Here is a 144,179-nt window from a genome sequence, read left to right as displayed (position 1 = left end):
CTTTGTTCAATCAGTTTTTCACAGCAAAATCAAAAGGTTATCAAGGAACCTCATCCCCCTCAACCTCAACAATCAATTACAGGCATACCTCGTTTTATTACGCTTCGCAGATACTGCTTTTGTTGTTGTTGTTGTTAACAAATGGAAGGTTTGTAGCAACCCTGTGTCAAGCAAGTCTAGCGGCACCATTTTTCCAATAGCATTTGCCCACTTCCTGTGTCTGTGTCATATTTTGGTTAATTCTCGAAATATTTCAAACTTTTTCACTATTATTCTGTTTGTTATGGTGATCTGTGATCAATGATCCTTGATGAAGGCTCAGATGAGGCTTAGCATATTTGAGCAAAGAAGGATTTTTAACTTAAGGTCTGTACTTTGTTTTAAGGCATAATGCTAGTATAGACTTCACAGACTGCAGTAGAGGGTAAACATAACTTTTACATGCGCTGGGAAACCAAAAAAGATACATGTGATTGATTCATTTTATTTCGGTGGTCTGGAACCGAACCTGTGATATCTCCCAGGTCCTCCTGTACTATTATTTAGGATGAACAACAATAGAATTGCCCTCCACTTCAGCCCCGTCTAGAATTCAAAACTGCTTTTGGCATACTGCTCCATTCATTTTCACAGTAACCCTGGGAGTGTTCTGTTAGGTAAAATCTATATTATTTTTACCACTACAAAATACATAGTGCTGTTTTTTGATGGAAACTTACTCGGGCTATGGTCTTTAAAGGAATAACTGGGAGAAAATGCTCTGGGTGGTCTGAGCTCTTGCGGGCAGTCCGAGTAACTCCCAGATGTAAGCACTGCACACCCTCCACCCGACCCCGACCTCTGCAGCAGTGAGGAAATGTTGCTTCTGAAGGGTCAGGGCTGGGAAACAGCTTCTGACGACCTGAGTACCACGGGGCCCTGGGAAGCTCTTAGGTTCACGGCGTTTGAGTCTCCTGAAACAATATTATGTATTATTCTTGGCTCTGTAGCTCTCTTACTGGGTGAATTTAGAGGTTCGTGTAAACTCTCCACTTTCCTCACTTATAAATGGGTTCATTGTTTTTGTCCACCTCGTGAAGGTGTTGCGCTGATAAAACAAATTGAAGGCAGACCAGTAAGGCCCCTGAATCATTTCATGGGCTGCGTCAGAAATCCTAACTGCATGTAGTTAAAGAGCTTGCAGAGATGTTCACAGTCCTGACCAGCAATCACCAACTGGGGATGGACTCTGCAATCAGACAACTAGTGTCCAGGATTGGGAGGACCTGGAAGAATGCAGGTCTGAGGCAAATGGATGGTCTTCTGAATCGGAAAGAACTGGGCTCAAATCCCAGCTCTGCTACTTGCTGGCTGTGTGACGTTGGGTAAGTCAACTAACCTCTCTGAGCCTTCATTTCCATGAACTGTTCCATGAACTGAGAAAGCCCAGTCTCTGAGGATGAAATGGCAACCCACTCCAGTACTCTTGCCTGGAAAATCCCACGGATGGAGAAACCCAGTAGGCTACAGTCCATGGGGTCACAAAGAGTCGGACATGACTGAGCGACTTCACTTTCTGAGGACTGCTGTGGGGATTAAATGAAGCATCTGACATTTAGTAGATGCTTAATAAAGGACAATGCTTATAAGAGCCTGTCATTTTTCATGAGGTCTTATGAATGTAATGCAGTGTTTGCAAAACGTGCAGCATTGTTGCCGCTTACAGGAAACAGAGCATTTCAGGTGGGCCACGGAAATTCTTAGATATGTGAGATTAGGAACAAATAAGGCACATCAGACTTGTTATTTCACGACTGTTACCACTTAGAAGGGGGCTAAGTTTTTAGAAAATCAGTCATTTTTGAATGATAATAGATAAGTGATTATACAGTTGGACTTGGGGTAACAAAACCTGAAGGTGGCATATGAAAGCCTTAAACCACAAATGGTTGATGAAATAGCACAAAGGCACCGTGCTAGGAGCAGGTTCTGACCTTAGGTTTACACTCATCAGTCACATGGCCAAGGCCAGCTCCTAAATCTCTGAGCCTCAGTTCCCTCATATGTAAAATGGGATGATAATATCTAAGAAGGTAAAAATGAGGTTAAAAAAAGAAAACTCTTGGAAAACTGCACAAGCACCATCCAGCATAAGAGGTTTATTACTTGTTATCCCTAATGTGTGCTTTGGCAGAGAAGTAATCTATGCTTAGCTGCCAGTTGATAAGACTGAAACATAGAGTAAGTTCAAAGTCAAGGAGGGTGTCAATCCCCACCCTGCCATTTGCCATCCTGCAGCTTTGAGAAAGCAGTTCAAAGTTTCTATACTTTAACTTTCTCGCCAGTAAAAAAAAAAAAAAAAAACGGGCTTAAGAAAAACAATACCATTTGCAATTCAGCTCAAAGGTTGTAAAGGCCAACAACCCAAAGGAAGGTGGGTAAAATGTGACAGGACAGGACCAGAGGTGAAACATACGATGTCTCTTCAACATGAAAACATATTCTTTAACTCACTCGTAAGATACACACTAATTAAAACCACAATGGTATGACTTTTTTCTCATTTTTAGGGGTATGGCTTTTTATCACCAAATAATCAGTTTGGTAAAGCTGTGTTAATGATATAAGAAAAAGTTTTGCCTTCATAACAATGGTGAGGAGGTGAACTGTTCCCACCTATGGAAAAAAAGTGAAAGAAAATGAAAGTTAGTCGCTCAGTTGTGTCTGACTCTGCACTCCCATGGACTATAGCCCGCCGGGCTCCTCTATCCATGGAGATTCTCCAGGCAAGAATGCTGTAGCGTGTTGCCATTTCCTTCTCCAGGGGATCTTCTCAACGCAGGGACTGAACCGAGGTCTCCTGCACTGTAGGCAGATCCTTTACAGTTTGAGCTAAAAGGGAAGCCCATCTGTATGGAGGGCAATTTATAATTGTCAAGAGCATATAAAAGTACAGATCCTTTGAGGCTGAATGCTAGGGTCCACATCCTAATCCCTGGAATATGTGTTACCTTATGTGGCAAAAAGGATTTAAGATTAAGTTAGGAATCCTGGGACTGGGAAGTTATTCTAGGTTATCCAGGTAGGTCTGCAATTATCCAGGGGTCCTTATAAAAGGGAGGCAGGAGTTGAGGGAGGAGGAGGCAATGGGCTGACGGAGAAGAGATTAGTGGCCCTTGAGAATAGAGGAAGGGGCCACAAGCCACGGAAGACAGCTGGCCACCAGAAGCAGAAAAAGGCCAGGACACACTTTTCCTGGAGTCTGCAGAAGGAAGCTGATCTGCCAACACCTGGGTTTTTGCCCGATGAAATTGATTTTGGACTTCTGACCCCCGGAGCTTCGAGAGAAGATAGTTCAGTGTTGTCCTGAGCCACTCGTTTGTGGCTAGGCAGCCATGGGAGACTAACATACGTTCTGCCATGCAGCGACCCCATTTCTAGGACTTCATCCTGCAGACACACCTGAGTAGGCACAAAATAATGACAGACGGGGTTGCACGTTGATCTCCACAGGTCAGCTCTTTTGTCCACGAACAGGCTCTGACTGTGCTTTCATGCCATCTGCAGGGCTTGGTCACACCCAGGCACGCTTCATCCTTCCCGCTACAACTGACACTGGCAAGACAGCACCTATCTGCCAGCCCCAGGCCCGACGCTGACATTGCAGGAAGATTGCCCTTGCCGCAGCAGGTTTCTAGCCCCTACTCCCAGGGTCAAGTGTTAGGAAAAAGTCCCTCGTTATCTAATCCTGAGAAGCCCTCGGGTGAGCCCAAACGGAGCTCTCCTCTCTCTACAAACACAATACACAGCTCTTTGTCTTCATTGTGGAGCGAGGCTTTTTCCTGACATGGGAGAAATACTCCTGCATGATGGATTAAAATTCCTCAAAGAGGGAGAAAGAGGAAAGCAAAATAAATGTATCTGCATGACTTTGAGTACAGATCCCCTTGTGGGGCCTTGTACCATCCTCAGAGCTGGGCTGGAGCTATTTTAAAACTAATGTTGTGCGTGAGACGAACCTACTTGATTGAAAAATCTTCTGTTCAGGGATGGAGATGGGCAAGAAATCAGTGCTGGGGCTCTGCGAGAGCTTGCTGTGGTTATAAACGTTCCCAGCTGCATCAGCAAAGCTGCTCCGAGTTGACCGTAAACCTTTTGCGGGGAACTCAGGAAGCAGGGCTGACAAGGCAAATTGAAAACTGGAGTCCTTTGACTGGGAGTCCTCTCAGGCTGCTAAAAATACCCAGTGATCTGTCCCATGTAGGGGCAGGCCAGGGAACCCTTTCTCCCCCCACCTCCCTGTGCCCAGTAAGAAAAGGGGCCAGTTAAGGAGGTGCGGATGGTGGGCCAGGAGAATTCAGCAGATACCAGGTGAAGCAACTCTTGCCAGACCTGGTGCTGTGTGCCAGAGCGGCAGAGTGTCTCCCTAGGCTAGGAGGTGAGGGTAAAGCATGGACTTCAGAGCCAGAGAGATCTGGGTTCAAATTCCAGCTCTGCCATTTATACTTGTCTGTAAAGTCACAAAGCATGTGGCTTTATAAGCCTCAGTTTTCCCATCTGCAAAGTGGAGCTAATAATCTGAACTTGTGGACTGCAAGCTTTAGGGATTATGTATGGCAAGTGCCTGGCATAGAATGGGTTCTGTACAAATAGGAGCTGCTATTATTGCTCTGCCAATCTAGTGAAGAAAGACCTTTAAAAGCAATGGGAAATCAAACAAGGAGGAAAACCACGCACAATCCCAGGTTTGTAAGGTTTGGGCAGCATGTGTCAGAAAAATTCTCAGGAAGGAAACGTTCTTGATAAGACCTCACCCAATCTCTGTAGTCACAGAAATCTCTCCCCAACTTCTGATGTCAATAAATGCCGCCTTTCTTCCAGCCTGCCCAGATCTGCTAGGGGGGTGTCCTTTTGTGTGGCATCTTTGCAATATTCACCTGTTTGGTGTCTGCAGCACTGAATGGCATCGTTCCTTCTCTGACACCCAGGGAACTGGAAAATGGCAGGTGGCAGAGATCCAAGAGGGCCTGCGGCTGGGAAGGTGCTGCCGAGGCTACCAGTCCAGTTGGGACCCCGATGCTGCGGCAGAAGCAGAAAGGAAAGCTGTGCTGAGGGCACGTGGAGCTCACCATCGGCAGCACAGGGATTTAAGCATAGGGCCCCTGTGCAGACATTGTTTTGGGGGCTGCTCTTGGAAGCTTGGTTTCAAATCTGATCCTCTCCCATAACTTTGAGAGTGACTGCATATCCTTAAAAAAAAAAACACCAAATATATCTATATCTATATCTATATATATCTTTTTTCTGGTTCCTCTGCCTTTTCCAGAGAAAAGATATATATAGATATAGATTTATTTATTTTATTTATTTATTTTCAGAGATGGGGATACCAGACCAGCTAACCTGCCTCTTGAGAAATCCGTATGCAGGTCAGGAAGCAACAGTTAGAACTGGACATGGAACAATAGACTGGTTCCATTTAGGAAAAGGAGTACATCAAGGCTGTATATTGTCACCCTGCTTATTTAACTTATATGCAGAGTACATCATGAGAAACGCTGGACTGGAAGAAACAAGCCGGAATCAAGATTGCCGGGAGAAATATCAATAACCTCAGATATGCAGATGACACCACCCTTATGGCAGAAAGTGAAGAGGAACTAAAAAGCCTCTTGATGAAAGTGAAAGAGGAGAGTGGAAAAGTTGGCTTAAAGCTCAACATTCAGAAAACGAAGATCATGGCATCCGGTCCCATCACTTCATGGGAAATAGATGGAGAAACAGTGGTAGCAGTGTCAGACTCTATTTTTTGGGGCTCCAAAATCACTGCAGATGATGATTGCAGCCTTGAAATTAAAAGACACTTACTCCTTGGAAGAAAAGTTATGACCAACCTAGATAGTATATTCAAAAGCAGAGACATTACATTGCCAACTAAGGTCCATCTAGTCAGTTCAGTTCAGTTCAGTTCAGTCGCTCAGTCGTGTTCAACTCTTTGCAACCCCATGAATCACAGCATGCCAGGCCTCCCTGTCCATCACCATCTCCTGGAGTTCACTCAGACTCGCGTCCATCGAGTCCGTGATGCCATCCAGCCATCTCATCCTGGGTCGTCTCCTTCTCCTCCTGCCCCCAATCTCTCCCAGCATCAGAGTCTTTTCCAATGAGTCAACTCTTCGCATGAGGTGTCCAAAATACTGGAGCTTCAGCCTTAGCATCATTCCTTCCAAAGAAATCCCAGGGTTGATCTCCTTCAGAATGGACTGGTTGGATCTCCTCACAGTCCAAGGGACTCTCAAGAGTCTTCTCCAACACCACAGTTCAAAAGCATCAATTCTTTGGAGCTCAGCCTTCTTCACAGTCCAACTCTCACATCCATACATGACTACTGGAAAAACCATAGCCTTGATTAGACGGACCTTAGTCGGCAAAGTAATGTCTCTGCTTTTGAATATACTATCTAGGTTGGTCATAACTTTTCTTCCAAGGAGTAAGGGTCTTTTAATTTCATGGCTGCAGTCACCATCTGCAGTGATTTTGGAGCGCCCCAAAATAAAGTCTGACACTGTTTCCACTGTTTCTCCATCTATTTGCCATGAAGTGATGGGACCAGATGCCATGATCTTCGTTTTCTGAATGTTGAGCTTTAAGCCAACTGTTTCACTCTCCTCTTTCACTTTCATCAAGAGGCTTTTTAGTTCCTCTTCACTTTCTGCCTTAAGGGTGGTGTCATCTGCATATCTGAGGTTATTGATATTTCTCCCCTGCAATCTTGATTCCAGCTTGTGTTTCTTCCAGTCCAGCGTTTCTCATGATGTACTCTGCATATAAGTTAAATAAGCAGGGTGACAATATACAGCCTTGATGTACTCCTTTTCCTATCTGGAACCATTGTTCCATGTCCAGTTCTACCTGTTGCTTCCTGACCTGCAGACAGGTTTCTCAAGAGGCAGGTCAGGTGGTCTGGTATCCCCATCTCTTTCAGAATTTTCCACAGTTTATTGTGATCCACACAGTCAAAGGCTTTGGCATAGTCAATAAAGCAGAAATAAATGTTTTTCTGGAACTCTCTTGCTTTTTTGATGATCCAGCAGATGTTGGCAATTTGATCTCTGGTTCCTCTGCCTTTTCTAAAACCAGCTTGAACATCAGGGAGTTCACGGTTCACATATTGCTGAAGTCTGGCTTGGAGAATTTTGAGCATTACTTTACTAGCATGTGAGATGAGTGCAATTGTGCGGTAGTTTGAGCATTCTTTGGCATTGCCTTTCTTTGGGATTGGAATGAAAACTGACCTTTTCCAGTCCTATGGCCACTGCTGAGTTTTCCAAATTTGCTGGCATATTGAGTGCAGCACTTTCACAGCATCATCTTTTAGGATTTGAAACAGCTCAACTGGAATTCCATCACCTCCACTAGCTTTGTTTGTAGTGATGCTTTCTAAGGCCCACTTGACTTCACATTCCAAGATGTCTGGCTCTAGATTAGTGATCACATCATCATGATTATCTGGGTTGTGAGGATCTTTTTTGTACCCTAAGAACTGACAGACCCCTCTTCAGTCTGTTCAGGTGACAGTCAAAATCAGTTTTTCAAAAGCTGAAATCCAATCACACCACTTGCCTCCTTGAGAGGCCCTGTGTGATAAGATCTCGCTCAGCTCTCCAACCTCATCCCACCCCACACTCATCCTTTTGCCAGCTCTGCTCCAGCCACGCTGGCTCTGAGACAAGAAGTTCCTTCCCAGCGACTCTGCGCACCAGCGAGTCCCTCTGCCAGGTAGCTTTGCCCTTCAACCCTCCCCATGCTTGACCCTCGGATCACAGGTCAATGTCATCTCCTCCGAAAGTGCTGCCTGGACCGTGCTGTGGTGGAAGCCCACGTCTCCCTCATTATTCTCTGTCTGGCCACACGGTGGATTCCTTCAGAGAGTCTACCCCAATTTGTAATTATTTCGCCTGTTTACTTGCTTATTGTTGTATTATTGTTCATTGTATTACTTGTTGTTTATTGGCCACCTCTAGATGGTAGATTCTATGAGAGCAGAGATAAATTTTCTCCTTAATGCAAGGTCCCCAGACCTAGCATACTCCTTGTTCCGTTTTATTGTAATAACTTGGAAGATCTTAGGTGAATGAATGAATTAGCATTTACTGAGCATCTGTGTACAAGAATTGTCATAGAACATGCGCCTATACATGCATATTAACTTGTCGAATCCTCATACTAACCCTATGTGATAGGTATTAGGTCTTATTATTCTCCCTAATTTACAGATGAGAAAATTGAGCGCAGAAAGGTTAGGTCATTTGCCCAAGGGCACACACAGTTAGTCAATGGAGAATGGAGTCTATACCTAAATAGACTAGCTTGGGAATCCATAGTCTCAGCAAGAGCTGCCTGGAAGGAAGGAAGAAAGGAATAAAGGATAGAAAGAAGGACGGAAGGAAAAGTAATGAATGAAAAGTAGACAAGTCCGATATTTCCAGAAGCAGGGCGATCTCTAGGGGTCCCTTCAGGTCCCAGGACCCTATTGTTCAGTGGGGCAGAGGCTGACCGGGACTGCTGCTCCTGCTGAGTGTTTGCACTCATGGAGTATGTGGGTATCTACACTGCCAGATGCTGGCAAATATTATTACATCCACATCTCACAAGGGAACTGAGCTTTCAGACTCAGAGTCACAGAGCTTTTCCTGTGTGCTAACTTACAGATTCTCCTCTTAGACTCAGAGATCCCCACGGAGAGAAAAAGTCAAGCTTCCCAAGTTAGACCCTGCTGGAGTAACTACACTGGTCAACAGGTCTAGACGCTGGCCAAGGAGAGCCCTCCAAAGATATCTCATGTCACACGCTGAGCAGTCAAGTTCACACGTTTAGGTAGTGATTCTCTTAGCTGCCCCCTCACCCTCAACCTCAAACACATTTTGAAGTGAATTCAGATCAAAACAAAGTTCATTTTTCATTAGTGATGGCAGAAAATACTATTTTGTCATGATTACGATGTTGTTATTTACCATTGTCTCTTCTGATATGACGTTATGATATACCGTTACACACAATGTTATGAACAGTAGAATCTCCATATCTGGGTCTCTTCGGAGTATCTAGAATAATCACCATGGAGATGCAGTAGAGACCACAGTCATATTTTCCCCAGGTCATTAAACAGTGAATGGATGAAATAGGATATGACCAGAAGATTTGTGACTTCCTTGCTCTGAAGATTAATAAAGGAGTCTGCACGAAGATACTGACTGTTTTTTCCGAGAGCTGAGATTTGAGCGATCTCTGCTTCGCTCTATTTATAGTCTCTGTATGTTTACATTCTCTTTATATTTTGCTGCCTCTTCTGTTTGTTGGTATTCTTTTTAAAATTAATCAACCAATTAATTAATTTTAAATTGAAGGATTTAAAATTACAATGATTCACAATGTGTGAGTTTCAAGTGTACAGCAGATTGATTCAGGTATACATATACATTTTTTTCAGACTCTTTTCCAGTATAGGTTATTACGAGGTATTGAATATAGTTCCCTGGGCTATATAGTAGGTCCTTGTTGTTTATGTCTTTTATATATAGTGATGTGCATCTACTAAGCCCAAACTCCTAATTTATCCCTCCCCTGCCCCTAGTATTCTTTGTCAGTAAGGATGTGTTAGTTATTTTTATAGTCAGAAAGGTAATAATAATAAACAAACAACCAAAGGAAGGCATTTGATGAGTCAGTCTGGACATTGATCAACACAACCACCTTAATGTTCTGTGAGCTCTACGGTTTCCTGAGGCTAAAGGACTGGGTGTAGGAGGATAGAGAGCTTGCCAAAAAGAGTTAAGGGGAGACTGGGGCCAAGGCCTGGAGCCCAGAGGAAGCAGGAAGTGGAAAGAATCGATGTAGAGGGTATAGGGCTCAGGACACGAGCCTCTCTCATCTTTAGCGCTGAAAATCCCGTGTCCTGGGGAATCCTCGGTCCTGAGCACACGGTGACAATCAGTCAGCCTGACGGGCAGCAGGGCAGTGCTGTAGAGACAGCCCTCTTACAAGGCAGCTGTGGCCACCTTATGACTTTGCTCTGTCACCTCCATGAACACTCAGAATCCTTTAATAAAACAGCTTGTCCAAGAGGTCTGCTCTTTCTCCATCCCCGAGAGGCCCCCTTCATTTCCTGAGAGAGGACTTTATTCTCGATTTGTTTTCACAGTGGTATTTTTAAAGTCTCAGCTGTTCCAGGGAGAGTAAATAGGCTTTAAAATTAATTATCAATTAAAGGGAGGTTAATTGGCACTGGGCTAGCCATCTATTTTGTCTGTAACTGAGGCAGCCCACCCCTCCCCGCTCTCTAGAACCCCAAAGACCTACACGAGGGCCAATAAACACCAGCAGTAGAGGCTGTTCGTGTGTGATCTGAGGACTAATGAAAATCATCCTTGGTATTTACCTCTTCCCTGTTGGAAGGTGAATTCTGTGGTCATTTTGATTTTCCTGCTCATCAGTATGTATGCCAGTCTTCCAGGTGGACTTACCAAATTAAAAAAAGTGGCTTGTGAATATTTTATTGGCATAAAGATTTCTCAGCAGCCCCCATTGCACTTAGGGAAATTGCCACGACAGAGGAGATGAGAACAGCAATAGTGGAGTAGCTCATTTGTTACCCGGTGTGTATCTTCCCCTGTGATTAACATCTGGCACATCTTCTCATGTCCTGATTCCATTTAAGTTCAGTCTGATTCCTTAGCTCTTTCTGATTCCTTAGCTCTTGACATGTGATCCTGTGCCTTCTCGCTCCTGCTGCAAGGCCCGGGGTCCTTCAGGTGGGGGAGAAGGCTGTGGTTTGTGTTAACAATGATCCTTTGCTGAATTCCACAGCTCATCTGACCTCAACATTAATGAATATTTATAGGGAGCCAATAGGGAGCATTTGCCAATTTGGCTCAGGCCAGACAGGTGAACACTTGCAACCAAGATGATTACCTCTCCTGGTGTAATGATGGGTAGGAATATGGAAATACACCAAATTATACAAACAGGACAGGCTGGCTCTTCTCTTCATCCTGTCACTGACCTCGAACGCCTTAAAATGCAGAAAACAGGACTTGAAAAAGCCATGCGTCGTTTGGGTGTCCTAGGAATGTCAATTGATGATCCGAGACCCAGGGAATCTCTCGGGAGTCAGTTGGAGTGTGATAGTCAGCGGGTCGTGTTAGGCAAAGATGCACCTGGGGCCTGCCCTGTGCCCACAGTCACGCTTTCTCCTCACTCTCTCCGCTCCTCTCCTCTGTTAGTCTCAGAAAGGTTGAACCTATGATATGCTGGTGGGTGATATGGCGGCCGTCACAGGCCCTGGAGGTCAAGCATGTTCAATCTCCGGTTCAGTTCAGTTCAGTCCAGTCGCTCAGTCGTGTCTGACTCTGCGACCCCATGAATCGCAGCACACATGGTTGCACCTTGCATTGTCGCTCTCAGTCACTATGTCAGGCACAGGGGGCTGGCGTTTGCCCCATTGAGCAGAGGAAGGTACTGAGGCAGAGACGGTGGTTTGGGACATGGTGATTTGGGAAGGGGGGACTGGGGTCACTGGAGAGGTGGGAGGAAAAGCCCAGCTCATCTCTTGACTCCCTGGCTGAGGTTCTAGCGTTGCTCCCGTGGCAAATGTGTTCACTGCTGACTTTCTCCCTCCAGGCTCCCTTCTCCGGGTCAACATCCATTCCTTTCCTTTCTCTTCCTTCTTCCTTGCATCTCTTAAACGGAAGTTTCTCACTCTCAACACTACTGACGGTTGGAGTCAGGTAATCCTTGGTCTTCAGGGGCTGTGCTGTCCCTGCAGGTTGTTCAACAGCATCCCTGGCCTCTACCACCTACCAGACATCCGCAGCAGCCCAACCGCGTTGTGAAAATGAAATGTGTCAAATTCACAGAGACAGAAAGTGGAGTGGTGGTTACTGGGGCTGCAGGGTGTAGGGAAAGGGGGGTTAGTGTTTAACAGGTATGGGGTTTCAGTTTTGCAAAATGAAAACAGGTTTCTGTGAATGGTCGGCCGCCGATGGTTGCACAAAAATGTGAAGGCACTTAATGTCATTGAACTGCACACTCAAAAGTGGTTAGGATGGTAAATTTTATGTATGTAGTATCTACCGCAGCAAAAAAACAATAGTGAAATAAATGACTTAAATGGAAAAGAAACCAGAGCTGAGTTTAATGGGGAAATCCCAGGGATGTGCAAAAGCACCGGCGCTGGATATTTGAACTCTTGTCTTGGTTTTCGTTCTCGCCCAGCACAGAGGAAGGAGGGCACGTGGACACAGCCGTGCTTGTCTCTGGAGACAAGTCGTGCTGCCCCCCGGGCTGGAGAGCCCCCAGTGACCAGTGAGAGTCCTGAAGAGCATTTTCTGTTCCTCACGTCCTACCACTCTCCCCCTGCCCCCCCATCCCACGTTAAAAATATGACTCATCATCTTAACCCAAGCAGCAAACAGAAATAGCAATTGCCTCCTTGTGTCTCTCTGTGTCCGTCCCTGCGATCTCTTGTTTGTCATGATTTCCTTGAGATTCTTGAGACACTATTTTAAAATCCCCTACTGGCAGAAAGGGAGATTGCACCTTTTCCATGGCAGCCTCCCAGCTCCGCCCACACCAACCCATTGATTCTCCAGATAGGAAAAACTGAGGACGATTTGTTCTGATCTGCCACCGTGAGTGACGGGTCCTCCTCTCAGTGGGCTTTCCGGAAAGAACTCTCTCCAAGGCTGTGCAGTTCAGTGGTCAGACTGGCTCTACCCAGGCTCTGTGTGGAATTTCCCAGGAATGGGGTTAATTGATGTGGTCTCCAAGATGATTACCAGAGGACTCTTAAACAGAAATGGGTGAGGTTAGAAAACATTGTCAGTCCAGTCTTTGAGAGGTGAAGCTGGCCCAGGTCAGTGACTAAGAGCTGCTCTAAAGCAGCCGTGAGGGGCAGCGTGGCGTGGGTTATTCAGTATTGTACACAGTGGGTGCGGCATCATTTAGCAACGTGGAAAGGCAGCAGGTTTTCCAGACTGCTTTAGCACTCTTAAATTACCCTTCAGAAGGAGTTATGAGTGAACTGGACAGCTGATGATTCTCAATGGGAAGACTATAAGGTGTGTGTTGGGAGCAGGGGTTGTCTATAGTCAACTTAAGATTTCAGGTAGAAGTGAGCCGGCCTACTACTTTCTCTTGCCAAGCCACAAAAGTCTGTCTCAAACAGATGAAGGTCAGAGCTGGAGAGTCTGAGTGACAAATACTGGCGTAGCTTTTATTTTGAGCAACCTCAGGTTATTTCATCTTCCACTGTGTTCCTTGGGAAAATATTTTCCAGAAGCCAAACTGTGTCCAGGCACAAAACAAAACCTGTTCATCTCGTTGGGAGTTAAATAGTGAGGGAAATGGAATTTAGCATGTTTCTGTAAATATTCATTAATTCAGCAAAATGATCTTAACATGGGCAAGGCGCTGCGCTCCCTAGCTCTGAGGCTATCAAGATAAGAGTGTTTTAAAATGACATATGTTTAAGCAAAGATACCTAGTGTTTAAATACCAATGAATCTCCCTCATTTTAGGACAGAGATCAGCTCGAGGCCCAGTGTGGCGAGCCGGGGACAGCCCTCTCCCTAGATGATGGGAACAGCCTTGTTTGATGTTACTTCTGCTAACTACGCTTCTCAGAGTGAAGGTAAACATGAAGGCCAGGGGAGTTTCACAAATATTTGCTCTTTGGTTAATATTAATGTATATTCATGTTTACTTGAATTTTCAAGTATACCCTGAATTGGTACCAACTGGCCATAAATGAACTAGTAGCAAAATCAGTAAGAGCAACACGGGAACAGGTGCTAGTTTCTTCACAACCATATCAGAGCCCTTAAACGGGGTTCAGGCATTTCTTTTTTTTTTTTCCTGTTTTTCATCTTTATCAGCAATATTAAGCCCCGGTGTTGAGGAAGAAGAAGAGACATTCTTTCTAAGCACCCCTATGGAAGTGTTCCTTTTCACAATCTTAGTCCTGGACTAGCATCCAAGAGTGAGTTATCATTCCCATTTTACAGACTGAGGGAACAGGCACAGAAATGAAGTCTTTTGCCAAAGGTCAAATGATTGGAGCCTAAGTCTGTTTGGCTGCAGGCTCTCTATTATTATGCAAATAAACGAAAACATATGCTTTCCTTTACGTGGTATAGAAGTACGGAAAATAAATGAAATCAGAATTTGTTTTCCCTAGTGCATTATGAAAGGTTGTTTTTCAGATCATTAATCATCTGATAGAGAATAGGGAAGGGATGGGGAAACTGAAAACTCAAACACCCCAAACCATTGGCGGTTACAGATGAAGCACCACTGAAATCATAATGCTGACCACTGGGAAAATACAACTCGATTTGAAATGTTTGATCTATACCCAGCTTTCAGCAAGCTCATGTATATCAAATATTTAAATAGATTAGCAACAAGGGCAGAGAAGCAGGGGGTAATATTGAGAAGAGAAGAAGCTTTGGAGTCAGAGCATCCTGGACCCCAAATCTGAGTGCCCTCTACTACTTCTAAGCTGTGAGACCTTAGGCAAACTGCTTAACCTCTCTGAGTTTCAGTGTCCTCATTTATGAACTGAAGATAATAACACTCCAGCAGGGTTATGGCAAAGTTTAAATAAGACAAAGTATACAAAATCCCGTGGATGGAGGAGCCTGGTGGGCTGCAGTCCACGGGGTCACGAAGAGTCGGACACGACTGAGAGACTTCACTTTCACTTTTCATTTTCATGCATTGGAGAAGGAAATGGCAACCCACTCCAGTGTTCTTGCCTGGAGAATCCCAGCGATGGCGGAGCCTGAAGTGACTTAGCAGCAGCAGCATACAAACACCCAGGCTTCCCAGGTGGCGCTAGTGGTAGAGAACCCACTTGCCAACACAGGAGCTGTAAGAGATGCAGGTTTGACCTCTGGGTCAGGAGGATGCCCCGGAGAAGGGCATGGCAACCCACTCCAGTATTCTTGTCTGGGGAAGCCCATGGACAGGGCAGCCTGGCGGGCTACAATCCAAAGGATCGCAAAGAGTCAGACATGACTGAAGCGACTTGGCACACACGCATGCATACAAAGGACCCATCCCATTGGGGATGATCAATAAATATTGATTTCTTTCTTTTCTCCATTCATTAGATTATAAAATTGTAACAAGTGTCTGAGGCAATTTCTAAGGCTAGGTTGAGAATAATATTAATAGACTGTGAAGGAATTAGGAAATAATCATACCGGGAAATTTATTTGAGGCAGAAAAAGTGCTATCCATCTTTATGATCTAAATGTGTGCATCTATGACCCACATACATGTACTTGTCACACAAATGTGGAGACGTGTCCATTTCTGAGTTGGTGCCACAAAGGTGCCAACACATAGTCCTGCTTTCTGAGTCACAGACTTTGTTCAACACAGTCCTTCCCAAAGCGTGCTCCTTAAAGCTCCAATCTTATAAATATTTCCTAAATGGAAAACCAAAATGAGCATTCAGACTCTAAGTCTGGAAATCACAGCATACTGTATCTCTCCCTCAGAAATTTTAATACATGTTAATGGCAAACCTATTTGACCACAGAACCCTTTTCCACTTAACATCTATTATTCATCTTATGAAAATAGTGTCCCAAAATGCTGTAAAATGCTGTTGTTAGACTAGTTGAAAACCTACTGCATTTTGACAGTATTAAAAGAGCGAAATTTCTAGTCACTTCTGACTTGACCTCTGTTCCCCCTGGCTTTCTCTCTCAAAGTCATTTCTGCTTTCACATGTGCTCACTGTGGTTTATTCTACTTAATATAACAAGAAGCAATTTATTCCCGTTTCAGAACATGAGCGCTAGACTCTCATACAGGGGAGGGAAATGACACATTTCCTAAATCCACTGTCCATCATGAGGAGCAAACAGAAAGTGGCGCTTGCACCAATGTGGGCAGACACTAATTTTGGCACTTAAAATCCCTTAAAAGTTCAACTGCCCGTATTTGACACATCAAAGAGGATTTTATTGGGCACATCAGAAGGGTGATCGTTTCAAAAGAGCCACAGAATCAAACAAGGACATAAAAGCTCAATTTATCACTTTGTCAAGGTTCAGCAAGGTCCCAGTCCACAAGCTAAGAGCCCCTAAAGCGAACAGGAGCCACCAATTCAATAATCAACAAGAATCAGTAGAGACAATATCAATGAGCTGCAGAACACTGTCATACTTTAAACGGTTCTTGGCCAATGTCTGCCATAAAGTTGGAACTTCTTGCACGACTGGTACATTAAAACGTTTTGAAGCTGTAATCAACAAAAGATCTATTTTAGTGTTTGTGTCAAAAGCCCTGTGGGAAACAGAATTCTAGTTTGGCCCCCAAGATGCCCAGCTCTTGCTATATATACACCTTTCCCCAGTTCTTTAAACACCAATCTAGGTACTGCTAAGAAGGGATTCTGCAGAAGTAATTAAGGTCATAAATCAGTTGACCTTTAGAGACAGAGATTATCCAGGTGGGTCTCACCAACCCACATGAGCTCTATAAAGCTAGATCTGAATGTCAGAGATTCAAAGAGCAAGGATTCTATATGCCCTCACTGGCTTAATGATGGAGGGGGCCACGTGGCAAAGAATGTGGGTCGCCTCTAGGAGTTGAGAGTGGCTCACAGCTGACAGCAAGTTCTAGAGTCACAAGAAACTGAATTCCACCATCAACAAGAACAGTCTTGGAAACAATTTTCCCCAGAGCCTCCAGATGAAAACTCAGCCCAGATGACATCTTGATTTGAGCCTGGAGATATTCTGAGCAGAGAACCCAGCTCCTCCATGTTGGACCTCCAACCTACAGAACCGGAAATGGTAACACTGCGGGTGTTATTTGAAGCCACTGAGCTTGTGGTGACTCGTTAAACAACAATATAAAACTAAAACAAGTCTCAGTCAACTCAGGGTTAGTCTGGAGAGCATAGGGAGATGATTCTTAAGTAAGGGCAGAATGCAATTGCTATTAGGACCCTCTATTGCTTTTCTTAGTCTGGTTTCTCAGCTGACAGTCAACCATCAGAATTAAAATTAAAAAACACAAGTGGTGGAAATACAAATCAAGACCATGAGAAATCACTTCATACTCAATAGAGTGACTATTAGAAAACGAAAAAGGACAACAATACGTGTTGGTAAAGATATGGGGAAACTGGAACCCTCACACATTGCTGGTGGGAATGTAAAATGGTGCAGTCACTTTGGAAGACAATCCAACAGGTCCTCAACAGGTAAAATATAGAGTTATCATATGACCCAACAATTTTGCTCCTAACTATATACCCAAGAGAATTAAAAACGTACAGTCACGCAAAAGCTTGAACTTGAGTGTGCATAGTAGCATTATTCATAATGGCCCCAAAGTAGAACCAACTCCAATTTCCATCAATGGATGAATGGGTAAATAAAATATTATATATCCATACAATGGATATATATAGCATACAACATTATGCTAAGTGAAAAAAGCCAGATACCAAAGGTCATATAATGTCCAGAACAGGCAAATCCATTGAGACAGAAAGTAGTAGATTAGTGGTTGCCAGGGGACAGAGAAGGGAAAATGAGAGCCTAATCATAAGTATGGGGCTCCTTTCTGGAGTGATGGAAATGTTCTAGAATTAGACAATGGTGATGATTGTATAGGGGCTTCCCTGGTGGCTCAGTGGTAAAGGATCTGCCCGGATGCGGGAGATGTAGGTTTGATCTCTGGGTCAGGAAGATCCCCTGGAGGAGGAAATGGGAACCCACTGCAGTATTCCTGCCTGGGAAACCCCATGGACAGAGGAGCCTGGTGCGTCCATGGGGTCTCAAAAGAGTCGGACACAACTTAGTGACTAAACAACAAAAGCACGATGACTGTATAATATAGTGGGTATACCAAAAAACTACCGAAAATGTACTTTAAAATCGTGAATTTTATGTTATGCAAATTATATTTCCATAAAAATTTAAAGAAACAGAAGTGACAAAAAGCTCATAAATGAAGTGGGTTTTTTCCCCAAATACATCAACTCTCTGCATTTTATTCCATCCCCATCTTTTTATTGTGAAAAGTTCCAAACATATAAAGTGGAAAGAATGAATTCCTGAATATCTTCCACCCACATTCAACAACTGCCGACATCTTGTCATATTTGCAATTTGCTTTGATGCCTCTCACTTTCTTTCCACACATGCACATACATGAATTTTGTTTTTCCTTAACGGATCATGTGAGTTTGTCTTGCCCACACCACAGGCATAAGTATTTTGAGGGTAAATATTGATAACACCTTTTGCATTCCCCAAGCCATCTAACAATAAACACCGGAGAACAAACACAGTGGGGAGCCTCACTCATCTCCAGAAACACTATTCTCTAGGGCAGTAAGCTTCAAACACTGTGTAAGCAACAGAACCCTTCCCTTGGTTGATATCATATTCAGATGAACTTTGTTTGGATACCTAGAAAACATTTGTGAGGATTAAATGTAGCATGCTCAGTACATGGTGAGTGATCAGTAGCTGGCATTATTGGGTCACAAAGAAACCAGGTTTTACTAAAATAGTAAATGGCAGCTTAAGCTTTAGTACAAACAACAGGTCAAAAGAGCCTTCTGAATTAGCTAAGTTAGTTAACGCAGTAAAAGTGATTTTCTAGGGTTATCATCTAGTACAGAGACGACAGCCAGGGTTTGTTGACTAGTGGGGAGCGCAGGTTTGCTGTGATTTACTAGGGATGTCTGCCATGACGCTGGACGCTCTCTGTTCTGAGTGGACATGTCTTCCACGTCTGATCTGGATTTACAAATGCAGCATGAACGCAGAGTAGAGGCCTGACCAGTCAAAAAGCAATTTCCATAATGACATCTAGGTTCTCACTAAACGTTCTTCCCCGTGCCTGACTTTCTCTTTTGGGTGTTGTCTCACTGCTTACCTGTGCAACCTCCCACCCACGCTGCTCTCCCACCCTCCTTTCTCTGCTACCCGGATGACAGAAACCAGAGAGTGAACACACAAAAGCATCACGCGGTGTCATTGCAACCCAATTCTAACACTCTGGTTACGAGTGCCTGGAAGCATGAAGAGATGAATAAACATCATAAGGAGAGAAACTTCCCTGCCCTTCCCCCCCAAGCTTGAAATAATTCAGCATTTCTTCCTTTCCTTCTCTGGGAAGTGGCTTCCAGGTTTCTAAACATATCTACATCAGAACCTTATTCACAATCTTAAGTGAAGACTCAGTGCCCCAAGCCAGGGTGATGATAACTGTGAACTTTTTGGCATTTCATTCATGGTATTCAGCTAAGTCATCTCTTTTCAGTGAAGATTTTCTTTGGAATACACTATAGATAATAATAACCACTTACATCTATAACATAATACTTTTCAAAGAATTTTCATCAAAAATTATCTAATTGATTCTCATTTTACAGATGAAAATTCAGATGTTGAAGCATCTGAGAAGTTAAGTGAACTCTCTGGAGTCACACAGGATGGTCCAGTGTCTCTCCCAAGAACATTCTTTGGGAGTAGCAGAAAGAGGCTGGCCCACTTACCAGCTGCATACCGGCAAGATAGCAAAACTCACTGAGCCTCGATTTCCTCTTCCGTAAAACTTCAAAAGTTATTGCTACCTTTTAGGCTTGATATGAGAGGTAAAGATGTATAAAGTGCCTATCCCCTTGTGGGATGAAAAGCGGCCCTCCAAAGGTATCTATTTACTTCCTAAGTCCTGGAATCTGTGAATATTATGTCATATGGCAAAAGATATGATTAAGCTGAGGATTTTGAGATGGGAAGGTCATCCTGGATTAACCCGGCAGGCCCTAAATACAATCACTTGTTTCTAGAAGAGAGAGGCAGGGGGAGATTTGACACTGGCACACAGAGGAGAGAACGTGATGTGAAGACAGAAGCAGAGATTGGAGTGGTGTAGAACACAAGCCAAGGAATGCTGGCGGCCACCAGACGCTGGAGGAGGCCAGGAATGGATTTCCCTTAGAATCCCTGGAGGGAGTGTTGTCCTGCCAACACCCTGATTCTGGACGCACACATACGTACTGTACGAACAAGCGCATGATGGTGCCTGTCTAGCAGTGTCGCTGGGAGGATGGAACGGAATGATGTCTGTTCCAGGTCTGGCACAGTTCCTGGCACATTGCTCTCATGCAGTAGCTGTGGGACATTATCTCAGTAAGGAAGAGCCATCGTCTCAAAGTAAAACTCAAACTGAAGGTAGAAATCTAGGTGAGTTTCCTGTTGCTGCTGTAGCAAATTACCACAAACTGAGTGGCTCGCAGCAACACAAGTCTACCGTCCGTCATTCTGGAGGTCGGTAGTCTGAGATGGGTCCCCAGGGCTGCCTCCCTTATGGGTGCTCTGGGGACAATCTTCTTCCTTGCCTTTTCTGGCTTCTAGAGGTCACCCGTGTCCCATGGCTCTTGGCCCCGCCTCACTGCTACTTCCTCTTCCGTGGTCACATTGTCTGGAACTCTGACCTTCCTGCCTCCCTCTGATGAGAACCCTCGTGATCACATTGAGCCTGTCTGGATAATTCACACTAATCCCCGCATCTCCAGATTCTTACCCACATCTGCAAAGTCCCTTTCATCACATAAGGCAGCAGATTTGCAGGTTTCGGTGGACACTCTGAGGGGCCATCATTTTTCCTCCCACAGAAAACCTCAGTGCTTTGCTTCTCCCATTAGAGGGCAATTTTAATTGGACATAGTGGGGAAAGATGGAAATCTGCATTTCAATACAATATTTATACTCAGCAGACAAGTTTACATGTTCAGGAGCTTATTTAAATTAGGAGACTTAGAATCCAACACGCAGATCACTTACCTCATACACATAAAAATGGGATGGAAAGAGGGCCCTAGATAATGTTCGTCACTTTCTTTTAAAACCGTGGACACGGATCACACACAGCAGCATTTGTGCAGCAGCTTGTCAGCAGCTCATGTAATCAATGGGAACATTCATCCCAACAATATGTCCAGCCATCTACTTTCCATGACATCACTGTTTCTTTCCATAGGAAAGAACTCTGCAAACTTTCCCAAAGGAACACGTTTTGGCTCTCTCCCTGCTAATTTCTCTCATCTTTTGCTTTCTTTCTTTCTATGAATCTTCTGAGCCAGACGGTCCCAGTATCACATGTATCTGCGGCCTCTGTGCCCCAGTGTCTGTCCCTTCCTTCCTTCCTCCCTCTGACAAAGCTGCCTCTCTCTCTCCGCCTCTGCCTGGAAAAATCTTCTCACTAACTCGGATGTTCAAACCCGACATACAGAGGGGAGGGAGGGTGTCTAATGTTCGCGGTATTAAGACAACCTGAGAGAGGACAGAAGCGGCTGCCTAGGGTAGTGTGGGGAATGAGGGGCATGGGAAGTCACTGCCATTGGGTATATGATTCCTATCATGAGCATTGCACAACTCTGTGAATATTTTAAGAAACCACTGATCTGCACGCTTTTCATGGGTAAATGATATCTCACCCATGAAATATTTTTTAAAATAGAGCTTTTTTAAAAAAAAAAAATATTGACTGATGGATTTGGCTGTGCCAGGTCTTAGGTGCAGCATGTGGGATCTCTGACCTTCATTGTGGCACGCGGAATCTATTAGTTACAGCGTGTGAACTCTTAGTTGCAGCATGTGGCATCTAGTTTCCTGACCAGGGATCAGACCCAGACCCCCTGCATTGGAAGTGCAGAGTCTTAGCCACTGGACCACCAGGAAAGTCCCAATAGAGATATGAAAAAAAAAGAAAGAGACAATCTAACAGGCTCAATTAGTAAGAGTAGGTCTTCTTCCCTTAGGAAAAGTGCCTGTTTTCAGTATATGTAGTAGGCTCTGTGTCCATTGGAGGAGACTGTCAGATTAATGGACTGTGACGCAGTGACAAGGTAAGAGTTATGACACAGGGAAGCAGAGAGTCTCAGGAATACAGCAGGAACCAGCAGACCTGAGCTGCGTCTAGCCTCTCTGTTCCACTGAAGCCAGAAACCCACCCCTAGTTAAACCGTCTCTGACCCCTGACACCATTCACAATGCCCCCTTGCCTCACTGCACCATACCCTCCACTGCTCTACTAGTCCACCAGCGGCTGGGTTCCTGGACCTGCTCCTGGTCTCTGCCTGGCTGCTCTGCCTAAGCCAGTAAGGTAGGCCAGGCTAGGGCACTCTTCCCAGCATAGGTGACACTTCATCTCAGCCTTGAAGGACACTTAAGAGGTAGCCAGGTGAAGAAAGGACAGAAGAAAGCATTCCAAGCCAAGGATGCACCTGTGCAAAGACATGGGAGTTAAAAGCACATTTAGTCAAATTCAGGAATTATAAGCAGTTTGTGTGGCCAGGCCATAAGGAGGGTGCACACCATGGACAGGGGAATAGAAGAAGCCACACAATTGATGCCATACTGAGGAGTGTGGACATTATGCTGAGGGTTATGGGCACTTTTCAAACACCTATGAGAGATGTGACTGTTCACAGCAGCACTATTCACAAAAGACATAAAGGGAAAGCAACTCAAATGTCCATCAACAGATGAATGGACAAACAAAATGTGGTGGGTCCTTGCAATGGAGTATTATTCAGCCACAAGAAGGAATAAAGCGGTGACACAGGCTACAACATGGATTAACTTTGAAGTCATCTAAGTGGAAGAAGCCAGATATAATGAACAAATATTGTACCATTTCATTTGTATGAATTATCTTGACTAGGCAAATTCACAGAGACTGTAAGCACATCAGAGAACACCAGGGGCTAGTGCTGGGGTTAGGGATAGAAAGTTACTGCTTCCTGAGTGTGGGATTTCCTTTAGGGGTGATGGAAAAGATTGGGAAGCAGACTATGGTGACGGCTGCACAACGTGATGAATGTAATTAGTGTCACTGAAGTGCAAACCTTAAAATCGTCAAAACGGCATATTTTATGTCTGTATATTTCACCACAGTCTTTTTTTTTTTTTAATGCACTGAACATAAGTGAATTATATATACTCTAAAAATTGATTAATCTTATGTTTGCTACCCTTTGGACTATAACACACCAGCCTCCTCTGTCCATGGGATTTTTCAGGTGTGAATTTTACCTCAATTTTTTTTTAACATATTAGAGGAAAATCTTCCTCATCCAGTAAAAATCTGTCCCACAATTTGAAGGATTTACATCACTGAGCAGAGCCCAAAACCTAAGGCAGAGTCTCCACTCTGAAACAACATTTTCTTAATTCCTCAGGAACCCCTGCCAACCAGTCTAAAGAGGAGAGCCCTGGCACTTCAGCCTACAATGTAGCAGCTTCCAAACTGAAACCAAAGATAAGAGTTGAGAAAAGAAGGCAGATTCTAGGTCATTTCCAAACAGCAAGTCCTGCCTGCTCCCTTAGAACCACAAAACAGAAGTGAAAGTGAATTCGCTCAGTCATGTCGGACTCTTTGCGACCCCATGGACTGTAGGCCACCAGGTTCCTCCATCCATGGAATTTTCTAGGCAAGAGCACTGGAGTGGGTTGCCATTTCCTTCTCCAGGGGATCTTCCTGTTAAAGGGTCACGATCTGATCTGCCTGGGATGAGGGCAGTTCGGTCTGTGTTTGGAAACCATTGCAGGAAATACTTGCAATCTAGAATTATCTAGAAATAGTTCTAGAGAGTACAGGGCCACCATGGACTCCTTTTCCCAGCCCTCCTGTCCACGAATGTACTACTTTTAAAATTCCCTCCAGATAATGATTTATTTCCACCCCTGGTTTTTGATCTTTCTTCTAAAACCACAATCTTATTCCTTCTAGTTCAATGAGTTGAGGAGGAACTCAGCAAGGGCTTCAGAAGATTCTGGGGGCGACAGTGAAGTTAACGGGGCTCCGCATACCAGAGCACTGGCTTGGTTCCTCATGTTCCTCGAGTCCTCGAGTCTTTACAAGAAACAGGGGCATTAATTTTTCCCTCTGTGTGAATGAGGCCACCCACGGGCCCCAGATGTACAGAGACAGTGGCGAGGGAAAGCTGAGCCACGCAACATACTCACAGCTCCAGTGGTCTCAGTACAGAGCAGCTTTAAGGGTCGAGAAGAGGATTATCAAGAAAGCAGAACAAAGAGAAATTTGGATGATTTTTGTAATGTTTACATTAAGAATTCAACTGCCTTGTGATACTCTACCATAGCTCTCAACTGAGGGATTCTTGGCTATACGACATTTTTAGTTGTTACAACTAGGGAGGAAGGGGTTACTGGCACCTGCTAGACAGAGGTCGGAGGCTGCTCAGCATCCTACAATGCACAGGACAGTCCCTGCAGCAAAGAATAATCCGACCCAGAATGTCAGTAGTGCCAAGAAACTTGGATATACCACATCTACATTAAAAGACTGTTTTATTTGGTTTTTTTGAACACACAGTAGTCAATAAGAAAAGGGAATTTTACATATGAATACATAAATAGGATCTCAAATGCTTAGCCAGAGTATTTCCTAAAGATAACATTCCTAAAATAAAAAATTAAATAACACAGGACCTTGAAAACTTCCTCATTTTCTTGATTAATCTACAAGGCTAGGGATTGTTTACATATGTGCCTAAAATGCTCACATTAGGAAAAGCTTTGCCATGATGGAAATCTAAATGGGATTCTGGGACCTTGAGCTCTATTTCCAGATGAATAAGATGGCTTCTGTCCCTAGGTGCCACACAATGTGAGAAATTTTCTAATAGTAATGCAAAAATGCTTATAAATATAGGCAAAGAGGTGATTCACTTCTCCTGGGGTATTCAGAAAGAAATACCCAAGAAGGTAGATTTTGAACTTGGCCCTCTAGTAATTTTTCAAAAGAATAAAATGAGGAAGAACATTTGAGATGAAGAAAGAGCTAAGACACTGCTATGTACTGAATTGTGTACCCCCCAAAGGAAATATTAAAGTCATAATCTCCAGAACCTGAGGATGCAACCTTATTTGGAAATAGGGTCATCACAGATGTAACAATTAGATCACACTGGAGTGTGCCGACCCTTAATCCAGTATGACTGGTGTCTTTATAAGAAAAGAAGAAATACAGTCACACACAGGGAGAATGCCATGTGAAGATGGAAGTGGAAATCGAGGTATGTGGTTGCAAGCCAGGGAATGCCAAGGACTGCTGAGAACTACCAGCAGCTGGAAGAGGCAAGGAAGGGTTCTCTCCTACAGGTGACAGAGGGAGTGTGGCCCTGCCAACTCTTTGATTTTCAGACTGCAGCCTCCAGAACTGTGAGAAAATAAGCTTCTGTTGTTTCAACCCACCCAGTTGGTGGTACCTTATTACAGCAGCCCAAGGTAACTAACGCAGGCACACAAGAGTTAAATAACATAAAATTCCTTCATTTTGAGCAAACAACTGGATAATTGTTTCAATTAATGTGGTGGTGAGTAACAGAAGAGTCAGTGTTGAAAAGATACCACAGTACCTGTCACATCTTTCTTGAAGGCTGTATGGAGGAGGTGTGACTGTGGGAGCTGTGAAAAAGGATGAAAGTGATAGAAGGGAGGTGGTTTGATAAGCTGAGAATTACGCTAAGAAAAGCTGTAAATGCTGAGATGAGAGGCAACATGTAGAGTAGCATCAATGCCAATTCTCGACTAAACTATCAACTGGGAAATTTTTGAACCCTGGATATCAGTAGTGTCAAGGATGAAAAAAAATATTTAAGGCTTTAATGTCAGGATTAGAATCAAAAAGGAAGAGATAACTGAAAAAAAGGAGGAAGAAGAGAGGGTAATCAACAAATGGAAACAAATAAATATAATTCCATACTTATAATACCACAAAGCATGAAATAAAAGTTTTTTTTAAAGTATGTACACAACCTGTACAATGGAAACTACAAAACACTGCTCAAAGAAATTTTAAAAGACTAAAATAAACGGATTGATATACCATGTTCATGGATGGGTAGGGTCAAATTGTTAAGATGTTGATTCTCCCCAAACAGATTTAACATGACCCCAACCAAAATTCCAGCACAGTGGTTAATAGAAACAAGCTGATCCTAAAATTTATGTGGAAATGCAAATGACCTAGAACAGACAAAATAAGAGACATAAGAGATGCAAGTCTGATCCCTGGGTTGGGAAGATTCCCTGGAATAGGAAATGGCAACCCACTCTAGGATTCTTATCTGGGAAATCCCATGGACAGAAGAGCCTGGTGGGCTACCGTCCATGGGGTCACAAGAGTCAGACACGACTTAGTGACTAAGCAACAAAGAAAAGAAGGTATACAATGACCAGTAAACCCACGGAAAAGTGCTCAACACTAGTCACCAAGGAAACGCAAATAATTGAGATACCGCTGCGTCCATTAGAAACGGCTACCATTAGGAAGACTGATAAAACCAAGTGCTGATGATACGGAACACCCAGAAGCAGACACTGCTGGTGGGAATGTGAAAATGGCACATCGACTTTGGATAAAAGGTCTGGCAGTTGCTTAAGAAGCAAATATATACCTACCGCACAACCCAGATACTCTTAGGTATGTGTCCAAGAGAAATGAAAACATATGTCCACACAATCTCATACACAGATATTTATAAGAACTTTTATTCATAACATCCAAATCTGGAACGAACCCAAATGCCCATCAACTAGGTGAATCTATAAACAAATTGTGAAATGCTGTTCAATGGTAAAAGGAAATAAACTACTAATACATGTAACAATGTGGCTGAATCTCATAAACCAGTAAAAAGAAGGCAGGCACAAGAGTACTCACTGTTTGATTCCATTACATGGAATCATACAAATTGTAAAAGTGGAGTGACAGAGAGCAGATCAGTGGTTGCCTGAGGGCAGAGGTGAAAGGGGACTGACTTCTTCCAAAAGCTGAAAGGGATTTGGAGGGGTGGAGTGTTGGAAATACTCTATACTTTGATTGAAGTGATGGTTATCCGGTTGCAGACATTTGTCAAAACGTCAACCCATACACTTGAAATGAGTGCTATTTATTGTGTGAAAATTACACCTCAATAAAGTTGACTAAAAGAATAATAAAGGTAAAGTCAAAGATCACCTTGATACTTTGGGAGCGTAAGGAGACTTGGCTGGGCTGTGGTTTAATTCTGCTTGGTGTTACAGCAGGCGACATCATTGCGGCGTTTTGTTGACACGCAGCTAGAGACCAGGACTCTGAGTTTTTCTCCACTGACTTATGTGTGTGTCTTTCCAGTGCTCAGTAAATGATGACAGGAAGAGGTTTGAGATCAATTCTCATCTTGTGTGCTCTGCAGCAGGGAACTCTGATTGTGATTCACAACATTCTCTCAGTGTCAGCTTCTCTTTGAAAACACAGAGAGTGAAAAATGTGTCCTTTACTTGAAAGAGGGAGGCCAGTTTGGGTAAGCACCAGCCGGAGTCAAGAGCTGCTGAGCACAGGCTCTGACTGGGAAGAGTTGTGACACTCACTCTTCCTCGCCAATCTGCAAACCAGGAGCCCTGGTGGGGCCTGCTGGACTCCGCGTGAGGAACCTGACCTATTGGGAGGTGACAGTCTCATTGACTGATTCTCTCCCACCTCGGCTCATGTCATAGACTCATAGGGCCTGTCAGCGCCAAAAAAATGCCCACAAGTTTCCCCCTATTCTCAGGCCTGATGCTATGTACACCTAAACCATCCTGTAGGTGAGAGGATGGCTTGTCCTACGTCCTGGGTAACCAACTGCTGTGTTGACAGCAAACAACTGCGTGAGCTGTTGAAAGAGCGAGGTACGACCGGAGGCCCAGATGCGGCCGATCCAGGAGCCAGTGTCCGTCCACCTGTCCTCCTGGGGCCCAAGCGGCCACCACGTGAGGGCCCCGATGGCCAGGGAGAATCCAGCAGGTGCCACAGGACCAGTCAATAAGGTCAGGATTCAGTCCAGCTGGTGCTGCTAGCGGGGAAGCAAAGGACGAGGAGGCAATGTGGACTTCTGCCTCGGCCACCCAGGGATTCGGTCCTCCTCCCCACGTCCCACTCCACTCAATACCTCCCATGTGTATTCTTTGACTTAGATAATTCTCATTGCCTCAAAAGCCTGCAAAGTGCTATTTTCAACACTGCTTCAGGACAAGTTATCGATGTGCGTCTCTGAGGTAGAATATTCTGGAGCCACCAGTGTTCTTTTCTTTTTCACGTTGTTCTTATGGCCTGTGTTTCTCTACCTAGAAACTCAGTCTCTGCCCTCATTCCACCCTGTCCCGTTCTTTGAGTTCAATGTCTATCTCCCTACAAGATGGAAAGCCCTCTGAGGACAAGTGCTTTATCTCTCTTCTTCCTTGTTAGACAACAGGGCTGAGCTCACTGACTGGTATATAATCAATATTCAGTAGCCTAACCGCCCCCCGCCTCAACCATATTCCCTGCTGGGGGGCAGTGGGAAGCCTTCCCTGTGCTATTTGGGGAAGCAAGACCCACAGGTTCCAGCAGCAGAGAGGATCTCAGTCCTTAATACCAATGAACACTTGCAAATGGTCCCAGGACTCTTTCTGACCTTTTAAACCCTCTGCCAGATGCCATAGCTCAGTTCGGACTCAGGAACCACCTGCGACAGTGGGACCTTGGGCTCCCCTTGCTCACCCCATTCCCCAGAGGCAGAGATGACACAACTTTAGAGTCCCAAGATTTTCACCAGACTCACCCCACCTCCAACCCCTGGGAGACCAGATTTAACTCACTTGAAATCAAAGTTTTTTTATATGTCTTTTGGCAGGGGATGGGGGCGAGTGGGTGTGGGAACCCTAAAGGAGATGTTCTAATGAACTTATTTTCCTTCATTTAAGGGTAGGGAGATTTTAGGTCATTTTAAATATTCCTTCTCCGTTTTACTAAAGCTTTGTTTTCCCAGCAGATCTACTATGATAATTAACTAAGCTCCCTAGACTCCTCTCCCCAGGTGCCACTAGTCGTAAAGAACCTGCTTCTCAAGGCAGGAGACATAAGACGTGGGTTTGATCCCTGGGTTGGGAAGATGCCCTGGAGAAGGGAATGGCAACCCACTCCAGTATTCTTGACTGGAAAATCCCAAGAACAGAGGAGACTGTTTGGCTACAGTCCAGTCACAAAGAGTCGGACAAGATTGAAGCGACTTAGCACCCACAGACTTCTCGTGAGATGGACGTGGTTTTACTAGGCCGTGAACCCCTTGTGGATATTCATGGCTTTTGATCCTTTTTTAAAAGATTGAAAATCATTGGTATAGAAGCAGCAGCAGAATCTTCGTAAGTAAAAGGCTTGTGTTCAAATCCCAGCTCCACACCTTCAAAATGAAGTAACTCTGGGCAGACTATTTATGTCATGTTGGAAGATCTGTAGAGGGCTGTTGAGGGGTGTTTCTACATGGAAGCCCTCCTGGGCTACCAGGTCAGAGGGCACTCATGTTCTTTGGGAACTCCAGCCTGATGCCCTTAGGCAGTGACATCTGCTCTCTTCACCCACAAGTGCAGGTGATTCTGTCCTACAGACAAGGAAACTGGCCAAGGGAGGTTACTGAACATCCCTGATAATGATAGAGAGGGGCTGAATATTGCAAGCAGAAGGGAAGAGGAAAAGAAAAAAAAAAAATCCAAACCCAAAATCATGCTTCTTTGTTCGCCTTCTGGAACTCAGACTCCCGACTTGCCAGAGCGAGCATTGCGTTGAGTCCTGGAATGTTTTTCGAGACGAAGATAGCTTCCCCATCCTGTCGTGTTTTTCACTCTCCCCTGACTCCCACCTGCTTGTTGCTGTCTGCTGGTGTCACACCTTCTGCACACTCGGAGCTCAGAGCTGAGTCGGGCTGGGTGAAACCGGGGCTCCATCTGCCCGCGTGCTTGCTGGGGGGGTGTCTGAAGGTAACTTTGTGCCGGCACCCTTTGCCAGGAGGCTGAGAAGCCTTCTGCAGTGCCACCCGGCTCCCATCCACTCTCGGCAGAAGAAGTCGGTACCAAATCCAGCCCCTGGTGCCACTCAGCCAGATGGCAGGGGAAGCAAAACAAAAGTGACCTTGTTAGCAGACTGTGTCTTCCCCGGGAGAAGCTATTTTTGTTGTGGTTGTGAACTGAAGTTGTCTCGGCTGAGTTCTCCTTCCCTGCAAGGCTGTGGAATGTTAATTTGTTCCAAAGTTCAGTATTTTGATTAGAACCAGGAGTGCCAGATTTTGTCAGAAATATTTTGGAATGGGGTAGGCTCATGCGCGCTCACTCTTGCCGGCTCGCTCTCTCCCTCTCCCTCTCTCTCTTGGCCGCTGTACAAAGTAAATGTTGCTGCAGCAGCTGCTCTGGGGAAACAGCCCAGCACAAATCGGAGCCGAGGGGTGAACCAGCTCCTCCCTGTGTGCGGCCATGACCTCATCGCCACAGAGGCACCAGGACTGGGGACAGACGTGAGACCGTACTATCAGGACACACCCTGGGTTCGTGTGGAAATTGCCGAGAGCCCGACCCAGAGCCTGAAACACAGTAAAGAAATGTGTGCTGGAGGAAAACATGAGCTCCTCCAAGGCTCAAGGCCGGCAGAATTTCTGTAGCCAAGAGGTCACATTCAATGTTTGAATTCACATCAAAGGTTTTGGACTCCCAAAACCCTCCAGGTCTTTATCTTTGGTTCTTTTCCCCGACCATCTTCACTTCTCTCTCTCTCTTATGAGTTATGAACCCAAGTCCTGTACAAGTATATTCTGCATTGCAGAATAAACACAGATAAGATGAAAGTGCCCACCAACCTCCAGCCCCAGTCTTAGCCTGTAGGCCTTTTTGGACGTAATGAGGTGCAGGCCCTTCGCCACTGCCTCATGGTGATTTGATTGTATCAAACCTATTACTTGTCATCAGTCTGGTGGATGAAAATCGGCTTTTGATTTCGGACTTGATTTTTTTGTTTGTTTGTTTTATAGCATAAGAGTAGTTAAAAGCATGGACTTTGAACCCAGCTTCCCTGTGATCTGATCCTAGCCTAGTAGTAGAAGTAGCAGCAACAGCAGCTGTGTGGACAGGTTACTCAACCTGGCTGAGAGTCCATTTCCTCGTGTGTGGGATAGGAAGGTTTCAGTGTTTAGTTCCAGGGGGGTTGGGGGTGTTGAATGGACTTACACAAGCAGAGTATTCAGACTGGGCTGGCCCGTGCAGCACCCTGGGTTGGGGAGTGGGGGCGGTTATCATCAGCACCATGATCTGCCTGGTCACACATACCCCGGCCCCACACCATCCCTTTCAATTTTGGGCTCAACAATTTCCTAGATCTCCCAGGTTCCGCACCACACAGAACTTTGGAGCAGGGATTTCTGGGCTTTTGTTCCAGCCTCCATGCGAAGAGAGAACAAATACTTGGGGAGGAGCAACTTTCCTGCTTCTTCCAGCTGGGACAACGAAAGTCTCATGGGTGGGATACCTCCAGAGGCACAGAGGCCATGGAGGCAGCCAGGATGAGCATCCTCCAGGACAGCTCCCCTCTCCCTCTCCAGGGCCGGCGCTGACCCCGAGGGCAGCAGTTGAGGAGGATTCCAAAGTACAGTAGGGATGCTGACAGGGAGCCCATGCTCTGCCGCGAACATAAGGGAGTGGTGGTGCCTGCTCTTTCCTGTTCCTGCTGCCCCCGCGCACCTCCCGCCCTTTCTACCCCGCCACCAACCACCGCTGGTTTGCCTGCCATCAGTGAGAGGAAGGGATAAAAGCTCTGCTGAACCCAGGATGCCCAGGCTTTGCTTCTGGGACCCTTTCTTCCTCCACTTGATCTACAGGTTCCTGTGTACGGTCATCTCCAGCAGACAAAGCTGGACGCCCTGGCCACTCCCTCATCCATACTGTGGCCAGTGTGGAGGCTTGGTGGGACCCTTGAGTGGGTGTTCACAGCAACACAGCCCCTGGGCAATAATCGTTTGGAAGCACTAGTAGGCCTGCAGTGAAGACCAGCTCTTTGAGATGCCTGTGTACTCCAGGCCTTGGATCGATCCTTGGAAGGGAGGAGCAGGTGTGCGTGCTATATACACAGAGGCGGGCGCTGCCGTTCCAGGCTGAGGCTCCTCAGGAGCCCGGCCAGCTCCCCTCTCCCTCTCATTTCCCTCTGCAGGGCCAGGGAACCGTGCGGGTTCTGCTGCAGGCTGACATCTGCTGCTACACACACCTGTGCTAGATGCCTTCCATGCAGACCATGGAGCTGCTTCCCTCCAGCAGCTCTTCCTCCCTTTTCCCCCAAGGGGGCCTTTCAAATGGGTGTGCAAACTGCAGGCAGATGCTCAGGGTGCTTCCTGGACTGTCCAGGTACAGGGCAGCCAACACTTCATCCTCGGCACCTGGGTAGCCAGGTCCCGAGCCTCCGGAGAGCTCACGAGCTTTGGGAAAACCCAGTAGCAACGAAGTACACGCTAGTCAAGCAGATCCAATGGGCAAAGTGTCTCTACCCTGCACGGCGACACTGCTCGTCCGTTTGAAGATTTCTGTCCTCCGTTGGCTCTAGGTTGATAACCAGAAGAGGAGGGGCACATATATTGGATCACCCGGAGTGTTTTCTTCCTCATTTATTTCTTTTTATTAATTATTTTTGGTTGTGCTGGGGCTTTGTTGCTGTGTGCAGCCTTACAGACCCTGGGTACGTGGGCTTCAGTAGTCACAGCACGTGGGCTCAGTGGTTGTGGCACACGGGCTTAGCTGCTCCTCAGCATGTGGAATCTTCCCGGACCAGGGGTCAAACCCATGTCCCTTGCATTGAGAGGTGGGTTTTTATCTACTGTACCACCAGGTATGTCCTCACCTGGAGCTTTTTCAAGATCCACCTGGCCAGTCTGCACACCTCCCACTCCCAGGCAAACTGGGGAGAGGAGTTAGTTGAAAGATGTCCCTAGGGCCAAGGTAATACTAACAGACCCCTTCTCTACCACTACCACTGCTATCCTTGTGCGTTTAAGCTCTGATTTAAAAATCAGTAGTTACTGACACAATGGGGGAAAGGATGGTCTTTTCAACAAACGGTGGTGAGAAAACTGGATATCCACAAGCAAAAGAATGAAGCTAAAGAGGTATCTAAACGTGGGATGTCTCAGAGTCTTTAAATGCCAAAGTGCATGGTCAGTCTTGAAATGGGTAAAGAGGATGCAGCTAGTTCTCAAACCCATTTGACATCGGGGTCCTTCTGGATCCCCCTCTTTGGAGGATTTTTATAATATGTGCCAGTAGATGCTGAACCAAAAGATTTTGCTTAGAGTAAGAAGAATTCATCCTGCCTGGGATTAGAGAGAGCCAGAGGGCAGCATGCGGAGTTAAAGAGGTTCATCCTTTCATTCATTCACTCAGCACACACTGTTAAACACACGCTAAGAGTTGGGCCTTTTGACACACACTGAAGATATGGAGATGGATGAGAAATGGGCCCCCCTTACCCTCACACAGGAAAATCTAAATAGCAGGGCTCCCTGCTGCCCCACCAAGCGAACTTAGGCCAAATAGTACAAGTTATGGGCTCAACTATTTGAACCTCACAGGGAATGGGGAAGGGGACAGGCAGGGAGGTGAAATAGGAAATTATTAAAAAGGCCCAAGAAACAGATGATGAGGGCCTGGGTGGCAGAAGGAGAGTGGGATCCAAGAAACATTAGATTTATCCTGTCAACCAACAGGTGACTCTTGAAGGCTGTTTTATTCTTGGCACTGTGGGGATACAGGAAAATAAACACAAGGCATGATTCTGAGCCTGCAGGAGTTTCTGTCTAGTTGATCCACTAACTATCCATGAACTATCTTCTCAACGAGGCTTATCAACTTTGTCAGAAGCAAACACATCCCGGGACTAAGGGGACGGAGATGAAAACGGCACTCAGCCAGGCGTAGAGAACACAGCAGGGGAACAGGAAGACTGACCAGCTCCTTTGGTGCCAGTTGTCATAGACGTGCTGCCTTTGGGAACCCAGACAACCACTAGGTGACAGATGGAAACGCTGTACCCTTTCTCTCCCACGATAACCAGAATAACACCAGAGTAAGAGAGGAAGGAAGCAGAACAGAACGAGAACAAGGGTGGGGTTGCAAGTGAACAAGCTAAATGGGACCACAAACAGCAAGGCACAGTGGCAGCCGCCAAGCTGAGCTGTGCCGGAAGCTGAGAACTGGCCCCGAGGCCAGGTGTGACTCCAGACATTCAGAAGGGCCAATGACTTCTACAACATGCTTTGGGAGCCGCGACTCCCTAAAACAGCTTTCTGCCCCCTCCCAATCACTTCCTGACCCCTAAAATAAGCGGCAACCAATAGTGAGGTGAACCGCGAATGCAGGTTGAGGGGAACACATACCTGTCAAGGAAAGAGGCCAGAGTTGGAGGTGAAATTCAAAGTTGATGTTCTATTAGTTTCTTCTTGCAATTTGTGAGTCTTAGGGTCACAAACCCAGACTTAGTGTGCCTTTGGAGCATTCTGGGCTGTGTAATGGTGATATGTGCTCGCTCCTGTGGGGGTTAGGGGGAAGAGGATGCTGCAGAGACTGTGTCTTTTCATCTCTAAGCACTCGGAGGCCTCCTGCAGGCAGCTTTGGAAACCCAGTCCTGAGGTTAGGACACTAACGAGGGCTGCTACCACACAGGAATGAGAGGGTGAGAATGTGAAGGCAGGGGAGGGAAGGAGGTGGGGAGAGGGGACTACTGGTCTCTCCAGAACGAGAAACAGAAAAGGAAAGGGACTTGTCTGGTGTAGGTTTGACTTTCACGCTGGGGAAAAATCCCCCAAATGCTAAACCAACCCTGACTCCGTTTCCCCCTTGTGCAGTTAGGATGTCACCAGGCTTCTTAGCAGACATACTCGTTTTCTTTAGACTCCAGCATGGCTGGGGCTTGAAGGGCAGTACTGGATGGAGAAATGTATCCATGGTACTCAGTATTCTGAATATGACTCAGGAATGCTTTAATAGAGCCTGCCCCCGGTCCCCAACCCCACTCAGCCCCCATTGCAGGATCTTAGGTTTTCAAGTTACTCCTGTTTTACTGACAAGCAAGCTGAAGGGAGAAGGGAAATGTCCCCTGACAACTAGCCTACAGCTGACAACTTAAACACCAAAGATTCCAACTCCTGCATCTCCTTCTGGGCTGTGGTGGGGGGTTGTCAAACTACAGCCCACAGGCCAAACCTGGTCCAAGGCCCGCAAGTTAAGAACGGTTTTTACCTTTCTTAATGGTTGGGTTGAGGGGATGGGGTGGGGGAAATGTAAAAGAAGAATATTTTGTGAAAAGTGAAAATTATGTAAAATTAAAAATTTTTATCCATAAAAAGTTTTATTGACCAACAACCATGCCAACTCATGATGTAGCGTCTACAGCTGCTTTTGCGCCTTAACCGCAGAGCAGAGCAGTTGCAACAGAGACCATATGGCCCAAAGACCTGAAAATATTCACTCCCAGGCCCTTAACAGAAAAAGTGCATTCCCTGGGGGCCAGCAGTATTGGCTGCTGGGCGTTGAGACCCTCACCCGGAAGTGACCTCAGAGCTGCTCGCCGGAGATTCCCCACTGCCCCTATGGCAGCCACTCACCCAGCAGGTGCAAAGGCCCTGCCCCTGGCCTCCGTGGGGGCTGCTGCCCCAGGGAGCCCCGTGGGAGTGCCTGACACTTCTGCTGCATCTGCTTGGTCCTGCCCTCACTCCTTTACAGATACTGTTCCCCAGAGCACACTCCCAGGAATCTACACGCAATCTCTGTCTCAGAATCTGTTTCCTGAAGGCCCGATCCAGGTTGGGGGAGCATAATGAAAGTTGAGGCAAAATATTGTCTTTTATTCTCCACTAATCACGGACCAGCAGCTGTGTCTCAGTTTCTTTTTCACATAGTTTGATCCCTGATCAATTTCGAACCAGTTCTCATTCTGGCGATTAGATTTAATAGAGAGAATTTGAGGAGAGGGATCATAATGGTTTTCTATTCTTTTTTTTTTTTGGCCACACCAGGTCTTAGCTGCAGCACACAGGGTCTTCAGTCTTCATTTCAGATGCGGGATCTTTAGTTGCAGCATGGGGGATCTAGTTCCCTGACCAGAGATCAGACCTGGGTCGCTTGCACTGGGAGCGTGAAGTCTTAGCCACTGGACCACCAGGGAGGTACCCATGGGAGCATCACCGGTTTTTTAGTCAGCTCTCCCTATTGATATCTTCAGAAGTCATCCAGACTGCCCTGCTTAAAACTTGTCGATTTCCCACGGCCCTGGGGCAAAGGTCACAATAACATCCATGTCCCATATGGTCCTGCCGTGTCTCTAGCTTCACTTTATCTCTGCGTCCCCTTGTTCTCTGCACTACACATCTCTGACACTCCCCAAGGGTTAGTTCCCCTACCACAGGGCCTTTGCATGTGCTGTCTCCATTACCTGGCTCACTGAATTAAGTCCTGTTTATTCTCTGGATCTCAGTTTAGTTGTCTCTTCCTCAGGGCAGCTTTTCCTGGGCTGATTTCTCCATTAGAGATAGCCATGGACCCACAATACCTTATGGGCCCAGGAGCAAAATGTTTAACTTCTTCTAAAATCAGAAGAACAAAGTGACTATAACACCAACTATATATTGATGATCTAGCCCGGGTTTATACTAACTCCATTGTAAAATGTAATTTTTAAAAAGAATGGGGTCCCCCAAGGCCTGATTAATGCAACCTGGGCCTTTTCTGAACTCCTCAACCTCCCAGCACCACTAGTGGGTCAGGTGACCCCATTAAATGCCTGCAAGGTGCCCTGAACTCTTCTATCAGAGCACTTACCTTGACTGTCATCTTGCACCTGTCACCTAAACTGCAAGCTTAACGAGGGCAGGGGCCACACCAGACACACTCTGACAGCATCGTGTCTGACACGGCACCTGGCTTATCAGATAAGCTCAAGAGATATACGCTGCAGGTGTGAGGGCAGGCAGGCGACACACCTGCATGACTCAGCCTAATTTTTAAGCAAGAAACTCACTTGATCTGCTTTCAACCACCCACCTCACAGGCGGGTCGAGGGGAGGGGACAGGACGGAAACCCAGAGGAAAGACTCACAATGGACTTAGGAGAATGGACCTTGCCAAACTTTTCCCCTTGGGGAGGGGGGCAGGGACGACAGAGATGGAGTATAAACAAACATTTCCTTGTCTGGTAGGTCATTTTGTAATTATGTGCAGGTCAAGCACTTTAGACTCCCGGAAGTCAGACAATATCTGCTTCCAGAGGCCATTAATGCTCAAGGGCCCCCCAGAGTGAAGGGGGACTTTCATTACCAGGTCTTGTCCTATTTGGGCAGGAAGCGTGCTAAGTGACAGTCCAGAGTGAAACAACGGAGCCAGGAAAAAGCAATAGGAAGGGGCACTGACCTCAGAGTTCAGAGAAGAGGAGGGGGAACAAAGCAAATGTGCTATGAACTCAGGGAATCGGCTAAGCCAGCTTGAAGCCCTGAGCAAGGTGCTCTGGGGGAAAGTGGTGAGACTTGGCAAGGGGACTGGAGAGCGGTGCTGGCCCCCCGGGACGGTCTTCACCGCCACTGGGGCTCTCCGCTGATGGGAAATGCGTGGAGCCGGCTGGAGGACAACAGGAGCCTGTTAAGAGAAAGCAGATGCGGCTGCTGCCAGATGTGGGACCTGGTTCTTGCCACGTGGCTGCCCCTTCATTCATGTCCATTCAGTAACAATGGCAGGGACCATCCAGTTCACCCTCGTTGGTGGGGTTACATCGCTGGGGTTGGAGAGTGAAGAGGATAAAGGGGAAGCTTGACTGGCAGCCAAAAGGAAAACATAACCACACACACCCATCCACACACAACCCCCAACTGGTAGCAAACAGGATGGACTGGTGGCCACGAGCCAAGATCCTCTGGGTTCACACTTGACACTGGCTTGGTGGCACAGCCGCCGGGCTTCCCTTTGCCGGAACGAGGCGGGTTATGGAAAGAGGCACCGGCATTCTTAAAATTCTCCTGTCCTTGCAGACCTAAAATTAACAAGACTGTTTACACTGCTGGATGTGGATTCAGAACACAATATTAGTAAACAATATAATAAGGATCCAGTGATCCAATGGTCTGAACTGCAGTTGTCTTTGCCTGTGGCAACCAATTGCCAATGCATTTAACAGGCTGTAATTGTCACTAATTATGTCGCTGTCCTTCGTATTCAGGGATGACTGATACCGTCCCTGTATGTGGCAAAGAGCATCAAAGAAGGAATCATGTAATCTTTTTCTTCAAATGGCTTTTTGAGATACTATTCACATACCATACAGTTCAATTTTTTTTTCTTATATATTCACAGGGTTGTGCAACCATTACTGCAATCTAATTTTAGACCATTTTTGTCTCCCCTAAAAGAAACTCCATCCCAATAGCGGTGAATCGAGTTCCCCTCCCCGCCACCCTCTAGAAACCACTAACCTCCTTTCTGTTTCTGTGGTTCAGCTTATTCTATGTATTCCATATGAATAGAATCCTAGTGTTATCTTGGGGTTATCTTGGCTTTCACTGTGCAGCATGTTTTCAAGGCTCGTCCATGTTGGGGCATCTCCCCGTGTCGCATCATCCGTTCTCACTGCCCAATATTACTCCGTTGTGTGGATATGTTGCATTTTGCTTCTTGATTCACCGGCTGATGGCCATCTGGGCTATCTTCCACCTTTGGGCTACTACTGCCAATGCTGCTGTGAACACTGGCACGCTCAACCAGGTAACATCTCAAACGGCAGCTGCACTGATTATCGCACAACTTTAAACCCTGAGTACCTTTCTTCTAACCTCACACATTGTATGAAAACACCCTATGCTTTCCAACTTATCTTTTCCTAAAAGGCAGTTTCGTGTAAAGGGATCATGGCAGACTATGGGTTAGAACAGTGGAGTCTGTGAAGAGACAACATCCGAATGATTTGGAAAGGCAAAATTGCTTAGCTAGGCAATGCTTGGAGAAGGCAATGGCACCCCACTCCAGTACTCTTGCCTGGAAAATCCCATGGGCGGAGGAGCCTGGTAGGCTGTAGTCCATGGGGTCGCTGAGGGTTGGACACGACTGAGCGATTTCACTTTCACTTTTCACTTTCATACATTGGAGAAGGAAATGGCATCCCACTCCAGTTTTCTTGCCTGGAGAATCCCAGGGACGGGGGAGCCTGGTGGACTGCCATCTATGGGGTCACACAGAGTTGAATGAAGCGACTTAGCAGCAGCAGCAGCAGCAGGCAATGCTTCTTATGTAACAACTGTGTGATGTGCATGAATTTGCACATCGGAACGCTTATGAGACAGGCTATATGCAAAAGGTGCAAACCTGGGGCCCAGAGGCCAAATTCATCCCCATGGACATGCTGTGTTGGGCCAGCATATTAAAACTGTTGTATCCGACACTTTAAAAATATGATAAAAATCTTGATTTCTGCTCTCTCTTGAAAGTGCAGAAGCTCTAGCCTCACAAGGACTTGCCCGTTTGGATGGGGTCACCTTATCACAGTTGCTAAGACTCCACAGCTCCCCTTCTTCGCTGGTTTTGAGGCCAGGCTCGGCTGTCACTGCTCATGTACATGCACTGTTGTTTCTATGATGACAAGAGAACCCTCTCTCTGTAGCCAGGCCTCTGCGAAATGTGAGAAAATCCAGGTGAGCAAGCTTCAAGACAAATGGAGAAAGCATATTCCTTTGTGGAGAAGAAGATCACTCCTTTGCGATTTAAGGAGCACAACCATCTGCATATGGCTGCGTCGTACTGCGTGCGTCACTCCTGTCTGAGGCCTGTCTGTCCTCCATAGGTGTTCAGAGTCTGCAGCCCTAGGCCTGCAGTCTTCTCATGTGTGTTGGTGGCATTTCTCCTATCTGAGCGTATCTCCTAGGTTCTTTGAGGACCATCTCTCTAGTTTCTTTTTATATTCATCACCCCTGGTTCCCTGAAGCACCTCCTATGGGATTATCAATCAAAGATGCCTCGATATATTAACATGACAGGCTATCAAATCCAATAAAATATTTGAAGATGATAAGTGCATTCATTAAGCACTTGCTGTATGCCTGGCTCTGTTCTAAGCTCCTTAGGCACTCAGGTCTTCACCTGCCCCATGACAAACAAGGCAGGTGAGTCGTCCAAAGTCACCTAGTAAATGGTGGAGCTGGATTTGAAGTTTGGTGGTCAGATTCTGGAACCCACCCTCCTGTCTACTAGTCCAGATGGCTACTCTAGAGTGACTTTTCTTGGATTTAAGGTCTGTTTTATAACCAACTGAGAGAAACTGAAACACAAAGTGGTCCAAGTCTCACTCAGGATCAAATTAAGCCTGAGAGCCCAGGACTTTCTTCCATGTGGACTGGAAGTGAGTTCCTTATAGGTACCTGATTCTGCTTCACACAGACCTTCCCATTCCAAGCTCACCTTTACTTTCTAAATGTCAGCGGTTTGGGCATAGTAGTAGACAACATTTTTGGGGGTACAAGAATATATTCAGAAAAAAAACTCAGAAGCTGCCTTTTTTCTCATTAAGAGTTAAAAAATAAAAAAAGTCACATCCCGCATGGAGATGAATTATAAGTTTTTACAACTTCATTTGATTACAGGCTGAGGCACATGAATAGCAGCAAAGAGGTGGCTGAGCGTTTCAACCTTTCATCTGCAGAGCTCACTGGGGTTCATCAAGTGCAATCACACCCATTTCTCCCTTTACTCTAGACACCTCTTGCAATAGCTCCTGGGGTGGAGTATCCTATCTTCACAGATGGGGATAGTGTGATTCAGAGATGTGAAGGGATGTACTGAGTCCCAAAATCACATGCACCAAATCAGCAGCAGCTCGGGGGTCAGAATTAGTTGATTCCATACAACGCGACAATGCCCAAGCTTGGGCCAAGGCCTGCAAGCAGTGCTGGGAACATATGGAGACAGGTAAGATGCACCTCTTTCCCTATGATGGTACAGTCTCTGTGTTCGGCTCAGATATGTACCCCAGAGAAGCCCCTGTTTCTCCAGGTGCCAGAGGGCTAGCCACTCTGGGTTTCAGCAGCCCCTGGGGACTGAAGCCCCAGCCTGCTGTGGCCCTGGCCCCTCCACTGCAAATTCTCCCCCCAGCCTCCTGCTGGTGGTCCCCCCCCCACAATCCGGTGAAGCCTGGGCATTAAGGAGTCCAAAGAGCTTCCCCTCAAAGCCAAACATGAGCCGGACCCCTATATCACTCCTTACATCAAAATAAATTCCAAACGGACTAGCATTCAATTTAAAAATTAAAGCCATGAAAAGGCTAAGAAGAAAAAAACTGGTCATTAAATATATAAATATAGTCATGGAGAGGAAAAGGCAAACATAAAACCCAAAAGCCATAAAGAAAAGATTAATATATCTAACTACATAAAAATTAAAATATCCATGGTGAAAAAATTACAAATGCAAACAATAAACTAGAAAAATATTTGTAACACATTTCTTTAGTATTCAAAGAGCTCTTAAATATCTCTATTTTTTTTTTTAAAGACAAAGTCAAGCACAAACTGTGCAAAGGGCATGGAAAACCAGTTCATAAAAGAATTATAAATGGCCAAATAAACACATGAAAAAAATGTACTCATAATGCATGTGCGTCACAATGAGCTAATTTTTCAGTGGGAAGAGTGTCAAAGATTAAACAGGTTGATAATGATCAGGGAGGGTGAGGATAGGGGGCTGGTACTTTCATACACTCTGGGAGAGGGGAAACCGGTGCAGATATTTGGAGCATAATTTAGCATCATCTACTGGAAGGTAAAGTGTGCATACCTGGTGACTAGCAAGCCCACTTTGGTCATTTATTCTACAGGTACATTTGCTCCTGCACTGCAAGGTATACACACAAGGATGCTTCAGCAGAGGCACTAGTTAGAGGTGAACATTAGACGCAACAGAAACATCTACTGATAGGTAAAGGATGAAGTAACTGAAGTTAAGTATCCAGCCATGTAAAAGAATTAAGTCTGTATGTGTTGATCTGGAAATATCTCCAAGGTATGCTGATATTCTCAAAAAAGCAAGACCCAAACGTCTTCAGGCTGGCCCTGACTACCAGTGGCATCTCCTGTCCAGTCTTATTTCAATTCCAGCCCTAGAGTCAGGGCTAATTTACTAACCGAATGACCCTGGGTGAGTCACTCAATCTCTCTGTGCCCCAGTTTCCTCCTGGTGAATGGGGATTGTAAACACTTGCCCGGGTCATGGGATTCAGTGGGATAATACAGGAAGCACTTAGAAGAATTTGGGGTACTTGGTAAGCACTATCTAAATATTGAAAATTTTTAAATTACCACAAAAGAAAAGAGTATGAGGTAGAACAGTGTAGATAGCACTTGTTATAGCTTTTGTACTTACAGGGAAAATAGATATAACACGTGCAAAGCATGAGCCTGTATTTGCATAAATACAAGATAATGGTGACACTGGAGAAGAACAGAGAGGCTGGGGACAGCAGTGGGAGAGGGACTTTTCCCAGTAAAATCCTTTTGAATGTTGAACCATGTACATGTATTAGCTAGGCAGAAATGGACAAAATTTAAAAAAGAAAGTTATACATACATACAGATCCTTATACATGAACAGAAAATTTCAGGAAAGCTATACAAGAAATTGGTAACTGTTTACATCAGGGGGATGAGATGAACTGGAAGGGAACTTTTACTTTTGTTTCTCTTTTATACCACATTGTTGCATTTTTAAAATTTCACACGTGAGCTTTATGTGAGCTTTATCGGGAAGAACAAAAAAGGCATACCCAAGCCAAAAAAGATGAATAGAAAATGGCTCCCTTCCTACATCACTTATGAGATTCGTCCTCCCTAGTGGTCTAGTTCTTTCAGCTGAGGGGCTAGTCATCCCTGACGATGGGCAAGAAGCTGGATGGGCAGGACTTGAATCTGACTGTGGTCAAAGTTCCAGGCAAGGTCCGGCCCGGGTTATTTCTCCATCCATCTCCCATTGGTAATGGAATCAATATCCACTTAAAAACCTGTGCTGGCTTCCCACTGCCTACAGGAAAAAGTCCAGACTCCATAACACACCATGAAAAGTCCTTTGCAATCTGTCCCCCTACACCTCTCCAGCTCCATTTTCTACATTCAAATCATACCAAGTAGAGCAGCGCTGGGGGACAGCATGTGGGGTAGGGTGGGAGCGACAGATAGGCCTGGGGAGAAATCTTAGTTCTCCACCTGGTTAGCCTTGACCTCAGCTGAGCAATGCAGTCTCCCCCAGCATCATCTGAAAAACAAGGATAATACCACCTACTCTTTGCAGGATATTGGAGGATTAAACAAGAAAATAGTTAAGCTCATCCTTCTGTCTCCTGATCTCCTCCCTCATCTTCTGCCTGGCGAACTTCTCATGAAACCTTTCCTGAGTCCCTCTCCAACTTCCCTTAGTATCATGGTGATACCTGCCAGTTCATATTATAATTAGGTTATGCATCACTTAGTTCAGATTTGGGCAGAGTAGGTGCTCAGTAAATATTTTCTGAACCAATACATCTGATCATTTACCTTCAGTGAACTCTGGGCACCACCTTTACCACATTCATCTTGAGAGGGGGAATAACTGAGAAAAGGAAAATAGGCTTCCAATTCAAGGAAGCAGACAAGGGGTGCAGTGTACTCCCCAGGGTCGGTCTTTTGTCTCAAAGAAAGTTGCACAGAACTTTGCCATGGATTTCTTAATGCTTTGCTATTTCTCACTTCCCAAGACTTCCCTTTAAGGCTTATCTGTTTGCATACAATGTAACCCCTGGGCACCATAACCCTGACTTCACTTTCAAATGAAATGTTTTTGACAAATGGAGAAGCAACCCAACCATTCCACTTTCCAATTACAGGGCCCCACACCTGAGAAATATCAGCCTCATTCTCTTCCTGTCTGTGACCCCAGAAAAGGTCAGAACAGATGTTTCTAAATTGTGTACAAAAATAAACAAAGCCACAATGAAAGGCTCCCTGGCTGGCCCCACTTGACCAGCAGCGGGGCCTGGAGTGTGGTTCAGCGGCTGTGGTGGAAGCAGGTGGAAGGAAAGGAGAGTTCCTCACGGCAACAATGCTTTGGTGGGTGGAGAGAGGAGGGTCCCAGCCCCTTGAGCTGGGGGGCAGGAGCTCCTTGATGCCTGCCTGAGGCGCGTGAACGACAGGGGAGGCAGGGGAGGCTTGGCAGGATTTGGATCTTCGCATCACTCTGGGATCTGAGTCCCTGCTGTCAAATCATTAAGCACTTTGAAGCAGAGATTCTATGGCTGGTCAAAGGAATGAGAGACTGGGGGAGTGGAGGAAGGAGAGGGCAGATGAGGACAAGGAAGTCGCCATTTATCCGTTTGCCTAGTGCCGCGCTGCAGACTTTCATATATATGATCTCATTTCATCCCCATGTCCCGTCTGGGAGATAGGCATTCCCATTCTGCAGATAAGGAAACTGAGTCCGGAGAGGGCAGTGTAGTCAAAAGTACAGCAACAGACTGGGGCAGGCCCTCACGCTCTGCAAGGCAGCACTCGTCCTATGGGTGCCTGCAACCTTTAGTTGGTGGAAGCCAGGGACTCCCGATCTCTCCTCTACTCGCAAGAGGAAAGCTGTTCCTAGAAAAACCACATCCTAGAGTAGGGGAAGAGGTGATACTGCCCCCTAGTGTTCGACGGACCACACGCACCTCCGCATCTCTTACGGCAGTTCTTTCCCTTTAAGACTGCCCCAGATATCCATTTCAATCAGATTTTGACTTAGTAATAAGTCAAAGCACAGGAGAAGCGCTCCTGTCATTCACCCTGTCGCCCATCCAGAGTTGTGCGGGTGGCCCTGGCCCAGCAGTGATAATGCGCATAAAGAGGTCACGTGTGGAGGGGCCCAGGGTAGTCCTTAACCGCCCTGGGCATTTCGAGTTAGTGGAATTAGATTCCAGGGCTCTCTTTCCTTTAAAAGGCACATCCATCAACTTGAGTACAGCAGAGGCTCTGATTCCAAGCACATCTTTGCTGAAACACAGAGTTCCGAGCAGGTAAACACTGCCCCTAACCCATCTTTAAAGACAGGGTGACTCACCCACAAAAGCCCAGCAAGGCAGGCATTCCATGTTTGCTTGAGGTGGGGGGCAGGGGAGGGTGGAGGAAGGAGAGGCTTCTGATGGGGAAAAACCAAGGTTTATGTATAATTGGTGCAAGATGTCATTTTTTGGATCGGATGAAAGATTTTCTGGTCTTTATCCTGTTAAAGAGACTTTCTAGAAATTTCTCTGTATAGAGTAAGAGCTTAGTAATCAGAAAAGAATCCAATTCCAGATAAGCCCGTGCTTTAAAACAGATTCTCAGGCAGCCCCTCTCCTCCAACAAGGGATGGATCCCAGTTTCAGAACACTCACATGGGCTCTGCAAGTTCCTGGAAACTTCCCTGACCCTTGCTTGCCTCGGTTTCTTCTGCTGTAAAATGGAGCCGTGCTAGCTGCCATTTGTGAAGAGTTTCAAGGAGACTGAAGGGTCTTAAAGAAGGTTTCAAGTATCCTGGACTTGGAATTCTCACTACAAAACCTTATTTCACCTTCAAAGCACTGTAGCATTAACTAGATCTGCCTAATTACACTGCAGAGAAATGCCTTGAGTTTATTTCGCCTGAATGTGACAGAAATTGGGGTGGTCATCTGTCAAAAACGTTCCTGTGCCCACGAGATAGACATATAAACTTTCAGTCTTATCTGATTATCAATGAAGTTTCTGTGTGGGATTTTTTTTTTTTAAGGTCTAAATACTGGGTGCATGATAAGAGAACAGTTCCTTTTTGCAATATGCCAGCTGTCAAGGGTTTCTAGGCAAGATATTATTTCTGATAAATAGATATGTACAATAGATAATGTCTATATTAATCTCACTAAAACGTGGTCCTCTCCTGCAGCTCACCCAGGACGGGGACAACGGTGTGTAAAGAGGCAGATGCCAGACAAGAGACTTTTTCCTTGTGACAGTTTGAGCTCCCCTGCCACAATTAACTTTTTCTCCCCCTCCCTCTCCTCCTTCATCTCATGCAATGTGGTTCAGTAAAAGGGGGTCTGTATTTTCCTCCTGCTGATGGAAGTTGATTAGCAGTCAGGTGGAGTGATGCTCAGGGGACAACACAGCGGATTAATTAAATCACTTCTACTGGCTAAGTGGTGACACTTTGATTTATAGCAGAGTTCACTCAACCAGACAGCAGCTTTTCTTGCATGCCGAAGGAGAGGAGGGCCACACTGGCCACTGGTTGGAGGCCGAGGCCTTGGCAAACTTTAAAGACAAGCATCCTAGTCATTAAAGCAGAGGCCACCCGCTGGGCTCTTCTCTCCAGGGCAGGGGGACCTGCAGGCTCAGGAGAGGAGCTGGAAAGAATGGAGCCGCTGAGGCAGGCCAGCAGTCTAACAAAAAGCCAGGGGATCTGTTTCAGAACATGAAGAGCTCCATCACACCCCTGCAGAAAGGCAGGCTTGAAACAACTTAGCATACTTTTCTCCAGGTTCGTCTCTACTGGAAGGGTTCGTTAGCATCACACCTTGGTTTGCTCTAAAGACACAGCCCTATGATGGTCCTGTTGAACTGATTCCGGGCTGTTTGTGACTATTTTGCATCATAGCACAGGGTCTTCTCAATGAGGAGCCCTCAGGCCAAAATGCACACAATAGCTGTGCTCCTGGTGGCATGTTTTATGTTACAAGCTGGATACATCTGATGGCTAATCTTATTTCACTCTTTGCTTGGGCTCCTAGGAAGCTCAGAGCTGACCCTGCAGCCCAAATCACAGCACTCACAGATGCTCTGTGTGTGAATGCCTTATGGGATACAACTGTCCCTTTACCCAGAACACTTCTGTTTATCTTGAAATGTTTGGGCTGAAAGCCGCCTCCAACTCTCTTAGGAACAAGATCGTATAGGATAGTAGTCAAAACCCCTAGACTTCACCATATTAAGCACACTCTAGTTCTCTGATGACCTGTATTGAAGAAGTGTGCTTATTAAGACACACATTCCTGGGACCTACTGCAGACCTTCTGAGTAGGTCAAGACAGGGCCTAGGAACCTCCGAAACAATCCTGGAATGTTTGAGAACTATAGTTTCATCTTTTTAAATTTTTATTTATTTATTTATTATTTATTATTTATGTACTTGGCTGCGCTGGGTCTTAGTTGTACATGAGAACTCTTAGCTGTGGCAAATGGGATCTAGATCCCTGAACAGGGATCAAACCCAAGCCCCCTGCATTGGAAGCTCAGAGTTGCAGCTACTGAACCACCAAGGCAGTGCCAAGAACTATAGTGCTAAGCCCCAAAACCAAATCTCAGCACCACCAATTAATAGTGGGTCACCTCAAGCAAGACCTTTCATTTCTCCAGGCTTCCTTTCCTCAACTATAAAATAGCATTGGTGAGAATTAAATTAGATGTCTGTAGGTAGGCACGCACCTCAAATGGATGACTGGAAACCATAATATTCAATAAATAGTGGGCAGCCCAAGTGGCCATCAGCTGATGAATGGATAAGCAATGCAGTATATACAAAAACACAATATTAGTTGTTAAAAGAAAGTTCTGACACCTGCCACAACATGCATGAATCTTGAGAACATGATGCTAAGTGAAAGAAATCAGACACTAAGAAATAAATATTGTATGATTCCACTCATACGAGAGTCTTAGAGGAGTCAAAGCCATAGAGACAGGAAGTAGAACGGTGCTGCCAAGGGCTAGGGAGTGGGGGTGGGATTAGGGTTTAACAGGTACAGTGTCAGTTTGGGAAAATGAAAGACTTTAGGAGTTTGGGATGGAGGTGATGGCTGCAAAATGATGTGAATGTACTTCACGCCACTGAACTGTGCACTGAGAAATGGTTAAAATGGTAAACTCTATCTTAGGTATATTTTATCACAATAAAAGAGAAAATAAACAATAGATATAGTTACCTCTCCCACCACCAACAAACCAAATTTATTTTGGACACCCTCCTCCCATTTCCCACCTTGCTCCCTCAGATCCTCTACAATCAATTTAGCAACAAAGCATCTGGTTGAGGTGTGGGAGGAAGGAGAACAGATGAGGAATGGGAAAGAAATGACAGTATCTAGCCCTCTCATTGTTTTTTCTTTAACCCAGGGATCCCAAAAGTCCCCAAGATGCCACAGAACACTTATCCCAACTGTGAAGGAAGCTGATGCAACATCAAATATTAAAGGGTATAGGAACCAGCATAGCTTTCCATATAAATGAATCTACTAACATATATGAAGACTGCTTTTAAAATTCAAACGTAATTATTTTTTAAAAGGCATCCTGTGAGCACTGTCTCTCTCCCAACACTGACACTTCTGGGCCCCTGTCATGCTCCAGTGAGGTGCCTGTTGGCAGCCAGCCCAAAGCACTTTGTAACATGCCCTCCAGATCCTAAGTGAAAACTGATCAAAGAATTGGCACCGGCAAAGACAAGACTGAAATCAGCTCTCAAAGGGGTGGGGCTGGGCTATTGTCCCTCTTTGTGGGAACAGCTGCTTAACGGGGAATTGGAGCAGCGTGATTATAATATGCAGACGGGCCGCTCTGTTAACAGAAGCCGGCTTAAAGTACTCTGGGGGCCTCCACCTTGCATTTTGGCAAAGGGCTCTGCGAGGATGCTGTGTCGAATCTTTTTTGAAAATGTCTCCTTGACACGGAGGGTGAGTGAGGGCGCCTGCGAATCTCATTACAGCCCCAGGCCTCCCCTCTGCTGTCCCCCTGCTCCCTTTTCTTGGCTGCTGCCGAGTTGGGGGGAGCTGCACAGGGGGGTCATCCTGCCCTCTGCTTTAATCAGGACAGAGGCAGTGCAGGAAAGGAGAGCTTTGGTTACCTGGGTGGGCCTGGGAGCCTGGCTCCCGAACCCTGTGAGAGATCTACAGATTCTCCTGGGTGGGGAGGGGAGGAAGATGGAGTGAGTTTCACCCAAGTTCTTCTGAATGATAATGTGTCACGGAGAAATTCATCTTCATCGTGCTCGGCGCCATCTCTCGACACTGGGGACCTCAAGGAGCCCCGTGGACACACGTGACCTCTGGTTTCACAGACCCGGAGCAGGGGTGGGGTGGGGGGGAAGCGATCCTTGGGGAGGGGAGGGGAGGGGTGGAGAGGGGAGGGAAGCAAGCCCTGAGGCCTTAGGCTCTTCCATGTTCCTCATCTGACATAATCCTCCCCGTGCTGACATCCCCTTCAGGAGAGGAGGAAACTGCATTAGGAAGGTTAAAGCTATTTTACCGAGGTCTCCTAGGAGAAAGTACCGGGCTACCACAGAGCTCCTGGTCAGTTTCCTTCCAAGGCCTTTTGTCTGTGGGTTGGTTTTGTTTTTAATTGCACTCTGCCCTAAGGAAACGGATGCATTTCTTTTTCTAGGGGGAAAAGTCGGCTGCTCCCAAAATCCTGTCTGCCCCAGTTCGGAAGGATCTCACTGCCTCCTCTGCCCGTTGGCAGCTAAAAGGCCCCCTGGCCTCCATCTCTGCAGAGACAGAGGAGGAGATGTGGCGGGAGAGGGGGGAGCCGGGAAGAGTTTTTAAATGAATATATGCATGTGTCTCTCCTGCTAATCACTGGAATGCATTTTCAGGAGAGGTAAGCACAGGGATTAGCTGCAGGACTCCCATTAATGTTAACTTTATATCAGTAATGAGGTGGCGAGGCATGCAACAATCACGGTGGCTAACACGGCGTAATCACAGTGATGAGATACGCGTGCTGGGAAGAGGAGAGGGGGGCGAGACTCGGGAGGGGGGAGGTCGTTCGCTGGTGGGGACGATGACACTGCAGAGGCAGCAGGAGCCGCACTTGAGAGGCGGAAGGGAGGAGGCGGGTGAACCCTGTCGATGGGCTGAGCTGGATAAAGGCAGGCCCCAGCAGGTAGGAAATAATAACAGCAGCTCCCCGGTGAGGTCTTAAGTAGGCCAGGCCAGGTGAGGAGCCCTGCTCTTTTCATGGCATCCTCATGAGGAAATGGAGACCTGGGTTTTATTACCCCCATTGTAGAGATTGGCAAACTGAGTTTTTAAAAAGTGAAGATATTTGCCAAAGCCATGCAGTCAGTGGAAGAGTCCCAGTTTGAAGTCATATTTCTCCTAATTAGCTACAGTTTACAGCATGCCCCCATCACTATGAATATAAGGTGGGAGAAATAACCTGCAAACACCAGACGCTGAAAGAGCAGGACCAGAAGGAGGAAGAAGTGGCTTTGCACACGGGCCCCCTGCCTCCATGACACTGGTTTGCAGCTGTATTTGTAGGGCTCACCACGCCTGACCATAGCCGTCACCTGGAAGTCTCGGTGATGCTGGGAGAGGGGATAGAGAAAAGAATTGCCCTCATTAGCCAAGTTCCAAGTACCGCCTGCAGCCAGGAAAGAAAGCCTCAAGACAACCGCGAACAAAAGCTAGAGTACGCGCTGGCTCTCCAGACCACAGAAATCCTTCTGTTTGAGAATGTATGCTGGCCAGAGACCAGTCACTCTCAACAGAGCCTGGTGGCCTCCAAGGATGTCCTGCAGGCTCATCTGGGTGCCTGCGAAAAATGCCACTTATCCCTGGCAGTGCTTACTCCGCTGGTAGAGGGGCTCTGGAGCCACCCTTCCACCAGACCCCTGGCTTAGGTTTCCTGAGATTTCTTTGTGCTTTAAAGAGCTTGCAGGTGGCCAAGGCAGAGCATTTCAGTGTCCATGACCAGTTAAGGCACACTCTGCAGGCCAGCCCTGCCCCCCTCCATGACCCCTTCCCCTCACAGGTTACTCAGAAGCATGAAGTTCGTAACATTCAACGTGATTACAGAGCACCTGACACGACTGAAGCGACTTAGCAGCAGCAGCAGCACCATGTCCCAGGCTCCATCCTATGCCCCTGGAATACAGCAGGGGACAAATCTAGGTCCCTGCTTTTCTAAAGCTTGCATTCCACTGAAGAAGACAAACAGATCGGATGGCCTGTCAGAGAGCGCCACGAAGAAAAATAAAACACCTGCCGGAGAGCAGTGATTCTCCACCAGGGCGACGCTGCCTCTCCGGGGACAGTGGGCCATGTCTGGAGATATTGTTGGGCGTCACAGTGGGGGTGCCACTGTCATCAGGTGGGGAGGGGTGAGGGACGCTGCCCAACAGCTTACAATGCCCACGGCAGCTCCCACTACAGAAATCGTCTGGCCCCAAATGGCACTAGTACTGAGGCTGTGGACCCTGGCTCAGAGAACACGGATGTCTGGTCTTCAGGGAAGGGGTGAGGGAAGGCCTCTGGAGAGATTCAACCAGAGATCCAGGGGCGGGAAGGATGTCTGTGGGCAGTGGGGAGGCGCCCACAGAGCACACCGCCTGGTGGGCCTGCTGATTCCAAGGGTACATGCCCGGGAGCCTGCGGCTTCCAGCAGGAGAGTGAGATGCTCTCGCTTTCCTTTCCTGAGGGTCCCTCTGTAGGGAGCAAAGGGGAGTGGGAGAACCAGCTGGGAGGCTGCTGGCCTCTTCTAGACCAGAAATGTAGGGGCTTGAATGAGAGCAGGCGAGGCAGGGTGGCAGGAAGTGGTCTGCTGCGGAGCATGCCGTCGAGGTAGAACCTTTGGGACTCGCTCGTGGATTAGAGGAGGATATGGCACAGAGGACTCAAGAGTGATGCTTGGAGCCCCCTCTCCACTAGGTCGCTGGTACAAGTGTGTCCCTGAACAACGTGACTCCCTGCCCCACCCCTCCCCTTAACCCGGTGGTTCTCAGGAACATGAGGCTGTATCTGGGACATCGTGGGACACTGGGACATTGTCACCACTGGGAAGGAGGGCTGCTACTGGCACCTAGTGGGTAGAGGCCAGAGATGCTGCTCAATGCCTTACAGCGCACATAGCAGCCTCCCCGCTCCCACCTCAAAGACTCACCTGGCCTCAGATGCCAGTGGTGGTGAGGCTAAGGAATTCCTCCCCGGTCCCGGGCTGGGCGCCTCCTCTCACATGGCACCTGGCCCTGCCAATTTAGCGGGACTTTGTCAGAGCCTGGAGATTCCCAATCAATGCCCGTCGGTGGCTAAGGTCCATATTAACCACATCTCACTTGCTTCTGACGGTGACACAAATCAGATGCCGCTGCTGTCGCCACCGCCACCACATGAAACGAGACTGCTGGAGAGCAAATTCATTACGCAGCTGTTAAGAGCGACAGAGCATACACGCGTCTCTCCCAGACCGGGGGACCTGGGAGCCGGCCCCGCTGCAAGATTGAGTGGCTGCCCGCCTCCTCTTCTCTGTGACCTTGACGCGCCGGGGCAGGGCCTCTGACGCACAAGCTAAAAATCCGAAAGGCAACACAGGCAAGCGACAAATGGATGGGTTAATGTATTTCATGTCTCCCTTGCCACCAGACTTTCATTCGAAAAAAAAAAAAAACCAACAACAACAAACCTCCATTTTGGGGGCTTAATATCCCAGCTGCTAGGAATCAGATTCAGCAGAAGGAAGAAAGTGTGACATCAACGTAGAGATCTGTTTGTATTCAGTTGCGTTTGCTTAAAAACCGGTTTGGGGTCCGCAGGTTATTCTTGCTGGCTGGGACCTCGAGCAACAAGCGCTCACACTTCCAGGTGGTATCTTTAAGGAAAGCTAATTAGAATTCTTGGCACTTGGAGCACGAAACATTTTACAATTTTCTTCAAAGCAATTTGCCAACATTAGCTAATTAAAACACCCAGCCTTCCGTTGAGGGACAATGGGAAGAAAGTAGAATCTTCATTTCTCAGCATCTGCCGGAGGGTAAAAGCTCCAAATTCCTGTTGCTTCCACTTGGTGGAGGTTTTTCTCTAAAGGTGGCCTTTCGTGGCTGTTAGCGACCTTTTTGTGATCACTGAACAGACTCGGCCTTTTCTAACACTTTGTCTCTAAAATAAGGGACAACACCAAGAAGGGAGGGAGTTTGAACAATTAAGATCGGCCTGCTAAACCAGAGGTTAGTACACTATAGCCTGCAGGCTGAATACGGCTCCCTCCACCCCCCAATTGTCCCTTCACATATGCCTTGACCAAGATCTACCTGGGAGGGTCAGACTGCCCTCAGCCCTGACTGGGTTTATCTCCTGCACCCATCTCCAGGTATCTGTGTCATCAATGGGGCTTCAGCACTCAGGCAGAAGCAAGAACCAGCATATGTTTGCAGGGAGAAAGGCTTCTTCATACAGGATAAACAGCTCAGCCGGGACATGTGCTGGCAGAAGGGCAGAGAGGGCTCAGGAATGAGCACAGATGGCCTTCATTTTCAGCCACTTCTTGCCTAATGCCTTCATCTCACATCGAGATGCAGGGCTGGGTCTGACCCCCACTTCCTGGCCTCATTCAGGGTGAGTTCAGGACTCACTCCCCCGTGTTGGGCACCGCCCCACTAAGTGAGGCCTCGGGTTCAAAGAAGAGCACAGGATGGGACTCGCCAGGTCCCCAGGCTACCTAGGATTGTTGGGAGGGGTCAGGGGTCACCAATGGAGCTAATTTCCTCTGGTCCTGAGGTGTCTGATGGAACAACAGATGTGACTTGTTGGCTTGGGGTCGGTAGAGACATTCAAGACACCCCCTTCCATTTCTCCCCCAGCCTCACTGGCACATGCTTATCTGTCTTTATCCCAAGCATTGTTTGTGTAGAGTAGCTTGAAGGGTCCTTATTCATCCAAGACAAAACTGCTTTACGAGGGTATGGGAAAAGCTGCTCTTGGCCACACTCCCAGCATCCCCCTTATAACAAGGCCCCTCTGCCAGTCGGCCCCTTGAGGAAGGAGCTGGTGGAGGCAGAGGTGGGGGTGACCGGCAGACAGGAGGAGGGCATTGCCTAGAGATGCTGCACAGGCCTTTCAGGATTGGAGGACAATGCAGGTGTGCCCACAGGCTCACAAGCTGCCACGCGCAGGACTGGGGTCTTGCAGGACAGACCAGAGTGGGCTCAAGCAGACCACTAACTTAGGGTATCAAAACAAAGACACCACAGACTCCTGCAGTGGCCAGGCTTTTAGCTTAGTCCAAACCCCTCATTTCACATTTTGCATCCACTCAACTGCATTAACCCTAACCCACTAGATGCTTCTGGGAGGCAAAGGGGGCTTCAGAGTCTGTTCGCTAGCCTGAAGTCACAGATTCATGGCAATTCAGGGTCGAAAGACAGGGATGAGTATTTGCTGAGTGTGGCTATGTGTAAGAAACTTTACACACACCATCTATTTAATCCAGAAAGAGCCTTTGAGGAGGGTACTGTCATACTATCATGCCTGTCTCACAAATAAGGAAACAAGCTCCAGAGCAGCTAAGTACTAAGGTAAAACGATGCTACTTGTCCAGGGCAGAACTGGGGTTTAAGCTGGGGTCCTTCTGGCTGAGCCCAGCGTTCCACTTCCTCCGTGGGGTCCCAAGCCCAACACCCTTTCCCAATACATACACCAGCTCTTTGCAAAGCTCACTGTACACACTTTAAAAACAGCTTTATTGGGATGTAGTATAAAATGCACACCTATTTCAAGTGTATTTTCAGTATATTTCTTGGTATATTCAGAGTTGTGCAGCCATCTCTACCATCAACTTCAGATCATTTTCATCACCCTGAAAGAAATCCCACATCCATTAGCAGCTACCCTTAATTCCCCTCATATAGTAATCTGCTTCCAGTCTCTATAAATTCCCTTATTCTAGACATTCCATATAAGTGGAATGATATAACACATGGCCTTTGGGGACTGGCTTCTCTCACTAAGCATCGCATTTTCAACAGTCACCATGCTGTAGCTTGTGTCAATACTCACTCCTTTCTGTGGCTGACTCATATTCCCCTGTATGGATGGTGCACATTTTTATCTGTTGATCTGTTGATGGGCATTTCGATTGTTTCTACTTTTCGGTTGTTGTGACTAACACTGGTATGAATATTGGTGTAGGTGTTTTTTTGCACATTCTTCTAATAATCACATTTTTACTCCTTTTATTAAAGATTGAAAGTTATAAACACCTGTTCTCTCATTGAACAACAGTGCAAATATTCGTTGAAATGACTGAGGCATTTACGATAGGAGAAGCAGTTGGGTGTGGTGAAGGAAAAGTAGGTCGGGAGTCAGGACACAGAATTTTTTTTTTCTTCATTCAATGAAGATTTATTAAAATAGAGTATAAGGCATTATATTGGATACCAAAGATTCAGTTCAGTTCAGGTCAGTCGCTCAGTTGTGTCCGACTCTTTGCGACCCCATGAATCGCAGCACCCCAGGCCTCCCTGTCCATCACCAACTCCCGGAGTTCACTCAGACTCACATCCATCGAGTCAGTGATGCCATCCAGCCATCTCATCCTCTGTCGTCCCCTCCTCCTCCTGCCCTCAATCCCTCCCAGCATCAGAGTCTTTTTCCAATGAGTCAACTCTTCGCATGAGGTGGCCAAAGTACTGGAGTTTCAGCTTTAGCATCATTCCTTCCAAAGAAATCCCAGGGCTGATCTCCTTCAGAATGGACTGGTTGGATCTCCTTGCAGTCCAAGGGACTCTCAAGAGTCTTCTCCAACACCACAGTTCAAAAGCATCAATTCTTTGGCGCTCAGCTTTCTTCACAGTCCAACTCTCACATCCATACATGACCACCAGAAAAACTATAGCCTTGACTAGACAGATTGTACATCGTAATTGTTCCATCATTTATTTTTTTTTTAATTGTTGCCCATTCTGTCCTAGAAAACAAAGATCAGTCACTTATCTTCCTAGGGCCTCACTCTCAACAGCAAAGTGGAAACAATACATAGACCTGGGTATACCTGGGAGGGCTGGGCAAAGCTGGCAAAATGGTACACCTGTGAGAGTCCTAGCCTATCAGGGACTCAACAAACATAATAATTTGACCCAAATGACGCAAGAAATGACTTGTATCCATTTGCCTTTCCACACTGAAGGTAAAGAACTGCTTCCTACTCGACAGTAAAAATGTTTAACACACTAGGAATTGCCTGTAGAATGAGAGACACACAAGCTTCCCTGCCTTATAGAAAACAGGTTCACTTTTTGTAAGTGGCTGAATTTTTAAACATTACCTCCAAAGGTGAAAAGACCTTAAAGCAACAGGAGTAGGTCAGAATGAAAAGAGTTAATTGGTACCTGACAAACTGCCATGGAGAAAGGAAAAAACAAAAAGAACTTCCATAAAGCCTTCAAGTTTCTGGCATTGCACTTTTCCAACTTTGCCAGAAGATGGCGACACGGTCCCACAAGGTTGCATTACTGCAACGCTGGCGATCAAAGGACAGGGACTTGGAGGGCAGCTAAGTTGTGCTGTATGGAGACTTCTGCTCCTTGTCAGTTGCATTGCAGAGGTCTGGGCACCGCTAAGCACATTCGTAGGGGAGGAAAAAAGGACACATGGAACAATGATGTGTTTACAAAGGCTGCAGGAATCTAATGCAATTTGCAAACGGCTTGAGGTATAAATCCAGATGTCACCAGAATAAAGATATTGGGGGTGAGGGTGGGCACGAAGACATTAAAACAAAGAACATTATGCAATTAGTATCAAACAATTATCTTTTTATGCTACATCTATTCCAAGGAATATTATCATTCATTAAAAATCAATTAGCATCACAATATGACACCAAAACCACAAGCAACCAAAGAAAAATTAAATTGAACTTCATCAAAACTAAAACTTTTATGCTTCAAAGAACACCATCAAGAAAGTGAAATGACAATCCATAGAACAGGAGAAAATGTTTGCAAATCATATATCTGACAAGGGGCTCATATCTAAAATACATAAAGAAGTCTAACAATTTATAAAGACAACCCAATTTTAAAATGGGCAAAGAATTAAGATAGACACCTCCCTAAAGATGTCCATGTGGCCACTAAGTACATGAAGAGATGTTCAGCATCATGAGCCATCAAGGATACGCTAATTCAAAACCCCCAACGAGATACCACTTCATTATCATTAGGATGACTACAATATCAAAGACAAGTGTTGGCAAGGGTGTGAAGTAATCGGAATCCTCGTACACTGCTGGGTGGGAATGTAAAGTGGTACAACTGCTTTGGAAAACAGACTGGCAATTCCTCAAAAGATGAAACCCATATCATAACCCAGGAATTCCACTTCTAGGTATATGCACAGAAGGGAACAGCAATCGTATGTCCACCTAAAACTTGTACACAAATGCTCAGAGCAACGTTATTCACAATAACCAAAAATGCCCATCAACTGATGAATGGATAAGGAAAAGGGGGTCTATCCATACCGCGGAACATTTAGCCATAAGAAGGAATGAAGTACTGACACATGCTATAACATGAGTGAACTTTGAAAACACGCTAGGTGAAAGAGGTTAGTAACAAGCGACTACACGGTGTGCAATTCTATTTATGTGAACTATTCAGAATAGGTCAGTCAGTAGAGACAGAAGGTAAATTGTTGCCACAGGCTGGCAGGGAGGAAGAATGAGGAATGACTGCCAATAGGTATGGGGTTTCTTTCGGAGGGATGAAAATATTCTGGAATTAGTGGTAGTGGCGGCACAGCTTTGTGAACAGGAAAGAATACTGAACTGTATACTTTAAAAAGGTGAATGAACTCTATATGAACAATTCAACTAGAAAAATAAATTTTTAAAAAAGAACAAAGTTCTGATACATGCTATAATTGGACAAGTCATGGAAACATGATGATATAGGAAAGGAGCCAGGCCCAAAAGATCATATATGGTTCCATTGAAATGAAATGTCCAGAATAGGCAGATCTACAGACTGAGTAGGTCAGTGGTCATCTAGGGCTGGACAGATCAGGGGAACTGGGAGTGATAGCTAACAGGTACGGGACTTCTTTCTGGGGTGATGAAAATGTTCGAAAATTGATTGTGGTGATGGCTGCACAGCTCTGAATACACTAACATCATTGAACTGTACACTTTAAATGGGTGAACTGCATGCTAAGTGAACTACAGCTCAACAAAGCCGTTACAAAAAATAAGAGTTCCAGGGCTGCTGGGTCACACAAGGGGGGCGGGGCGGAGGGGTGACACGGAATACACCATTCTGGTACTGTGTGAACGATGCCCTCTGGAGTTGTGAAATATGGGTGTTCGCCCATCTCCCTGGATCAACGCATTCTTGGTAGGCAGTGACCCTGGTCACCTAACTCCACAGCCAGTCTGGCATGCAGACATCTTTCTCTGCCTTGTGATCACCAAATTAGATGTCAAAGCCCCTTCCAAGGGCCATTCACTTGGTGACAAAATGGTAAAATAGGGTTGCAATTTTCTTTTTTGTTAAATATATGTGCATGTGTACAAAAAGAGATGTATCACATAGTGGTTATCTACAGATAGAAGGATTATGAAAGTTTTTATTCTGTTTACTTCTCTTTCTATAATGTGTCACTTTGTAATTAGGAAAAATGCATATATGGATTTACACATCAACCGTGTTGCTTTCTCACACCTGCATGTTGGCATTCCACTTTAAAAGTGTCAGTCACTCAGTCACATCCAACTCTTTGCGACCCCATGGACTATAGCCTGCCAGGCTCCTCTGTCCATGGGATTCTCCAGGAAAGAATACTGGAGTGGGTAGCCATTCCTTTTAAACTGGTTCTACTGATCAGTATTATATATAAATACATAGCTTCCTCTGGAGGAGGCAATGGCACCCCACTCCAGTACTCTTGCCTGGAAAATCCTATGGATGGAGGAGCCTGGTAGGCTGCAGTCCACGGGGTCGCTCAGAGTCGGACACGACTGAGTGACTTCACTTTCACTTTTATGCATTGGAGGAGGAAATGGCAGCCCACTCCAGTGTTCTTGCCTGGAGAATCCCAGGGACGGGGGAGCCTGGTGGGCTGCCGACTATGGGGTCACACAGAGTCGGACACAACTGAAGCAACTTAGCAGCAGCACATAGCTTCCTCAAATCTTTTCTGGGTTTTTTTTTTCATATTTACTTTTATTTATTTATTTGGCTGCACCCCGCCAGGTCTTAGTTGGGACATACAACATCTTCGATCTTCGTTGAGGCACGAGGGATCTTTAGTTGTGGCATGCAAACTCTTGGTTGCGGCATGTGGGTTTTAGTTCCCTGACCAGGGATCGAACCCAGGCACCTGCATTAGGAGCAGAGTCTTAGCCATTGAACCACCAGGGAAGTCCCTCCTCCAATCCTTTATAAAAAGAACCAAGCTGACAGGGAAGCCTGACATGCTGCCGTCCATGAGATCGCAAAGAGTTGGACATGACTTAGCGACTGAACAACAAAGCTATACTAGTGTAGGTCTGTGAATGAGGCAGGATTCAATAAATGGTGCTTGGCCGTCTGAGCAAAAAAAAGCTCTCTGGAAATCCAAAGTGACGGTTTATCCTAAGGAGGATGGTAACATCATCACCTAAGAATGTTTAGGTATTAATACCATGTTCCCAAAACCAGAAGCTTAAGATCAACCCGACTTTAAATCCCAGGAGACTCTTCTAGGTCTCTGCACTACCTAGCACAGAGCCAGGCAGACAGTAAGTGCTAAGCGAGTACCCGCTGAATGAATGACCGGAGCTGACAATCCCACGTCACCCCCATTCACAGGGCAACAAGGCTGAACCCAGGGTTTCTCCACCTCGACCCTGCTGACACTGAGCAGTGGACAACCCTCTGTGGTGAGGGCTGTGCAGGGTACTTGAGCCTGTGCCTCAGCTGGAGGCACACAGACATACACACGTCATGACAACCAAAACTGTCTTTATACATTGGCTTATGTCCCCTGGGGGGCAAAATGCCCCTCTGGTTAAAGATCACAGGTTTAAAGCAGCGCTTTTCAGGACTTGAGGCTAGACCCTAAAACTAGAACCCCTGAAGGTCGGGCTGGAAGGAACCTTGGGCAGGCTCTCAGCTTCACTTTCGTAGAAAAGAAACACACTGGCGCCAAGACGACTCCAGCGGTGCAGCTCAGTGTTGCTACCCGCCATGCTATCCTTTGGGCTTGCATAGTAACTCAGTATCACTTCCTCCAAGGATTGTTATCAGTCACCGCAGGCCGCCCTAACAAAATGCCGTAGACTGGGGAGCTTAAAGGATAGGAATTTATTCTCCTGCAGTCCTGGAGGCTGGGAAGTCTGAGATCAAGGCGTCAATAGGTTTGTTTCTCCCGAGGCCATTCTTAGATTGCAGATGGCGGCCTTCTTTAAAGCCTTCTTTAAGGGCTTTCTCTCCCTCTTCTCATAAGGACATAGTCCTAGATTAGAAGCCACCCTCACAGCCTCATTTTAACTTAATCACCTCTTCAGAGGCAGTTTATCTGAATAGGTTACACTGTAACGCACTGAGGGTTGGGAATTCAGTATATGGATTTGGGTAGGAGGAGATAGTTCAGCCCATTATAAGGACTCTGATCAGGGCGAAAAGGGAAGTTACCAGAGCTGTGCTGAAAGGCTAAAATCCTCTTTCAGTGCATTCTTCAAACACTCTTTCTGGCAGGACCAGCAGCAAGAAGGTGAAACATTTTGCTTAAATCAAGGATGATCCAAATCCTAGGCCAAATAGCAAGCTTTAAAGCAAATAACCCCTTCTCCATCTCGACCTCCTTCTCAGCACTCAGCCCACAGTGGCACTTACATCACAGGGGCTAAAAGTCAAGGTCCTGGAGCAAAGAGATTGGGTTCGATCACTATCCTGGTTTAAACCACTAAGACGATGTTTTCCCAGACAAAGAAATTAATCTCTGAGTTCTGTAGAATGAAGATAAAAAGACCTACAACTTCATAAGCGTGGTTGTTGAGATTAAATAAGAGGCCTTTAGCGCCAGAAATGATTGGAAGACGGTCGCTGCAATCACAAAAGTGCCTGGGCTGGGCCCGTGTGCACCTTCCGGGGCTCTGAAGCTGGGATCTATAACCTGGAGAAAAATATAACCCTAGTGTCAGAGCCTGGCTCCTAAAATGAAGATGAGAAAGAACACCTGCCTCAGGAGACACTGCCGTGTGAACGCGATGGGGCCAATGCAGGATGGTACGCTGTAAGCAGTTCCCAGATGTTTTTTGTCCAGGTAGGACCAGTCAAGAGACTACCCTACATTTCACCTCAGCAAATGGGAGGGGAGGAAGAAGAGGACGGTACAGGCCCCGAGTTAAGCCTGAGGTCTTCAATGGCACCAGCAGCAGATTTCCTTTTCTTTGCAAAAGGGTATGCCCGAGTCCCTGTGCACAAAGTCGACAGGGCTCTGGGAAAGAGTCCTGGTTCGTCGTCACCACCAGACGGTCCTTCGTCTACAGAACAGCTTCATTGTCTCAGTGAGAGGGAGCCCACGTGGGCACAGGTCTCAGGGTCTCCCAACAAGGACTACGCTGAGGACAGAAAACCTAAGTAACTGGTGCCCCCAAGTGGCACAGAGAGCAACTGTTGGCATTTGTGCCCCCAACACCTCCTGCTCTCTCCTCTCCCCTTCCTCCCATCTCTCCAGCTTCTCTTTCCCCTTTTTTCCTTGAGAGAGTGCCCATGAGCATCGTTTAACTCGGCAGTCATCCTTAAAGGTCTGAAAAGACTGTGATGAAAAGAAAGGGCTTTAAGATCATATTGGACTTGATTCCATAGTTCCTCCTCTGTTAAATCAGGTCAATGAGCTTATTTGTGTCAAATAAATGAGCCTGGCTGACTGCTAAGCGGCTGCAAGACCATTTATATCAGGCCTCCAAGCTGGCATGCAGCAGGCTGCAGGCAGAGCTTAGGAAGGGCACAGGTGTCAGGGCTGACACTCTCAGAGCACACCCTGGATTGCTGCCCAGGCAAAAACTTCCTCAGAGAAACTGAGTCCAGCACGTGCGAGGGACTCCAGGCCTCTTGAGGCTCTGGAGGGAAGCACAGAGGATGCCAGCTCCAAATAGCAACCCATGGAGCGTCTAGAACATCTTTAGAAACTGACATCCCTCTTGCCCTCAAAAACCATCACCGTGGACCACAAACTTGACAAAACATGGCCGCTTTAAACTCACATCATCCTTTTCCCAAAGCAGGTATCCAGAAAGATGGTCCCCCTGTGTCCTTCCCAGACATTTTATAATTCTATTTTTTTTATTTCCTTAATTGCTGCACTTAGTGGTTCACTGAAATGAATGACATAGTTGGGGATATTTGGAGTGGGGCTCCCCTCATCTTTTTTCCTTAGCTCTCTCAAGAAAGTGGGGTTCTGCCATGACAGGTTTCAACCTCCTCATGCTTCCTGCGGGTCAACTCTGACTGAGGTAGGATGCCTGTAATTTATTTGTGAGGAACACAAAGACTTGTCTCCCTACTGTGTAAAAATCAAAGAAAAGGGATGTAGAAAGGCAATGCCAAATTTGTGTGCAGTTCTAAAAGGGCTTTCAACCCTACCCTGACTTTATGTTGAGGCCCAGATGATACAATTAAAATGTACACTTTTCCCATTCTGTAAATTAATTAGCTATAATTGAGTTAAGCCAACCCGATAGGAACTGTTTATTTTAAAATATTATACAGCAAGATTCTACCTTTATTTACGTACTAACACAAAATATACATTTATGTACAAAAAAAGGCAAAACTTTACATCAAAACTTTAATTAGTGGTTATCTCTGGGGTGTGCTGGGGATCTGATAATTTAATATCTTTGTAATTTCCTATATTTTGAGATTTCTGCCTAGTAATCACAAAAGATATGAAAGGGAAACCTTTTACTGAGCAGTAACTACAGAAGCCCTAAATAGGAAGTCCAAGATGCTCTGAGCATCTCAGGTTAAGCATGTCTAAATAATTTAGCACTGTGTTAAGGTACAGCTACAAAGCACATTCTGGGCCTCCTTGCCAAAAGGCAGCTGTTTTTATGATGGAAAACACAGCAGCTGTCTTCACAGGTGCAGAGCAGCAATACATGATAAGTTGGTCCCAGCAGAGAAGAATATGGTGTCTATTTAATATTTGAGGAGAGAGGCAGAAAATGGTGAGCCCCAGCTGAAATCTTCAAGAGAGAAGGGGAAGCCCTGGTCTGAAGAAAATAGGCTCCAGATGGCTGGTCTCCACTTACCCTCTGAGAATCAGAGCCAAGGACCAAGTTGCTGGGCTCTAGTCTTGCTTTATATGTGGCAGGATCTTTGGCACAAAAATCAGAATTTTGGATCTGCAAGATATCTTAGTAATCACCTGCCTATGACAAATGACAAAACCAAAGCCAGAAGAGGTTAATTTACTTAAGGCCACTAAATGTTTGTGCTCTCGTCAATAAAATTAGGATGCTACTCACACACTGCTGTTACACTTATAAACACACATACTCCTCCTCAGTAATAGGGACATGTGGCCACCATAGACTGAGATTTTGAATTTCAGTGACAGCCAATACCACTTTTTCTCATTTAGCAAACATTTCTGACTTTGATAACCCAGATGCAAGCTGACCAGAGCTTCCCTACACTATGCTCCATAAAAATATGTAGGAATTTTAAAAGTCCAAAGACTGGAGGAACTACTGACCCTACCAAAAACTAGGAAAGCACCCACTTACAAATAAAATGCATTGATAGCAGTGATATGGTTTTGATTTTGGTTCCCTTGAAGACACTGACCTTGCAGTCCTGGGAAACAATATAGGACCCGTTTAAACGTTTGAATGACAGTTGGACCCACTCGCTTTAAGTGGCTAGATGTTTTGTTTCTTTATAATATTAAAGGCTGTACTTCTATTTTTAAAATGTCCACCACTGCAGCTCTACAGCAGGGGTGAATCGAGTCGTACACATGAAGGTATGTGGCGAGGGGCTACCAGGACACGGAGCCAGCTGCACGAACACGATGACCCCCACTGGTCCCCACTCAGGCCTGAGGGGGCCACCTGCTCCTCTTCCCACCTGTGAAAGCAAACCAGACGAAGAACATCGCAGCCATGTGACTGAGTGAAAACAGGGATCCCGGTACTCCAAACAGTCTTCACACTGTGACAACAAACCCTGCAGGAAGAGTCCACACAGGCAAGGGGCTCGGAAGGCAATGACTGATGCCACAGAGTCAGGGAAAGTGCTGTGTAGTAAAGAGCTCTCACAATTCCACCAGCGTTTCCTTTTAATTATTACTATTCACTTATGTGGTACTTTTTTATAGTAGAAGGACCAGTTTTCTGAATGGGATCTGTAGTGACATTTCCCTTCCCCCCTCATCTTCCAAAGCCCTCCTTGCAAAGGGCTGCTGCAGGAGAACAGGGAGGGGTGGGGCTGTGACTAAACCTGAGGTTATTCTGCCCACAGGAGGGTGTGTGTGCTTGGACTGTGTCAGCACGCAAGGGACGCCGATGCAGAGTAATAAGCCAGTTCCTGGAGGCAGCACTGGGCTGGTAGAGACCAGCGAGGAAGCCGTATGTCCTGTGGGATTTCAAGGTAATTTAATCAGCAGCACTTGGGCACAACAGAAGGCAAGGGCAAGGAAATAATCAAGTCAGCTCTCAGCTCCTGGTAGTTTTTCCTCTTTAACTGAAAGGGAGGAAATGTGACCAAGAGTAGGGCCTCTCCACGTTGGCACCACTGACGCTTGGAGCTGAATCATTCTGTGTCGCAGGGGCAGTGGGGTGTTTAGTGGTATCCCTGGTCTCCAACCATCTCACCTAATGACCACCTGGCAATCTGGACGTTGCCAACTGTTCCCTGGGGGCAAAACTGCCCCCGTTTGCTGTCCTAGATCAACTAGAAAGGTTAGTTTGTTAACAAGCCACTTGCCTCTGAGAAACGCAGGGCTGAGAAAGACAAGAAAAGGGGTTTAAGGCTTCCTTCAGTGAAAAACGCTCTGTAAGATAAAGACCAATGAGAGAAAAACTGGCCAAGGTCACAAGCAGCAGTTCACTACATCTGAATGATAAGATGATCAATCAAAATACGGGAAGAGATCAGATAAACATCAATTAGAACACTGAGATCCGTCAGTGAAGAGTTAAACAATGCCATGGGGTTCTTGGGTATACAGAAAGAGACACTCATCACATACATTAGGTGGGAGTATAAATTGGTGAAAATCATTCTCCGATAAACATACAATCATGCACGTGAAAGCGTATCATCAGTGTATTACTTATAGTAGCCAAAAAAAAAGTAACAAGCTAAACGCCCTCAGCAGGGGATTAATAACATTACTGTATATCCATGAAACTGACACCATGTGATCACTAAAAATTATTAGATAGGCCTGTATGTCACATAGAAGAATGTTCATCAGAGGACTGCTTTCAAGAGGAAAAAGGGTTCTCATATCTGCCTAAAAAGTCATGAGGGAAGAGGAAAAAACAGAGGCTGATCTTTAGATTGCATGATTTTAAGTAATTATTACTTTCATCTTGACATATTTCTAAATTACCTCCAGTTAAAAAATTATCTTTAGCATGAGTTCTTCTAAAAATAGTAATGAAAACAATACCCAGAACTCTGTAGTTCCCATCCTTCCACCTGAGGGACCTACCCATTCCCAACCTTGTTGACCACCTGACGTTGGGCTCCTGCTGGGTTGCAGATGTGAACTTTGTGCCCAGGACTGAGCCCTCACTCACTCGGACACCTCACAACAACCCCATGAGGAGCCATCGGATATGATCCTGTATCACAGAGCAGGGCCTGGGACCTAAAGAGAAAAGAAGACTACCCAAGGCCATGCCTTAGTAACAAGCAAGAGTTACTGACTGCAAGGCCACACTCTCTCCAGTTGGTGAAAAGCAGATTAAAGAAGCAACGTCTCTGCCCATTTACAATTTACCTGCAAATCCCAACGATGGGAACAGCTTGCTCGAAATCTTGCACACAGCTCCCACAGCACCTGTGCAGCCTCACCAACCGAGGCACTCCCTGGACAGCCTCTGAGTCAGCTCTGGGAGCAGGCTGAAAGCTGCAAACCCTGTTCGAAAATCCTATCCTCCGCTTTTACAAGAACTGCAGAGTTGGCCCTTTGATACCAGCTCCAGCGCTACAAGGTCCAGGGCCACCCTGAGTCCCAGGCTGCGTCGAGGAGGGTGGCCCTTTTTGTATAGCACCCTTTTCATGGAACATTTCTTTCCCTATCAGGATGTATCTTTACAACTCCACCAATAAGCATGGCAGTTAAGATTCAGAATTAAGGGAAGTGCTTTAAATTAGCCAATTACCTATCACCCCAAACATTTGGAATTTAATACATTTTCTTCTAAAGGAATTCTCGTTTCATCTTTGATCTTTTCCTAAAACCCAATGTATATCACACACTTTGCTGAGCTCTGGGCATACAAAACTAAGACAAGATTCCTAATTATGGAAACTTTCAATTAAAGGAACCAGAAACAAACCAGAGAGGGGAGGAGAGAGGGGTCTAGGCTGGAAGCCTGGGGAGGCCCATGATGTTCCAGGTCCTTGGGAGGCTTCGCTATACAGTCTGCAGTACCATGAGTTTCTAAAAACAGCTAACACACCTCTTAACTGACTACAGTACAGAGAAACGTATTTCAGGACTGAATGAAAATGACCTTTGGATTATCGACCCAATTTGACTACTTATGCCACCTCTCCTCTCTTCTGGCCTGGAATCCAAAGCTATATGCTCTCAGGGGAGTGTTTACAGATGAGTCAGCATTGGAGCGGGCGAGGGGCACCGGGAAGGACAGTAGACCCCTGAGCAGCAGATGACGGTCGTGTTCTGGTTCTGTCGTGGAGAAGGGAAGTCACTTCTCTCTATTACCTCATCTACAAGGTGGGAACAAGAGAGCTTAATTTTCTACTTAAGTTACAAAGACCATGAAAGCAGTGAAAATGCAAAATGTGCACACCAATGTTCAAATACAGAGTAAACAGGCATGGCTGACCTTTGATATAAACTGTTTCCACAGTAAATCTACTGTGAGTTATTGCTCAAGGGTTCAAATAAGCTCAAAGAAGAGGCTTGTCAGGGACAACCACTGGGAGACAGGCTGAGTTACCGAAAGCGGTGAGACGATGAAACAGGTAGAGGTACTCACGCTTTCACAGAACACACACGGAAGCCAGAGAGCCTGATGCACACTAAATAAACCTCCTGGCATCTAACATTTAAAAACAACTGCCAGACAGTTCATCCTCTAAGAAAGTGGACCTAGGGGGACAATGAGCTTGGGAAGATAAGGGTGAGAAATAATGTGAAAGAGTTAAGGGAAATTCCCACTATGCAGACTTCAAAGATACAGAGGAAGGCAAAGCTCCACTGAAATTAAAACGCTGAAAGTGGGCTGTAAAACCTGTGCTCTGCTCCAAGGGCAGCAGTTGAACAACTGACAAAGAACGTGGGAGACCTTGACAGATCCAGAGGTTAGTGAAGGGCTCTGGGAAAGAACTGTGTGTGACAGCATGACTTCTGAGAGCAAAGAGCTGTATTATGCAACAGGCACGACGTCTTGATCTAAGCCCCCAATACTGCTGGCACTGACCAGAGGGGGGTTGTTGTACCAGAAGCACAGGAGGCCCCGAGTAAGCAGACCAGCGCCTGTGGGTCCTGCATCCACCGAGGACAGATGTCTCCTATAGCACCTTGACAGAAACTTGAGTTTTGTTCTTTGTCTCTGTAAATCATAGAGAAACCAAATGTCTATACCTGTTACATCTCCTGAAGCTGAAAGCAATAAAAGATGACCACTTACAGTCAGTTGCAAGATGTATCTTCACTTGGGAATCACCTTAACACAGAGTTCCCATGTCAGGAGAGGAGGAGGCTGCCCCGCAGGTGACTTTCTTGAGACTCCTGATGTTCCAGGGCTGAGAAGACCAGTCATTTCAACCAGGGCGTAGGAAACAATTAACAAAACCCTCCAGGACAACAAGGCAGAATTTCTGGTTAAAACGATGCATGCACATCAGTAAACAAGCATATCCAAATAGACTAGAAAAAAACCTGAGAGCACACAGTGCCAGATGCCAGAAAGTTAGCACAGGATGAGAAGGGAACAGCATCTGAGTTTCTAGACAATTTTAGACGTCAGGGTGCACTCCTGAAGATGCTGTCAAAACAAAACCAAAAATAAACCAGCTTGAGCGAACACGCACGTTTTAAGAGGCCAAAGTTTTAGTGGGTGAAGGGACGATTTCACTCATGAAACTAACTCAAGAACACAAGAAAACAACAAGAACAATCTCCTTGTATATATTCCACTGTCAAGGCAAAACATTTGTCTACAGGAAACAGAATTTTCCCACCACTCCAAAGAAGTCCAATAAATAACTTTACAGTGAAGGGCCCGGGGAGAACACACAAGGGGGCCCACATGTTCCCAAGCAGCCGCAGGGCTGAGGCGCCCAAAGCGCCGACGCCTCCGCCAGGTCACCCGCCGTTCTGTCTTTCTCGAATGCGACCCGCTGGTGTTTCCAGCTGCTTTACGGAGCAAGTCCATCTGGTCAGCCAGGGGGCGAGTGAGGCCACAGAGCACAACATAAGAAGTGGTCATAATAAAGTCTTCTCTCGAAGACCAGAGAAAAGCTTCAGGCTGCAAGTTCTTCAGCAGCACGTCCTCCCAGAGGGCCGAGTGCCCCGCAGCATCACGCGGGTAAGAGCTCGGGAGGGCTCTCTCCGTAGCAGTACTTTGCTATGGGATCCCTATAGGTGTTCTCGTGCTGCACGCTCTGTTGGCGAAACGGAAGAGAAGAGCGTGGTGAGAGAGAGCGGGACGGCGGCCAGCATACGCGCCCTGTAGGAGCCCAGGTGAGCCCAGCTCCAAAATGTCACCAGGGCACCCTCTGCAACCAAGGCGGATGCTCGGCACGGAATGCCAACGAAGGGCATGAGAAAGGACAAGTGTCACAGGACTGCTTCTTTTACACACACTAGTGAGTTTTTTAAAACCCAGCTGTGACTGGGACAACCTGAGACAATTTCCTCAAATTATTTTAAGTCATTTAAGATCCAACAGGTGTTTTGCACTTGACCCTGTGCTTCAAAGTAATTCGGTCTCCGGCACTGCACCCTGCAGAGATGAAGGATATGCACTTCCAATTGCTTCCATCAAGGTTTGTGTACCTAAGGGCTGGCACATGAACAAAACACCATGGTACCACACAAATGACCACACAAATGCTTGACCACATCTGGCCAAGCAAATGAAGTGTGACTACAGATAATCAGCCTCAATGACTAATTTTTCAGCAATTTGTTTTCATATAAGCAACTTGAATTTTTGGCTAGCCAAGAATTCATTAATTAGTCTAAGACCAAGGCTAAACATCTAAATTGTATTAATCCAATTTGTAGTCATGCAGCCAACTCTGTTTCTTGGGACACTGTTATAAAGGCAAATTGGCAACTGGGAATTTTCTCTTTACAGTGAAAAAGCAAAGTCAAAAAGTTTAGCATCTTCACTCAAGTTTGGAATTAACTCCTGGGTTTTATCAGTTAAGGAAAGTAAACACCTGGCCTTTCTTCTATTTTTCATTTCTCAGAATGAGAGTATGAATCAAAGTCACGGGTTCAAACTTCTTCCACATTTCCTTTAAAGTCTATTCAAATGGAAAGCTCTTTCAGCAAAACAAGGCCATTAGGAATTTCTTCATGTTTCAAATACTCGTTATAATCCTTGAAACATTTACCCAACAATGCTAGATGCCTTAAGAGCAGACCAGAGACATAGACAGTAGCATAAAACCCAGAGGACTACAGAAATCTGGCAAAGGGTGTAAGAGCTCCAGAGAATGGCAACTGAGTCACGTATGTCAGACAGAGCCAGGTCAATCTTGGAGACACCATGAAGGAAAGCCAGAGGAAGTGCGCTTGTATAACGAACACATCTGGTGATTTTACAGAGAGCACTCCAACAACCACCCAATCAAAAAGGCTGAGAGCAGAGGATGGGGAGTCAAAATGCGAAAAGGTTCAGACACTTTCAGCAGCTGGTGCCATGTTTAATGCCCAAAGAGCAAAGCATTTAATGACAACATGCTAGAAAGTACTGAAAGCTTAACAACCTACAGATTTATCTGTGTATTTTCAATACCCACCTGCCCCATGCCCTTGAATCCTAAAATAAACCACATTTTTGTCCCAGAATAACTTAGTACCCACTCTAAACGAGTGGTGCCTGGAAAGCCTTAGTCAAATTTCAGTCAAAGACAGAGGAGAGAGCTTCTCTCAGGAATTTGACTAGTAGGACTTAAAATGCAAACAAGCTAATCAGACAGGGAAGATGCAAGTTAGTTAGACCTTGATTTAAACAATTATAAATATTTTACATCCCTAAATCATAAAAATCTCACGTTGACATTCTAAATACAGTCAGCCCTCCGTATCCACAGGGTCCGCATACATGGGTTCAACCAACCACAGATCAAAAGTATTTCAAAAAACTCCACAAAGTTCCAAAAAGCAAAACATGGCCTTTACACTATATTAGTTATTATAAGTAATCTAGAAATGCTTTAAAGCATATGGGAGGATGGAGGGAGGTAATATGCAAACATTATGCCATTTTATATAAGCATTTAGGAATTTGGGGTCCTGGAACCAAATATGCTCAGATACCAAGGGATGACTGTACAATTAATCTCCCAAAGTTCCATTTAAATCTCTTCTCCATTATCACCCCCACCAAAGGGCCCCCAGTGTGGATTTTCAAGTTTTCTTCCAGACGTTGATTCCCACCGGCCCACCCTGCCACCAGGGGCATCATGGATACTGACCTGGGATGAGGTCCTGCATTTAGCCAAACACAATTCAAAGTGATCTTCGACTGCCATGAAGAGGTTCTGGAATGCCACAGCTGCCCGGTTGAGGAAGCGCTCCAGGAGGAGTTGCTGTGGAAACAAAAGTTAGTACCTATAATAAATTCCAAACTCAGCAGCACAAGGTAACCTTGGAAACTTCTCCTAAACTAAGAGACGGCTGATGCAGGGAGGGGAGGGAGAGAAAGAGAGGCTTACATGAGCAGGAGGCTGGTGTCCTATTCTTTAGACATTTGACTGGGAATACAACAGCCCACTCTACCAAAGCACAGCTGGAGGAAAGAGAACTAAGTCCTTCCCTTGCAGACAAAGGCTACCTCACAGCAGCCATTTCTGACACCTACACAAGGTTCTCTTCTATTTTCAAAGAATCCCACAGAAAGACTCTAATGCTCAATGTGAAATGCAAGCAGAAAAGTTAAAGGAGTCGCAGCACAAGGAGCAACTCTCCATACCTTGTTGGGCTGCAGGCAGCAGGAGACACAGTACTCGTAGGCGCCGCAGCAGCCACTGGACAAGCAGCCGTCGCAGCAGTACTGCTTTGTGCCAGGGACGTTGACGTTACAGCAGCCATTCACCAGCAGGTCTTTCCTCTCACAAACGTAACCTGAAAGTCAGAAACTAGCCTGAGTATAGACCTAGCAGTCCCCTACCTGTGACCAGGGGCGATCACACGGCGGCAATCAAAGTCCTGCTCCCAAAGAACATGAAGCCGGAGTTTGGAGTCAGGAGCATCCTCAAGACCATAGAGTTTGGAATCAGACGGTGTCCAGTCAGAGCTTGCAACCTGCATGCAGCAGTTTATAGGAAACACAGACTCCTATTTTATAAGTAGGCTATATACATCCTAATCCACCTAAATGACCTTTTAGTCTGCGGTCACATATTTGATTTAATAATCACATGGCCTTTGTTTCCCTGTTCTAACCTATGCAAGCCAATTTTTCATCTATGCCTGGAGAAAAATGTAATGCTTTTTCAAACAAAAATCTGAAGAGAGGAAAAAAAAACAAAGCGTTCATTCCTGAAAATGAGATTCTCCTAGATTAAAAAAACAAACAAAAAAAAAACTTCACACACACTTTTTATAAATGCCTTTCATATACTTGCCATTTCACATTTAACCTTTAGAAACTGATTTAGGCTGTTTTTAAGTATACAGAGCAGGGATTCAATTAGCCCTCAGGATTAGGGAATGCCAGTACTCTATAAGACCCAAGGAATAAAAATCCTAATTTCCTCCACTCATCATCTAAATAGACCCCCTCCAACTTAGTTCATGCATTCATATTCAACTTTAAGAAAACAATGTCCTCACAAAAGCAAACTTATTTTTCATAGCTGCTAAAGAGACAATTCTCTACACACTTCTGGGAGTGGGACAGGAAAATGTAAGAATAAGTCCACGAGGGACCCCACCCGGCCCATGGGCAAACTCCCAGGTGCAGGCTCAGGCCCACAGGTGCACACAGGTGCAGAGCAGCTGTTGCTCACATCCTTCCATTCCAAATGCCCCAGCTTCATAATCCTCAGAGAATGAGACCTCATGAAGCAAGAGGTTGTTTTCAGAAACCATTCTGGAAAACACAGTCTGTGCAAAAGCAGGAGGCACCAGTAAAATAACAATGGAAGAGGCAAGAAGGGCCCTCACTTCATACTAGGGAAACTGAGGCCTATGAGAAGCCAATCCCATTTATCTGGGTGCTGGTGCTTCTTTTTGCCACTGTGGTAGTTTTAACTATGTGGTTTTGTCTTCTAAAATAAGAGAGTATGATCCTAATGTCACATTAAATGTTTCTGGGATTCTTCCTAACTATTCTTACTCATCTTCATAGGAATTACAAATTAAAAATCCAAATAAACCAGCATGTTCCTTAAAATTCTGCCCCAAATGATAAATACAGAGCATCTTATCATGTAATCTGTCAGAAAGATGTAAAATATTACCCTTGTTGAAATGATCTTTCTGCCCTTTTCTCTTTTCCAGGTTGTAAGTGTTGGCATCTCAGGTCTTCTATTTTTCCCCAGTACAATCTGTCAATATTTAGCTTTGAAACCAGATCTTTCTAACTTCTGGTGAAAGAAAGCCCATCAAGATTTCTCCTTTTGCACCTGGAGAAATGCACTCTTACAGACATTATTTCCAACAAGGAGTCCTGTGAAATCACAATCTCAGTGTATGCTGCTCCGGACTGGGAAACCAACTTATAACCTTTGCAAAGTTTCTAACTTTATTGGTTGTCTTACTGAATAAGGTGTAACTCTGGCAACACTCATGTTGGTGGCATCTGCTCGCTAAAACGCAAAAATTTCCTGCAAGTTTTCTTTATTACACTGTTTATCTCCTCTCGTGTATTCATGGAGGTAATATAAAACATATCGTTCCTGGATTTTTATTGCTTAGTTCTTGGAACTTTTTACTTAAGAAATCTGACAGTCTTTGTCTCATTTGAATTAATCAGAGGGCAATCATTCTTTTGCTAGCTATGACCAAAGGAGAAGACAAACTGTCACTTATAACCTAATATTAAATAATAAAGTCAAGGCATAAGATTTCAAGCTTTCTCACTGGGTATCATACAAACTAAAGTCTGTAAGAAAAAAAAGCACTGAATTCCAACTTCAGTCCTGGTCTTAGTCCTAGGTCTATCCCTGCCTGACTAGCTGGGTCATACTGTGGAAGTAGCTTCCCTTAACTGAACTTTACTCTATTTAAACAAAACACATGTTATTTGCAATTTAATCTGCTTTTCCAATGTAACCTTAAAAACAGAGCTCAACACTGTTTAGTCTTCCTTATTCTTTCCTTTAATCCCAAATAACCTCATATGCCCTGACACCTTTGAGATCTTTTAGGAAAAGGTTTTTTTTCCTTAATTATTTTACTGGGGTTGCAAACTTTAAAACACACACACATATGCACTGTAGCCTCATCTTAAAGACAGTACCTGTCTTCATTTTGTTCAGCTTCATCATGTATCAATGAAGACTCTAATTCAAGGTTACTGTTATCAATTTCAGTATTGTTAGGTTTATAATTCATTTGTTCTGAGACTAAGAGCAAAATTTACTCTTGCAAAACAAACCAGATTATTTGCAAACCACCAGCTGAAAAAGGAAAAAAACCCACAAAACAACTGAGGAATTCTGACCACTGTTTGGATAATCGACATTAAGGAAAAGTGGCACCAGACTGCAGAAGAGGAAGGGAGCCAGCCTCACCCAGTTCATCTGTGATGAGGTGTTTCCCCTGAATGGAGTTCCGGCACTGGTTGCTGGGCCGACTACTATTACCCAAATTAAACTGTACTTTCCATGGGATGGGTTGATCGTGGTCTTGGACCTGGAGGAGATTCCGATCTCTCACTGCCCTCTCCTCCTACAAAGAAACCATAAATGAGAAGGTTAAACTATTGTTTCTTGCATTTTCACCAATTTTTCATATAAACTACAGTAACAGGACCAAAACAATATAAAAAAGCTTGCACAACAGGATACCTCACTTGGTATAAGAAAAGTCTGGGCCAAAGTCATTTTTAAAAAATGCAAAACAAACCTGAAGGAAGAAGTAATAAATTAGGGCTATGCTTCAAAACTTACATAAATGCCCCTAGATTAAGTACACATTATAAATGGGTACAAAGCATTAATTTCTTCAAAAAATTTGGAGGGGAAGAGTTTCGAACTTTCTGACAGCAAATCATTTAAAACATTTTTTATGTTAAAAGTAAACATTTACATTGTGGAATAGAATGTAAAATCTGAATACACTTTTAAAATAAAAGAGGAAACTTCAAAGAAACTTTGTCATTTCAGACAATACTGGAACATATCACAGGTAACAAGGTTACTTTAATTTGCAGTGAGGAACAGTGGCAAACTAAATGGGAACTCTGAATTAAGAGCTTGATTTTAGGTGCAAGAGCATGGAAACTTGCAAATTTTTTCTATGAAAAAATACTAAGTACATGACCCTTGGGGCTCCCCAGGTGGCGCCAGCAGTAAACAACCTGCCTGCCAATGCAACAGACACGAGACACGCAGGTTTGACCCCTGGGTCAGGAAGAGCCCCTGGAGGAGGGCACAGCAACCCACTCCAGTATTCTTGCCTGGAGAATCCCATGGACAGAGGAACCTGGTGGGCTACAGTCCACTGGGTTGTAAAGAGTTGAACATGACTGAAGCGACTTAGCAAGCAAACAAAGTGATCCTTAGAACATATATCTTTCTTTACAAAAGACACCCACGTCAGACAGCCTTTACCTAGACATGCAAAGTGAGAAGCTTCTCTAGAGGCAAGAGTTTAGACCTTTTCTCCTAGTCCCCACGTCACAGTTAGACTTTCCAAACTGCCTTGTTATACTCTTAAGACAAACTAAGTAAGGTGCCCAAGAGCCAAAACACAGACCATGCCATCTTCTGATTCAGGAGACAGCCATCTTCTGAATTACTCAACCTATCTATTGTTGGAAAACAAAACAATGATAAGACTCCCTCTGAGAGAGGTTGTGTATATGGGTGTGTATATGTGGGTCCCTAGTGGCTCAGTGGTGAAGAATCTGCCTGCAATACAGGGTTCAATCCCTGAGCTGAGAAGATTCCCCGGAGAAGGGAACGGCAACCCACTCCAGTATTCTTGCCAGGGAAGTCCCATGGACAGAGGATAATTTAACCATTCTACCATTTTGATAGAACTCTGTGGCTTTTGCCATTAAGAATGATCTGTCATGTGTCATTGAGCAAAAGGGACTAACCTTGAAAGTTGATGACAAAGGTTATACTTTAAGACAACAGAAAAGAGTTATTTTTCTGGGAAGAGTTATTTAATATTTACAACATGAATATCCACATATACTTTGGCACAGCAAACACATTTTTGAAACCTAGCCTCTAGAAAGTACCAATATGTAAGGGTGTATTAGGATGTCCACTATAGGACTGTTTATGTGATAGAAAAAAAAAACAGGAACCCCAACCACAAAGAAATGATTGAATAAACATGTATAGCTATGGCTATTACCAAAAAAAAAAAAAAAAGACATGACTGATGTGTATTTACCTACAGTAGGAGTCCTTAAACATGACTTGCACATTAGATTATATAGGACACTTGAATTCTGATTCCCGAGTCCAACTCCAGACTGAGTAAAAAGCTCTGTGGGTGGGGCCTGGGAGTCATTATTTTTTCAAAGCACTCAGATGATATTAATAAACAGGGTTGCAGAGCACTGATGTCCTTAGTATATTAAGCTAAAACACAAGTTACAGAATAATGTGCATATTACCACATGTTGTATTACAATAATAACTGTATTAATGTATACATACAGGATTGTAAGAGCTGAGATAAAGGCATGGAAAGATACACTACAGACCATTAACATGGAAAGGACAGGTGATTATTACCATCTTTCATCTTTGGAAAAGTTTCATTTTTAATTTAAAGTAAAATGATAAAAGTTATTAAAAACATGGTTATTAACAATAGGTGACACTAGTGAGGAATCTACAGGAACTCTACCCTTGAAACTTCTCTGTAAACCCATAATTATTCCAAATTAAGTTTATTATTTTAAAAAACCATGATTACCAATCTGAAAGACATAAATATCCCACAATCCCATTACTTAAATAAAGCTGTAGCCATTTCTGCATATTAACTTCTAGCCTTTGACCCCAGCATTTATACTACAAATTAGGATGCTTCACATTCAGCTCCTCTTGACACTAATTGGATGGTAAACGATTCAAGTACCTACATTATCTTGATAATCATTTTCAAGGCTATATAATAATCCATCATGTTGATATGCTGTAATTTAGTAAACACATCCTCTACAGATCAATGTTTCTGCCTGCCCCAGGTTTTTGTTATCATAAACAGCACTGCAATAAAAATGGAGACCTTTTGCTTATTCTCTTGCATCATTTATGGTAGGAATTATTATTAGAAGTAGAGTTAATGCTATAATTCGTTTCAGTCACTCAGTTGTGTCTGACTCTTTGTGACCCCATGGACTGCAGCACACCAGGCTTCCCTGTTCATCACCAACTCCCGGAACCTACTCAAACTCATGTCCATTGTGTCGGTGATGCCATCCAACCATCTCATCCTCTCTCACCTCCTTCTTCTCTTGCCTTCAATCGTTCCCACCATCAGAGTCTTTTCCAATGAATTAGTTCTTCACACAGTGCTAGATAATTTTCCAAAAGTTATATATGCCACTTTTAACATTACCAGCATTTAAATAACACTGTGCCACACCAGTACTGAATTTTGCTCCTTAATTTACTAAAGGTAAAACAGTCCTACCAGGTGGCTTTAATTTCTATTCTGCCCCCTCTCTTTTGGGATTTCCTGGTAGCTGAGCTGGTAATGCAGCTGCATTCCACCTGCAATGCAGGAGACTCCGGTTCAATTCCTGGGTTGGGAAGATCCCCTGGAGAAGGGACAGGCTACCTACTCTAGTACACTTGGGCTTCCCTGGTGGCTCAGCTGGTAAAGAATCCGCCTGCAATGTGGGAGAACTAGGTCCAATCCCCGGGTTGCGAAGATTCCCTGGAGAAGGGAACAGCTACCCACTCCAGTATGCTGGCCTGGAGAATTCCACGGGCTGTGTAGTCCATGGAGTCACAACGAGTCGGATATGACTGAGCTACTTTCACTTTCCCCTCTCTTTTGTTTCTTTTGAACTAACATCAGCATGAACAAGATGGGTTATACAAAAACAACATCAGTATTACTTGGTTGGGGGAAGAATGGGAGCTAAATGCAGACGCCTTGGGAATACGGACAAATCACTTAGGTGCACACTGCTTAACCACCTGTAAATTCATGCTCCTCTGCTCTGTTGGGGCTGTATCAGTTAATGACATAATCAAGCTATGTGCAAGCTAAACTGCACTTCAAATGCTACCCTAGATAAATTAATAGCCATAAAGACTTAAGAGGCTGGTCAAAGTACAGTAAACTGGATTTACAGTATAGCAAGGTTGAAAGTGCTCTTCAAATTACTCTCAAACTTTCCTGCTATTCCTCCTGAAAGAAAACAAGCGTTCATGGTCAAGGGCATTCCAGAAGGGCCTCTTCCACATTACTATGATCCTGGTAAACAGGAAGGCAAGGCTCCCAGCATTTGAGATTGTTTTCAAACCTGAATATTAACGACCTTGCCAAAAGGATTGGGTCAGAGTCGTACAACCAGAAAAGACTGTACAAGACAGTGTGTGAGACATAATGACGAAAGTAATGAATTAGCACATTTGTTTTTCCAAAGGTCCACTTTTACAACGATGTGGTGAAGGGGCACTGAAGGGATTCCTTCACTGAACAGGCAGCTTTAAACCTTTCCCCAGCTGGTCCACCTACCCTAACAGGCTGTCTCAATTTTAAACATCTCCTCCCAATATGTTTGTATTTTCTCATTTCAGATCCATCCAAAGGTACGAAGTTCTTACAATGTGTTAAAGATATAGAAACAAAGGTAGCTGGGTTCTCTATTTTCAAAGTGCCTCCAGAATTTTCATAAACTACAAGCAACTATAGAAATGTTTTATTACTAATGTATATTACTTAACCTCTGATTTAAAAGGGGGTATATTGATAACTGGGGCTTCCCAGGTGGTGCAGAGGTAAAGAATCCACCTTCCAATGCAGGAGACACAAAAGACTAGAGTTTTGATTCCTGGGTTGGGAAGGTCCCCTGGAGCAGGAAATGGCAACCTGCTCCAATATTCTTGCCCGGAAAATTCCAAGGACAAGGGAGCCTGGTGGGCTGCAGTCCATGGGGCAGCAAAGAGTCAGACACAACTGAGTGACACAGCACATGAGCACACGCACTAATAGCCGCCCGATTTTTCAGGAGCTAGCCTAAGGGCCAAATGAGATACGTGTCCCATGTACGCAGGAAGGCACCTGAGCACAAGGCATTGTCATTAAAAGACTCGCTTCTGATTCTCAAAAGTAAAAGAAAAAAAAAGGGAGCTAAAGGCCAGAGGGAATCCCGAATGTCCAATATTTGGGGAATGACAAATAAATATAACCTGATCATGGAAAATTTTAGTTATAAAAAATTTATACTTAAAGCTTTTAAAGATGGGGAAAATGCATACATGATAAGTGAAAAAAGAGTATGCCCCAATTATATGTTTAAAATATGAAAATGAAGAAAGAAAATATGCCCAAGTATCAATGAATCCCTCTGGTTGCTGAGATTAAAGATAACTGCTTTCCTTGTCTAACCTGTGCATCACTTTACAAACTCTGAAAGGTATATGTACTTTTGTGATCAGTGAAAAACAGAAAACACAGATTAGCAACTCTTATGATTTATTACACTTTAGACAGTGTCTAACTTGAAACCAATTTACATACTTAATTACTTAAAAGATGATGATGTTCATGTATTCTCAAGTAGTTATGCAAATAGCCCTGACACTTTCAGAACTGCACTACGTGAACAACTATGAGAACAGTTATTTACATGAGAGGACCTCTAAGGACCCTTCTGACTCCAAGACTGGGATTTCTTTAATCTCAGCTCAAATGCCCCAAAGAGTTAGGCCCACCTTGCTGCTCTATCGTAGTACCTTGTTTTGTTTTCTTTATATTACTAATTGTTATGTGAAATAATCCTGCTCATTTGCCATTTCTACCCCTCACCCCCTACAGAATACAGGCTCTTGGAGAGTCAGACTACATCTGCTTTGCCCCCCACTGTATCACCATCATCTAGCAGACATTGCCTAGTGCAGTTGGTTTTCACTAAAACATTTGTTAAATCAGTGTGCCCAAGTCACCTGGCACCCAGCCCTCTCCCCCAATGGCATCCCCACCAAGGTCACTAATTTCTCTTGTGTTCCCATACCTACAATTTAAACTATCCCCCAAAGCATTAATTAACATGAAAACCAAAGAAAAGAGGAATTCAAAGCTGTAGAGAATAATCAACTATCTCTAGGCAAAAAGTGGCTGCATCTGCTCCAAGAGTTCAATCTCACTGAAGCAGAGCTAAGGATCATATGAAGCTTTGGAGTTTTTCAGTCTCCTCTCAATTAATTCTAACCACTCCCACCCCGCCTTCCTGTCCAATAGATAGCACAGCTCTGTTACAGATGGAGCCTGAGTCTAGGCAAAACGGAGCCCACTTGCCTCAAGCCACTGATCTCAGGAGTGCCGAAGACCAAAACAGCAGCACAGAACAGAGCCAGCAAGCAAACTCACACATGTGTAAGAGCATCAGTCAGATTGGGATGATGTTCATCTCACAAAAGTCCACGGACCCTTTATACTCTTAAAAATTATTCAGGACTTCAGTATGTGGGTCACTGAGGGTTATGGCTATTGATAGTCATCGTATTAGAAATTAAAACATAACTTCTTAAAATATTTAAATAAGCTATTTGTTTAAAAATAACAATAATGAGCCCCATTACATATCAACAGGTTTTCATGTGCGTGTGGGAAAAGAATGTTTTTCAAAACAAAAATATGTATTTGGTGAGATGAGAAAATGTTTTTACGTGTCTGCAAATGTTTTTAAAGCCTGGCTCAATAGAAAACAGCTGGATTCTCACAACTCCCTCTGCATCCAATCTATTGCAATATATTGTTCGGATTGAAGCTTATGAAGAAAATCTATCTCATACAGATGTGTAGTTGGAAGTAGAAAGAATATTTTAGTGGTTTTTCCAGATAATTATGGATAATCTTTGATAGTACATCAAAACTTGACAAGTATAGTTTCTTAAAAGTTCACTGCAAATGGTATGGCCACTCTGGAAAATAGCCTGGCAGTTCCTCAAAAAGTTAAACAGAGTTACCAAGTGACCATCAATTCCACTCCTAGGATCATACCCAAGAGAACTGAAAACCTATTTCCAAACAAAACCTTGTACACCAGTGTTCATGGCAAACAGTCAAAAAGTAGAAACAAGTCAGTATTCCTGCCCTGAGAATTCCATGGACAGAGGACCCTGGCATGCTACAATTCATGGGGTTGCAAACAGTTGCAACTAAGCAACTAACACTTTCACTTTTTTCAGATACAAGGCAAGTCTCCATCAGACAAAATGTGGTAGATGTTTACGAGAGTATTATTCAGATATAAACTACTAATACATACTACAAGATGGATGAGCCTTGAAAACACAAGCTTTTAATTGAAAGAAGCCAGACACAAGACACACAGTACGATTCCATTTATATGAAATGTTCAGCATAAGTGAATCCATGGAGACAGAAAGTTGACTAGCGGTTGCCAAGGGCTTAATGGGCAGAAATAGAGAGATCATGGCTAACATGTTTTTTAGGCCATGGGATAATTGGATCCAAAAAAATCTACAAAACGAAAACAGTTGTGAACAGTTTTAGGGACTCAGAATCATCCCCCACTCCCCCCCAACACACACACCTCTATGATTGTGGCCATAGATCAAAAGTTAAAAAAAAAAACAAACACCAGGACACCAGAGCAAAAGGTAGTTGTAGTGAGAATTCCCTGGCAGTCCAGAGGTTAGGACTTCGCATTTTCACCCGAGGGCCTGGGTTCAATCCCTGGTCAGGGAACTAAGATCCCACAAGCCTCATGACATGCCCATCCACAACCAACCCTCAAAAAAGGAGACTGTAGGGAAAGTAAGAGTAGACAGCATCTGAGTCAATAAAGGAAAAATCAGTGGGAGTGTGCCAAACTGGGAAGAAAGGAAGCCACCCAATTATAAAGATTTGATTGTTCAACCAATACCTGAATAACCACGATAGTGTCTGGCAGTATTCTAGAGACTGGGATTCTATGAACAACACAAAGTTCCTGTTCTCCAAAAAATTATGTTCTAGAAGGGAGAGTGAGGGGAAACAGATAAACAAACAAATGATCCAGAAATCCTCAGTAAGTGATTTCTACCACAAAAAAAAAAATAAAGTATGACTATGGACAAGAAACTGAAGTCACTGAGACTGTGTCACCTGGTGTGACCTGGGGCAGTAACAGTAAGCCTCACTTGAATTAACAAGACTCACCATGCAGAGATCCTGGAACTGAGCCTGGAGTTTTACCTAAATGCAAGGGGGATCCAAAGAAGAACTGTATCTTCTTTTCTATTCAGATGATCATCCCCTCCTGCTTATAGAGAAAAAACTATAGGACAAGAAAGAAAGCAGAGACCTGTGGGTGGGCCCCTGCAGAGGTCCAGGCAACCTGCCCTAGGGTGGCTGCGGTGACAACTGGGAGAGAAGAACAGATTCGGGATCTGCCGTGGAGGCAGAGGAAACGTTTTGCAGGCGAGGAGTGAGATAAAGTAAAGCAGCCAGTATCTGTGGCCGGACTACCTGAGGAACAGTAACTAGTGAGCCTGGGAAGACTGGAGAGGAAGTGCAGGTGCTGGAGAATCAGGAGTTCGGTTTTGGACAAGTAAGAGGAGCTGACAATACATTCAAAAGGGACTCAAGCAGGCAACTGGACAGAAGAACCTGGGGGTTTCTGAATCCGTGGAGGTTGGAGTTAGAAATTAGCATAGCCAACAGCATACAGTTGGTATTGAAACCAACAGTGCTAGAGGTGAGCAACGGCAGGTGGGAGGGAGGCAGGGGGCTGAGTCCCTGCTCACCGTGGCAGCCGCGGGACAGACAGGGGACAGCATGTGACCACGAGAAGGTGTCTGTGAAGTTGTTAAAACACACATCCAAGAAGCACTGAGTTCACAGGAATGTCACCCACACGTCCTAGTCACCAGAGGAAGCTTGTAACACAGGTGAAAAGTGGGATACAGTTCTCTAATTTCCCTTTTTACAGCTTCCCCACTAACCTGCTAAAACTAGGGTGACCATCTCCTTTACTGATTTTTTTTTAACTTATAAGAAAATAACTGCTTTACAATACTGTGCTAGTTTCTGCCGTCCAACAACGTGAAACAGCCGTAAGTATACATATATTCCCTCCCTTGTTTAGTAATTTTCTATTCACTGATACATTCTATTTAGGAACTTGACTCTTGAAAATGAAAAGGGGAGATTTTTTAAACTCCCATCAGAGCAACAGCATAAAGCAGGGTTGTCCCGGGTACCCTCTGAAGTAGGCTCATTCGTTGTAAAAACCCAAACGCTCCTACCGATTTCTAAACATCCTGCCCGTGCTCTGGGTAACATTTCCCACCAAAGCTCTCCGCCTTTTCTTTCAGAAATTCGCACAGAAAAGAAAAACTCAGGGGGTGGCCAGGTGAAAACAAAATTCCACCCAACCCTGTTTTGTATAGGAAGGGAACCGCGGGGGTCCTGGCGATCACTGAGCCCCGAAATTAAATAAAAACCAGGCACACCGGCGCTGGCCTCGCAGCTTGGCTACTTATAGCCCAGGAATCTCCACCTTTCCCAGTCTCCAGGTTCCCCCGCTACAATACGGGGACAGTACACCTACACCCTACCCCAAACCTCCGTGAGGATGAAAGGAGAAATGCCAGCCCCGCTCAGCCCTGGGACCGGCAGGTGAGAAGCCCTGAGCCCGGCAGGTAGGAAGCCCTGAGGGTGAAAAGAACAGCGTTAGAGGCCCATCACAGCGGGCTCGAGTCCCAGCTCTGTCCCAACCAAAGGGGCAGGTCCCTTCTCCCGTCTCAGCCCCGGCGCGCCGGACACTCGGGCAGCGCGGCTGCAGAGGCAGCTTCCCTCACCCGGGCAGCCGGGGCAGCACTGACCTGCTTGAAGGTGCTGGTGAGGAAGTAGACCAGCGAGAGCCCGAAGACCAGGGCAAGCACCCACCTCTTCCGCAGGAGCCGGCGCCACACCATAGCCGCCAGGTTCACCATCCCGGCGCGGAGCGGGGCAGCCCCGGGGCCCCGCCGACATGGCCCCTACACGGCCGGCAGCCCCATGGCTCGCGGCGGGCGACGGCCCCGCGGCCCTCAGCCCAGCCAGCTCCCGTCAGCCACCTCTCACCTCCCACGTGACTCCGCCCCACGCACCGCCTCCTCACCTCTCGCGTCACCCGCCGGGCCTCATTCAGCCTCCTCCTCATTGGTCCCTACAGAGCGGGGGCTTCTTATTGGCTAAATCTCGGGAAGGGGGTGGGCAATCGTGTGCGTGCGGCCGGTGGAGCTATGCCCGGGTCTTAGCGCCGGACCTAGCGACCTGGGAGAAAAACCTGAGGAGAGGCCGGAAGCATTCGGAAGTCAGGTGCTCTCCCGGCCGCGCGAGTGATTGGCTTGGAAGGACGTGAATGATGCCGCTGTGATTGCTGAATCGTTTGTCCAGGTAAAATGAGAACGTTATTTTTCCCCCTCCAGTATGGTAAGTGTAATCTGCCCTTGCAGTTCTGGGGCGTTTCGCGCTAAACGTTGGTTGCAAGAACGAAAAACGCCCACGGCATTGTATTCGAAGCGCACCTGCCTTCTTCCAATGCAAGTGATGCAGGAGATGCTCTCTTGCGTGCATTTCCGTGCAGTCATGTAACGGCCCGGGGGTGCAACTTAAAATCTCCCATACACTGAAAACTCTTGGTAAAATCCTTCTTAGGAATGGAGTGCGATGTATGAAGCAGAGGGTAAAAAAGGCATTTCAGTCAGTCATTTCAGAAGCATCCCACATGCAAACGTTTTATTCCAGAATTCAGTATCGGAATAGTTATGTACGGCCTGCTTTCAACACAGAATCTGAAGCCCCTTCGAAAGCAAGCATCTGAAAGTGGGATCTTGGGTATTTGATTTAGGAGACTGTGGCAAATTTGTGGATGGAAACTTGGGATTTTTTTTTTTTTTAACAATAATTTGACTGCGCCGGGTCTTAGTTGTGGCATGCAGGATCTTCTATCTTCTTTGTGGCTTGCGAGCTCTTAGTTGCTGCAGTATATGGGATCTAGTTCCCTGACCAAGGATGGAACCTTGGCCCCCTGCATTGGGAGGACAGAGTCTTAGCCACTGGACCACGAGGAAAGTCCTGAAACCTGGGATTCGGTATTTTATTTTCCCCAAGAATTTGTAGGTGATGAGGAATCATTGTGGGGGGAGGGGGCATTAAGGCAAGATTACAGGTTCTTGAAATAGATTTATGGGATAAGTTCAGTTCAGTCACTCAGTCGTGTCCGACTCTTTGTGACCTCATGGACTGCAGCACGCCAGGCTCACCTGTCCATCACCAACTCCTGGAGCTTGCTCAGACTCATACCTATTGAGTTAGTGATGCCATCCAGCCATCTCTTCCTCTGTCATCCCCTTCTTCTGCCTTCAATCTTTCCAAGCATCACGGTCTTTTCCAATGAGTCAGTTCTTCATATCGAGTGGCCAAAGTATTGGCACTTCAGCTTCAGCATCAGTCCTTCCAATGAATGTTCAGGACTGATTTCCTTTAGGATGGACTGGTTTGATCTCCTTGCAGTCCAAGGGACTCTCAAGAGTCTTCTCCCACACCACAGTTCAAAAGTATCAATTCTAAAGTGCTCAACTTTCTTTATGGTCCAACTCGCACATCCATACATGACTAATGGAAAAACCATAGCTTTGACTAGATGGATCTTTGTCAGCAAAGTCGTGTCTCTGCATTTTAATATGCTGTCTAGGTTTGTCATAGCTTTTCTTCCAAGGAGCAAGCATCTTTGAATTTCATGGCTGCAGTCACCATCTGCAGTGATTTTGCAGCCCCAGAAAATAAATTCTCTCACTGTTTTCATTGTTTCTGTATCTATTTGCCATGAAGTGATGGGACCGGATACCATGATCTTAGTTTTCTGAATGTTGAGTTTTAAGCCAGCATTTTCATTCTCCTTTTTCATTTTCATCAAGAGGCTCTTTAGTTCCTCTTTCTACCTTAAGGGTGGTGTCATCTGCATATCTGAGGTTATTGATATTTCTCCCGGCAGTCTTGAGTCCAGCTTGTTCTTCATCTAGCCCAGCATGTCTCATGATGTGCTCTGCATATAAGTTAAATAAGCAGAGTGACAGTATGCAGTCTTGACATACTCTTTTCCCAATTTGGAGCCAATCTTTTGTTCGATGTCCAGTTCTAACTGTTGCTTCTTGACCAGTATACAGATTTCTCAGGAGGCAGGTAAGGTGTTCTGGTATTCCCAACTCTTTAAGAATTTTCCAGTTTGTTGTGATCCACATAGTCAAAGGCTTTAGCATAGTCAATGAAGGAGAAGTAGATGTTTTTCTGGAATTCTCTTGCTTTTTCTATGATCCAGCTGTTGGCAATTTGATCTCTGGTTCCTCTGCCTTTTCCAAATGCAGCTTGAACATCTGGAAGTTCTCGGTTCACACAGTGCTGAAGCCTAGCTTGGAGAATTTTGAGCATTGCTTTGCTAGCATGTGAGATGAGTGCAATTATGGGATAAACTTTCCTTCATATATGGAGATGGTGCTACTGACCAGTTTTGTTTTGGTTTGTGTTTCGGGTGATTTTCCAAAAAGAAAGAAGGCTTCTCTGGTGAACTGTTTCTAATCAGCAGCCCTGGTAACACCAGTACTGTCCCCTGAAGAAGGCTGGTCAGGATCAAGAAATCACTCAACAGCCAATTATGGCACCCTGAACTAAGCCAGATATCATCTTTTGTTCTGCAACAAGAAAATATTTAAGGAAGCTAAACCTATTCATATAAAGGGTCTGGCTTTTGTTTCTTCTCTAGGGTGAGAGGTCAGGGAAGGAGCAAGGCATATATAGAAAGAGGTAAAGTGAGAGACCCATTGATGTTTTACTTGTTGAGTGCAGCTCTGTGCCAGGCAGTGTTCTACATGTGGAGGTGGAAGGGCAAATGAGGCAGACGGATCCTTACTTTTATAGTGTTTATATTCTAATGGGGGACAGAGCATAAATAAATAAGCAAGCATGTAAATAACTGATCGATGCTATGAAGATAGTTGAACAGGGCAACATATGGTGGGTCAGGAGGGTGAGAAGAGAAGACCTCTAGGAGGAGGTGACATTTGACCTGAGGGAGCTAGCCAGAAGGAACAGCATTCTGGGGAGAGGGAACAGCAAGCACAAAGGCCCTGAGACAGGAACAAGCTGGCATCTTTGAAAAACAAAAAGACCAGTATGATTGAAGGGGCTTGGTTAAAGGGAAAGTGGAGGCAGGTGAGGTTGGGGACAGGTGAGGCCTGCAGGCCAGGAACAGAACTTTGATTTTATTCTGGTTACAGTAGGTCACCTTTGGAGGCCCTAAAACATGTCTGTATTTCCTAATCAGGACTCAGAGTTTGACAATAGGGCAAAATATGTTCAGATCATAACTGTCCTCAGGAATACCAATGCGGGATCAATGGGAGGCTAGCAAAGGATAAGGAGGCAACATAACCATCTGTTTATAGCCACCCCCCCATGAAGCCCTAAGACTTCTTAGGTTCAAGGCATCCCATGGACTAGTCACTTAAGTATTCTGTGCCATCCAGGATTTGGAATCTCTGGTAAGCTCCTGTGTCCCTTTGGAGAGAAGGAAGAGGGAGAGATCTGCTTTCTCTGGAATCCAGTGGTCACATCCCCACCTGGAACCCTGAATGCCCACCTGAGGTGTCGTCAACATGGAGTTCTGAAGTCCATGTGGTTCCTCACAGTGAACCAGGTGACATGTCTGCATGGGGATTCACATCTTCATTACCAAATGTGAGGGCTGGAAGGAAGCTCTGGGTTCAGACACTCCACCCCTCTCCCTTTGAACCTATGGGGACTCTGAGGCCACCAAGAGGTTACTGACTTGTCCAGGGTCACACAGCAAATTAAGGGTGGCACCGGTCCAGGATCTGTGTCTCCCAAATGTCTGTCTACTGCACCTCTTTGTTTTATAGTTCACTTCTTTCTCCTCTCATGTGAAGACTTCCTCCACCTTCAAGTCTCATCCTCCTCATCCATGAATGACACTTTCCTCAGGGGACAGAAGGTTGATTTGAGGGTTGAATGACATACCAGACTGAAACCCAGTTTGCAAAATGTCAGAAAGCTCTAGGGATATAAGATATGAGTAGTACTTATTTATAGTTACCATGGCAATCTAGGTGCTGGGAATGTTGGGAGACTCTGGTTCATGCCTGTGTTGACTTTTAGGTCTTAAGGAAAATGCAGAGACGCCACAGCAGCAACACAGAAAACGTTCCACCTGAAAGGTAGGCATCACTCTCATTCCATCCGAGGCTCTGAGCTTCAGGTGGTCGGGACGACCCAAAACTGGATTGAATGTTACCTGCTCCTCAGGGCTACTTGTCAGAAGGGTGGAGGAGATCTGATCGGAAACTGCGTTGCACAAAGATGACCTCATATCCTCAACACACAACAGCTTGCTGTTGCTCTTACGGTAATTCTCAAAGCCTGTGCAGCCAGTGGTCCACTTGACTGTGTCCATGATTGCACCCAGGAGATTTTAATTTATAGAGGTGTCTGGGTGGGAACATGGAGAGGCTGATGACCTTGAAAGAAGATTTTTATTGCTTGCACTTCCCAAGAGAAAAGGGCTTCCATCCTACACAGGGCCACATGGGGAAGCACCAGGGTCAGCCAGGAGACAGAAAGGAGCAAAGGGAAAGCATAGGTCACAGCTTTTATTGTGTTTTCCACACAAAGTAAAGCAGGGCAGAGGAAACAGCTTAGCATTGACTAGTTTGAATAATGTTGGTGGCCTCTATGCTATAGGAGTGGTCTCTAGCTGTCTGGTACCTGGCCCTGGGTGATTTGAGGCAGAGGAAATATTGGCCGAGAATGTGAATTAGATAAAGGAGATGGTTGGGGATATAGGCTCTGGGTCACAGGGAAGCTGTAAACAAGTTTGGCCATTAGTTTGACCCTATAATGTGTGTATGAAAGTGTTAGTCACTCAGTTGTGTCTGATTCTCTGCGACCCCAGTGACTGTAGCCTGCCAGGCTTCTCTATGTGTAGAGTTCTCCAGGCAAGAATACTGGAGTGGGTTGCCATTTCCTTCTCCAGGGGGATCTTCCTGACCCAGAGATCGAACCCAGGTCTCCTGCATTGCATGCAGATTCTTTACTGTCTGAGCCACCAGGGAAGCCCCGTAATGAGCAGATGCCAAATAGACAAATACAGAACCTAAGAAAACAACAGGTAAAACAGTAATGAACTAGGATTTCTATCTACGTAAGCCAAAAAGAGTACAGACCGTGGGGCCCTGTTCTCAGGTTGTGACAGTCTCCCGGCCCAGCCCTCTCACCATGCTTGAATATACACCCAAGGAGCTGGCAACCAAGGTTTTCCTATTTCAAGTCCTCTGTGACTCTGAGGTTCGCAGCAAAATCACAAAGTACTCACCAGTGCCAGTGTTGAGTTTTGCATGAATCCTCCCTGTTCTCTGGGGAAAAACTCCTTTAGTCAGATAACCCTTCGACAAAATCCCACATCAGTCACTTCCCACTTCTGTGCCTTTGGCAAGCACCTTCACCTCTAGGCTTTAGTTCCCCCGTCCATAAATGGCAGATAACAAAACTCAGGGTTGCTTGTGAATGAGTGAAAATACAGAAACACAGCACCTGGGATGTTTGATAAGCTGCACCGTTGGAGCTTTTTCCAGCCTCCAAAGACAGAACTGCTCTCCGCTTTTAAATGAATGGTGAGGTCTTTGGGGGCAGAGATGACACTAGAAAAATAATGGCCACTGTGACTTGTATACTTTCCTATGTCACCCTCATATTAGCCAGTGGACGTCAGGACTGTTTTTATCACCATTTTATAAATGAGGAAACTGGGGCTCAGAGAAGGTAAGTAAGATACCTGAAGTCACACAGACAAGAAGTGGCAGGGCTGAGATTCAGGCCCCAGTCAATTTGACCTCTGCGAAGTATGTGCTTTGAGACTCTACATTTCAGCTATCTCCTATTTTGATGGGTTCACTGTTCTTCCAGGTTGCTTCACATTCTAGCCTTTAAGTAGTTAAGTTGGAAGCTCACCCTCTGCTTCCCCCAAGGATTATTCTTTCCCATTTAGGCTGAAATCTCAACTGCATGCTGGGGAAAGGCCCAGGGAAGGGAGGCCAGCTATAAAAAGGCCCTTGGTGGGTTGAGCCTTCCCTGGTTGTACTAGAGGTCCCCTGAGCCCAGTGAGCTCAGAGTGCTGGTGAGCTTAAGGCAGGCAGGAGGTTTTCCAGAGCCCTTGGGATAGTGGGGGAGAAGGTGGCCTCTGTGGGCACCTGCCAGGACTCCTGCTGTCTCAGTTCAGCTTCTTAAAGTGCATAAAAAGCTGAAGGCCCCTTGAGGATCATAGCCATGGTGTTAGTTATTATTATCTTTATCATCATCCCAAGCTCAAGAAACTAGGCCCACACATTTCCTGGGCTTTTGGAGCCAGCAGGGATGGGCCATGGAAGGTGGGGGAATAGATAGCCATCTTCAAGTTCCCTCCCTTGCCCGGGCATAAAGTTGGTGGTTTATAATAACTTACCCCCGGGTCAAGTTTGTAAGGCCAGTGAAGCCAGTCCCAAGATTTCTGCAGATCAGAATCTCCCCTGCCGGGTTTAACAGATGTTCTTCAAGATGTGAGTAGGTTTTCTGTGGAGGAAAATAATCCCGTGATCAAATAAGTTTGGGAAACACTAGGTTTAAACAAAGTTAATGTTTTCAGTTGCAGGCCTTCTCAGAGCCTTTAGCATAACTTATTCATTCATTCTTTCAAATAATATTTATTGAGCATGTTCTGTGTACCAGGTGCATTGTGCTGGGTCATGGCAATCCAATGGAGGGCAGACAGTCGTGGTCTTTAACCTTATGGAGCAGGGCCCAGTCTGAAATACCATTCTTAGTGCCAAGTACATGTTATAATCACCTGGGGGCTCTGAGGGAATAGAGGCGCTGTGACCCAACCCCAGAGATTTTTTTTCAAGTTAGAATTAATATTATAACTTCAATGAATTTGTATACTTCTAAGTGTTTCTTTTTCATTGATTGGGTTTTATCTAGCTGTTTCATCTTCTAATGTCCTAGGCACCTGCTTTGGTCTATGCCACTGGCTGGGCACTGAGAACAAAGAAGTGAATCAGATACAGTGTGTGGCCTCAGGGAGCTTACAGTCTAGTAGGAGAACAGGCCATGTAAACAAATCAGTGTACTGAGTTGTAGCTTGTGGTATACTGTCCAACCCCAAAGATTTTTGATTCAGTTGGTCAACACTAGGTCCAAGGCCTGTATTTTTCAAAAACTCCCCTGAATGATTATAATGTACATGCAGGGCTGAGAGTCACAGGTAAGGAGTAAAATAACTATGATCAGTCCCATTTTGTGCCTGGATGATAGGAGGTTAGGGTACAGTGAGGACAGAGAGCAAAGAGACTGTCATTGTCTGGGAGGTGGGCAAAGCTGCCCCGAGCAAGAGAGAGTTTTAGCTGAAATCTGATGGATCAGTGTAGGTTTCCTGGTGGGGCCAACCAGTGAAGGGGCTGGGCTTGGCAAAGGCCCTCCAGTAGGAAGCGCTTGGGTAGTGAGAAAAGGGCACGTGGTGAGACAGTGGGGGAGAGGGTGGCCTCTGTGGGCACCTGCCAGGACTCCTGCTTTCTCAGTTCAGGTTCTTAAAGTGCAGAAAAAGCTGAAGGCCCCTTGAGGATCATAGCCATGGTGTTAGTTATTATTATCTTTATCATCATCCCAAGCTTGGGATGGGCCAGAGCTAATCCAGGCTGTCTGGCAAGTTCATCTCTCTGAGACTGACTCTGTATGCTGTGCTGTGCTAACGGACTCAGTTTCTTTATCTATAAAATGGGAATGATATTAGTCCCTAACTATGGGATTTATCTGAGACTGCAGGAAAGCATTTAGAATGGGAAGCCCTTTTAGTGGGATAGTGTAATAATTGAATATATGTTGGATTTTTTTTATTCACCCTGTTCTCTGAGTGGGAGATAGTTTATATAAGGTCAAGTGTGAAAGCAGTGTAAAACCTTCCCTGGAGCCTCCCTCAGGGGCCATTTCGTCCCTGGGTGATAGCTGCCGTGCATTTATTAAGCACCTACTGTATGCCCTGGGTTGCAGAGTCCAGAGGATGAGTGGAAGTCAGCTCTCACTTGGAGTAAACTCTGGGTGTTTTAGGTATACTGAACGGGTTTGTGGAGGTGCCTTGGGAGCCCTCTTCTGGGGTGAGAGGAGGAGGAAAGGGTGGCTCTTTGCCCCTCCCACTGACACAGCACATTAAACTAATCAGTTCCACCTGTTCTGTGGACTGATTCCATTTGAAAAGGACAAGTCCAAGAGAAGACATGACATCCAGGGTTCTGGGGCCTGGTGTTTATGGGAAAGGGCACTCAGTTCAAGGCTCTGCATTCTTGGAAGAGTAACTCTAGGCTCTCTGCTCCTCTGGCAGTGGCTCTGAAAGAGCATCAGCATGCTTTATCTGATTTCAGTACAAGAGGCTGTGCTTGGAACTAGGAATGGCAGTTGGCCCTGGAGGTTTTGCATAGGGATAGAGATAAGAGTTCCCATTTACTTAGTGTCAGATAAATTTGATCCCCAGGAATTCTATGCATGAACAGTGTTTACACCCATTTTCCAGGTGAGAAAACCAAGTGTAGACTTGTTAAGAGCCCTAGGAAGGGTGGAGCTAGGGTTCACACCTGGGCTTCTCCAATTAAGTCTTCTTCCCATTACTCTCTGCCGCCCTCCAAATATCAGCTGTAACCACGGTGGATCCTCTTGGGAACTGGGAATCATTGAACTTGTAGATGACAGAGCCGGGGAACCTGAGTTCCTGAGGTTATTCTCGAATCGTAGGACCCTGCGCTCCCTTCTCAGTGAAGTAAAGTGGTTAAGAAAGCAGACTCCAGAGGTAGCCTTCTGGGTTTGAATCTCTCTGTACCACCCCTTACCAGCTGTGTGACTTTAGACAAGTTACTCTTTTCTGTGCCTCAGTTTCTTGATCTGTAAGATGGGGATATTATTAGTACCTGACTCACAGGGTTGATAGGAAGACTTAATGAGTTAATTTAATGAAAAGCAGTTGGAACAAGTATCTGGCACATAGGAAATTTTCAGTAAAGATTATAACCCTATTGCTATTATTACTTGTATTAATTTGCAAGGGCTGGCCATGACAGGGTGTTGTAGACTAGGCGGCTTAAATGACAGAAATTTATTTTCTCACAGTTCTGGATGCTGGAAGTCCAAGGTCAGGGTGTCAGCAGGGTTGGTTTCTTCTGAGGCCTCTCTTGGTGGCTTGCAGATGGCCACCTCCTCCCTGTGTCGTCATATCATCCACCCTTTCTTGTGTCTGTGTCCAGATTCCCTCTTGTAAGGACAAAAGTCATATTGGATTAAAGTGTCAGTCGCTCAGTTGTGTCTGACCCTTTGCAACCCCATGGACTGTAGACCACCAGGCTCCTCTGTCTATGGGATTTCCCAGGCAAGAATACTGGAGTGGGTTGCCATGCCCTTCTCCAGGGGATCTTTCCCACCCAGGGATCAAACCCCAGTCTCCTGCATTGCAGGCAGATTCTTTCCCATCTGAGCCACCAGGGAACCTGGACAAGGGCTGGCACTAATAATCTCCTTTTAACTTAATCACCTCTGCAAAAACCCTTCTTCAAAAACAATTGCATGCTGAGGTACTGGGGGTTAGGGTGTCAATGTATGATTTTCCTGGGGGAGGGGGCACAATTCAGCCCATAACATTATTGATCCTGTCATTTGCCCCCCCATCCTCCACTGCCTGACTGGTCCAGAAATCGCAGCCAAGCGCTCAGCTCCGAGGCGAGTGTGGACGAAGGTGGCGTCTTTGAGAGTCTGAAGGCGGAAGCGGCCTCCCCACCAGCGCTCTTCTCGGGCTTATCCGGCCTCCCGGCAGGCGGCCTCCCCACCACCCCATTCCCGTCCAGCCTGGTCCTGGGGGCCGCGGCTGGCGGTGGGGACGTGTTCCTGCAGATGCCGGCATCCAGGGAGGAAGGCGGGGGCCGTGGCGAGGGGGGCGCCTACCACCACCATCGGCAGCCCCACCACCACTTCCACCACGGCAGCCACCGCGGGGGCTCCCTGCTGCAGCACGTGGGTGGGGACCACCGCTCACATTCGGACGAGGCAGGCGATGAGCAGCCTGGGACACCCGCCCCAGCCTTGTCGGAGCTGAAGGCTGTGATCTGCTGGCTCCAGAAAGGGCTCCCCTTCATCCTCATCCTCCTGGCCAAATTGTGCTTCCAGCATAAGCTCGGTGAGTGTCGGGGAGATGCGGGGGTCAATGCCTGCCACTTAACCCAAGGGGTTGGGGGTCTCCATCCCAAGTGCCAAGGGAAGGCAGTAGAGGTCCTCATGGTGCAAAGTCCTTAAAAGGCCAGGATTCCGCTTCAGACCTGGGTTCAAATCCTGGTCGACTAGCCTTCTCTGAGCCTGTTTCCTCATCTGTCCAGCAAGGGTTGTGATAGAAACATTCAGCTGGTTGGGTGACTTGAAGGTGTGGAGGAGTTCAGACTTCTCCAGTCTGAACCTGAATTCTTCCCCTTCCTAGCTGTGTGATGCTGGGGACATTATTTAACCTCTCTGTGCTTTAGTCCCAACGTCCATAAAATGAGGATTAAAATAGTATTTGTACTATTCAGGGGTCCCCAACCTCCAGGCCGTGCGACAGTACCTCCTGTCAGCTCAGCGGTGGCATTAGATTAGAAGTAAAGTGCATAATAAATGTAATGTGCTTGAATCACCCATAAACCATTCCCCCCATCCCTGACCTATTGAAAAATTATCTTCCATGAAGTCAGTCCCTGGTACCAGAAAGGTTAGGGACAGCTGTACTATTTCATATCCTATTATATAGGTATCATAGATACGCATATACTATAACAGTGTGTTACAGATACTATTATATGTACCGCTTCTGCCTTCATAAGACTGAGTAAGGTTAAATGAGTAAACGTGTTAAGCCCTTAGGTCAGTGCCTGGCAGAGACTAAGTGCTGTCCAAGTGTAGATAATCATCTTTATTATATTCATTGTTAGTACCTGTAAAATATTTAACGTGGAATCCTGCACATAGCAAGTGCTCAATAAATACAGCCTATTACTAGGAAGTAAAATAATGATTCATGAAGTACTTAGCATAGTACCTGACACATACTTAACATTGAATAAACGTGGTCTCTGGCCCACTGCTATTTATTTCTGTTACTGGTATTAGATCATGGTGTTGCTGTGTCCTGGAGAGTTTTAGGCTATTGTTTTTATCTTATGGCAGAAATTATAGTACAGATTATCTCATAGCCTAGTACATAGCCTAGTACATCCCACAAGAAATATCTAGAAGAGGTTAGGCCATCATTTGTGTCTGATTTGCCCCTTTCCGGTATGTTCCAGCTGACCCAGGTCACTCCTTCCTTTTTGGGATGCTACCATATCAGTCCCTTCCTTTTTTTTTTTCCTTTTTGACCAATTAAAAAATGGTGGCTTTTTTGGTTTCTATAATCGCGTACACACTGGGTTCTGGGCCCTTCAGCACCTCCTTCCAAGTCTAGCACCAGCCGGACTCAGGCGCCTGTGGCAGTGGTGCCGGTCCCCTTCTTGGGTGTCTGAGCCCTTTCCCCAGGTGCTGTGGACAAAGCTTCAAGCGGAAGGTTCTGCCCCTTGCTTCTGAACTTTGCAAGCTACTGAGCCTCAACCTTTGCAGGCCCCTCCTTTCTCCGTCCCCCCTTTCTCCTAATGTACATAAAGATTATACTGTACACCTATACCTTTTCATGAAAGAAAGTGAAAGTGCTAGTCACTCAGTCAGGTCTGGCTTTTTGCAACCCCATGGACTGTATAGTCCACCGACTCCTCTGTCCATGGGATTCTTCAGGCGAGAATACTGGAGTGAGTTGCCATGCCCTTCTCCACCTTCCTTTTTATTCCTAGAAACAGAAGCTGGCCTGTTTCTTCTTACCTGAATTCCAGCAAACTCGCCACCAAGTTTTATTTCCAAGTTTGGTCATATTCTTTCTCAGTTGTCAGGTTTGTTCAGTTGATCAAAGAGTATAAGAAGGGATTGTGGGGTTACTGATTTTGATTTTATATGTTTTCAGTAAAGCAACTCATCTTTTATAAAGTAGATCTGGAAGCATGCATGGAATACATGTACTATTTAAAAAGTAAAAGTGAACTGCAAGCATGGGAAATTCTGTACGTTGTGTAAAAGCAGAATCCTGTCCACAAGGAACAAAAAGTAGGATTTGAAAATCCCTGCTCAGGGAGAATTCTGACTGTAGCTTAGCAAATTGTGGAATAAAACTCCGTTCTTTCTCCGCCCTCTCCAAAGGTCGTGTTTTCCTGTCAGCTAGGAATTCTTTTCCTTTTTAGCATGAAACTTCCATTTCTTATGGTGCTGTGGCCTTTTGCCACATATGCTTTTATTACAAATAACATGCCTCAGATTCTTTTTGAAAATAGAAATACTTTGGCTACCTGATGCAAAGACCCAGCTCATTGGAAAGGACCCTGGTGCTGGGAAAGATTGAAGGCAAAAGAAAAGGCTAGCAGAGGATGCGATGGTTAGATAGCATCACTGACTGGACATGAGTCCAAGCAAACTCCCGGAGTTAGTGAAGAATGGGGAAGCCTGGCATGCTGCAGTCCATGGGGTCACGAAGAGCGAGACATGACTTGGTGACTGAACGGCAACAACAGAAACTGCTAGAGATTGCGCATTGTAAGCAGTATCCCTCCTTGAGTTCAGTCCTGTTACTATTCTGTTTTTACAGAGGAGGAAACTGGGCTCAGAGCGGGGCAGTGACTCGTCCAAGCTCACACAGAGAGGAGGTGGCAGAATTGAGATTTGAACCCAGATCTTACCAGACTGCACAGCCCATGCTAACTGGTCCTATAAAATACCCTCCCCCCAGTGGCCTCAATCCCATCCCTAAGTCAGGGGCCTCGAGGTTCCCAGCAATATACATGACAGCCCAAATGCCCCAGAGATGGGATTTTCTCTCTCCTCTGTGGTTGGCGTGTTGACTCTGAGGAGGGCAGGTATGTGTCCCATGTCCCTAGTAATCCAGGCCAGGCCTGACACATCTAAGTGGGTGGTCTTGGCCCTTCCTCTCCCCTGCAGGCATTGCTGTGTGCATCGGAATGGCCAGCACCTTCGCCTATGCCAACTCCACGCTCCGGGAACAGGTCTCTCTAAAGGTGAGTCACCTGGCAAATCAACCTTCCAGCGCTGCTGTAACAAATGACCACAAACTCATTGGCTTAAAACCGCACAAATGGGTTCCTTGTGGTTCTATAGGTCAGAAGTCTGAAGTGGATCCCTCTAACCTAAGATCAAGGTGTCCACAGGACTGTCTTCCTTCTGGAGGGTTTGGAGGATGGTCTCTTTCCTCACCTTTTACAGGTCCTAGCAGTCACTCACATTCGTTGGCTCCTGGCCCCTTCTCCTTTGGGCCACCCACATTGCGTCGGTGAACATCCTTCCATAGACACATCCCTCTCTGACTCTGCTCTTCTGTCTCCCTCTTCCACTCTCAGGGGCTCTTATGATTATTTGGACCAACCCCCCGGGTAATGCAGGAAACTCTCCCCATCGCAGGGTCAGCTAATTAGCAATCTTAATTCCACTTGCAACCGTTATCACCATGGAACCGAACAGATTCACAGGCTGCGGGAGTTAGAACAGGAGCACCTTTGGGAGTCATTCTTCTGCCCCCTACCCTGGCAGGTCCCAGATGTGCCACCCTTCTCCCTTCCAAGAGCAGCCTCTCCTCTCATGCCCCTAGCCCAGTCCCCTTACCCTCCTGACATTCAGTCAGTTAACTCATTTCCAACCCACCCTCATGGTTAAGGCCACCCCAGTGGCACTTCTGGGTGGCTGTGTGGGTCTCACCACCGTCATCCCCAGTGCCTTCTGATACCTGCTGAGCACTCAATGTGTCCAGCACAGTGCTGGACCCATTTCACAGCTCATCTTGGAGATCTATCCCAGCAACTTGGGAGGCAGGCAGAATCACACTTAGTTTATTTTTCCAATGAGGAAACAGTGGCCCATAATTTCTTGGCTAAGATCTAAGTTTTCTGCCAAAGGCCATATAGCCAGTGCGAAGCATGGTGTCAGGATATGAATCCAGGCACTGTGCCCAGAGCCTGTGCTCCCCCAGGTTCAAATCCCAGCCTCTCCACCCTTCTGCAAGCCCTTGGAGGGGTGACCTCACTGATCTCATCCTCAGGTGCCACCTCTGGGCAAGGAATTGCCACATCCACTTCACCCACTGAGAGAATTAAGCCAGATGGTGTGTGGAATGTGTTTTGTGCAGCACCTGGCTCATAGGAACAACTTAGCTATTTTTCCTTAACAAGCTTGTGTATTCTGCGGCACATGGGCTCCTATCATAGCCACGATCCTCTCTGACCCTGCTTTGGGGTCATCTGCTTTCTTGGAAGCACCTAGGCCTCCATGAGGCGAAAATGCCAGCTCAGTCTTTATTTTAAACAAATGAGCATGTTGAAGTCAGGAGTAGGGCATGGAGCCAGAGGTTCTTCTTGACCCTCAGTCTCGCCTTCTTCACGCCAACCCCTTTCTGTTGCTATTAGAACAACAAGTTGGGACTTCCCTGGTGGTCCAGCGGTTGAGAATCTTCCTTGTGATGCAGGGAACACAGGTTCAATCCCTGCTCAGGGAACTAAGACCCACATGCCATGGAGCAGCTGGGTCCACAGGCCCCAACAACTGAACCTGCACATGGCCACAACCAAGGAGTCTGTGCTGCACAACAAATGATCCCGCATGATGCAACCAAGTTCCCACATGCCTCAACTAACACCCCATGCAGCCAAATAAAGGAATAAATAAAAAATTTTTTAAATGACCTATAAAAAAGAGCAGGTTGTTCAGTGTCATAGTGGGGCTGTTGGGGCTCTCTCTTTCTCAGATGCAGTAACATCCTCAGGATGCCTTGACTTGAATTGTAAGGACAAGGGAATGCCTGTATCCATGAATAGGCTTCTGGGGTCTTTGCACCTTTGAAGACTCAGGTGATGTTTTGCCTATGTGTGCATATTTCAGTGGCAGTAGGTCTACATGACTCTTGGTTTAGGAATCTCAGCTGACTACTGGAGAACTACCCCACCTGTCCTCCAGAGTCTGGCTTCTCAGGGCATTGCTCATTCCCTCTCTCTTCTACTTTTGGTTCAGATTTACAGGGGATTAAGCTGGAATCTATTATTTATTGGCATAAAAAGGGCTGCCGAGTGGATTAATCACATTGATAAGAGCAGTTGGTTGGTTGGAGGTGGTTTCTCGAGCCGTTAACCTTGACCACTCCTGGAATAATGGGTGGATGGAGATGCATTTATTTTGTCTGCTCTATGGAAATGTGTGTTGTAACAGTGTGTGAAGTACTGAGCTGTGTCTGGAGACTGGAGCATTTACCGAAACCACAGGGAAGGTTACACTGGGAAAGTTATGACCTCATCTTATTCCAGCAATGCAGCCGCCCTGGTCCAGGAAGAGATAGGCTTTTGAGAATCTCAGCACTGGGTCTGATTATGTATCCCAGGGTACACAGGCAGGAACACCCTGCTCTACGCATCCTCTAGAAATTTCCTAGGTTTGCTCTCAGGCTGAGAGACTACTAAGAAAACAAACTGAGAAGGTTTCCCAGCTTGTCTTCCTGGGGACAAATCAGAAACAAGTCTGAAGAAAGAGAAACCAGGCTGGCTCGCAGAGGGCTTTGACGTCAACATGTACAAAGCTGACTGTAGTCCTACAAACGTGCCCCTACGCTGAATGGTCAGTCCGGAAAGGTGCATATCAGAAAAAGTTAGAACAGCAGTTTCTGACTTGTCAATCTGAATTGAGTGCTGGGTTGTGAAGTTGGAATAACAGGTCCTGCCACTTAGTGACCCTGAGACACGCTCCTGTGCCTGACTAAATGTTTATATTTGTCACATTTACTTAAACCTTAACAAAACCTCACTTTTGAATAAGGGCACTGGACCTTAAAATATATGCCCCTAAAGGACTTCCTTGGCGGAGCAGTGGTTAGGGCTCCACGTTTTCACTGCAGGGAGCACGAGTTCGCACCCTGGCCAGGGAACTAAGACTCCACATGCTTCACAGTGTGGTCAAAAAAAAAAAAAATTATTAAAACATGTGTCCTTGAGCAAGAGTTGCTTAAATTCTCAGTGCTTCAGTCCCTAACAGTAAATGTAAACTAACATTTCCTATATGCCAGTCACTGTTCTAAACGGTTCATGTACATTAGCTCTCACAACTTTATAAGTTGATATAATACGCACCCTTTTAGCGGGTGAGGAAAGAGAAATGCAGTGAGTTTAAGTCATTGCCCAGGGTTGAACAGCTCCCAAGTAGCAGATCAAGGATTTGAAGCCAGGTCATCCAGCTCCAGAATCAGTTTTGCTAACCATGGTGCCCTCCTGATTTTGGATAGTTCTCCAAGCAGGTTCACACATTTCTGTTACCTCCACTGTAACCATTGCTTGGGTTCCAGTGGGATGGAAAGATGCCAACACCCTTCCTTTCACCATTAGCCGTGTTTCCTCCAAACCTTTGAGAAAGGGAACATTTGCCCCTTGTTGGGGAGCATTCTGGAATATTCTGCCAGGTGTGCCTTTGACATTTCAGCCTCCCCACAAGATCTCTTGCTTTGTCTCCAGGAGAAGAGGTCGGTGCTGGTCATCTTGTGGATCTTGGCCTTTCTAGCGGGGAACACCCTCTATGTGCTCTACACATTCAGTTCTCAGCAGCTGTATAACAGGTGAGCAGAGGAGTCTGACCCTCAGTGGGGAAGTGGGGAGCTTTGTTGCACTTGGAACCCACACCCCCTTCATTGGGGAATGATATAGTAGCCCTCAGCCACACTGTAACCTTCAGATCCCACCCTGTTGTTAGGTGCACACATGCCTAGAGCAGAATTCTTGAGCAGAAATAGGATGCAAGCCTCATGTATAATTTTGCATTTTCTACTGACCACCTAGTGCACAAGGGGAAAGGACTAGCCAGTGATGGTCTCTAGTACAGGGTTGAAACTCAAGCCAAGCTTTCAGATTATGTCCATCTGTTTTCAAAATGGACTTTGAGGAGTAAGCAGTTTCACCACTTTCTGGGGCCACCCAAAGTTGCATAAAAGCAATTTGGAGAATTCGTTCCAAGGCATCAACATGCCTCTCACACATTGCATTAGTTGCTTGGCCCAGAAGATCAAGGTCCTGGTGGAGGGTAAAGGAGATGGAGTTTCCCAGAACCTTGGATAAATTTCCAGCTTGTGCCATTTTCTGGGCATGATCACATTCGCAGGCTCAGACCTCTGTGCCCTCATCAGACCAGGGCTGAGTCAAACTGGCAGCAGATGAAGAGAAAGAGAGCGTCTTGGGGAAAAGCAATAGAGCGTCTTCCTTTTTGATGTCAGTGGTCTAGAGTGTGTTTGTGATACCAACAGCCATTATCTTACTTTGCTTTCCAAGTGAGCAGGGTATTGCTGTTGCCATTTTACGGGTAAGGAAACTGAGGCTTAATGAAACTCTTTTTAATGAACCTTAGTCCCGGTAGGTGAAAGCAAGTTTGGATCATCCCAGGATTTGAAGTCTGATTACCAGAAGGTCATAGTCCTGCCACATGCCAGCTTATGCCCTTTGGCAGATAGTGGAGCCTTTTTGAACCTCCCCTAGTTTCTGTGTTTGTGAAACTGGGAGCAAGTTAATTGCTGCTTTACCCACCTGAACAGGCTAATGATTACAGAGGCCAAATATTATAATATGCAGAAACTACTGGGCAAACTGCAACATTTGATATGTCCTAATCATGTCATGATGTTATTGTTTTATGATGAATTACTATACCTTTTGGTGGTGGTGGCTAATGGGGTGGAAAACTGACAATAAAATGTATCCGTCCATTAAAGTTCATAGTGTATCTTAGAAATAAGTGGATGTAGTGATCAATCTGTGGAAAAACACTTTGGCATCTCTCCGGCGTCAAAGCCAACAGAAAAACACAAAGATGATGAAGTAAAACCCAGGTAGGTGAATGTAACAGATTGGTGTCTCTGGGATAAAGTGGAAAGTGGATGGCACATCTTCATTTTTTTGCAATCAGAGATGCATGCATAACAGAGAAGCAGGGCGTGAAAGTCAGCCCGCCAGCCTGGGATATGCCCAGGGAGGGACAAGAGCAGAGACGAAGAGAGGAGCTCAGGGCCGCCCGCCTCTCCCCATATCATAACCTGGGTGCATCTCAGACTTGGAGACGAGGCATCCCATGGAGATGGGGCTCAGATGTGGAAGGACACTGACAGTATCGTGAGAGATTGCCAAAATAGATTGTTTTCATTGATTTAGCCCATAGTCTAGCTCTTCAAAGATTTTTATTATAAATAGAAATTGATTTTTAAAAATAAACGTAAGAAAACAGACCATTTGGCTCCTAGAATGCTCTCATCAGGGGACCTCAGCTTGCACTGTTGTCTGCCAGCCCAGCAGAGTATGCGGGAAGAGTTTAGAAAGCACTCAGTCTGGGCTGTGTGCACTGTGCTGGGGGGACAGGCACGACTCGGAGTGGCCTTTCCTTGGAGCTTCTAATCCAGCAGAAAGAAAAGCGAGGGGCCCAGCACGGTTTGGGTGCTGGTTCCAGTCCTAGCTCCACATTCTAGCTGAGATACTGTGGGCTCCATGAAGTCAGAGAACTCCAGACTCCCCAGCTCAAAATGCGATAATCATAGTGCCTACCAATCCCATAGAGCCCTTGGGAAGATGAAATGACTTGAGACACAGCAGGTGGAGTAGGGCCACCATGATGTAAAGAACCAAGATATTATTAACATGAATAATACCATCATCTGCAGAGGTGACAGATAGCAGTGCTGCTCCACATGTGGGCCATGGACCAGGGTCAGTTTGAGAATGACTTTTTGTCTGTCTCCCATGAGTGAAGTACAGAAGATGAGTGTGAGGTTGCCTTACCTGGTCATGGATGGGTAAGAGGGATTACACACTCCAAGCAGCACTACCATAGAGTAAGGACTGAGGGCAGTAATTGTAGCTAGCACACCTGGGTTCAAATCTACCACTGTTCTTTCGTATTTGTAGGACTATCTGCATGCTCCTTTACCTTTCTGTGTCTCCATTTTCTCGCCTGCAAAATGGGTAGATAACAGTGCCTGCCTCGTAGAGATGTGGTTATCATTGTCAATGCTGCTTGGCAGAGTCTGTAGTATGTCTATTATCGAATCCCACCAATAACCCTAGGAGGGACAGAAAGATTCCCATTTTATTGATGAGAACACTGAGGCTTATAGAAAGAATACGATTTGCCTAGTGTTCAAAAAATGGAGAAGCCTGGATTCAAATTCAAGTCTGTCTGATACTCATGCCCGTATGCTTAGCATGCAGTATGACTTTGGGTAACTTACCTTACCTCTCCAAGCTTTAGTGCCTCATTTATAAAGTGAGGGTAAGCAATGCTTACTGCACAGAACAATAAGATACAGTGAGTAAACGGCTTAGCACGCTGTCACACATCAAAACCTTCCTCCCTGCTTCTCTCTCCCTCCTTCATGGTGTTGGTCAGCTTTTTTTCTCTCCTTCCCTTCCTTCCAGTTTCTCTTGTGGAAGCCTGTTGTGGACCCATAAAACTGGAGGGGACTTTAACTTATGATGTTCTAGGCCAAGCTCATCATTTAACTCTCAGGGGAACTGAGGCTCAGAGAGGTTAAGATAGCCACCCGAGGTCACACAGCAAGTTAGTAGCATATTCAGGAACAGAACACAGATGTCTGACTCGAAGTTTAGTGCTCTTTCTACAGGTAATATTTACAAGGCTCCCAGAGTGAATAGAAGGAGCTGCCAAGGGCCAGTGGTCCTAAGTGAGCACTCTGACACTCTGACTCCTCTCCTAGCCTCATATTCCTGAAGCCCAACCTGGAGACACTGGACTTCTTCGACCTGCTGTGGATCGTGGGCATCGCAGACTTTGTGCTCAAGTATATCACCATTGCTCTCAAGTGCCTCGTCGTGGCCCTGCCCAAGATCATCCTGGCCGTCAAGTCCAAGGTAGGCACAGGTGGCAGCCCCCATCACACCAATCATGCAGGGGTTCTAGTGCGCCTCCTGAAGAAAGAAAGGCTGGACTTGAGCAGAGCTGATGTCAGGTCATCAAATGAACAGAACCTGAGCTGGTAGATCCGGTAACCCACCTCTCATCGTTGCTTGAAGCTGTGCATCGTTCTTTATTGTCATCACCCTCCCGTCACGTCTCTACTCTCCAAGTGCGTTTCCTAAGTCTTATTGTGCAAAGCTGGCCTTGATGCAGTTTTCTTCTAAATTTCTCCTGAGAAAGGAAAAGAGCACATCAACATGCCCTGGGTCCTGCTTTTCCCAGGGAAGGGTGGCTCTCACAGGTCTCACTCTTCATGGCTTCTGTGGCATGTTCTGTAGGGGTAACTGAGGCTCAGGAGGAAAGAACTCTGATCTATGAGTGATGCCTGCCATGGCTGCAGGAAGAGAAATGGTGACAAGGATTCTCTGCAGTGTCATCTCAGGGAAAGGTCTGCAGCAGGTGTTGGTATGAGGAGGTCTTGGGGGATAATCATTGTAATTCAGAGAACTGGGCAGTGTTAGGAAGAGACATCATCATTAGGTCAGAAAGCTCAAAATTTGTCCCAGGCCTTGGTTGGCAGAAGAGCAAGTTGGAATTGACCATTCGTTTTGAGTGACAGCTGGTCAAATCACTGGCCAGGTGTGTAGGAAAAATACACTCCTGTGTTTCTTCTGTACACACGCATGCTCACTACCTCTGACACCAGATATGCGGGTTTTCCACACGTCATGTAATTCTCTGACACCAGCTGGGTGTCCAACAGTTTATCTAGTTCTGACACCATCCACCTCAAGACAGTATCAGATCCCATGGGAGAAGGGCTTAGTCCCACCAGACTTCTCCTGTCCCTTCAGATGGCCAGTCACAAGCCCCAGGTTGTCACCTGTGCTTCTGATCAAACAGCCACGAAACGGAGTTCCCACGACCCCCTTCTTGGGTTCAGTCACTTCTGGATGCCCTGAGCCTTTTCCTTCATAGCATTTGTGACACTTTTTGGAAGGCAAGAGATGTGAATCCAGGCATGTAAGGAAGCTGGCTTAACACTGACAGCCTGGAATAACAGTGGCTTGCAATTATTGAGCACCGACTGTGAACCTGAGACTGTGCTGTGCTTAGTCACTCAGTCGTGTCCGATTCTTTGCAGCCCCATGGACTATAGCCTGCTAGGCTCCTCTGTCCAGGGAATTTTTCCAGGCAAGAATACTGGAGTGGGTTGCCATGCCCTCCTCCAGGGGATCTTCCCAACCCAGGGATTGAACCCAGGTCTCCCACACTGCAGGCAGATTCTTTACCATCTGAGCCACCAGGGAAGCCCAACAGTACTAGAGTTGGTAACCTATCCCTTCTTCAGGGGATCTTCCTGACCCAGGAATTGAACTGGGGTCTATGAGCACTTTATGTATGAATTCCTTTTGTAGCCTCTTCAATTCCTCCCAGAGATACTATTTCTCTCATTGGTGATGAGACGGAAGGACAAGCAGATGTTACGTGGTAAGGGTTGGGACTCCAGCCCAGAACTTCAGCTTCAGGGCCCAAAGTAGCTATGGGAGAAAGATAAGGAAAGTGGGCAGAGGATGGTCACTCATCACCTCGTACGTCCTGCTTCTTGCTAGATTCTTTTCTATGTCTTGACTTGTGTAAGGCTGTCAGCACCCCTCTGAGAGAGAGAGAGAGATTATGATCAACTCTTTCCAGATGAAAAGCTGATATAGTCACCCCTCAGTATCCGTGACGGGTTGCTTCCAGGATTTTCCTCGGATAGCAGAATCCGCGGATGCTCAAGCCACTTACAGTTGTCCTCCTGCATCCAGTCCCACATCCTTAGATTTTCTACATGAGAGTGGCTGAATCCACAGACGAGGAACCTCTAGACCAGACCTACTTCTTTCATTTCTTTCCATACACCAGCTAGTCCCAATCTGACATGTGGCAGATGCTCTTATCCCATTTTCCCCATGAGAGACCTTCAAGACAGAGATGCTGAGTGACGAACCCATACAGCTTCCAGAGCCGGCTCTGTGCTGCCCTTTCTCCTACCCACTGATCCTTCTACCTCAAAGACCTTTTTCCTTTCTTGTCTCTTACCCAATTCACGCTCCTCCTGCAGATCACAGCCTCTTGGACACCCTCCTGCCCTTGGGATGAGGGATGGAGACCCTACTGGGGCTCTCCTAACGCCTTGTGCTCCCCCGTTCCAGCACTCACCACTCTGACCGTAATTGCTTGTTTAATTGTCTGCCTGCTCTGCTCAACTGTAACCTCTGTGGCAGCAGGAAATGAATGCATCTGGTTTCTTTGTTGATAGATCACCAGCATCTGATATGCACTCAGAAATGTTCATTGCATGTAGATATGGGGAGTGGGTGGATGGACAAATGGCTATATAGGTGAATGGATGAATTGAATCGATAGCTGGGAAGGTTGGTGGATATGTGGATAGATGGATAATCAAGTGATTGTGTGGATGGATGGATGGATATTTGGATGTTGGATGGATACGTGAATGGATGGATGGATATTTAGATGACGGATGGAGATTTGAATGGATAGATGGATGGAGATTTAGATGGATGGATGGAGATTTGGATGGAGATTTAGAAGGATGGACAGGTAAGTAGATGGGTGGGTGAGTGGATAAGCTGATAGTCTAGCTAGCTACACTAACTGTCATCACCTCCTCTTATAACTGCAGTGAGAGCTTAGACTCCATTGTCAGCTCACCTCAGACTTCTCATGTCTGGTAGATGTCCAGACATCCTGTTGTGAAGACACCAAAATCTGCAAGGCAAAGTAGTACTCACTTCCCTGTGCTAGAAAGGAACACACAGGGGCCTTCAAAAAATACAGCCGCCAGACCAATAGTAATACATACAACTAAACATTGCTGAGCAACCACCAGGAACCAGGCCGTGTTTAAGTTAAGCACTGCCATTCGTTCAAGAACAGTTGCTAAATGCCAGCTGTGTGCCAGGCACTGTTCTAAGCACAGGGGTATATCAGTGAACAAAGTAGACAAAAATCCGCTTGCTCATGGAGTTGATAGTCTGCTGAAGACATTGTCTTGTTTAATCTTAACAATCCTGGTAGGTAGATACTGTTGGTATCTCCTTGCATGCATGGAGCAGACACCGAGTTAAATAACTTGCCAGAGATTGCAAACCCCAGCATAATAATGCCCATGGCAGTAGGAGCAGCTGATATGGAGTCAGGCCTTCATGGGGGCCAGGCCTGGCTCTAATTCATTTTCTTCTGACATCTGTTCTAGAAGGCAAGTGCTATTGTTTTGTGGGTTTTTAAAAATTGAGGTAAAATTTACATAACATAAAATTAACCAGTAATTATTTAAAAGTGTGTGATTCAATGATATTCAGTACATTCACTGGTAACCATCACCTCTATCTAATTTTAAGACATTTTCATCACCCCAGAAGGAAACCTCATACGCATTCAGTCACTCCCCCTTCCCTCTGACAACCACCAATCTGCTTTATATCTGTATGTATTTACCTTTTCTGGGGATTTCGTATAAATGGAATCATACATTATGTGACCTTTTATGTCTGGCTTATTTCCCTTAGCATCTTTTTTTCAAGATTCATCCACATTGTAGCAGATGACAGCACTTCATTTCTTTTTCTGGTTGAATAATATTCCGTTGTGTGGAGGGACCAGCATTTGTTTATCCCTTCATCTGTTGATAGGCATTCAGGTTACTCCCACTTTTTGGCTATCAGGAATAGTGGTGCTTTGAACATTTGTGCACAAGGATCTCTCTGAACACAGTTTTTCTAATACTTAAGAGTGGAATGGCTGGGTCATATGGTAATTCTGTGTTTAACTTTTTAAAGAATCACCACACTATGTCCCATAGCAGCTATACTATTTTACATTCCCAGCAGGTGCTAGTTTTATCCCTGTTTTCCAGAGGAAAAAACAAACCCAGTGAGAAGTTAAGAAGAGGCCCAGAGTCACGCAGCTTATATATGGCTGAGTGGGGATTTGAACTCAGGCGGTCTGATTCCAGGACCGCTCTGAATCACTAGACCACACTCCCTCCCAGGGAAGTTCTCTGCATTTGCTGGGGAAATTCCTGTGTTGACTGAGGAATGATGTCCCCATACACCATCTCTAGAAAATCCCCCCAAGGTTCAGGCAAACTTTTCCTTACTTCCTTCTTCTTCGACGGGCACTGCTGGGGATCAGGGGGCGGGGATGAGATTCGGCACCCCTTCTCTGCACTGCCGAGGTGTGGGCGACAGTTATTAATGCCTCCCTGGCAACTATCCAGCTCCCTTTTTCTGATTATTATTATTTTATTCGGCGAGATTAATGTGCCAGGTCAGAGCAGAATCCAGCCTGTAAGGAGTGATGTGAATAGTCTCCTCAAGATAAATTGCAGGCTTGGAAAAGGTTCGCAGCCTTTCCTTGCTTGTCTGAGTGCTCTCCCGAATCCTCATCAATCCTTGTCTGGGCAGAAGAAAAGGATGGGTCTTCATTTGCAGCTGGTGGGGGGAGGGGGGAGGCACACATCTGTCAGGGACCCTAATGGCTCACAACACAGATGCTCTTTCCTGCGCCTCCACGCCGTCCACTGAGAGGGTGGGTTGGTATTTAATATTATAATCATTGTATTGGAAGGGCTTCTGGAATTTGGGTTTGCCTGATGGCCCCACAGTCCCTGATGTGTGAGCCCGGATGAGCCACCGATCCCCACATGCCTCCAGACATGTGGGGAGGCAGACCCTCCAGAAGGTCTGTCCGGGATCTTCTCACACCTGGGCCTCCCAGGAACTCCAGGCTCATTGGCCAGCCAAGAAGGGAGGTGGGGTTAACAATGGTGACCACCCATCTGTAACCTTAGCCCCAAACCATCACCCTGGCCGGATGACTAGAGCAGCCACTTGCCATCGTAAATCTAGATAACTTATACAACCCATACATCTAGGCCCTGCCCAGTCAGACTGCCACCCGCTTCTCTGACCTCATCACCCATGACCTTCTCTCCCTTGCTCACCCTGGACCAGCCAGCACCTTCCCTCTCAGGCCCTTTGCACTTGCTGCTCCCTCTGCCTGAGGAGGTTTTTCCCTATGTGTCCATGGCTGTCCCATTGCCATCATTCAAGTGTCACTCCAGTGTCCCTCCCTCTGAGACTCTGTCACCTCCCTGACGGTGGTCCCCAGCCTGCACTATCCCCTCACCATTTTATTTCTTCCTTTAGCATGTACCAGTATCTGCAATGACTGAATTGTTTTGTGTTTATTTTCTCCCTCTGCTACTCGAGTATAGACTCATGAGGACGGAGACTGTCAAGTCTGTCTTGATGCACAGGAAACACACCATGGGTATTATGGGCTGAATGAAGAGCCTCATGTTAAATTCCTATTGGGAGGTTAAAACCAGGTCTGCTGCTGCCTGCCCCCCCCAGCCACCTCCCCTTTCTCTCCTCAATCCCACTGACATTATTTGGAACTTATTTGCTTAAAGAGGCAGTGCTAGACCTTGAGAATATAAAAATGAGTAAGACGCCTTCCTTGCCTTCATGCTCTCCCTTATTCTCTGCGAGTAAAACTTGCTATTGTATTCACCTAACCCAAACCTAGTTACCAGCTTCTCAGGTGGCACTAGTGGTAAATTACTCACCTGCCAATACAAGAGATGTAAGAGACGCAAATTTGATCCCTGGGTTGAGAAGATCCCCCGGAGGAGGGCATGGCAACCCACTCTAATGTGCTTGCCTGGAGAATTTGATTGACAGAGGAGCCTGGTGGGTTACAGTCCATGGGGTCACGGAGCTGGACATGACTGAAGCGACTTCACGCATGGGTAGAGGAAGTACTTGCGGAACTGACGTCTACTGACAGCTGAGTCAGTGCTGACCTGATGAGAAGTTGTAGGGTCAGCAAACCTGGGTTCCAATCCTGATTCCCGGACACTTATTGCCTATACAGCCTTGGACAGGTGACCTCACTCTTTGGAGCCCTCAGCTTCCTCACATCTGAAATGGTCATTTTTATCCCGTTAAGGTTTTTAGAAGGTAGAAGAGTGGGTATCCAGTTGCTGGGTGGTTAATAGGACTAGCAATGTCAGAAGCAAGGAAAAGTTTAGCCAAGCTGTCTCTCCAAAGAACACAGTACGTGACCAACTTCCTGTCTTTTCCCATCAGAACAGGAAAGAGAAAGCCCTTCCCATGTCTGAAATTATTGTAACTGACTCAGTGCAGTCTGGATAGCCATCCCCCCGGATGAGAGGTTTCCAGAGGGCGAGATTCCACGAGCTTTCAGCCCAGTGGTTTGTCTCTAAGTACAGGGGAGAGCCGACAAGAGCAGGAAAGGTGGTTTTCTTGGATGTGAGAGCCGAGAGGATTCATGAGGCTTTTGGTGCCATTAAAATCCCTCTATTTTCTGGGCCCTGAACCCAGCACTTTTGCTCTCAGAGTGGTTTCCCATTGATTGAATCACCTTCCCTCCTGGAGGTCAGCCATTCCCCTCTCCACTCCCCTCCTAAGCAGACACAGGTCTCCACCAGGGCAGGACTGGGTTTCCTAGGTCTCAGCTGTGGTTCTCACAGTACATGCTTCTGTGTATGAAAGTGCAGAACTTCTCGATGAGCCAGCTGTATTTGGCCCAGCTGCCCACACAGCTGGGCTAGAAGGGGTTCCCAACCAGGGGGACATTTGGTCATTTCTGGAGATATTTTTTTTAATACTGATTAATTTGGCTATGTTGGGTCTTAGTTGCGGCATGCAGGATCTTTCATTGGGGTGCACAGATTCTCTAGTTGTGGCCCATGGGCTTCGGAACTCTCAGCCTCAGTAGTTGTGGTGCATGGGATTCATTGCCCCATGGCATGTGGGATCTTAGTTCCCTGACCAGGGATCAAACGCACGTACCCTGCATTGCAAGGCAGATTCTTAACCAGGGACCACCAGGGAAGTCCCTCAGGAGACATCTCTGATTGTTATAATGGGGTTGGTTGTGGGGAGGGTGGTATTGGCATTCAATAGGTAGAGAGCAAAGATGCTGCTCAGCATTCTACAGAGCATAGGACAAGGCCCTGAGACCAAGGATTATCCAGTCCCCGGTGTTGTTGAGTGCCAGGGTTGAGAAACCCTGGGTTAAATGTTCATTTTATGGACTGAAATGTATCCCTTCACCAAATTCATATATTGAAGTCCTAAGCCCTAGTACATCAGAATGTGGCTGTATTTGGATAGAGTCTTTAAACAGGTAATGAAGTTAAAATGAAGCCATTAGTGTGGGCCCTAATCTAATATGACCAGTGTCCTTATAAAAAGGCAATTAGGACCCAGACACCCACAGAGAGAAGACAACACAGAGACACAGGAGAGAGGCAGGAAGCAGGCCTTGCCCTTACAGCCCTCAAAAGGCACCAGCCCTGCTCACACCCTGATCTCAGACTGCTGGCCTCCAGAGTTGTAAGAAAATAAATTTCTGTTGTATAAGCCCCCCATCTGTGGTACTTTGTCATGGCATCCCTGGGAAATTAATATACCTACAGACCAGTTTATCTGTCATTCTGAGTCCTTTTGAGAATGTTTTTTTCCGTCTATTCAAATGTCTCTCAACTTTTTCCCCATTCCTCTCATTATTGAGGACACCATTTTTTTAATGGGTTATATAATCACAGAGTTCAGAAGTCAAAACAATATATGGTGAAAAGTCTCCTTCCCTCTCCATCCCCCAGACACCCATTTCTCCTCCTGGGAAATAATCATACCATCCTTGAATCTTTTTATAGCTACTCCACCACATACAAGCCAACCAATGTGTATGTTCTTCCTACTCATCTTTATATATTCACACAGTAATATTCTTTTTTTTAACTTTGGGGTACAGCCAGTTAACAATGTTGTGATAGTTTCACGTGAACAGAGAAGGGAGTCAGCCATACATATACATGGATCCATTCTCCCCCAAACTCCCCTCCCATCCAGGCTGCCTCAGAGCATTGAGCAGAGTTCTCTGTGCTGTATAGTAGGTCCTTGTTGGTTATCCATTTCAAATATAGCAGTGTGTACATGTCCATCCCAAGCTCCCTAACTATCCCTTCCCATCATCCTTCCCCCTGGCAACCATAAGTTCATTCTCTAATGAACCCCAAGCTCATTCTTCAAACAGTGATATTCTATACATAGCTCCCACCTTGCTTTTCAAAACAACTAAACTATCTGTGTTGGAGATTGTTATACACAAATACAAATGGAGAACACAGCACGATGGTTAAAAGTCAGACTGTCTGCGTCTGGCAGACCTGTTTGAGAAGCCCTTTGCCATTTACCAGCTGTGGCACCCTGCAGACTCGCCTCCTCAACTGTAACATGAGATCATCGTAGTTCCTACCCTTGTTAGTTTTCAACTGTTGCCTAAGAAATTACCACCAACTCAGTGGCTGAAAAACACCCATTTGTTAGTTCACAGTCTGTAGGTCAGAAGCCAGGTGGGCTTGACCATGTTCTCTGTAGGGTCACATGAGGTCAGAATCAACGTGTTGGCCAGGCTGTGCTCCTGTTGGAGGTGCTGCAGAATTGACTTCCAGTCTTACTCGGTTATTGGCAGAACAAGGTTCTGTGTGATTAGAGTACTGAGATCCCCATTTTCTTTCTGGCTGTTGGCTGGGGATCACTCTCAACTCCCAGAAACCACATTCTGGTCTGTTCCTGTGGCCTCCTATATCTTCAAGCCAGAATGGAATCCTTCTCGTGCTTCATGTCTCTATAACTTACCCTTCTGCCTTCAAAGGGCTCATGTGATTAGAGCAGACCTACAAGACCTCTAGGACCCTGATTAACTTCACTGACCCTCAATATCCCCTTCTTTAAAATGGGAATATCAGGATTTAACCTCACAGCCCTGTTGTGAGGGATAATTAAAATAACACAGGTCAAGTGATAGCTGGCTAGTTATTCTTCTTTAAGTATAGTTGATTTATAATATTGTATTAGGTTTACAGCAAAGTGATTTGGCTGTACATATATGTACATTGTTGTTGCTGTTGTTCATTTGCTCAGTCGTGTCCAGCTCTTTGAGACCTTATGGACTGCAGCACACCAGGTTTCCCTGTCCTTCACCATCTCCTGGAGCTTGCTCAAACTCATGTCCATTGAGTCGATGATGCTATCCCACCATCTCATCCTCTGTCACCCACTTCTCCTCCTGTCCTTAGTCTTTGCCAGCATCGGTGTCTTTTCCAGTGGGTCAGCTCTTCGTATCAGGTGGCCAGAGTATTGGAGTTTCAGCTTTAGCATCAGCCCTTCCAATGAATATTCAGGGTTGATTTCCTTTAGGATGAACTGGTTTGATCTCCTTGCTGTCCAGGGGACTCTCAAGAGTCTTTCCCAACACCACAGTTCAAAAGCATCAATTCTTCAGCACTCAGCCTTCTTTATGGTCCAGCTCTCACATCTGTACATGACTACTGGAAAAACTGTAGCTTTGACTATACAGACATTTGTCAGGAAAGTGATGTCTCCACTTTTTAATACACTGTCACATATCCACTCTTTATTCTTTTCCATTATACTTTATTACAAGATATTTAATATAATTCCCTGTGTATGTACTCAAGTTACTTCAGTTGTGTCCGACTCTTTGCGATCCCATGGACTGCAGCCCACCAGGCTCCTCTGGCCATGGGATTTCCCAGGCAAGAATACTGGAGTGGGTTGCTATCTCCTTCTCCAGGGGATCTTCTCAACCCAAGGATCGACCTGCATCCCCTGCATTGCAGGTGGATTCTTTACCAATGAGACACCAAGGAAACCCATAGTTCCTTGGGCAATACAGTAAATCCTTGTTGTTGTTATTAGTTATTGTTATTCTAAAGAAAATGAAGAGCATTTACAGTTTAAGGTAAGCAAGAAAGTCAGAATCTAACCATAATCAGATGGAAAAAAATTACTATTTACTAAACTATTATTCTGAGGCCTTCAGTTCAGTTCAGTCGCTCAGTCGTATCTGACTTTCCGACCCCATGAATCACAGCACACCAGGCCTCCCTGTCCATCACTGACTCGCGGAGTTCACCCAAACTCATGTCCATTGAGTCAGTGATGCCATCCAGCCATCTCATCCTCTGTCATCCCCTTCTCCTCCTGCCCCCAATCCCTCCCAGCATCAGAGTCTTTTCCAATAAGTCAACTCTTCACATGAGGTGGCCAAAGTATTGGAGTTTCAGCCTCAGCATCAGTCCTTCCAATGAACACCCAGGACTGGTCTCCTTTAGGATGGACTGGTTGGATCTCCTTGCAGTCCAAGGGACTCTCAAGAGTCTTCTCCAACACCACAGTTCAAAAGCATCAATTCTTCGGTGCTCAACTTTCTTCACAGTCCAACTATCACATCCATACATGACCACTGGAAAAACCATAGCCTTGACTAGATGGACCTTTGTTGGCAAAGATAGCTTTTCAATATGCTATCTAGGTTGGTCATAACTTTCCTTCCAAGGAGTAAGCATCTGTTAATTTCATGGCTGCAATCACCATCTGCAGTGATTTTGGAGCCCCCCAAAATAAGTCTGACACTGTTTCCACTGTTTACCCATCTACCATGAAGTGATGGGACCAGATGCCATGATCTTTGTTTTCTGAATGTTGAGCATTAAGCCAACTTTTTCACTCTCCTCTTTCACTTTCATCAAGAGGCTTTTTAGTTCCTCTTCACTTTCTGCCATAAGGGTGGTGTCATCTGCATATCTGAGGTTATTGATATTTCTCCTGGCAATCTTGATTCCAGCTTGTGCTTTTTCCAGCCCAGAGTTTCTCATGATGTACTCTGCATAGAAGTTAAATAAGCAGGGTGACAACATACAGCCTTGACGTACTCCTTTTCCTATTTGGAACCAGTCTATTGTTCCATGTCCAGTTCTAACTGTTGCTTCCTGACCTGCATGTAGGTTTCTCAAGAGGTAGGTCAGGTGGTCTGGTATTCCCATCTCTTTCAGAATTTTCTAGTTTATTGTGATCCACACAGTAAAAGGCTTTGGCAGTCAATCAAGCAGAAATAGGTGTTTTTTTGGAACTCTCTTGCTTTTTCGATGATCCAGCAGATGTTGGCAATTTGATCTCTGGTTCCTCTGCCTTTTCTAAAACCAGCTTGACCATCTGGAAGTTCATGGTTCACGTATTGCTGAAGCCTGGCTTGGAGAATTTTGAGCATTACTTTACTAGCGTGTAAGATGAGTGCAATTGTGCGGTAGTTTGACCGTTCTTTGGCGTTGCCTTTCTGCTTCCTTAGTGAGATTATTAAAAGGTGTAGCTTCCTGGAAATGGCTCCTGTGACTTTAACTTACATTTCATCGGCCACCGTACGGTCACAATTGCTGCATAGGAGCTGGGGCCCATCCTACAGCTGGGTTCCAGTGGATCTAAGCAAAAAAATAGTTCTTATTTTGAAGGAGGAAGGGGAGGATGGATCTTGCGAGGCACCAGCACATGCTGTCCCAGGTTGCTTATCCCTGATTTGTAGAGTGAAGGACCCAAGGCTCAGCAAGATATATTCATTTAGCCAAGAGTCACACAGCAAGCCTATGGCAGAGCTATGACTTAAGGCTAAGTCTTCAGATGCCAAGGAAGATGCCCCCAGAGACCAACAATAAGAACATTATCAATATTCTGTTTATGATTATTGATAATCATAATAAGATAATTATGATGCAGCAATAACAAATAGCCAGTGTCCTTAGTACTGTTCTGAATGCTTCATAGACATGAACTTTTTTAATCATCACAACAACCCTAAGCAGGAGATACTTACTACTCCCAATTTGCAGATGAGGAAACTGAGGCACAGAGTGGGTAAGTGACTTGCTCAGGGCACATAGCTGATGAGTGGCAGAGCTGGGATTTGAACTTGGCAGTCTAGTGCCCGACCTCCCCCCTCTTCACCACTATCCAGTCCTCTCTTCTCTGCCCGTCTTTCCCCACCCCTGCCCTCCTGACTCAGTTTCTGCAGCACAAATAGCAGCAACAACTCCGCTTTGTGCAGCTGGGGAAGAGCCAGGATCACTCCCCACGAGTCAGGTGCCTGAGACCCTCCTCTCCCAGCCCCTCTGGTCCATAATCTTCTCTCTCAGCTGCCCTGACCCCCTTTCTGTCTCGGAGGCCCCACATCATTCTTTGTTGTTGTTTTGTTTTTCCCCCTTCCCTTCGTTCCCTGGGAGACTCGAGGTCTACATTCTGCCTCCAAGGAATGCAGTACAGATGGGCCAGAGCAGGCACCTGGGATTTCCTGCACCCAGCCTCTGCCCCTGGGGAAAGCGGCGGGGGGGGGGCCTTCACCTTATTTATTTATTTATCTAGCCCTGCTCGGCTCCACACCCCCCAAGCTGTTGTTCCCCACCGGGGAAGATGAAAAATGGCTTCAGACAATGGAGGACAAGGCTTGCCACATGGCCCCCGCAGTTTAATTTCCTTTAATTCATTTTATATTGAACCAAATGATACTGTTTGTTTTTAATGGCAAACACTCAACATGGAGGAGGGGCAGCCAGGCCTTCTCCTGAGGAAATTAGGAACACAGCTGCTATTTAAACTCTCCTCCATCCGCCCCCAGTGCTGGGCCTTTGGAAATCACTTTCCAGGTTGAAAGATGATACTTTTCACCACTGAGAGTGTCACTGCATACACAGGGAGCTGGCATGGCTCCCTCCAGCTGTAGTCAACCCTTGTGAGGGTGGCTGCCCTAGCCCAAGGCCCACCCTTCCCTAGGAATAACCAGATACACGGGAACAGGGCTGCGGCCACAGCTGTTGCTGGGGCCATAGCTGCTGTCAGCGCTCCTACTGCTCTGGCTGTCACTGAAAACCTGGGGCAGGCACCTGGCCCAAGAAAGACCCATCCGGTGCCCTCACCCAGGGAAAGAGGAACACAGAGGTTGAGTACACTTGATCATTCAGCACCTGGGAGAGGCATCATGCATCGGTCTGCATTTTAACTAGATCCCCAGGGAAAGTTGGAAAAACACCAGTCAAGAGGAGAGATCCTTCCACTTCCACCTTCAGATGACCTCGCCATCCCACAGTCAGTCCAGCAGGCCCTTCTGGCTTTGGTGGGAGTCAGTTTCAGTTCCTTGAGGCAAAGACAACTGTAACATATACACCAGCTCCCTTGGCAGAGACTGGAGGGATTCACAGGCTTTGTCCTGCTTGTGACGTTGGCAGGGGCCAGACCACCATGATTAATGCTCAGTTTGGACATTGCAGTTCAGTTCACAGTCACTCAGTCGTGTCCCATTCTTTGCAACCCCATGGACTGCAGCACACCAGGCTTCCCTGTCCATCACCAACTCCCAGAACTTGCTCAAACACATGTCCATCGAGTTGGTGACGCCACCCAAATATTTCATCCTCTGTTGTCGCCTTCTCTTCCTGCCTTCAATCTTTCCCAGCATCAGGGTCTTTTCCAATGAGTCAGTTCTTTGCCATCAGGTGGCTAAAGTATTGGAGCTTCAGCTTTAGCATCAGTCCTTCCAATGAATATTCAGGACTGATTTCTTTTAGGATTGACTGGTTTGATCTCCTTGCAGTCTAAAGGACTCTCAAGAGTCTTCTCCAGCACCACAATTTGAAAGCATCAATTCTTCAGCACTCAGCTTTCTTTACACCCCTTTTTCTCACATCCATACATGACTACTGGAAAAACCATAGCTTTGACTGTATGGACCTTTGTTGGCAAAGTAATGTCTCTGCTTTTTAATGTGCTGTCTAGGTTTGTCATAGCTTTTCTTCCAAGGAGCAAGCATCTCTGAATTTCATGGCTGCAGTCACCATCTGCAGTGATTTTGGAGCCCAAGAAAATAAAGTCTGTCACTGTTCCATTGTTTCCCCATCTATTTGCCATGAAGTGATGGGACCAGATGCCATGATCTTAGTTTTTTGAATGTTGAGTTTTTAGTCAGCTTTTTCACTTTCCTCTTTCACTTTCATCAAGAGGCTTTTAGTCCCTCTTCACTTTCTGCCATAAGGGTGGTGTCATCTGCATATCTGAGGTTATTGATACTTCTCCCAGCAGTCTTGATTCCAGCTTGTGCTTCTTCCAGCCTGGCACTTCACATGATGTGCTCTTCATATAAGTTAAATAAGCAGGGTGACAACATACAGCCTTGACCTACCCTTTTCCCAATTTTGAACCAGTCTGTTCAAAAATTCCATGTCTAGTTCTAACTGTTGCTTCTTGACCTGCATACAGATTTCTCAGGAGGCAGATAATGTGGTTTAATATTCCCATCTCTTTAAGAATTTTCCACAGTTTGTTGTGATCCACACAGTCAAAGGCTTTGATGTAGTCAGGGAAGCAGAAGTAGATGTTTTTTCTGGAATTCTCTTGCTTTTTCTGTGATCCAATGGATGTTGGCAGTTTGATCTCTCATTCCTCTTCCTTTTCTAAATCCAGTTTGAACATCTGAAAGTTCTCAGTTCACATACTGAGAACTGTCATACATGGACATTCCAGAGGTACTCCAGTACCTTAGAGGCTGGGCTATACTCCTGGGTTTTTTTGCAGGGGCTGGGTGTTTTTTTGTTTTTTGTTTTTTTTAATATTTATTTGGCTGCACCGGGTTGTAGTTGTAGCATGTGGGATTTTCAGTCTTTGTTGGGCATGCAGGATCTCTTAGCTCCGGTACATGGGATCTAGTTCCCCAACCAGGGATCACACTCAGCCCCCTGTACTGGGAGTGTGGCGTCTTAGCCACTGGGCCAGGAGGGAGGTCTTTCCCTTTTGTTCACAGATTTAGACCCAGAAAGACCTTCTTCTACAGATAAGGAAATCAAGTCTCCAAAGTTACTGCTCCCAGATCACATGATTTATCCTCTCATATATTCATTCTATAAGTGTTTATTAGACGTCAGCAGAGTGCCAGGCACCCTGCTAGGCATGGGGGGCTACCCAGACCTAGGACTTTCAAGCTCAAAACTCAGTCTGATGGAGTGACAGGCAGGAAGCGGAGCCCTCTGGGAAAATAGAGAGGTGGGCACCTAATCCAGCCCCCGGCCAAGTCTTCCTAGATGAGGTGACCTTGGAACTTAAGACCTTGGAGGTTTAAAAGAGGGTTAGTAGTTAGCCAGGCAAAGCCAAACCAGAAGGGAGAGGGGACAGCCAGGACCACGGCACCGCGGTGGGAATCAGTTTGGCGTGTGCATTTTTCCAGCTGACTGTTGAATGTTTCCCCCCACTGGACTCTCAGCTCCGGGAGGGCAGGGGTGACGTCCGCCATGCTCGTGACTAGGCATGGTGACACAGAGTAAGTGCGCAGTGACTCTCAAATGAACAGATGAGTAATATAAATGGCTGGTGTGAATTTGCATTCGGGGCAAGGCAGGGAGGCCCCAGTCCCTCACTCTCAGGCCCACCGTGTGCCTTTCCATACCACGTTATGGCTGTGCAGCGGCAGCCCCTACTCTGGGGTGCTGCGGGGATTAATTAGCCAGCTAATTGGTGATTATTTTGCTCTTCTCCAGCTAAATGATTAGGGAGGCAGCCAGGCTCCCTGAGGTGGCCTCAGAAACATCCCCTTCACCTCCTCCGTCTGGGTGGGCACCTGAGTTTTGCCGGGTAGCTGCCATTCTGCTGGTTTTCTGGGGTTGACTTCCTCCGCTGTGGGTGGGCCTGCCCTGCTCTCACATTTCCCCCAGATACGCCAGGGGCAAGAAAGGGGGTTACAACTGAGATGGTCCAAGAGAGCCCACCACTCACACTTCTCAATTTATGGTGTGTCCAGAAACATTCCAGAGTCATTTGGAAAGAGCTTGTGCTCTGGAGGGAGGCAGGTTCCCATTTGAACTCTAGTTCTGCCATTTCTATCAGTATCACCTCTGGCCTGTCACTTCCCTGCTCCATGCCTCACTTTCCCCATCTGTAAAAGAGGAGATGATGCCGTTTCCCTCAAGGCTTTAGGGGAGATTTGAGCTAAAAAAAAAAAAAAAAAAGATAAATTGAGACAGCACAAGTAGAGGTGCTTTCTGCAGTTACTGACGCAGGATAGGTGCTCAGGATGTGTGTGTGTGTTTTTTTCCTTTTGTGTTTTCTCCCCTGTGACCCTCACAGGTCAGAATTCCTCTGGAGCTTGGAGATTGGAGGTAAACAAGCTGCTCAGCGGCTGAGAGCCTGCTAAAGTTTGGCAGACCCCCGCCTCTTTGTCTCGGGGCTTAGGAGTGCCAGAGTCAGACCTTGAATAGGCCAAAGAAGGAAAGATATGTTACACTTCCTGCCCAGGTTGGGTCTTAGAACAGCCACGCTTTGAATCTGGTTTGCCACTAGCCGTGTATCCTCACAGAAGCAAGTTCAGGGGTTTGAGTTTCCACTGCCTCCTCTGTGTATGGGGCTGATAGACAATGCGGCTCCCGTCAAAGAGGAGCCCAGTGAGCAGAGAATGAGCTCATGGATTTAGAAGGCTTAGCACAGAGTTCTCAGTGCCTGCTCAATCTTTGTGTTGAGGATTTTATTTAAACAAGAGGCCCAGCATTTTCATTTCCACCAGGTGTTGCAAATTATGTAGCCAGTCCTGGTGATCAGAGAGGCAGCAAGGGACCACAGCACCAGAGGCCACTCCCAGGCCAGAATATGCCTTCTGGCCTCCTCCCATCCTGCCCTAGAGCCAGCCTTTCAGGGAGGGGCCTAAAACTAAGAGTCTCCGACCACTTGGTCCTGACTCTGTCCTCATGACGGGGGAACTAAGGCAGAGTGTTTTGGTTTCCTCTTGCTACTGTAACAAACTGCCACAAATTTAGTGGCTTAAAACAACATAAATTGATTCTCTTACAGTTCTAGAGGTTGGAAGTCCAAAATGAGTCTCATGGAGCTAAAGTCAAAGTGTTAGGTATGAGCTGGTCACTTCAGGAGGCTCTGGGGAGAATATGTTCCCTTGTGTCTTCCAGCTTCTGGAAGCTGCCTGTGAGCCTTGGCTTGTGGCCCCTTCTGTCTTTAGAGCACGTCTCGCCAACCTCCGCTTCTTTCACTCTCTTCTTCTTTCCAGCCTCCCTGATAAGGACCTCTGTAATGACATTGCTCCCACCCCTGGTAATGCAGGATAGCCTCCCCTTCTCAGAATCCTTATCATTTAATCACATTGGCACATGCACAGAATTCCTTTTACCACACAGGTGACACTGAACATTATCTAGGGATCAGGATGTGCGCATATGGGGGAGCCACTGTTTAGCCTACCACCTCCCCCAAGTTGCAGAAGAAGAAGCTGGGGATCAGAGAGGAGATGGAATGTGGAGAAAATCGCTCCCAGCAAAGGGGCAGACCTGCAGTTGAAGTCTGTGTCCATCTAGTTCCTCTCACGATCACTAGACCACCAGGAATGAGGCAACTTCTGCCCTTCTTGGCCACCCCTGCCCCGTGCACCCACTCACCTCACTCCACCCCCAGTACTTTAGGAGGTAGACAGGCTTGGGAAGTTGCGGCCAGAGCATTTGTGCCTAAGAGTGTAGCTGACACGGACAAGTAAGGACATCCAGAATATGCCCCCTGGGACTGGAATGGAGGGAAGAGACTGCCTTTCTGCAGCTAACAGGGTCCCAGGCCACTTCAGTTTTCATTGTCAACACCGTATAATTGGGCCTCTCCTGGGTCCTGAGGAGCAGGGCCCTGATTGTGAGGAAGCTCCTGATAACACATGTTGCCGGGACACGTCGCCTGGGCCCTTCCTGTTCATGGGGCAGAGGCTTTTATTTTTTATTTTTATAATTTATTTTATTTTTGGCTGTGCTAGGTCTTCATTGCTGCACAGGTTTTTCTCTCCTTGTGGAGCGCAGGGGCCACTCTTCGTTGCGGTGTGTGGACTTCTCATCACTGTGGCTTCTGGTTGCGGAGCACAGGCTCTAGGCATACAGGCTTTGGGAGTTGTGGCTCCTGGGCTCTAGAGCACAGAGTCAGTAGTTGTGGTATACAGGCTGTGTTGCTCCGTGGTATGTGGGATCTTCCTGATACAGGGATGGAACCTATGTCCCCTGCATTGGCAGGTGAATTCTTTACCACTGAGCCACCTGGGAAGCCCAAGGGTGGAGGTTTTTAAATCAAGGGAACCACAGCCAGTGAAGCTAGATGCCTGACTGCTGCTGTTGAGGGGCAGGTTTCTCCTCACAGCTGAGAGACTCTCTGGGGCCTCAGTCCAGCCCCAAGAACTCTGTGTCACAGAGGCCAATCCCAGCCATTGGCGTGGAAACCCAAAGAGTAGAGAGAAGACCAGTGTAGGAAATTGGAGGTGGGAGGGTGTGGGTGGCAGGTGTGTTCACTGGCTCTGCTCTTTAATGACAGGTGTCTAGTTATCAGAAGGCAGGATGTCGTGGTGGGTGAGCACATCCATGTTGACATCAGACAGACCTGGATTCCATTGCCCCTTCTGCCACTTATCAGCTCTGTGATCTTAGGCAAAACGATGAACTTCTCTGACACTGAGCCTCAGTTTCTCCCAAGACTCAGTGGTTCAGGCTAGTGGGCAGTGATGATATTCAAACCCAGGTTCAGTTGAGCATAAAGCTTGGGTTATTTTGTACCTTCTAGGAAACTGGGGTTACTGATTTGTCCCCTGCCTCTTGGTGGTGTTACAGTAAATAAGTAAGCAAACAAATGTTCTGCTCTGGCATTTTTAAGATAACACATGAGGTATATATAAATACATATACATATATATCAGTTCAGTTGCTCAGTCGTGTCTGACTCTTTGTGACCTCATGGACTGCAGCACTCCAGGCTTCCCTGTCCATCACCAACTCCCAGAGCTTGCTCAAACTCATGTCCATCGAGTCAGTGATGCCATCCAACCATCTCATCCTCTGTCATCCCCTTCTCCTCCTGCCTTCAGTCTTTCCAAGCATCATGGTCTAGTGAGTCAGTTCTTCACATCAGTTGGCCAAAGTATTGGAGCTTCAGCATCAGTCCTTCCAATGAATATTCAGGACTGATTTCCTTTAGGATGGACTGGTTTGATCTCCTTGCTGTCCAAGGAACTCTCAAGAGTCTCCTCCAACACCACAGTTCAAAAGCATCAGTTCTTTGGCACTCAGCTTTCTTTATGGTCCAACTCTCACATCCATACATGACTGGAAAAACCATAGCTTTGACTAGACAGACCTTCGTTGGCAAAGTAATGTCTCTGCTTTTTAATATGCTGTCTAGGTTTGTCATAGCTTTTCTTCCAAGGAGCAAGCATCTTTGAATTTCATGGCTGCAGTCACCATCTGCAGTCATTTTGGAGCCCCCAAAAGATAAAGTCTGTCATTTTTTCCATTCTTTCCCCATCTATTTGCCGTGAAGTGATGGGACCAGATGCCATGATCTTAGTTTTTTGAATGTTAAGTTTTAAGCCAGCTTTTTCACTCTCCTCTTTCACTTGAATCAAAAGGCTAATCTTTAGTTCTTTGGTTTCTGCCATAGGGTTCGTGTCATCTGCATATCTGAGGTTATTGATATTTCTCCCAGCAATCTTGATTCCCGCTTGTGCCTCATCCAGCCCGACATTTTGCATGAGGTACTCTTCATATAAATTAAATAAGGAGGGTGACAATATACAGCCTTGATGTACTCCTTTCCCAATTTGTTTTTTTCCTTTCATCCAGTTTGTGAGAGACATACATTTAGTAAATGGGGATCAAGCCTTTCCCTGCATGCTGAAAGCTTTCACTCTTACTTGGGCTTTGAACAGTTTCACATGGCTTTCAGTTAAACTTTGGAAAACGTAGGTTTGTAGGTTTTTCCAAACATTTTTCTAGCGATTCCAAGTCCTGGGTACAAGCTCCATGGTGGTTTAGTCACTAAGTTGTGTCAGACTTTTGTGACCCCCATGGACTGTAGCCTGCCAGGCTCCTCTGTCCCTAGGATTTCCCAGGCAAGAATACTGGAGTGGGTTGCCATTTCCTTGCATTGAGAGAACAAGCTCCATACATTGAGAAAACAATCTCTGCAAAAAAATTTGTTCATCTAACTTGTAAGAAACATTAACTCGTAAAAAACATACATTTTCTCCATGGGAAACAAACTTCTGTGAATGGCCATCATCTTATTCCTGTTTATATATTTATTTATTTTTAATTTTTTGGTTTTGCCACACAGCTTGTGGGATCTTAGTTCCCCAAGCAGGGATCAAATCCAGGCCCCCTGCATTAAAAATGCAGAGTCCTACCTACTGGACCACTAGGGAAGATCCCTTACTCACCTTTAGAATATAGAAATTTGTGCAGCTTAAGGTAGCTTAGAAGAGCAGCATTACAGATCTCTTCAGTAATAATACGTGTATGCATCACACTGAAAATGTATCTTCCATTCAATGAAAGAACATAGTGCATAGCATTTCCTTCTTGCAACAGGAAACTATGTGTTCTGTATGTCTGTAAACAACAAAGACTCATGTACCCAGCTTAAAAAGTAGAAAATTACTCATGGCTTAGAAACTCCCTGTGCCCATCTCCTAGATTCTATCCATCTCCCTTCCTCCCTTTGTGCATGAGAAACCAGAGTTTTGTGGTTACCATTACCTTGTTTTCCTTGAGTCTGCTTTTCTGTAGTTTTAATGTCTCCTTCCTTGCTGAGCTGTTATTAAAGCTAGGACGAGGGGATTTCCCTCATGGTCCAGTGGTTAAGAATCCTCCTTGCAATGCAAAGGACACAGGTTTTATCCCTGGTCAGAGAACTAAGATCCCACATGCTGTGAGGCAACTAAGCCCATGCACTGCAACTACTGAAGCCCAAGCGGCCAGAGCCCGCGTGCCGCAAGTACTGAAGCCTGTGCACCCTAGAGCCCATACTCTTCAATGTGAGAAGCTCTGCAATGAGAAGCCCCACCTCCACAGCTAGAGAAAGCGCATGTGCAGCAACAAAGACCCAGTACAAAATTAATAAATAAATAAAATCATATAAAAACAAAAGACTAGAGCAGGCATATACACATAGAACTTCCTCCCTTCCACACCTAATTTCTTATCAAGTTCCTCCTCCTGCCCTCTGTCTGTTACCAAGCAAGGGCTCTGCTGGTTGGGAAACCAGAACATCAAACTTGTCAGTACTGTGAGCAAACTTAGAATTAGTAGGCTCTGAGTGACCACCAGAATGGTTTTGCTGTGAATGAAGTTATGTGTACCAAGAGGCTTGGACTTCTTAGAAAGTAAATAAGCCCAAGCTTAGGCCCAAATGAGCCTGAGTTTGAATATCAGGACTGCCCACCAGCCTAAGCCAACAATTCTTTGCATCCACCCTAAAAACATTTCTTGTGTATCTGTTGTATGACAGGCACTGCATAGGTATGGGAATGCATCGGTGAATGAAACAACAGGGTCAGTGCTTTCATTGAGTTGGGAAGAGCACCATTAAACAAACACAAACATAAAGCTTCAAACTGCAATAAGCACTAAGAAGAAAATAACACAGAAGTCATGGAAGATTCATTTAGGAGGATGGGAAGGACTTTCTGTGGAAAGTCCAATATCATTTTAGAAATGATATTGGAGCTGAAGCTGGTACTGCCTTGCCATCTGATTGTAGTTAAAATAAATTCAGTTTTCTCATCTGCAGAATGGAGCTGGTAATGACCCCCTCACAGCTCTGCTCTTGGTAATGGCAGTGACTCAGTGTCTGGCTTAGCACAGCCACTCGGAAAATGTCATTTCCCTCCCTCCCTGTCATCCTAGGCAGTGGATGCTGCTGGAGAGCAAATGGTGAGCAGTAAGTGATAGAAAATCTGCTGCTGGCAAGGGAGTTGAGCCACCCTCCAAGAGGCACTCTCACTGGCCTGTCTTTGACTGCCTTTGATGGCTGACCTAAGGGGGGAGGAGACAGGTGAGAGGGTATATTGTCCACGGTTAACAGGAAAGCATCCCCTTTTGTTGCAGAAGGTAGTGTAGAGTAATACAGAGTCTGTGCTGTAGAATCAAATCCTGGCTCTGCCACAAGTCATTTCACCCCTTGGAGCCTTCTAACTCTTATCCACAAACTAGCCCATATACTCTAATACCTTTTCCATGGGTTTGGGATGTGGAACTGTGACTTTTAATATAAAGTACCCAGTACATGGTGGGCACCCAGCAAGTGTGGCTATGATCACAGTTTCCACCAGAGCAAGGAGGAACTGGGATAAAGGAGTGGATGTTTGGGGTGCAGCTAAAGAGAGCCAAAGGGTTAAAGTCCTTGCTGCAACCCTTCCTAGCTGGGTAACCTGGGGCAGGTGTCCCTTGCCCATCTGAGCCTCAGTTCCCTAGACTGTCAGACAGCTAAGAATAGAAGTTCTTTCACTGAGCGGCTGTGAAATCTCGCGTGCAAGTCGCCTTGCACTGCTCCTGACCTCAAGTTCTGGGGAGCTGCTGCAGTCTCCCCCTGCTAGACACGTGGCCTCAGTGGTGACAGGTTCAAATAAGTGGGCAGGAAAAGGTGCAGCAAGAGTGGAAAAGGTAGCTTTGCCCTTCTGAAACAGCCACCTCCTTTGTCCCCGAAGGCTGAAGAGCCAGGAGCTGGGGGGCTTGCTTGGTACTGATGGCAGGTTGCCCAGAGACCCTGGCAAAGAGCCGGCGCGCAGACCTGGGCAGCCAGGGGCGCGGGCCTGTGACCTCATCGGCCGGCGCCGTCCCGCGGGGCCATGAGATCATGAGATGCCGGCGCTTGCCGTGGAGTCGATTTGTTGGGAGCACGGGGACAGCCGGCCGCCCGTTGCGGTGATCTCATCCGGGCCCGGGGGAGGAGGAGACAGGCGGCCCCACTCGCCCGCTCCACCGGGAGGGGGATTGATGGCCTCCGCCGCCACCGATGACGTCACCGGCAGCGCTTGTTGCCAGGTAACGTGCGGCCGCCTGCCTCTGGCCCCGCCCCTTCGGACCCCGCCCCCACCCCCCCACCCCCCACCCCCGTCGTCGCACTCCCATCCTCTATATTCAACCTGGCTCACTCTTCTTTCTTTTTTTATTTATTGAGGCATAACTTACATATTGTAAAGCAGTCTAATTATAAGTGTACACGCTCGATGAGTTTTTACATATGTATGTATCCATATGTAAAATATGTATATGTATATCCATATGTTTCAAGATATCACCAGTGCTCTCCAACAGAAATATAGTATAAGTCACATAAGCAATTTCCAATTTCCAAGTAGTCACATTAAGCAAGCAAAAAGGAATAAGTGACATCAGTTCTAATAATATATTTAACCCAGTATGTGCAGGGTATTATCATTTAAACATGTAATCAATATAAACAAATTTAATGAGATATTTTACCTTTTTGTTGTTTTTCTAAGACTTTGAAATTTCCTGTGTATTTCATACTTTCAGTACATCTCAGTATAGATTTAGCCACATTTAAAGTGCTCAATAGCCAAACATGGCGACTGGTTACTGTATTGGGTGGCAGAGATATAAAACGCTTCCAGCACCCAAAAACCTATTTCATTCTCTATTCTGGTCAGAACCCCTATAGGTCCCTTACTCCCCTCTCGGAGACTCTGTTCCCTAGACTGTCAGACAGCTAAGAATAGAAGGTCTTTCAGATAAAGGACCTCTTATCTGAATCTCATCCTCACTCTTTGGTTTTCTACCCTCCCACACACCTTGTGTCTTTTCTTTCTCTCTCCCCTCTCATCTCACTCTTAACTTCCTAACTTAGAGTCTCCTCTTAGAGTTCAAAGCACAAGATGGGAAGTCAGACTGGTTTTAAACCTGGCTCTACCCCTGACTAGCACATGGGAACCCCTCAGAGCCTGTTTCCTCACCTGCTAACTGGGACTGGTAAGAACAGTGTCCATCTCCTAGGGCTGTCAGAATTGGGGGCCACATGCAGGTACTAAGTGTTTCCAGAGAAGCTTTCACCACCAAGCTGAGCTGGCCCTCGATCTTCTCTTCTACTGCTGCTCTCTTGTCTCTTCCCTCTCGTACATGTCTCATTAGCTCAGTCTCCCGCGCCTTATTCTTGCCTCTCCTGAGTTTGTTGGGGTTTATCATCTGAGAAATGGGACTGGGTCATGGTAGGGCAGCATTTGATGTAAAATTCTTGGCCCATGATATGTGCTTAATAATGGGATTACTTTCTCCTCCTTGGCCTCCTCTGTGCTAGTCTCTCATTCCTGGGTGCCCTTTCTCTCCCGACCTTTAACTGTCATTCCTCCCCGCTCTTCTTTTGGGCACATCCCCTATTTCCCCTCCTGTGTTTCTCCGCTTTCCCCACCCCCTACATTTCTCTCGAGCCTTCTTTCTAGTCCCAGTCCCCTCAACACCTCTTGCTCCCAGCACTCCAGGCTAGGCTATTCTGAAGGCAGTTACCAAGCTCTTTCCCCACCCCTAAGCTTTCTGAAGTCTGAGCTGGCCCTCCTGCCCCTTAGCCGATGGGCACAGCACTTCAGAGGTCAATGTTGTGGCTGTTTTGTTCTGACATGCTCTTTCAGCTGCGGTTCCCCCCCCATCCCCCCCCCCCCAGGTGCAGCCAGCAATCATAACAGACCCGCAGGATGCCTTCCCAAGAAAACAAGTCTTTGTTTTCAGCCCTTTGCACTGGCCCAGCCCACCCATTTTGGAGCAGGAAACGTGGCCCTGTCCCTTGAGGCAACCCAGAGCTAACTAGCAGTCCAGAGCAACAGAAGCAAATAAGGGCAAGCACCAAGAGTCTGGACACAGTTACTGTTTATTTTCCCCGCATTAAAGGAGGGCTCTGCAGTGAGGACTCCCTTTGGCCCTGTTCTGACTTAAACTCGAAGAAGCTTTCTGGCCTCCTTTTCCTGCCACTTGCGCTAGGGCGGAAGCACCTCTGCCGCTACCTGTGGCCCTGTTGCCGCTGTCAGCTGTGGCATCCCACCCACTGCCTGCCCCATGTGACCAATTTACCCAAGGCTTGCTGTTCAGGTTGGTGTTGGGCTCGGGGAGTAACAGGGCCTCTCTTTCTGTTGGAGTTAGGCTATGTGAATGTTGGCTTGGGGCTGCCAGTGGCCATCTTTCCTACCAAGTAGAGGTATCCAGAACTTTCTAGCTGTGTCCCCTGGGGCAGGTTACCAACGCTATGGGTCTCCCATTCCTTATCTGTAGAATGGGAGCATTGATAGCACCTACCTCAAAGCGCTGTGCAGGGAGAGGGTGCCAGGCACGTAGTAAGAGCTCAGTCATTGTTTTTTCTTCTGGACTGCATGCTTTCCTTGTGGTGCTCTTGTGCCAAACCCAGTAGTCACCGGACAGCCCCTTTTCCTTGCTCCTAGCCTCAATAGTTTTTGAGCATTTCCTTATACACAGTCCCTTGGTTCCTAGCATCTATGATTTCAGGGTTCTCTATGAGCCACACCTGTGGAAAACCTAGCTATTTGAACCACAGGATTATTTAGCCCACCTAGTCATCTGTTCATTCATTCATTCAACAAACATTTGTTGATCACCTACCAAGTTCCAGACTTTTCGTATTAGTTAGAATTGGGATATGCCAGTAACAGCAAAAAAAGAAAAAAAAAGTTTAAATTTAAGAAGAGTTTATTTCTTCCCATGTTAAGTCCAAAGGTAAGTAATCCAAACCTGGTAGTGTGACACCTTCTAGGTTACTACTTTACTAATCCTGGGATGTGGGACACTTCCTCATGACCCAGGATGGCAGCTGGAGCACCAGCCATTGCATCTAAGTCCAAGATAGCCAGATGGAGGAAGAGGGGAAGAATAAGGTGACAGTTTCTCTGAAGTTATCACATGACACTTATATCTTAGTGCCACTGAAAAGGCAGTTGGATGCAGGAGAGAAGCTGGGAGGTGTAGTCTTTGCTTGAGATATCATCTAGCTAAAATATTGATGACTCTAGTACTAAGGAAGAAGGAAAGAACGAATGTGAGGTGACAGCCAGCAATTAGGAACATACACTGAGTAAGCATAGGGGAAAGACGGTGAACGGGATATAGTTCTCAGCACTCATGAAGCTCACAGCCTATCAAAGAAACAGACGGTGATAATAATAGTAGTAGTCAAAGTTATTGAACACTTACTCTATTCGAGGTGCTTCTTGGGCTTTCTCAAACATTTTAGACTCAGGACCTCTTTACAGTTTTAAAAAATATTGAAGACCCTACAGAATTGCCATGTATGGATTATTGTTATGACCCAGGTAGCCATAATAGAAATTAAAATCAGTTCACCACAATGAAAAATAAAACCAAGAACTTTTTATAGTACTTACTAATTAACTTAATAATCAACCCATTGCATGTTAACATAAAAACCTTCTAAAGACAAGTATCCTTTTAATTACTGAGAAAAAGGGCATTTTTTTTTTTAGTATTTTCATAGATTATTATCTGGCTTAATAGAAGATACTTATGTTCTCATATTTGTTGCAAATCACATCACAGTGAGTCCACAATGATCAGATTTGTGTTCTTCAAAGAACATTCTAGAAAGAAGAGCAGGTATTGCTCTTCTTGTGGGAGTGTGGCTGACTTGAAAACAGGATCTTAGAGTGTTAACATACCAAGCCAACAAACATCACCAGCCATCCACACATCAGACTTACCCAAGAGAGTTGGCCTTAGGGGCAGTCAGCACCCAAGATGGTTATGACTTATCTCTCTTTAGCCCTTAGTCTAAAATGAACTTCATTTAGCTGGCAGCAAACAGTAGTAGTAATAATAATTGCCAACTTTTAATATTGTGCTATGCCACACCTTGTTTTAATATCTTTACATGTTACTTATTTTTCTGACAAGAGGGGATTTATAAAGTGGCCTCTGGAACCAGCCTGCCTGGATACAAATTCTGTCTCTGCCACCTACCAGCTGTGTGACTTTGAGCAAGTGACTTAACCTCTCTGTGCCCTAATTTACTCCTCTGTAACATGAGGATGATGATCTCTCCTATCTCATAGCTTGTTGTGAGAATTAAACTAATTAATGCAAAGTGCTCAGTATAGCATCTGGCAAGTAATAAGCCCTCAATGTATATATTGTTATTAACATCAAAACCCTTTTGAAGAACCTTATCTGCAATCTACAGATGAAGACACAGAGGCGCACTTATTCATTCAACAGATGTGGACTGAGCACCATCTATATTCTTCAAACAGAAACGATAACACCAAAAAGACACAGAGCCCCTGTATTTCAGGAGTGGATATTCTCATAACAAAGAAATACAGTCTGTGTTGGGGGTGAGTGCAAAAAAGAAAAATGAAAAACTGAATACAGACAATCGGGAGTATGGTGGTGCAGTAGGAAGTACCGAGGTGCTATCTTATATACATTGTTCAGGGGTTCTTACTGATGAGATGACATGTGTGCTAAGACCCAAGGGAAGTGAGGGAGCCAGTTAGTTGGCAGACGTCAGGAGGAAGGGTGCTCTGGGGAGAAGGAAGAGCAAGTGCAAAGGCTCGAAGGTAGGACTGTGCTTGTTTGTTTGTTTTTTTTTTTTTTTGAGAATCAAGCACATCAGACATGTGAGCTGGGAGCCAGTCTTACAGGATCTGGAAGGTAGGAGGGAGCATCAGATGTCACCCTAAGAGAGGTAGGAGACATTGGCAGCTTTGAGCTCAGAGATGATTTGATCTGCCTTGTGTTTGAGAAGCTTATTTTGGATACTGGGCAAAGACTAAGCATAGTGGGACAAGGGCAGTCGCCATTAGGGAGCTGTTTCCAGGAGGATTTGTAGATGGATTGGATGGTGGTTATGAGGAAAAGGAGAGTCAAGGATGATTGCGAGGATTTGGGAGAGAGAGAGACAGCGCTGAAGGAGGGAAGGAGCGAGAGGGAGAGGGAGGATGGATGCTCTTATATCTCTTCTTATAAGGACACTAATCCCATTCGCGAGGGCTCCATCCTCATGAAGCCCTTCATCCTCCTGAAGGGCTCCATCCTCATAACCTAATTACCTCTCAAAAGGCCCCTTTCTCCAGATACCACTATACTGAGGGTAAGGGCTTCAGAGTAAGAATTTTGTGGGGACACATTCAATCCATAGCACTGGCTGAGTATCCTTAGAGGAGTACTTTAGTTGTTGTTCTTTCTTTTTTTTTTCTTTTGGCCTCAAACAACCACCATTTCATTATTTCCTATGGTTCTGTGGGTCAGGAGTTCAGCCAGGACACACTGAGGACAGCTGGTCTTTATGTGATGCACAGTGAGTCTGGACCCTCTAAGACGGCTTTTTCACTCATGGGTCTAATGGCTCAGCTGACACAGGTGGGATGAATTGCCCAGGGTCCTATATTTGCTGCCTCAGTTCTCCCTGTTGTCTGGGTTCCTTGCTTCTCCTCCATGTAGTCTTGCTCAGAGCCTCTTCCTCTGCACGTGGCCTCTGCATGGAGTCTCCCTTTGGGTTTTTCATAATGTGGTGCTGGAGGAAGAAAGGCAAGTGAGGGGGAGGCTCTGACAGCTACCAGGTCTCATGGGGCCTGGGCATCCCAGATAGCACCTCTGCCTCGTTCTACTTCAGTCCTATTTCTTTTGAACCTGGGGTACCCCATCTCTGAAAGAAGGTGACAGTAACAGTGCCCACATCCCCAGGTCATCATGAGGTTCTTTCTCGGCTCTCATCATGCACTGGGCCCTTTCTGGGTACCTGTATTTTAGGTTCATATGCTCACTCAGTCCTCCCAATCACTTTGGTGTATTAGAGCCAACTTGCACAGGCTTGTGAGAGTGGATGGTTACATTTTCAGGAAATTTGCAAATAGTCCTTAAACCCTAGGTACCTTGAAATTGGCCTGGTGGGAGTATTTACACCAGAGAAATTGGAAATGTACATATCGGGGCCCTTTTTTTTGCTCGTTTTGGTTGTTTTCCACTATGTGTGTTTGTTTTCAAGCTCACTTACAGATGAATAAACTGAGGCTCAGAGAAGTTTAATTATTGCCCTAAGTCAACCAATTTAGTAGACAGCATATTTGACCTTGGAGCCCCAAACTGCATGTCCTTAACCACTGTGCTGTCCTACTTCTATAGATGAGAAAAATGTGTATGAAAGAAATTCATAAACAGGTAAAGTCTCATAAATATTAATTAATTAATTTTGAATTAATTCAAAATTCATTACTTTTGATGCAGAAAAAAATCTTCTTTCCGTGTCTGTCTATTCTTTATGTCTTTGTACATTTATACTGCTAACAACTCTCTGCTTATGTCTCTATCCCCTTCCTCTTCATCCCTGTAATCCTTCACATCACCTTTCCTAGGTGTGTTTCTCCAGAGCGCTCTTACTGTGTTCCTTTCTTTGGCTTCTCGGCATCCCACTTGCCTTCACTTCCCACTCCCTTCCAGAGTCAGCTCTCTCTTGTTTCCTAGCTTCCCAGTTCACTTGTGGTCCTTCCCTCTCCCCTCCAAGCAGTAAGAAAGTCAGAACCGCCTTCTCCATCTCGGCTGTTACCGCCCCCCTTTATCAGAATCCCAGCAGCAAACTCTCCATGCCCAAGTTCTGCAGCAATTGCTACTGTTCCCCCTTCACGGGTGACAGGGAGGCCAGACGGCTCATAATCTGATCGCTTTCCTTGTTCTCTGACACCCTGGAGAAACCACACATTCCATTTGGTGGTCGTCAGAAATAACACGCTTAAGCAACCTGGAATTATAAAACTGCTTAATTAGAGAGAGATGGTTTCACTGGGATATGCCCAGTTCTCCCCGGTGGTTCTGTCTCCTTTTCCAAGGGCCTCCCCCCCACCCTGCCAGCAGCTAATTGCTACCTTTAGCTCTCTCTCTCCCTTTATTTTATTTTCCGTGACATCAGGGCTTGCTTAGAAAGAAAAGTACTCTCTTCCATGCTCCAATTCTGTTTCTCCATCAGCAAACTCTAGACATTGACCTGAGTAATAAAGGTGGAAATCTTGTGCTTCCAAAGTGTCTAGCTCTTAAGTAAGCACCTACTTTGTGCTGCATGCTGGTGATATGATCAGGAGCCAAATTATCTTCATGCTGATGGGGCTTACAATCCAGACGAAGAGAGAGATAATTTTTTTAAATGTGAGAGGTGATCTAAAAGAGTGATTTAAAGGGTGTAACAGGAGCATCTAATTAAGTGGTTGGGGAAGAGTCCTCATAGTAGGTGACAGCTAGCTGAGACACAGAAGATATTCAAGTGTTAGCTCGGCAAAGAGTATGGGACCAAACTTCCATCTGCAGAGAAGGAGCATGGTCTTCATAGCAAAGCACCTGAAAGAGGGGCCCAAAAGCTGTTCCCTGAGTCTGCCCTGAAATTCTGGGGATATGTTGGGAGCCCCCAGACTTGATTTATCTAGCTTCTTATGTGTAGATCAGTAAACCACAAACTGCATTCAAATATGCTCCGACACCTGTTGTGATAGATAAAATTTTACAGCCTTGCCTATTTGTTTGTCTGTTGTCAATAGCTGAGGGGTAGAGTGGTGACAGAGGCTGTGTGACCTCAAAGCCAAAGTAGTCACTATCTGGCCCGTGGCAGAAGAAAAAAGTCGCTGACCTTTGTCCTGGATTCACTCATTAGGCCAGTGTGGGGTCTGGGCCAGGGGACCAGCTCTCAGCCAGTGGGGCCTGAGAACTGGGGGGATCCAAAGACAATGACAAGGGAACAGAAATAGCAAGGTAGCCGGCAATAGGATCTGAGTCCAGGCTGTGTGGTTCCTGAGGCTGCACTCCTACCCACCAAGCCGGACTGGTGGTACAAGATCAGCCTGAGAGGGAACAGGAGGGTCTGTCCCCCAGAGCCAGCCAGGTGAGCAGGCAGGGGTTCCCAGAGACACAGGGACATAGGACCTTTCATAAGGTGGTCATATCCTCACCCATCATGGGGCCAGGTGGACAGAACAGGAGGCTTCCCAGCAAGATAGCCAAAGACTGACCACCTTTTCTGTCACCTCTGGGCTTCTGCAACACCTTTCTTCCCTCATAGTGCCCACGTTACTGCATGATCCTTCTTCCACTTATCCACTGAAAGAGAGCTTCTCAAACTTAAACGTGCACACCCGTCACCTGGGAAGCTTGTTAAATCACAGATGGTTCTGGGCTTCAGCAGGTCTGGAGTGAGGTTCTGATTCTGCAAGGTCAGACACAGGAGTGAACGGATGACTGGATGCCTGTCCTTGGTCCTTAGCAGATGTGGGTACATCCTCTTCAAGGGGTCCCCTTGCAAGTGACCTGTACCCAGGCCATCAAGACAGAATATAGCAACATGGATATAAAGTCTCTATCCATAGCCTTTTACATCATCCATTTGTGGATACACAACATGTTTTCATAACCTTTTTCTCCCTCTAATTTAAACTCATCATATGTTCAGTAACGAAAAAATTGGAAAAGACAGAAAACCACAACGAAAATGAGGAGTTTCTGCATTCTGTGGCTTTTCCACTTGGAACTATAATATGAGCATTTCCCTGAATCAATTGATATCTTTTGCCAGGATTATTTCTTTTTAAATTTTTTATTTTGGAATAATTTTCAACTCAGAGCAAAGTTGCAAAAATAGTGCAGAGTTCCCATGTACCCGTCGCCTAGCTTCCCCTGATGTTACATTTAATATAATCATAGTTCAGTTAGCAAAGCCAAGAAATTAAGATCAATTCCCTTACTAGTAGCTAAACTGCAGACCTTGTCACATTTTGCTCATTGTCCCACAGATGTCTTTTTCCTGATCTAAGGACCAAATCTAAGATTCCACATTGCATTAGTCATGTCTCCCTAGTCTTGGCTTAGATGGTAAAGAATCTGCCTGCAATGCAGGAGGCCCAGATTCAGTCCGAGTCAGTAAGATCCCCTGGAGAAGGAAATGGCTACTCACTCTTGAAGAATTCCATGGACAGAGGAGCCTGGCAGGCTACGGTCCATGCGATCCCAAAGAGTCGTACATGACTGAGCAGCTTTCACTTACCTTCTTCTCCAATCTAACAACTCCTTGGTGTTTTCTTGGTCTTTCCTGAATGTCATGCTTTTGAAGAACGCTGGATAGTTACTTTGTAGAATGTTCCTCAGTTTGGGTTTGTCTCTTGTTTTCTCATGATTCAATCAAGGTTGTAACTTTTTGACCAGAATACACAAGAGTGATGCTGTGTTCTTCTCAGTGCATCCTATCAGGGCTTTAGGCTTCAGTGATTTATTATTACTGGGGGTGTTAACCTTAATTAACCTTGGTTAAGGCAATATGTGCTGGATTTCTTCACTGCAAAGTCACTCATTTTCAGGATGGTATTTGGCTGGCTGTATGGCTTTGCATTATTGATCTCTATCATAACCAGACCCTGTTTGTACACATTTACTTTGTCACCTGTTTTTTTTATTTTTTGCTCTGTTACAATGAATGCTGCATTGGCCATTCCTACTGACATATCTATTAACCCAAATCCCTGATTTATTAGGATAAATTCCTAGAAGTAGAATTGCTGGAACAAAAATTATTCACTTTTTAAAAAACACTTATTTATTTATTTATTTGGCTGCATGGGGTCTTCGTTGGGATCTTTGGTCTTCATTGTGGCATGAGGAATCTTTAGTTGAGAACTCTTAGTTGCAACATGTGGGATTACTAATAGCTCCCTGACCAGGTATCAGACCAGGGCCCCCTGCATTGGGAATGCAGGATCTTAACCACTGGACCACCAGGGAAGTCCCTATTCATATTTTTAAGGCTGTGCATGCCTGGGGCAGGGCTGTTTGTTTCTGTTTGTTTCTTTCAGTCGACTTTATTGAGGTGTAGAACATATCTATACAACAAAACACATAGATTTGAAGCACACATTTCAGTGAGTTTTAGCAAATGTATGCACATGAACAACCAGCACCCCATCACTATATACAATGTAAAATTCTATATAGACAATCTGAACTTTCTTTCATTCCCCCAAATTCCCTGATGCCCCCTTACAGTCCGTCCTCCCCCATCTCGCCCCAGGTAACCACTGGTCTTGTTTCCATCACTGCAGTTTGCCATGGCCTATTGTAGATCTTCATGTAAATCACAATGACACAATATGCACTCTTTGGTGTCTGTCTCCTTTGATTGGCTAGAATGTGTGAGACTCATCCAGCCTGTTGTGTATCACAAATATTTGTTCCTTTTTTGTTGCTGAGTGATACCCTGTTGTATATATATACCACAATTTGTTTATCCATTCTTCCATGGATGGACGTTTGGGCTGTTTCCAGTTTGAGGATATTATGAGTAAAGCTGCTATGAACATTTACCCGTGAATGGACATATATTTTCCTTTCTCTTGGGTGCACACCTGGGAGTGGAATGCTGGGTCCTAAAGAGGTGTCTGTTTAACTTCATTGAACATGGCAGGGTAGGTTATTTTCATGTCCGTTTTATAGCTCAGGCCCCAGAAACCTGAGGGACTTGAATAAAAGCTGAGAGAGGAAGAGAAGGAGAATCCTAGATGCTTCTCCTGTTTATTTCCTTTAATCTTCAGAGCCACCCAGAAGGTAGCAGTTGCAATTCCCATTCTGTATATGATGACAGTGAGGCTCGTGGATATGTAGCAAGTTGAGGTTCTGAGTCCCCCAAGCCTGAGACCCCTGAGTCCACGTTCTTTCCCCACATACGATCCTGCCTCCTTGGAGACAGTAGGCAGCGGGGCTGGGCCATCTTCTCCCCTCCTCTTCTCTGCCTATCCTTCTCTGCATCCCGTGGTCCACTCTGCCCCTGCCACTGAGGGCAGTTGCCTGCGAAGCTGGGGCCAGCCCCCTAGAGATGAGCCTGATCTGTGTGAAGGGCCAGTTACTGTTGCCCCATGATCGGCTTGGAGCCCTCAAAGCCACAGCAGGCACCAGGGAGTGACCCCCACTCCAACCTTCTACTAAAGGTGTCCAGTTTCTGCCTCCCTGAAAGGCGGTCCTCAGAGCGTTGATCTCCTGGGCTGGTGGGCAGCGGGCGAGGGCAGCGGGCAGGGGCCTTGTCTCCCCGGCCACATCGCAGGCCCATTAGGAGCAGGCCTGAGTGCTTTCCAGAGCTGATTAATGGGCTGGCTGTGACCTGGAATGTCATTACTCCCTGGGCTGGAGGGCCCCTCAGCTGGGTCCTTTGGGTCTTTACTCCTGATAATAATTGATGCTTTCTGTGTGGTTGCAGGGAAAGTTCTATCTGGTCATCGAGGAGCTGAGCCAGCTGTTCCGATCCCTCGTTCCCATCCAGCTGTGGTATAAATACATCATGGGTGATGATTCCTCCAACAGCTACTTCCTGGGAGGGGTCCTGATCGTCCTCTACAGCCTCTGCAAGGTGAGGTGCCCTGGGGGCTAGAGGGCTGGCCCAAGGACGACCCATTCACCAGCTGAACCTGGCAGGTGGTTGGAACCTGGATAAACACCCTCATCTCTTTCTGTTTAACTGAAAACCAAAATTCACATAATACAAAATTATTTTACCATTTTATAGTGAACAGTTCAGTGGCATTTAGAAGATTCTCAATGTTGTGTCACTACCGCCACTGTCTAGTTCCAGGACATTTCACAAAGAAATGTCCGCAGAGAAAGGTGGCTCAGTAGTAAAGAACCTTCCTGCCAGTGCAGGGGACGCAGGTTCGATCCCTGGGTCAGGAAGGTCCCCTGGAGAAGGAAATGGCAATCTTCTCCGGTATTCTTGTCTGGGAAATCCCTTGGACAGAAGAACCTGGTGGATCACAGTCCATGAAGTCGCAAAGAGCTGAACATAACTTAGCAACTAAACAACAACAGCAGCAACTTATGAAGCATCACTCTTCATTCTGCTATCAGCCACTGGCCACCACAGGTCTTCTTTCTGAAGACTCTCTGGATTTACCTTTTCTGGGCATTTTCGTGTAAATGCAGTCATACACTCTGTGATCTTTAGTGTCTGATTTCTTTCACTTAGGGTCATTTCTGAGGTTCCTCCACATTATACCATATGTCAGTACTTTCCTGCATTAATGGGTACAGCCATCCTAATTTCTTGCCCATAAAGCTCACTATATGCCATCCTTTCTCGTTGTCTTCTTCACAACAACCCTTCCAGATACATTCCATTATCATGTCAATATTATGGGAAGTGTGCTGAGGTTCAGAGAGAAGTACCTTGTCCAGCATCACTCAGCTGGAGATCACAGAACGGGCATCAAACCCAGGCAGGCTGCCTCCAGAGTCTGGAGATCTCAACCCACCAACAGCACGGCCATGGAATTTGTTTTCCGTTCCTCTTAAATTGCACACCCTCAACTCTGCAAATCAGTATAGAGCACTCCTCTTTTCATCATTAGTGCAAAGTCAGATTCCCCACTCCCCGACAATAAACACAGCCTCCTCTTTCTTTTTCCGTATTTATTTCTGGCTTTAGAGAATCCTGGAAGAATCATGTGTTCCCTTTCCTTAAAGCAGTACTAGCCAGGCAGTCCATGTAGAGTCAACCTCTGGGGCTTGTCTTGGCTGCTGATTCTGATCTGCTGGCTGTGGCTGACAGGAGATGGAGAAGGATGATCACAGCCTGGCTCAGAAGAAGAGTGATCGATTAGCAATGCCTGCCCTGGGCTTATGGTGGGGGAAGAGGCAGTAGGCATGCCATGTATTCGCCATTCTGGCCCCACTGGCAGAGGAGACTGCTGATGGGTAGCAAGACAAAAGCCAAGTAAAACTGGTGGGGAGTTTCAAATGGGAGGATGTACCCTGCAGATGTTCAGAGTCAAAGATGAGACCCATGGTGAGAAAGATCCTCAACCATCCTTGGATAGTTTGTAGCCATCCACTCACTCTCCTTTCAGTCCTTTGACATCTGTGGCCGCGTGGGTGGAGTCAGGAAGGCCCTGAAGCTTCTCTGCACCTCTCAGGTGAGTTGGCTTCTGATGGGCCTCACTGAGCTCATAGGAACCGGGAGGTGGGAACAGACCACACTGTGCTTCTGAGGGTACCTCTCCAGCAAGGGGCCACAGCTGTGTTTGTGTCTTTCTCCCTCCCTTCTGTCGAGCAGAATTACGGAGTCCGGGCCACGGGGCAGCAGTGCACAGAAGCTGGTGACATCTGTGCCATCTGCCAGGCTGAGTTCCGAGAGCCTCTGGTCCTCATGTGCCAGGTGAGCAGGGCCAGGCGGGACCACTGGAGATGGGCGCCACGGGCCACAGGGCCCTGCCCCATGCAGGAGTCCCAGGTGCCTGTCCTCTGGCCAAACCTCGGGGCTCTGGGCTGGGTTTCTGGGAAAAGTGTGGTGAAGCCTGGAGTCTGTCAGACCCAAGTATAAAACTCTCTTCTCCCTTTTCCCAGCTGGCTGACCTGGGGCAGGTTACTTCACCACTCCCAGCCTTGGTTTCACCAGTAAAATGTAGAAAATGCATATTTTGGTATGGTAGTGTCAGAATGTTCTGCACATGAATCTCAGCAGGTGTGTGGACCCCAAGTGGCTCAGTCCATCTCTCCAAACCTTGGTTGTTTTCATTTATAAAACATGTGTCATGATAATGCCTACTTTATTTAATCATAAGAGCTATTCTTATGATCAAATGAAATCATCCCTGGGAAGAGCTAAATTTGAAATATTCAGCCCTAAAACTTTATACTATTACAGTTATTAGTATCGTTATAATTCTTACTACCACTTGTTTTCGTTATTGGTTGTGGGTCACCAACTCATAGTACTGGTCAGTTACTTTTAGCTGCCTAAACTTATCCCTTCTCCTCTTCCCCCAACCCTTCCCTCTCCCCCTCCCCTTCCTGACATGGGGGCGGACTAAGATGTCAATTCAGCAAATGTGTATGAGTCAAAGCATCCTATCAGATACCGGGGAGGGGAGGCAAGGGGCACACAGGCCCTGTCCCCTTCTCTAGAAGCACAGTCACCCTAGGGAAACAGACACATACATAAATAACTATGAAACAAGGCAGGCAGTGATAAGTGCTGTGTAAGAGAGATTCATGCAGCGTCCCAGGGGACCGGGCCAGAATGCGATGAGTTGGAGGTTGAGAAGGCTTTAGGGGAGGCGTAGCCTGCAGACTGGAACGAATGGGAGAGCACACGGCTCTCCCCCTATCCTCTTGCCCCCGCCACCCAGGGGTAGGAGTACAAGAGATGAGGGCCGTTTATGGCACCAACAAATTTTTTTTGTTTTTGCTGTTTGAGGATGTTTAAGAGGTTCATTTTTAATTTTTAATTGTATTTATTTTTTTAATTGAGAGTAAATTCGTGTGACTCAAACATTCAAAAAGGAGATGAAGAAGTCATGATGATTAAATGCAGTCTGGGACCTGATACAGAGAGAGGACAGGAAAAAAAAAACTAGGGCCATAAAATCCGAAGCGAGGCTAGAGTTTAGTCCATGGCCATGCCTCTGTGTGGGTTTCTTTCTTGGCTTTGACAGATCCACCATGGTGATGCAAGAGGATGGTACTGGGGGAGACTGGAACTGGGGGAGGGGTATCCAGGAACTTCCCATAGTACCTTTGCAGACTTCCCTGTAGCTCAGCTACCACCTGCAATGCAGGAGACCCTGGTTTGGTTCCTGCGTCAGAAAGACCCCCTGGAGAGCGGATAGGCCACCCACTCCAGTATTCTTGGGCTTCCCTTGTGGCTCAGCTGGTGAAGAATTTGCCCACAATACGGAAGACCTGGGTTCAATCCCTGGGTTGGGAAGACCCCCTGGAGAGTGGATAGGCCACCCACTCCAGTATTCTTGGGTGTCCCTGGTGGCTCAGTGAAGAATCCACCTGCAATGCAGGAGACGTGCGTTTGATCCCTGGGTTGGGAAGATCCCCTGGAGGAAGGCATGGCAACCCACTCCATTATTCATGCCTAGAGAATCCCCAAACAGAGGCACCTGCTGTGCTGCAGTCCATGGGGTCACAAAGAGTTGGACACGACTGAGCGACTAAGCACAGCACATACAAGATTATTTCAAAATAAAAAGTTCGTTAAAAAGATATTCTAAAGATACAAAAAGGGAAGTGTTGACAGGGCTCCTTCACTTGTCCCTAGCTCCCTAGGCCCCTAAATACCCACACAGGCAACCACTGTTGCCAGTTCCCTTTATATCTTTCCAGAGATGCTCTGAAAAGTTGAAATACACAACACACACCGTGAACATATCATCTCCAAAAAGACCTAACTGTGGCCCATTCTGTCCAAGCTGCATTCTGCATCATTTCTTTTTGATTTGAAGCTCTGCCTGAAGAGATTGCTCCTTATCTGCACAACATCCCATTTTGTGGATTGCCCGTCTTTGTCCAACCACCCTCCCGTTGACGGGCCTTTGGTGGTTCATAATCTTTAGTTACCACAAATGCGGTTGTCAGGAGCGATCAGGGAGGGATAGGGAGAACTGTAGCACCTACCTGGACTCATTGTGTTGATTAAATGAGTTAATTCAGGTGACGCATCTTGCACTTCACCTGGCACATGGTCAGGGTTCCGTAAACATTAGCTCTCATTGGCACATATTCCATTTCACACATGTGCAAGCTCTTGGTAGGATACATTCCTAGTAGTGGAATTACTGGGTCAGAGGGTATGCAGTCTGACAGACACTGCTAAGTCGCCTTCCGTAAAGGAGTGTATCTGTTCGCACTCCCAGTGAGGAGTGTGACGTGCCCTCTTCCTTCGCCCTCCGCACCAGCACACCACATTATCAAGCCTTTCCTGAGCCTCGCCAATCTGACAGGTGACAAACACTATCTTGGTGCAGTTTTCATTTGCATTTGTCTAATTATGAGAGCAGATGAGCATCTTCTCATATGCTTCAGAGCCATCTGTATTTCCTTCTCGGTAGCAGTGAGTATTTGAGCATGATGTCAAGGTGAAAGTTTTTCTTCTTCCTTGATGGCAGTCTCTCCAAGCCTTAGTCTGTGTGTCTGTCTCCCATTCTTCTCCTGGTACCGCTGTGTGTCCCCATCACTGGATTAGAATTGGTGGGAGGGGTTGGACAAGACACCGCCATCCCAGAGCTAGGAGCAGTGGCCACACCCAGTGCTGGTTGAAGCCCACGTACCTGGCCGGGCCCAGTACACGCCTCAGTCTTGCTCTGCTCCTGTGAGCTGGGCTTAGAAGGACAAGGACAAAGATGCCTTCCTGGGAAAAGGGCCTCAGTAATTCCTAAATGCACCAAATGAATGAGCAAATGGATGAATGAGTCACGTGTTACATCCTCATTAAAGGCTTCCCTGATTCTGTTTCCCCAGACTAGTTAGCACCCCTAGCTACGCAGGCTCCAGATCCTGTTGTTCCTTAAGAGCACTTATCCCAGTTGTCAGCTAGATGGCTAATTGGGCAACTGGTTAGGTAGGGTGTGTCTCCTCTTTGCCAGATTGTAAGCCACTTGGGAGTGGTGGCCATGTCTGTCTTAGTAGTGTAACCACAGCACTGACTCAGTAAACATTGGCTGGATGGAAGGAATGGGATGGTTGGAGAGATGGATGGATGGATGGGTGGATGGGACAGATAAGATGGATGGAGCACCTCCTGAAGGCAGGGTGGCGCACCCCCACTCCAGGATATCTCTCCCAAGTCCACATTCCAGGAGACATAGCCAGGGAAAGGTTAACCATCCAGCCCCGCCTGCGATCCCCCACCAACCACAAACTGACCTGATGCTACACATCCCAGCCTGGAAGGACCCCTCTGCCCCCTCCCTCTGTAGACACACCTTTGTTTCTCTAGATGTCGGAGGCAGTCCTAGGTCATGAACTCCTCCAGCCTGGCCCCTGGGGTCCTATGTGCTTTGAATCTCTTAATTTGGCACTAGATTCTGTCTTGTCTGATTCTCTGAGAAGGAGACCGTGAGCTCCTGGAGGCCAGGGACCAGGTCTTCATCATCCTGGTATCTCTAGAATCGTCCACCTAACCTGCATGGGAGGGCATACATTTGTCAGAGTGCAGGCCGGGGCTAGGCAGTGGGGCTACAGCAGCAGCAGTCACTGCCCTCGTGGAGCTGCTGGGCCTGCTGACCCCTGGATCCTGCACTTCAGACCATGGTGAGAATCTGGGCACGGCCTGCAAGATTCTGCATGGCCTCCTCACCTCCTCTCCCCCACTACCCTACTCCCTGTAGCCACTTTGATCATCTCGAGATTCTCAAACACTTTCCTGTCTCAGGAGGTTTGCACAGCTGTTCCCTTCAGCCTGGAATGCTCTAGCCCCACCCCTTCTCTTCCCCCAGTTAACCCCTAAACATCCTTCAGACTTCAACACAAGTATCACCCCACCTGCAGGAAGCGGCCCTGACTACACAGGGCAGAAATCATCCTTCTTGTTCACTGCTGGGTCTCAGCTCCTAGGACCGAGGCGGGCGTGGGGTGGATGCTGGGGGAAGCGACCCCGGCGGTTCTGATTGCTGTCCCCGCAGCACGTGTTCTGTGAGGAGTGCCTCTGCCTCTGGCTGGACCGAGAGCGCACCTGCCCCCTCTGCCGCTCGGTTGCCGTGGATACCCTGCGCTGCTGGAAGGACGGGGCCACTTCGGCACACTTCCAGGTGTACTAGGGCTGAAGACTGTGGCCCCGGGGCTTGCAGGCACACCAGGGAGATGACGGAGGGTCAGCTGTGTCTGGGCCACCTCTGGGAGCTTCCTGGAAATCAGCCCTCGGGCCCCGACTGTCCTCCATCCAGCCTTCGTCTCCCACCCAGCCCCCGCCCTCACCTTCCTCTCTTGTGCTGTTCATGGTGTGCTCATCCTTCGCCTCCACATGGGGACGCCTGCTCACTCACACTTGGTCTCCACCGAGGTCAGTCTCCCTCCTCCCTCCAAGTCAAAGAACTGATAA

At 46.1% G+C, this 144,179-nt stretch overlaps 2 protein-coding genes across 7 annotated transcripts; one reads left to right on the top strand and one right to left on the bottom strand.

Annotated features, from left to right (window-relative positions):
* Positions 1-54,403: 54,403 nt before the first annotated feature.
* Positions 54,404-83,479, bottom strand: SPRING1 (SREBF pathway regulator in golgi 1). Of its 6 annotated transcripts, none has more exons than XM_068990151.1 (5): positions 83,295-83,475; positions 73,830-73,986; positions 71,063-71,214; positions 70,566-70,679; positions 54,404-54,517 (listed from the first exon to the last, which is right to left on the bottom strand). In XM_068990151.1, the coding sequence occupies exons 1-5, from the start codon at positions 83,403-83,405 to the stop codon at positions 54,467-54,469; spliced, it is 585 nt and encodes a 194-aa protein (XP_068846252.1). In that variant the 5' UTR covers positions 83,406-83,475; the 3' UTR covers positions 54,404-54,466. The 6 variants fall into 6 exon arrangements, with proteins under 6 accessions (XP_068846252.1, XP_068846253.1, XP_068846251.1 ...); XM_068990152.1 differs by lacking the exon at positions 54,404-54,517 and adding an exon at positions 55,356-55,627; XM_068990150.1 differs by lacking the exon at positions 54,404-54,517 and adding an exon at positions 68,088-68,519 and having other exon boundaries at positions 83,359-83,479.
* Positions 83,480-87,124: 3,645 nt separating this feature from the next.
* Positions 87,125-143,898, top strand: RNFT2 (ring finger protein, transmembrane 2). The gene is made up of 10 exons (XM_068990221.1): positions 87,125-87,148; positions 87,628-87,686; positions 93,228-93,709; positions 96,574-96,650; positions 100,134-100,234; positions 103,370-103,523; positions 137,559-137,708; positions 139,201-139,266; positions 139,407-139,508; positions 143,764-143,898. Exons 1-10 carry the CDS (start codon positions 87,125-87,127, stop codon positions 143,896-143,898), a joined length of 1,350 nt encoding a protein of 449 aa, XP_068846322.1.
* Positions 143,899-144,179: the final 281 nt, after the last annotated feature.

The sequence above is a fragment of the Capricornis sumatraensis genome, chromosome 17, assembly GCF_032405125.1.
Source record: "Capricornis sumatraensis isolate serow.1 chromosome 17, serow.2, whole genome shotgun sequence".
In the NCBI taxonomy this organism is placed as follows: Eukaryota; Metazoa; Chordata; class Mammalia; order Artiodactyla; family Bovidae; genus Capricornis; species Capricornis sumatraensis.
The sequence above is the reverse complement of the archived record's forward strand: the minus strand, read 5'-3'. Positions and strand labels throughout refer to the sequence as shown.

What these genes read in the sequence shown, in the direction of transcription:
- SPRING1 (XM_068990149.1), bottom strand. Translation starts at nt 83,405, where the DNA reads ATGGTGAACCTGGCGGCTATGGTGTGGCGCCGGCTCCTGCGGAAGAGG. An exon ending in TCACCAGCACCTTCAAGCAG is followed by an intron (nt 73,987 to 83,294) that starts GTCAGTGCTGCC and finishes GTTTCTTTGTAG; the next exon opens with GAGGAGAGGGCAGTGAGAGA. An exon ending in GCTGCCTGCAGCCCAACAAG is followed by an intron (nt 70,680 to 71,062) that starts GTATGGAGAGTT and finishes TTGTTTCCACAG; the next exon opens with CAACTCCTCCTGGAGCGCTT.
- RNFT2 (XM_068990221.1), top strand. Translation starts at nt 87,125, where the DNA reads ATGTGGTTCCTCACAGTGAACCAG. An exon ending in GGTTCCTCACAGTGAACCAG is followed by an intron (nt 87,149 to 87,627) that starts GTGACATGTCTG and finishes GTTGACTTTTAG; the next exon opens with GTCTTAAGGAAAATGCAGAG. An exon ending in GAAAACGTTCCACCTGAAAG is followed by an intron (nt 87,687 to 93,227) that starts GTAGGCATCACT and finishes TGACTGGTCCAG; the next exon opens with AAATCGCAGCCAAGCGCTCA.